Source organism: Oncorhynchus gorbuscha, linkage group LG16 (assembly GCF_021184085.1).
Source record: "Oncorhynchus gorbuscha isolate QuinsamMale2020 ecotype Even-year linkage group LG16, OgorEven_v1.0, whole genome shotgun sequence".
Taxonomy (NCBI): Eukaryota; Metazoa; Chordata; class Actinopteri; order Salmoniformes; family Salmonidae; genus Oncorhynchus; species Oncorhynchus gorbuscha.
In genome coordinates, this window is record NC_060188.1 from 75849088 (window position 1) to 75993266 (window position 144179).

At 42.5% G+C, this 144179-nt stretch overlaps 5 protein-coding genes and 1 long non-coding RNA gene across 14 annotated transcripts; 4 read left to right on the plus strand and 2 right to left on the minus strand.

Moving 5' to 3' along the window:
• Positions 1–11785: 11785 nt before the first annotated feature.
• LOC124000394 (sushi domain-containing protein 2-like) lies at positions 11786–31373 on the plus strand. The gene is made up of 16 exons (XM_046306717.1): positions 11786–12030; positions 12801–12999; positions 13129–13280; positions 13428–13595; positions 16601–16775; positions 24317–24518; positions 26623–26708; positions 26798–27066; positions 27239–27382; positions 27487–27645; positions 28027–28275; positions 28467–28650; positions 28807–28901; positions 29009–29185; positions 30589–30685; positions 30830–31373. Exons 1-16 carry the CDS (start codon positions 11967–11969, stop codon positions 30888–30890), a joined length of 2481 nt encoding a protein of 826 aa, XP_046162673.1. The 5' UTR covers positions 11786–11966; the 3' UTR covers positions 30891–31373.
• A 2457-nt stretch (positions 31374–33830) lies between these two features.
• Positions 33831–34616, plus strand: LOC123999829 (heat shock protein beta-1-like). Its single transcript, XM_046305843.1, has 3 exons — positions 33831–34039; positions 34201–34264; positions 34523–34616. The coding sequence occupies exons 1-3, from the start codon at positions 33847–33849 to the stop codon at positions 34614–34616; spliced, it is 351 nt and encodes a 116-aa protein (XP_046161799.1). The 5' UTR covers positions 33831–33846.
• Positions 34617–38722: 4106 nt separating this feature from the next.
• On the minus strand, positions 38723–52315 carry LOC124000839. 4 transcript variants are annotated; one of them, XR_006832672.1, is made up of 9 exons: positions 52035–52315; positions 41636–41759; positions 41312–41517; positions 40107–40303; positions 39770–39978; positions 39513–39585; positions 39332–39418; positions 39101–39221; positions 38723–38838 (listed from the first exon to the last, which is right to left on the minus strand). It is a non-coding gene; the product is annotated as an uncharacterized LOC124000839 (long non-coding RNA). The 4 variants fall into 4 exon arrangements; XR_006832671.1 differs by having other exon boundaries at positions 39332–39585; XR_006832670.1 differs by having other exon boundaries at positions 39513–39978.
• LOC124000838 (serine/threonine-protein kinase TAO3-like) lies at positions 44842–51467 on the plus strand. 2 transcript variants are annotated; one of them, XM_046307492.1, is made up of 8 exons: positions 44842–45607; positions 46645–46881; positions 47079–47207; positions 47490–47693; positions 47943–48182; positions 48398–48610; positions 48986–49168; positions 49261–51467. In XM_046307492.1, the coding sequence occupies exons 2-8, from the start codon at positions 46696–46698 to the stop codon at positions 49420–49422; spliced, it is 1317 nt and encodes a 438-aa protein (XP_046163448.1). In that variant the 5' UTR covers positions 44842–45607; positions 46645–46695; the 3' UTR covers positions 49423–51467. The 2 variants fall into 2 exon arrangements, with proteins under 2 accessions (XP_046163448.1, XP_046163449.1); XM_046307493.1 differs by lacking the exon at positions 44842–45607 and having other exon boundaries at positions 46602–46881.
• A 7996-nt stretch (positions 52316–60311) lies between the features above and the next one.
• On the plus strand, positions 60312–62044 carry LOC124000843. 2 transcript variants are annotated; one of them, XM_046307506.1, is made up of 3 exons: positions 60312–60415; positions 61025–61173; positions 61339–62044. In XM_046307506.1, exons 1-3 carry the CDS (start codon positions 60358–60360, stop codon positions 61810–61812), a joined length of 681 nt encoding a protein of 226 aa, XP_046163462.1. In that variant the 5' UTR covers positions 60312–60357; the 3' UTR covers positions 61813–62044. The 2 variants fall into 2 exon arrangements, with proteins under 2 accessions (XP_046163462.1, XP_046163461.1); XM_046307505.1 differs by having other exon boundaries at positions 60325–60415; positions 61342–62044.
• Positions 62045–64781: 2737 nt separating this feature from the next.
• Positions 64782–86635, minus strand: LOC123999704 (calcineurin B homologous protein 3-like). 4 transcript variants are annotated; one of them, XM_046305704.1, is made up of 8 exons: positions 86348–86621; positions 78096–78165; positions 77750–77830; positions 68209–68348; positions 67621–67682; positions 67420–67527; positions 67233–67280; positions 64782–66450 (listed from the first exon to the last, which is right to left on the minus strand). In XM_046305704.1, the coding sequence occupies exons 1-8, from the start codon at positions 86409–86411 to the stop codon at positions 66373–66375; spliced, it is 651 nt and encodes a 216-aa protein (XP_046161660.1). In that variant the 5' UTR covers positions 86412–86621; the 3' UTR covers positions 64782–66372. The 4 variants fall into 4 exon arrangements, with proteins under 4 accessions (XP_046161660.1, XP_046161664.1, XP_046161663.1 ...); XM_046305708.1 differs by lacking the exon at positions 86348–86621 and adding an exon at positions 70748–70874 and having other exon boundaries at positions 78096–78131; XM_046305705.1 differs by having other exon boundaries at positions 66364–66450; positions 67392–67527; positions 86348–86635.
• Between the last annotated feature and the right edge of the window lie 57544 nt (positions 86636–144179).

Genomic DNA, 144179 nt, shown 5'->3' on the forward strand with positions numbered 1-144179 from the left:
ATCAAACAGAGTGCTGTTGTAATTGCTTTTAGCACTTGAGTGTGATGGAGAGGGGCTGAGATTGTGAAAGGGCTCTTTATGGTTGCTGGATAGGCCATGCCTTTCCACTTGTGACAGTCACCTCTAGTTATTTGGACTTTACAGTAAGAGCAGGCCTCCATACAGAGACACAAGTGCATTCACACATACCCACACAAAGCTGCACCCACCCATATGCATAAATTGATTTATATACACAATTTCATGCTTGACATTGAAGATACCTGGTACCACCTTCTCATTTCCCTGAAGAATCTGGTTATGCCATGACAGGTTTTTGCTGTTTGGTTTTCACTACCATTGAACTACTGTATTTCAGGTTTAAAATGTTTTTCTACAGACGTAGGATCGTAAATTGAACAAGTTTGCTACAACAGGAAAAATATCCTGCATCAATATCAAATGTGAATTATTATGTGGATTATAATTACTGGACATTTTTGTAGCGGTTGATACTGTTTACGTGGACAATTAAGGGGAAAATGAAGTGGAAATGAAAAACTTTAGAAGCCTTTTTAAACCTCAAATACACTACAAGTTTTACAGTTCCTGCATCTCTATCTCTACAATGCCTTAAAATGAGGGTAGAGCGAAAATGATATGTTAATGAAAGCACGAGTATCATGAGATACAGAGGGTGATAGCTGGGCTTTAATCTTGTGTAGAGGAATGAAAGCTGCCTCAGACTGAAGACTAATCACTTGTTCCCTACTGGGAGATAAGTCGTTACAATAAGCAATCCCTCATCATGCTATGCTGGAAGATATGGACGGGCCTCCACTTCCATTCTGTGATGAAGGGGCGACAGGTAGCCTAGAGGTTAGGGGATTGGGCCAGTAACTGAAAGTTTGCTAGTTCAAATCCCAGAGCTGACAAGGTGAAAATGTGCCCTTGAGCAAGGCACTTAACCCTAACTTCTCTAGGGTCTCTGTTGATAATGGATGGCTGTGACCCCCACTATCCAAGGTGTCAGAATAGAACTGGCAGTGGATATCTTTACACTATGATAAAAGCAAGCACAGTTCCCTTTTACACTCCTCAGTACCTGTTGTTCTGCAGTGCCATGTTTTTCCAGAAAGTATATATATTTCAGTAAGAAACATAAACAGCCAAAGTCTACAAAATATAAATGTTATCTTAAATGTTAAAAGTGATAAATGTTATAAGTGGTTTTGTTGGAGCAGTTAACTCTGCGAAAGCGCTTCACCTCTGAGGTAAGTCCTACAGTGATCTATTGATGTCCAAACCCTGGAATCATTGCCCATAGTAGGATGATGGGGCACAGCTTGGGTGAACCAGCTAGGAGGCTGGAGCAGGCTTATCAGTGCCCAGCAGGCAGTGTTAGCGGGTACAGGGGAGAGGATTTCTGACCTGATACCCAGAGTACTGTGGCACACTGCCACTTGGCCACAGCCTGTCAGCACAGCCTGGAGCCACATCTAAAAGCCCCTCCAGCTATTTGAGCCTAATCTGTGTGTGTGTGTGTGTATATATATAAGAGATTTTGCATCTTTATAAGTAACTCTGCTAATACATTTTGAATGACTGAATAATAAAGAAAACAAAATTTCCAAAAGTGTCTGGAACAGTGTCTGGAACAGTGTCTGGAACAGTGTATGGAACAGTGTATGGAACAGTGTATGGATTTACTATAAATTTAGAGCGCAACGGAACACAAAGCACAACAGTATTGTTTTTGCTCATTGTCTAAAATTGCATTTCCCTTAATCTAAGTCTAAATGTTATGCTTGTTTATTCTCTTTCAGATTAAAAAAACAACCAACCATGCATGAAATCAAACAAAAGGAATGTTTCCTTGAAAATGAGCACGTCCAATAAAGTAGCTTAGCTAAAACATTACAATCCTTTTATCAAACTGTAGATGTCATGATGATGTTTTGTTAGTTATTTTTCCAGTGTGGAACATGGTCTGATAGTGGTCTTGGTTGAAACCTGAGCACCAATCCATCCATTTCAGTTGAATACAGCACACCTTCACTGAGATGCAATGCAATTCCTGTTTCATGTGCACTGCACCCATCATCAATTAAACATGGGCGGTGTCAAAGGATATTCCTTTTGCGCCAATGCAAATGCAATAACTTTGTCAAGAAGGATGCCACACTATGTGCAATACCAGAGAGTGAAAGTTTATTATAGACTGGGTGGTTCGAGCCCTGAATACTGATTGGCTAACAACCGTGGTATATCAGACCGTATACCAAGGGTATGACAAAATATGTATTTTTACTGCTCTAATTATGTTGGTAACCAGTTTATAATAGTAATAAGGTACCTTTGGATTTGTGGTATATGTCCAATATTGTCAGAGTCTAGGTGATGTGGGTAAGGCGGAGTCAGGCGCAGGACACAGAGATGTGTAATAATAGTAACTTTACTCAAAAATAATCTTCCAACAAGGAGAATGAAAATCCAGAATCGGTGACGTCGACCGCTGAACGTCGCCCGAACAAGGAGAGGCACCAACTTCGGCGGAAGTCGTGACAAATATACCACAGATAAGGGCTGTATCCAGGCACTCCACGTTGCGACATACATAAGAAAAGCCCTGGTATATTGGCCATATACCACACCTCCTCGTGCCTTATTGCTTAAGTATCCCATACACAGAGACTTGTTTTAATATCATCCTCTTGCAGGAAAGCTGACTCTAATAACATAACACAGCCAATAACTTTGTAATTACATGTACAATGCCTCTAGTATAGAAATATTGAATGCTGAGATATTTCTCCAGTGAGCTTGGGGGTTATGAGCGTTGGGCCAGTAACCAGAAAAGTTGTTGGTTCGAAACCCCGAGCTGACCAAAAAATCTGCCGACGTGCCCTTGAGCAAGGCACGTAACCCTAATTGCTCCTGTAAGTCGCTCTTGATAAGTGTCTGCTAAATGAGTTAAATGTAAAATGAGTGACTAAAAACAACATGCTGCTTAACCCTGTCCATAGCTGTGAATCATCATGTCATCCATCAAAGTCCAGTAACATCACATCTTCTGTGTGTGCCAACAGAAGACAGACACAGCAATTTCCTGGCCTTGATTGATATTAGGATAGCATCATCCCATTCCCCTCTACTCAACAGATAGATGGGTTTACACTAGACTAGAGCTATGTCATACACTACCCTGATGGAGCGATGCTCCAAACTCTATGATGGACTGTGTTTACTGTTCAATTTCTGAAAAGTGTCAACATACCATATGCTCTTGAGAAACACATTTTTTAGATGCATGCCAGTAAAGCCACTACACAACACTAAACTATACATGAATTGGACTATATCGATGACAAACTGTCATGTTTGTCATTTATTATCATGTCTTGTCCCTGTGCTCCCCATGCTATTCGTTTCCCTCTGCTGGTCTTATTTGGTTCTTTCCCTCCTTCTATCCCTCTCTCTCCCCCTCCCTCTCTCACTCTCTCGCTCTCTCTTCTCTCTATCGTTCCGTTCCTGCTCCCAGCTGTTCCTATTCCCCTAATCATCATTTAGTCTTCCCACACCTGTTCCCGATCCTTTCCCCTGATTAGAGTCCCTATTTATTCCTTTGTGATCCGTTCCTGTCCCGTCGGTTCCTTGTATTGTATTCACCATGCTGTGATTGCGTTTCGCCCTGTCCTGTCGTGTTTTTGCTGTGATTGTGTATCGCCCTGTCCTGTCGTGTTTTTTGCCTTCATCAGATGCTGCGTGTGAGCAGGTGTCTCTGTCGACTACGGCCTGCGCCTACCCGAAGCGACCTGCAGTCTGTGGCCGCTTCTCCAGTTATTTCCCCTCTACAAGTCTAGAGGATTTCTGTTATTCCCTGTTTGGACTTTAATAAACTCTGTTTCTGTTAAGTCGCTTTTGGGTCCTCTTTCACCTGCATGACAGAAGGAACCGACCAAGGAATGGACCCAGCGACTTCAGACGCTCGTTACACTGCCGTCGAGATCCAAGGAGCCATGCTCGGCAGACACGAGCAGGAATTGTCCGCTGCTCGCCATGCCGTGGAGAACCTGGCCGCTCAGGTTTCCGACCTCTCTGGACAGTTCCAGAGTCTACGTCTCGTGCCACCTGTTACTTCCTGGCCTGCCGAGCCTCCAGAACCTAGGGTTAATAACCCACCTTGCTACTCCGGGCAGCCCACTGAGTGCCGCTCCTTTCTCACGCAGTGTGAGATTGTGTTCTCTCTCCAACCCAACACATACTCTAGAGAGAGAGCTCGGGTTGCTTACGTCATTTCACTCCTTACTGGCCGGGCTCGAGAATGGGGCACAGCTATCTGGGAGGCAAGGGCTGATTGCTCTAACAGATTCCAGAACTTTAAAGAGGAGATGATTCGGGTTTTTGACCGTTCAGTTTTTGGTGGGGAGGCTTCTAGGGCCCTGGCTTCCTTATGCCAAGGTGAACGGTCCATAACGGATTATTCCATTGAGTTTCGCACTCTTGCTGCCTCTAGTGAGTGGAACGAGCCGGCGCTGCTCGCTCGTTTTCTGGAGGGACTCCACGCAGTGGTTAAGGATGAGATTCTCTCCCGGGAGGTTCCTTCAGATGTGGACTCTTTGATTGCTCTCGCCATCCGCATAGAACGACGGGTAGATCTTCGTCACCGGGCTCGTGGAAGAGAGCTCGCATCAACGGTGTTTCCCTGCTCCGCATCGCAACCATCTCCCTCCTCTGGCTTTGAGACTGAGCCCATGCAGCTGGGAGGGATTCGCATCTCGAATAAGGAGAGGGAACGGAGGATCACCAACCGCCTGTGCCTCTATTGCGGAGTTGCTGGACATTTTGTTAATTCATGTCCAGTAAAAGCCAGAGCTCATCTGTAAGCGGAGGGCTACAGGTGAGCGCAACTACTCAAGTCTCTCCATCAAGGTCCTGTACTACTTTGTCGGTCCACCTACGCTGGACCGGTTCGGGTGCTACATGTAGTGCCTTGATAGACTCTGGGGCTGAGGGTTGTTTCATGGACGAAGCATGGGTTCGGAAACATGACATTCCTTTCAGAGAGTTAGATAAGCCTACGCCCATGTTCGCCTTAGATGGTAGTCATCTTCCCAGTATCAGATTTGAGACACTACCTTTAACCCTCACAGTATCTGGTAACCACAGTGAGACTATTTCTTTTTTTGATTTTCCGTTCACCGTTTACACCTGTTGTTTTGGGTCATCCCTGGCTAGTATGTCATAATCCTTCTATTAATTGGTCTAGTAATTCTATCCTATCCTGGAACGTTTCTTGTCATGTGAAGTGTTTAATGTCTGCCATCCCTCCCGTTTCTTCTGTCCCTACTTCTCAGGAGGAACCTGGCGATTTGACAGGAGTGCCGGAGGAATATCATGATCTGCGCACGGTCTTCAGTCGGTCCCGAGCCAACTCCCTTCCTCCTCACCGGTCGTATGATTGTAGTATTGATCTCCTTCCGGGGACCACTCCTCCTCGAGGTAGACTATACTCTCTGTCGGCTCCCGAACGTAAGGCTCTCGAGGATTATTTGTCTGTGTCTCTTGACGCCGGTACCATAGTGCCTTCTTCTTCTCCGGCCGGGGCGGGGTTCTTTTTGTTAAGAAGAAGGACGGTACTCTGCGCCCCTGCGTGGATTATCGAGGGCTGAATGACATAACGGTTAAGAATCGTTATCCGCTTCCCCTTATGTCATCAGCCTTCGAGATTCTGCAGGGAGCCAGGTGCTTTACTAAGTTGGACCTTCGTAACGCTTACCATCTCGTGCGCATCAGAGAGGGGACGAGTGGAAAACGGCGTTTAACACTCCGTTAGGGCATTTTGAGTACCGGGTTCTGCCGTTCGGTCTCGCCAATGCGCCAGCTGTTTTTCAGGCATTAGTTAATGATGTTCTGAGAGACATGCTGAACATTTTTGTTTTTGTCTATCTTGACGATATCCTGATTTTTTTCTCCGTCACTCGAGATTCATGTTCAGCACGTTCGACGTGTTCTACAGCGCCTTTTAGAGAATTGTCTCTACGTAAAGGCTGAGAAGTGCTCTTTTCATGTCTCCTCCGTTACTTTTCTCGGTTCCGTTATTTCCGCTGAAGGCATTCAGATGGATTCCGCTAAGGTCCAAGCTGTCAGTGATTGGCCCGTTCCAAGGTCACGTGTCGAGTTGCAGCGCTTTTTAGGTTTCGCTAATTTCTATCGGCGTTTCATTCGTAATTTCGGTCAAGTTGCTGCCCCTCTCACAGCTCTTACTTCTGTCAAGACGTGTTTTAAGTGGTCCGGTTCCGCCCAGGGAGCTTTTGATCTTCTAAAAGAACGTTTTACGTCCGCTCCTATCCTCGTTACTCCTGACGTCACTAGACAATTCATTGTCGAGGTTGGCGCTTCAGAGGTAGGCGTGGGAGCCATTCTATCCCAGCGCTTCCAGTCTGACGATAAGGTTCATCCTTGCGCTTATTTTTCTCATCGCCTGTCGCCATCTGAGCGCAACTATGATGTGGGTAACCGTGAACTGCTCGCCATCCGCTTAGCCCTAGGCGAATGGCGACAGTGGTTGGAGGGGGCGACCGTTCCTTTTGTCGTTTGGACAGACCATAAGAACCTTGAGTACATCCGTTCTGCCAAACGACTTAATGCCCGTCAAGCTCGTTGGGCGTTGTTTTTCGCTCGTTTCGAGTTTGTGATTTCTTACCGTCCGGGTAGCAAGAACACCAAGCCTGATGCCTTATCCCGTCTGTTTAGTTCTTCTGTGGCTTCTACTGATCCCGAGGGGATTCTTCCTTATGGGCGTGTTGTCGGGTTAACAGTCTGGGGAATTGAAAGACAGGTTAAGCAAGCACTCACGCACACTGCGTCGCGCGCGCTTGTCCTAGTAACCTCCTTTTCGTTCCTGTTTCCACTCGTCTGGCTGTTCTTCAGTGGGCTCACTCTGCCAAGTTAGCTGGTCATCCCGGTGTTCGAGGCACTCTTGCGTCTATTCGCCAGCGCTTTTGGTGGCCGACTCAGGAGCGTGACACGCGCCGTTTCGTGGCTGCTTGTTCGGACTGCGCGCAGACTAAGTCGGGTAACTCTCCTCCTGCCGGTCGTCTCAGACCGCTCCCCATTCCTTCTCGACCATGGTCTCACATTGCCTTAGACTTCATTACCGGTCTGCCTTTGTCTGCGGGGAAGACTGTGATTCTGACGGTTGTCGATAGGTTCTCTAAGGCGGCACATTTCATTCCCCTCGCTAAACTTCCTTCCGCTAAGGAGACGGCACAAATCATTATTGAGAATGTATTCAGAATTCATGGCCTCCCGTTAGACGCCGTTTCAGACAGAGGCCCGCAATTCACGTCACAGTTTTGGAGGGAGTTCTGTCGTTTGATTGGTGCGTCCGTCAGTCTCTCTTCCGGGTTTCATCCCCAGTCTAACGGTCAAGCAGAGAGGGCCAATCAGACGATTGGTCGCATACTACGCAGCCTTTCTTTCAGAAACCCTGCGTCTTGGGCAGAACAGCTCCCTGGGCAGAATACGCTCACAATTCGCTTCCTTCGTCTGCTACCGGGTTATCTCCGTTTCAGAGTAGTCTGGGTTACCAGCCTCCTCTGTTCTCATCCCAGCTTGCCGAGTCCAGCGTTCCCTCCGCTCAAGCGTTTGTCCAACGTTGTGAGCGCACCTGGAGGAGGGTGAGGTCTGCACTTTGCCGTTACAGGGCACAGACGGTGAGAGCCGCCAATAAACGCAGGATTAAGAGTCCAAGGTATTGTTGCGGCCAGAGAGTGTGGCTTTCCACTCGCAACCTTCCTCTTACGACAGCTTCTCGTAAGTTGACTCCGCGGTTCATTGGTCCGTTCCGTGTCTCCCAGGTCGTCAATCCTGTCGCTGTGCGACTGCTTCTTCCGCGACATCTTCGTCGCGTCCATCCTGTCTTCCATGTCTCCTGTGTTAAGCCCTTTCTTCGCACCCCGTTCGTCTTCCCTCCCCCCTCCCGTCCTTGTCGAGAGCGCACCTATTTACAAGGTACATAAGATCATGGACATGCGTTCTCGGGGACGGGGTCACCAATACCTAGTGGATTGGGAGGGTTACGGTCCTGAGGAGAGGAGTTGGGTTCCGTCTCGGGACGTGCTGGACCGTTCACTCATCGATGATTTCCTCCGTTGCCGCCAGGATTCCTCCTCGAGTGCGCCAGGAGGCGCTCGGTGAGTGGGGGGTACTGTCATGTTTGTCATTTATTATCATGTCTTGTCCCTGTGCTCCCCATGCTATTCGTTTCCCTCTGCTGGTCTTATTTGGTTCTTTCCCTCCTTCTATCCCTCTCTCTCCCCCTCCCTCTCTCACTCTCTCGCTCTCTCTTCTCTCTATCGTTCCGTTCCTGCTCCCAGCTGTTCCTATTCCCCTAATCATCATTTAGTCTTCCCACACCTGTTCCCGATCCTTTCCCCTGATTAGAGTCCCTATTTATTCCTTTGTGATCCGTTCCTGTCCCGTCGGTTCCTTGTATTGTATTCACCATGCTGTGATTGCGTTTCGCCCTGTCCTGTCGTGTTTTTGCTGTGATTGTGTATCGCCCTGTCCTGTCGTGTTTTTTTGCCTTCATCAGATGCTGCGTGTGAGCAGGTGTCTCTGTCGACTACGGCCTGCGCCTACCCGAAGCGACCTGCAGTCTGTGGCCGCTTCTCCAGTTATTTCCCCTCTACAAGTCTAGAGGATTTCTGTTATTCCCTGTTTGGACTTTAATAAACTCTGTTTCTGTTAAGTCGCTTTTGGGTCCTCTTTCACCTGCATGACACAAACGGTGCCCACAAACTGTTAGGGCCTACATAAAGCTGTCCCAACATCAGAGTCCCAAAAGTAGTCCCAACACCTTACCACCGCTACACCTGGCAATCAGCAGAGCCTTGTCTGGCAGCGAAACAGTTCATTCAGCCTCATTTACTGCCTTTAAAAAAAACTTAGCTGATATGGCTGACTTGCCTAAACAAATGTGGTTTCTACTGACAGCTGAGATGTACAAACTATGGCATAAGGGGACAGCGAGCAGATAAGAAGCAATCTGTAATTTCGATCAAGATATTAATGAGCGAGCTAGGACGGACGTAGTCAATATAACTATTTGTTCACACTTTTGAAATTTACAGCGAAATCCCAATTTGGAATTGCGAATTGGATGACCGTTCAAAATAATTTTCCGTATTTTCCCAGTCGGAGCTAGTTTTATCCGAGTTCCCACTTGTCTTGAACTCACTGAAGTCTGAGACTTCCCAGTTCCCGAGTTTCCAGTTTTTTAAAATGCTGGAAGTCATGCTGGATTGACACGTATTAATGTAAAACTAACATGCAAAATAGGCAACAAAAAAAAACGTTGTGGCTCTGCCCTGAATGACTCGTCACCACTGATTATCAGTATTAATTAGATTTCCTTGCTGAAGGCAACAGTTTCCCCCATAGGTAAAATTCATCATCTCCAACAGCAGGCTATCTGTCACTGCTGCCATCTCATCATTTCTGAATATGTGGAGGTAGCTGATGATAAAGGCTGCAGGAACAAATTGAATGTAGAACATTTGATTACATTAGTTGTGCTCCTTGATCTCTGTTGATTTCCCCTAAATAAGATATTAAATGAATGACACATTCACATGCAAAACTTGTTTAAATCTTCAAAACCTAATTTAATATATTATTGTAAGTCGCTCTGGATAAGAGCGTCTGCTAAATGACTTAAATGTAAATGTAAATATTTCCAGCTACATTTGGAAAGCTCATATTAAGTCAAAATTTGCCCGTGTGGAGTAATTGCACCTTCTTGCCTTTGTGTAAGTGAGCAGAGCTTGTCTTTTTGTACTCTGAATCCCTTCTTTAAAAGAGCAGTGGAGGGTAGTACTTATGAAGTTGGCTGTTTGCATCTTCTCTTCAAACAGACGAAATGAAAGTGTACAAGTGATTCATCCAAGCAAGACACAAAAATAACTTTAAGTCTCAGATTTTTCCAAGGGAGTTCATTAGCTATTCACTGGTAATTACACATCATCATTGTGTCTTAATTCAGAGTCAGGTTTTTGAGTCTAAGAACTGTACCTCCCGCCAAGTCTCAAGAGGGCTTGCTAGCTACAGAGGTTACCAAGGCAACTAACTGATCAATAATGGATAATGTAGGCTACAGACATCTAGGGGCTGAGATGTCAGACAAAATCTGATTAGAAAAGTGTTGTATCATAACCTGTTTTTTATAAGAGATTTTAACTGACAAACCAAAATCAAACATATTTATGATTGGTGTAACAGTACTATTATATCATTTGAAAGAGCAGAATTTTTGTATTATTTCATGCACTGTTTGGAGTGCCATGAATTACAGAGTTCACTGTGTGAATAATCTTTAAAGTGTTTTTAGCACTGTTGCTTTAAAACAAGGCATGCCATTGTATGTTTACTTCAATGATTTCAGCATGGAGTTTTGGCCTCCTCTGGGGACTGGCCCATGAGAAAGAGGTCTTACAGTGTATTGGTCTGGTGGGTGGTTTACCACTCTCTGGACACATGTACAGGATAATTGAATACCTTAAGCGGAGGTCATCTCCTTGTACCTATTAAGTAATACATCAAAGCTTGGTGCATTCACCTTTAAGATTTAGATGCACTATTGTAAAGTGACTGTTCCACTGGATGTCATAAGGTGAATGCACCAATTTGTAAGTCGCTCTGGATAAGAGCGTCTGCTAAATGACTTAAATGTAAATGTAAATGTAAAGCTTACAGCTTCTGAAAACTATAAAAACAAAATATGTGTAGATCCCTGGCCATTGCCAGCTAAAAACAACAGGCTAAAGAGATTAATACATTTGACAGAAAATAAAGATCAAGACACAATCTACTACTGAATGATACATTTCTATTATGTAGAGTATGGGAGATGTACAAGAAAATGCCCCAAACGTGTTGGTGGTGCTAAATAACGACAATCAATCACACAGGAGACAGATGGCTTAAGAGCACCCAAAGTTATGAATCATGTCACGCCCTGACCTTAGAGAGCCGTTTTATTTCTCTATTTGGTTAGGCCAGGGTGTGATGTGGGGTTGGCATTCTATGTTTTCTATTTCTGTGTGTTTGGCCGAGTGTGGTTCCCAATCAGAGGCAGCTGGCAATCGTTGTCTCTGATTGGGAATCATACTTAGGCAGCCTGTTTTGCCACCTTAGTTGTGGGTAGTTGTCTTCGTTTGATGCATGTATAGTCTCACGGAGCGTCATGGTTGATGGTTGATGGTTGATGGTTGATGGTTGATGGTTGATGGTTGATGGTTGATGGTTGATGGTTGATGGTTGATGGTTGATGGTTGATGGTTGATGGTTGGTGGTGGTGGTTGGTGGTTGGTGGTTGGTGACATTTAAAGAAAAAATGTACGCTCACCATGCTGCACCTTGGTCCGGTCATTTCCTTGACAAATCAACCATATTTATAATGAGAAATTGTGAATAACTTGAGTTAACACAGGCCAATAGAAGAATGTATTTTTCTCACTGTGGTGTGTAATTAATGCATTACCATGGAAAAAGGGAATTACTTGTCACCTCCTCAGTTTGATACTGATATTCTTCATCAGCTCACTCACAGTTCAAGGTGCTGATGTTTTCTCTTTTGTGAGGTTTTTAATCTGTATGGCAGGTAGAGCCACCCACGCCCAACATACAGCCTTATTACTCAACTGTGAAAATAGGGTCCAAAATACACAAACACTGTTGAGTGAATTAGTCAACTGAGGACAAGCATGCAGAACTGTGTAATCATAATGACCTTTGCTACCATTTCTCAACAAAGATGCCTGTAAATGTTAGTTACCGAAAGGTTATGTGACACTGGACTGTTGAGCACAACCCGTAACTCATATTGGTAAAAACCTAGTAATTGCAGCCAGCTGGGAGCCTCTCTGTACATTGTATAGTACAGTATCAAGGACAGGCTGTTGGTAAAACAGTCAAACATCAGGATGGGAAGAGCCTCTTACTTAGCTGTGATTTTCATCTGTTTTGTTTCCAGTAGCAGGATATCTGGTAGGTAGTGGAAACTTTGTCATACTAAATCTATTAATGGTGGTTCCACATGCGACTTGAAAAGGAAAAAATATGTTGCAGCTCAAGGTTCTTGGTTGGTAGTTGTGTTCAGTGGTGAAAAAAGTTCCCAATTGTCATACTTGGGTAAAAGTAAAGATATCTTAATTGAAAATGACTCAAGTAAAAGTAAAAGTCACCCAGTAAAATTCTACTTGAGTAAAAGTCTGAGTATTTGGTTTAAAATATACTTAAGTATCAAAAGTAAATGTAATTGCTAAAATATACTTAAGTATATTCAAATTCCTTATATTAAGCAAACAAGATGGCACAATTATTTAATTTTAAAAAGTTTACAGATAGCCAGGGGCACACTCAAACATACAGACATAATTTACAAACAAAGCCTGTGTGTCTAGTGAGTCCACCAGATCAGTGGCAGTAGGGATGACCAAGGATATTCTGTTGATAAGTGCATGAATTGGACCATTTTCCTGTGCTGCTAAGCATTCAAATTGTAAGAGTACTTTTGGGTGTCAAAGAAAATGTATGAAGTAAAAAGTACAATATTTTCTTAAGGAATCTAGTGAAGTAAAAGAACAAGTTATTAAAAATATAATTAGTAAAGTACAGATACCCCAAAGAATGACTTAAGTAGTACTTGTAAGTATTTTTACTTAAGTACTTTACACCACTTGTTGTGTTATACTGTAACACCACACTTTATTTTTCTCCACTCTCATTTCACAAGTAATTTTATATTTTTCTTACAGGACAGTCATGTGAAGGAAAATGTGGTGGCAAATTAGAATCCTGTTCTTGCCATGCCATTTGTGTATCCCTTGATAACTGCTGTGCGGACTACGGGGACTACTGTGTCGATGTCACTCCATATTCCGGATCAATATTTGGTGGAACTGACTTTATTGTCCTCAAAGCAACTTTTAATGAGAGCTCCCAAATAATCTGCAGGTAGATGCAAAATACTTACTTCACTTCACTTACCTAACATATTGATGAGTTTTACATTCTAAGGTCTGTGAATGTATGGCTGGTAGATATGCATATTAAATCTACTGAAAACTGTCTTTCTAATTGAAGGTTCAATGATGAAATCAAAACGGTGGGCTATGTGGACACAGACAGCAGAGGCCACTGCATATCACCTCTACTGTATGAAACAGGGTTGGTTCCTTTTCAGATCTCCACAGACAATGGTACAACCTTCAGCAGACATGGAGCTTGGTTATCAGGTAGGGAAAGCCTGTGCAGCACTGATATATGGCAGCTATTTATCACAAAATCCGACCAGATACACTTATTTAAAATGTCAATACCCCTTTCTTACCAATTTTCAAGTAAAATGCATTGATACTCCGTTTGTGTTTTTTAATCTACAGTCCATCCTGGAAAGTTAGATCCCAGTTTCAAAGCTACTATAATCAACACAACCCAGTGGCAGTACTACGGCACCCCAAAAGTTGGAGGCCCACTGGACATGACATGGAACACCTCACAGGTCAGAGCAAAAAAGGTCAACATAGAGCTCTGGGGATACATGGAGAAAGGTGAGTAACAGCTAAGTCCTTCCAACATCTTACCATTTGCTGTCAGTGTATTTTTTTAAATTTCACATTTATCTAACCAGGTAGGTTCTCATTTACAACTGTGACCTGGCCAAGATAAAGTAAAGCAGTGCGACAAAAACAACAAGACAGAGTTACATATAAACAAACGTACAGTCAATAACACAAAAGAAAAGAAAAATATATGTATAGTGTGTGCAAATGTAGAAGAGTAGGGAGGTAGGAAAAAAATAGGCCCTAGAAGTGAAAATAATTACAATTTAGCAATAATACTGGAGTGATGTGCAGATGATGATGTGCAAGTAGAGATACTGAGGTGCAAAAGAGCAAGAGGGTAAGTAATAATACGGGGATGAGGCAGTCGGGTGTGCTATTTACAGATTGCCTGTGTACAGGTACAGTGATCGGAAAGAGGCTCAGACAGCTGATGCTTAAAGTTAGAGAGGGAGATATAACACACCAGCTTCAGAGGTATTGCAATTCGTTCCAGTCATTGGCAGCAGAGAACTGGAAGGAAAGGTGGCCAAAGAAAGGTTTGGCTTTGGGGATGACCAGTGCAATATACCTGCTGGAGCATGTGCTACGGGTCGGTGTTGCTATGGTGACCAGTGAGCTGAGATAAGGCGGGGCTTTACCTAGCAAAGACTGATAGATGACCTGGAGCCAGTGGGTTTGGCGACGGATATGTAGTGAGGGCCAGCCAATGAGAGCACACAGATCGCAGTGGTGGGTAGCATATGGGGCTTTGGTGATAAAAATGATGGCACTGTGACAGACTACATCCAGTCTGCTGAGTAGAGTGTTGGGGGCTATTTTGTAAATGACATCTCTGAAGTCAAGGATCGGCAGGATGGTCAGTTTTACGAGGGGATGTTTGGCAGCATGAGTGAAGGAGGCTTTGTTTGCGAAATAGGAAGCCGATTCTAGATTTAATTTTGGATTGGAGATGCTTAAAAATAAATCTTACCTAGGTGTCTGGTTAAACTGTATTTGTAGTTCAGAACTGTCCAGAGTAGTGACGCTAGTCAGGTGGGAGGGTGCGGGCATCAATCAGTTGAAGAGCATGCACTTAGTTTTACTAGCATTTAAAAGCAGTTGAAGTCCATGGAAAGAGTGTTGGATGGCGTTGAAGCTCGTTTGGAGGTTTGTTAGCACAGTGTCCAAAGAAGGGCCAGAGGTACAGAATGGTGTCGTTTGCGTAGAGGTGGATTAGAGAATCACCAACAGCAAGGGCAACATCACTGATATTTACAGAGAAAAGAGTCGGCCCAAGAATTGAACCCTGTGGCACCCCCATAGAGACTGCCAGAGGTCCGGACAACAGGCCCTCTGACTTGACACACTAAACTCTGTCTGAGAAGTAGTTGGTGAACTAGGCGAGGCAGTCATTTGAGAAACCAAAGCTATTGAGTCTGCCGATAAGAATGCGTGATTGACAAAGTCGAAAGCCTTGGCCAGGTTGACGAATACGGCTGCACAGTACTGTCTTTTATCGATGACGGTTATGATATAGTTTAGGACCTTGAGCCTGGCTGAGGTGCACCCATGACCAGCTCAGAAACCAGATTCCATAGTGGAGAAGGTACGGTGGGATTTGAAATGGTCGGTGATCTGTTTATTAACTTGGCTTTTGAAGATTTTAGAAAGACAGGGCAGGATGGATATAGCTCTATAACAGTTTAGGTCTAGAGTGTCTCCCCCTTTGAAGAGGGGATGACCGCGGTAGCTTTCCAATCTTTGGGGATCTCAGACTATACAAAAGAGAGTTTGAATAGGCTAGTAATGTGGGTTGTAACAACTTCTGCGGATAATTTTAGAAAGAGAGGGTTGAGATTGTCGAGCCCAGCTGATTAGTAGGGATCCAGTGAAGGAGAAGCAGGTGAAGGAGAAGCGGGGGGTGGGAGGGCAAGTTGCTGCAGGGGGTGCTGAGATGTTGGCCAGGGTAGGGGTAGCCAGGTGAAAAGCATGGCCAGCCGTGGAAAAATGCTTCTTGAAATGATCGATTATAGTAGATTTATCGGTGGTGACAGTGTTTCCTATCCTCAGTGCAGTCGGCAGCTGGGAGGATGTGCTCTGATTCTCCATGGACTTTACAGTGTCCCAAAAGTTTGTGAATTAGTGCTACAGGAAGCAAAAGTTGCATATCACGGGGGCTATTCGATGCTAATGCAGAACGCCACAGGATTTTTGTGCTGTTCAAGGGCAGTCAAGTCTGGGGTGAACCAAGGGCTATATCTGTTCTTAGCTCTACATTTGTTTGAAAAGGGACTGCTTATTTAAGATGGAGAGGAAAGCACTTTTGAAGAGCAACCAGGCATCCTCTGCTGACTTGATGAGGTCAATATCCTTCCAGGATACCAGGCCAGGTGGATTAGAAAGGCCTGCTCGCTGAAGTGTTTTAGGGTGCGTTTGACAGTGATGAGGGGTGGTCGTTTGACCGGGACCCAGTACGCACGCAGGCAATGAGGCAGTGATCGCTGAGATTCTTGTTGAAGACAGCAGAGTTGTATTTAGGGCAGGTGGGTCAGGATGATATAGCCCATGGTTACGGATTTAGGGTTGAACCTGGGAGGTTGCTTGATGATTTGTGTGAGATTGAGGGCATCTAGCTTAGATCGTAGGATGGCCGGGGTGTTAAGCATGTCCCAGTTTAGGCCACCTAACAGTAAGAACTCTGAAGATAGACGGGGGGGGGGAGACGATCAATTCACATATGGCGTCCAGGGCATAACTGGGGTCCGAGGGTGGTCTATAACAAGCGGCAATGCTGAGAGACTTGTTTCTGGAAAGGTGGATTTTTAATAGCAGAAGCTCGAATTATTTGGGCACAGACGTAGATAGTATGACAGAACTCTGCAGGCTATTTCTGCAGTAGATTGCAACTCCGCCCCCTTTGGCAGTTCTATCTTGTCAAAAAATCTTACAGTTAGGGATAGGGATAGGATTTTTGGCATTCCAAGGATACTCATGGATGTTTCATGTCATAGGGGATCCCTACTCAGAGTCCTGGCAGGGTAAATGGGAGTACCTGTACTCTCTTGGGAGGGACCAGCCTAACAATGGTGCCTTCAGATTTGTGCCCAAGACAGCAGGGAAGCCCTTCTCAGACTGGGAGGTCGGCTGTCTACGCATCAGCCCCAGTACTCACCTAGATGGAACATGGTACGGCAAAAGATTCGACACACTCACATTTAAACTGATAACAAAAGTATCATACAGCATTTTTGCAGCACAACCTACCAGTGGTGGAAAAAGTACCCAATTGTCCAACTAAAAGTAAAGATACCTTAATAGAAAATGACTCAAGTAAAAGTGTCACGACTTCCACTGAAGGTGGCTCCTCTCCCTTTTCGGGCAGCGCTCGGCGGTCATCGTCGCCGGCCTAGTAGCTGCCACCGATCCCACCGATCTTTTTCGTTTGGTTTTGTCTGTCTTGTGTTCACCTGTGTCTAGTTTAGGCTAATCAGTGGGGTATTTAATCTCGCCCTACCCGCTCGGTTTTGTGCAAGATTGTTTGTGTTACTGTGGTTGGCTTGGGTTGTGTTTTTCCCTGTTAAGCAGGTTTATTTCACTTGACTGTTTTTCCCACAAGTTAGTTTAGTCAGAAGACTGTGTTCCTCCGTTTTCGACTAGACTGCGTTCCTGTTTTCTAGGGGCTGCTTTTGTGGTCCTGTACCTGTTTTGTTGGTGGACAGTAATAAAACTCCCTTCTTGGAATTCTTGCTCTCCTGCGCCTGACTCCACACCCACTTCTCCTAGGGAGATATTGAAAGAATCCCCGCACCAAAAAATCATGGAGTCAGCAGGAGTGGACGCGCCCTCCCCGTCCATGGAGGAGCATGTCCTCCAGCATACCTCCGTTTTACAGTCTGGGGACGGCTATGGATCAAGTGATGGCGAGAATGGAGAGATGTGAGAGGAGCGGCCTCCCTACCCCGTCTTCCGCAACTCTCCAGCCTGCACCCCCACCTTATCCCGCTGGGTCTGGACACCGCAGGAGTTGGCTCAATCTCCCGAGGGAGTACGATATGACAGCTGCCGGGTGCAAGGGGTTCCTGCTCCAGCTGGAGCTTTACCTGGCAACCGTTCACCTGACTCCTTCGCGAGGGGAGAGTGTCAACGTCCTCGTCTCCTGCCTTTCGGGCAAAGCCCTGGAGTGGGCCAACGTGGTCTGTGATGGTCCAGACTCGGCGGGGGATCATTACCCAGAGTTCACCCACCGCTTCCGAGCTGTGTTCGACCACCCACCGTTTCATCTGAGGCAGGCGACGAGGTGTGACTTCGCGCTGGAGTTTCGGACCCTGGCCGCCGGCGCGGGGTGGAATGACAGGGCCCTGATGGACCACTTTCGGTGCAGCCTATGGGAGGACGTCCGCTGGTAGCTAACTTGTCGAGACACCACCCTCACTGGACAACTTGCTCGCGGAAGTCCAGATCGGGTTCTGTCCGTTCCATCCCCCAGTACTCCCGCTCTGACACCAATGGAGTTAGGGGGTGCTGCAGCTAGGGTGACCGGAAGAGGAGTCTCCTCCTGCAGCAACAGTTGTGGTCGGAGAGGGCACACTGCCGACCGGTGCTGGAGGAGCTCGTCTGGGAGTCGAGAGGGCAGGCAGAGCACTGCTCGGGCACCCCAGATGAATCAGCACCAGGCTCACCCAGAGCTCCCTGGTCATATGTATGTGTTGATTTCTTTTCCTGAGTTTCCCCCCCATTCCCATCATAAGGCGCTAGTAGATTCAGGCGCAGCTGGGAATTTTATGGACCGCGGGTTCCCGCTTAACTTCTTATGGCTGGGGGCAGTATTGAGTAGCTTGGATGAATAAGGTGCCCAGAGTAAACTGCCTGCCCCTCAGTCCCATTTGCTAATATATGCATATTATTAGTATATTTGGATAGAAAACACTGAAGTTTCTAACACTGTTTTAATGATGTCTGTGAGTATAACAGAACTCATATGGCAGGCAAAAACCTGAGAAAAAATCCAACCAGGAACTGGGAAATCTGAGGTTGGTCGATTTTCAACTCATTCCCTGTTGAAGATACAGTGGGATATTGGTCATGTTGTACTTCCTAAGGCTTCCACTAGATGTCAACCGTCTCTAGAAACTTGTTTGAGGCTTCTACTGTAAAGGAGGGGCTCATAAGGGCTCTTTGAGTCAGTGGTCTGGCAGATTGCCATGAGCTGGTCACGAGCATTCACATGAGAGGTAGCTCGCACTCCATTGCTTTTCTACAGACAAAGGAATTCTCCAGTTGGAATATTATTGAAGATTTATGTTACAAAAACATCCTAAAGATTAATTCTACACATCGTTTGACAGGTTTCTACGGACTATAACGGAACTTTTTGACATTTCGTCTGCTCCTAGTGAACGCACTTTGTGACTTTGATAGACATTATCTAACAAATCAAACATTTATTGTAGAACTGGGAGTGCATTCTGATGAAGATCATCAAAGGTAAGTTAATATTTATGTTATTTCTGACTTCTGTTGACTGCACAATATGGCAGATATATTTTTGCTTGTTGGGTCTCTGATTGACGTACTCAGATTATTGTATAGTTTGCTTTTTCCGTAAAGCTTTTTTGAAATCTGACAGCGGTTGCATTAAGGAGAAGTGTATCTAAAGTTCCATGTATAACACTTGTATTTTCATCAACATTTATAAATAGTATTTCTGTAAATTGATGTGGCTCTCTACAAAATCACTGGATGTTTTTGGAACTACTGAACATAACACGCCAATGTATACTGAGATTTAAAAAAATATAAATATGAACTTTATCGAACAAAACATACATGTATTGTGTAACATGAAGTCCTATGAGTGTCATCTGATGAAGATCATCAAAGATTAGTGATTAATTCTCTCTCTATTTCTGATTTTTGTGACTCTACTCTTTGGCTGGAGAAATTGCTGTTTTTCTGTGACTTGGCTCTGACCTAACATAATCGTTAGTGGTGCTTTCGCTGTAAAGCCTATTTGAAATCGGACACTGTCGTGAGATTAACAACAAGATTACCTTTAAAATGGTATAAGATGTTTGAGGAATTTTAATCATGAGATTTCTGTTGTTTTGAATTTGGCGCCCTGCACTTTCACTGGCTGTTGTTGTCATGTTTTGTCTTATATTGTCTTGTCATTTTTGCTTTCCCTTCTGTTCGTTTTCCCCCTGCTGGTCTTTTTAGGTTCGTTCCCTTTTCTCTCTCTCCCTCCCTCTCTCTCTTCTCTCTATCGTTCCGTTCCTGCTCCCAGCTGTTCCTATTCCCCTAATCAATCATCTAATCTTTTCACACCTGTTCCGTATCTTGCCCTCTGATTAGAGTCCCTATTTCTCCCCTTGTCTTCCGTTTCTGTCCTGTCGGATCCTTGTATATTGTTCACCGTGCTGTGTCTTTGTCTCGCCCTGTCGTGTCTTGTTTCCCTCAGATGCTGCGTGTGAGCAGGTGTCTGAGTCTGCTACGGTCGGTGCCTTCCCGAGGCAACCTACAGTTTATGGTCGAGTCTCCAGTCTGTCCTCGTCACTACGAGTGGAATTAGTTTTTTATGCTTTGTTTACCGCTCCGTTTTGTCTAGGAGTATTGCATATTTCCTTTACTGGAATAAAGACTCTGTTTTCGCCAAGTCGCTTTTGGGTCCTCATTCACCTGCATAACAGTTGTCATATCAATCCCATTAACGGGATCTCAGCCCATAATAAGTTTTAAATTAGGGATTCCCTTGGTTCAAATGGACCAACCCTTCCCGTGCACGCTCTAGATAGTCGACCATTAGGGTCAGCGCTGGTCAGGGAGGCCAACGTTCCACTGGACATGGTGACGCAGGGGGGTCATGTGGAGCGGATTAGTCTCTTCCTCATTGATTCTCCTGCATTTCCAGTGGTGCTGGGAATTCCCTGGTTAGCTTATCACAATCCCCAAATTTCGTAGGAAACAGCGGGCTCTAAAGGTGTGGTCAGAGGTGTGCTCAGGTAGATGTGTGGGAGTTTCCATCGGTGCAACGACGTGGAGAGTCCGGACCAAGTCCCACCGTGCACATTCCCAATTATGCCAATTTGGCTATCGCTAAATATTCGGTGATATCCCAATTTGGCTATCACCAAATATGCCAATTTGGCTATCGCTTTCTGTAAAAAGAGGGCGACCCAATTACCATCTCATCGACGAGAGGATTGTGCGATAAACCTCCAGGTAAACGTCGCACTTCCCAGGAGTCACGTGTAACCCCTGTCAGAGGAGGAGACGGTGGCTATGAAGACATATGTCACCGAATCTCTGGGACAGGGATACATTCGGCCCTCCACGCCTCCTCAAGTTAATTTTTTTGTGAAGGAGGGAGGTCTGCGTCCGTGCATTGACTATAGACGTCTAAATTCCATCACAGTGGGGTTCAGTTACCCGCTACCTCTGATTGCCACGGCGGTGGAGTCATTTCACGGAGCACGCTTCTTCACAAAACTGGATCTCAGGAGCGCGTATAACTTGGTGCATATCTGGGAGGGAGATGAGTGGAAGACCGCGTTTAGTGCCACATCTGGCCATTATGAGTACCTCGTCATGCTGTATGGGTTGAAAAATGCTCCAGCCGTCTTCCAATCCTTTGTAGACAAGATTCTCAGGGACCTGCACGGGCAGGGTGTAGTGGTTTATATCGATGACATTCTGATGTATTCCGCCACAAGCGCCGCGCATGTGTCTCTGGTGTGCATGGTACTTGGGCGACTGTTGGAGCATGACCTGTACGTCATGGCCGAGAAATGAGTGTTCTCCAAACAAGCCGTCTCTTTCCTGGGGAATCGCATTTCCACATCTGGGGTGGTGATGGAGTGTAACCTCATTGCGGCCGTGCGTAATTGGCCGACTCCGACAACGGTAAAGGAGGTGCAGCGGTTTTTAGGGTTTGTCAATTACTACCGGAGGTTTATCTGGGGTTTTGGGCAGGTGACTGCTCCCATTACCTCACTGCTGAAGGGGGGGGGTGGTGCATTTGTGGTGTTTGGCGGAGGCGGGCAGAGCCTTTGGTCGTCTGAAGGCTTTGTTTATCGATGCTCCCGTATTGGCTCATCCGGACCCCTCTTTGGCATTCATAGTGGGGGTGGACGTGTCCGAGGCTGGTGTTGGAGCCGTGCTATCACAGCCCTCGGGCATGTCACTGAAGCTTCGCCCTTGCGCTTTCTTATTCGAGGAAGCTCAGTCTGGCGGAGTGAAACTATAATGTGAAGGACTGGGAGTTGCTGGCTGTGTTAAAGGCTCTGAAGGTGTGGAGACATTGGCTTGAGGGGGTGCAACACTCTTTTTCTCATCTGGACTGACCACCGTAATCTGGAGTACATCCGGGCGGCTAGGAGACTGAATCCTTGTCAGGCAGGGTGGGCGATGTTTTTCACCAGATTTCGTTTCACCATCTCATATAGACCAGGTTCCCGTAACGCTAAGGCCGACGACGCACTGTCCCGTCTCTATGATATCGAGGAGCGGTCCATCGATCCCACCCCCATACTTCCGGCCTCTTGTCTGGTGGCACCGGTTGTATGGGAGGTGGATGCGGACATTGAGCGGGCGTCACGGTTAGAACCTACTCCACCACAATGTCCAGCTGGTCAGAGGTACGTCCCGCTTGGTGTTCGCGACAGATTGATCACGTGGGCCCACACGCTACCCTCCTCTCGTCATCCCGGGATTGGGTGCGGAGTCTTAGGGGGAAGTATTGATGGCCCACCTTGGCCAAGGACATGAGGGTTTATGTCTCCTTCTGTTTGGTGTGCACACAGTGTAACGCTCCTAGACACCTGCCTAGAGGGAATTTACAGCCCCTCACCGATCTTCCTACGTCACAGGGGAACACAGGGGAGCACCACGATCCTGGTCCTTGTGGATCGGTTTTCTAAGTCCTGCCGTCTCCTCCCTTTCCCTACGGCTCTACAGACTGCGGAGGCCCTGTTTACACACGTCTTCCAGGACTACGGGGTGCCTGAGGACACAGAACAGAGCAAACTGGCTCTAACCAGAATATAAATAGGAGTGGTAACCCCGGTGTGCACAACTGAGCAAGAGGACAAGTACATTAGTGTCTAGTTTGAGAAACAGACTCCTCACAAGTCCTCAACTGGTAGCTTCATTAAATAGTATCCCACCAGTCTCAACGTCAGCAGTGAAGAGGCGACCCAGGAGTTGCAAAGAAAAAGCCATATCGCAGACTGGCCAATTTGACGTTGACGTTGAGACTGGTGTTTTGCGGGTACTATTTAATGAAGCTGCCAGTTGAGGACTTGTGAGGCGTCTGTTTCTCAACCTAGACACTCTAATGTACTTGTCCTCTTACTCAGTTGTGCACCGGGGCTCACACTCCTCTTTCTATTCTGCTTCGAGACAGTTTGCTCTGTTCTGTTTAGGGAGTAGTACACAGAGTTGTACGAGATCTTCAGTTTCTTAGCAAATTCTCACATGGTATAGCTTTCACAAAAATAGACTGACGAGTTTCAGAAGAAAGTGCTTTGTTTCTGGCCATTGTGAGCCTGTAATCGAACCCACAAATGCTGATGCTCCAGATACTCATCTAGTCTAAAGAAGGACCGTTTTATTGCTTCTTTAATCAGGATAACAATTTTCAGCTGTGTTAACATAATTGCAAAAGGTTTTTCTAATGATCAATTAGCTTTTTAAAATGATAAACTTGGATTAGCTAACACAGGAGTGATGGTTGCTGATAATGGGCCTCTGTACACCTATGTAGATATTCCATTACAAATGTGCCATTTCCAGCTATGAGAGTCATTTACAACATTAACAATGTCTACACTGTATTTCCGATTAATTTGATGTTATTTCTTTTATTTGAATTTTTTTTTTTACCCCTTTTTCTCCCCAATTTCGTGGTATCCAATTGTTTAGTAGCTACTATCTTGTGTACGGGCTCGGGAGAGATGAAGGTTGAAAGTCATGCGTCTTCCGATACACAACCCAACCAAGCCGCACTGCTTCTTAACAGAGCGCCATCCAACCCGGAAGCCATCTGGCACCTGGCAACACATGGCAATACATGTTATTGTAACTGCGTTAGCTACCTAGTCATAAACCACATACATGTTGTTATAACTGCGTTAGCTACCTAGTCATAAACCACATACATGTTGTTGTAACTGCGTTAGCTACCTAGTCATCAACCACATACATGTTGTTGTAACTGCGTTAGCTACCTAGTCATCAACCACATACATGTTGTTGTAACTGCGTTAGCTACCTAGTCATCAACCACATACATGTTGTTGTAACTGCGTTAGCTACCTAGTCATCAACCACATACATGTTGTTGTAACTGCGTTAGCTACCTAGTCATCAACCACATACATGTTGTTGTAACTGCGTTAGCTACCTAGTCATCAACCACATACATGTTGTTGTAACTGCGTTAGCTACCTAGTCATCAACCACATACATGTTGTTGTAACTGCGTTAGCTACCTAGTCATCAACCACATACATGTTGTTGTAACTGCGTTAGCTACCTAGTCATCAACCACATACATGTTGTTGTAACTGCGTTAGCTACCTAGTCATCAACCACATACATGTTGGCTGAAAATGAAGAAAATAAAGTTATTGTACAACATAAAGTTGAGCAAATAAGCTGAGTAGGCTCCATCAGTGTATGCATACGTAGTCATACAGATAAACTGTCACCGTGATATGAATGTCCTATAGGAATGTCCAGGCAGTGTGGACTGAGGACCATGCTCTAGCCTGGCATCTGGAGGACAAGTTCAGGCAGGACTCAGCCGTCTGGGCACTGGATAAGTGTAAAGCCTGGGACCAGCTGGAAGAGACACTGCCAGACTTCCTCTCTGAAATTATTGACTGTCCATGCACACTGGCTCAGGCTAGAGCAGACACTGGGAGGTTTCATGTAAGTCAAAGCAGTAAACTATGGTATAGATGTAGGATCTTAATTTGATCACCATGTTGCAGGAGAACTGTCTACATATTTGATGTTTAAAAATGCTTCTGAAGTTTCAAATCAAATCAAATTGTACTTGTCACATGCACCGAATATAACAGTGAAATACTTACTTACAAGCCCTTAACCAACAGTGCGGTTTTAAGAAAATGCTTTTTTGGGGGGGTTGTAAGAAAATAATAACAAATAATTAAAAGAGCTTCAGTAAATAACAATAACGGGGCTATATGCAGGGGGTACCGGTACAGAGTCAATGTGCGGGGGCACCGGTGTCGAGGTAATTGAGGTAATATGTACATGTAGGTAGAGTTATTAAAGTGACTATGCATAGATAATAAAAGAGAGTAGCAGCAGCATAGAAGATGGTGGGGGGCATTGCAAAAAGTCTACTAGTCAACTACAGGTCAAAGAGGACCGAGCACGCCCCCATTCTCATCAACGGGGCTGCAGTGGAGCAGGTTGAGAGCTTCAAGATTCTTGGTGTCCACATCACCAACAAACAAACATGGTCCAAGCACACCATGACAGTCGTGAAGGGGACACGACAAAACCTATTCCCCCTCAGGAGAAAAGGAGAAAAGATTTGGCATGGGTCCTCAGATCCTCAAAAGGTTCTACAGCTGCACCATCGAAAGCATGGTTGCATAACTGCCTGGTATGGCAACTGCTCGGCCTTTGTCCACAAGGCACTACAGAGGGTAGTGTGAACGGCCCAGTACATCACTGGGGCCAAGATTCCTGCCATCCAGGACCTCTATACCAGGCGGTGTCAGAGGAAGGCCCTAATAATTGTCAAAGACTCCACCACCCTAGTCATAGACTGTTCTCTCTGCTACCACACGGCAAGCGGTACCGGAGCGCCAAGTCTAGGTCCAAGAGGCTTCTACAGCTTCTACCCCCAAGCCATAAGACTCCTGAACATCTAGTCAAATGACTACCCAGACTATTTGCATTGCCCCCCTCCCTTCTCCACACCACTGCCACTCTCTGTTGTCATCTATGCATAGTCACTTTAACATGAACTCTACCTACATGTACATACTACCTCAACTAACCGGTGCCGCCACACATTGACTCTGTACCTACACCCCTCTGTATATATTGTTGTTTTTTACTGCCACTCTTTAATTACTTGTTACTTTTATCTCTTATTCTCATCCCTTATTTTTGACACTGCATCGTTGGTTAGGGGATCATAAGTAAGCATTTCACTGTAAGGTGAATACCTGTGGTATTCGGCGCATATGACTGATAAAATTTGATTTGATGAGTAGTCCATGTTCGTGCAGTCATGAGTGAACAGGGAGTACAGGAGGGGACTGAGCACTCGCCCGTGTTGGGGATCAGCGTAGCAATGAATAGCATTCTCGCATAGGTGTTCCTTTTCTCCAGGTGTGAAAGGGCAGTGTGGAGTGCAATAGAGATTGCATCATCTGTGGGTCTGTTGGTGCAGTATGCAAATTGGAGTGGGTCTATGGTTTTTGGGATAATGATGTTGATGTGAGCCATGACCAGTCTTTCAAAGCATTTTATGGCTACAGACGTGAGTGCTACGGGTCAGTAGTCATTTCGGCATTTTTGTTCTTGGGCACAGGGACTTTGATGGTCTGCTTGAAGCATGTTTGTATTACAGACTCAGACAGGGAGAGGTTGAAAATGTCAGTGAATACACTTGCCAGATGGGCAGCGCATGCTCAGAGTACAAATCCTGGTAATCCGTCTGGCTCTGCGGCCTTGTGAATGTTGACTTGTTTAAAGGTCTTACACACATTGGCTGAATGTATCAACCTCTATAAATATTTCCATTAATTACAATCCACATAATTTACATTTCCTGTTGCTGCAGGATTATTTTCCTGCTGTAAACTGGCACAAATTAAGATCCTACACCTGTACCTTGATCAGTAAAGGCTAATATGTTTGTGCTCCCAACAGTGCAGGCACAGCATACATACAGTATTCCTTTACATGTATGATAGATACCAGTAAAATAAAAGAGCATGATACAGTTTGCTTTGTGCATTTTAATTGATGCTTTTCCTTTCACCCACAGACAGATTATGGCTGTGATATGGAGAAGGGGAGTGTGTGTACCTACCACCCAGGAAGTGTGCACTGTGTGCGGGCCATACAAGCCAGGTAAGTCCCATAACAATCTAATGATTTGTCAGTCATTAAGAGTCCTCAAGGCCTATTTGTATCCTGTGTTTCATATTCACTGTTGACAGCCCCAAGTTTGCAGCAGGACAGCAGTGTTGCTATGACCACACGGGGGCCCAGGTTTTGACAGATGACTCCATTGGCGGGAGTACCCCAGACAGAGCCCATGACTGGGGCTCACCCCCATTTGTAAAGCCCCCCAGAGTCCCTGGGTTCTCCCACTGGCTCTACGACGTCCTCAGCTTCTACTACTGCTGCCTGTGGTCTGACAACTGTCACTACTACTTCAAACGCAGACCCTCCAGTGACTGCAGGACCTACCAAGTACCAAAAGCAGGTGAGAAAATGGCTCTGGTCTATAGTATGACTGTCTGATTCACGACATTACAGCTGTCTGAACATAATATTATACAGTGTCTAAAATGTAGATCTTTTTTCAGTTATTTACTATCGTTTCAATGTCATCTTAGAATAATTTCTAATAATGGTATTGGATGTTTTATCACTAGGTGTGGTGTTTGGAGACCCCCACTTCATAACATTTGATGGTGTCAGTTACTCATTCAATGGAAAGGGGGAATACACCATTATGGTCTCAGAAAGCAAGGAACTGACAATACAGGGCAGAACAGAGCCGGTAATACTGACAAATGGTGAGTTTTTAAGAAAACCTATAGTTAGAATGAAAGAGACAAGAAATTCATTATCAAGAAATTATTATTACATTGATTATTATTCATAAACATTAATTTCACAGGCAGCATGGTGAAAGCAACAAAGCTGTCAGCGGTTGCCATGAGAGAGGGGACCTCTGACATCATTGAGGTGCGACTCGGAAAACCTCAGGACCACCTACAGGTGCTGCAGAACCAAACCTCCCTCTCCTTCTCTGAGCAGAGCTGGATGGATCTGAAGGGTGAGACCTTGGGCGTTTTTAATTGACCTTTGGATTCATGGAAGAGCTATTGTTTTCATAAAATAATCAATGCAGTGGAGAGATAATGCAGCAGAGATAAGGCTGAGCTGGCTCACTGATGAAGAGATATAAGGGCTGACTGTGCCCTTGTGAAATTACTAACACATATTTACAACTGCTTTAAAGTCCTAGCTTCCCTGCGTAAAGAAAATGATTCAACTTTAATTTCAAGTTCAAATGTTTGACATCAGAATTCACCAAGTCTGCACTGAGCTGTAAATGTGGATGTAGAATGGAGATTCTATTTTCTAAAATGTCAACCAGATAAGATAAGAAAAATGTGCAATTCTAAGATATGGATCTATCATACTTATTTTCCAGGTGTGTTTGTATTTTCGCCCAACCCTACAAATGTGACTGTCATGTTCCCCTCTGGAGCTGGAGTGGAACTGAGACTGAGAGGGGGAACCATGACAACCACAGTGCTTCTACCAGAGGTGTTTAAGGATTTGACCCGTGGACTGTTAGGAAAGATGAACGGTGATCCCAAAGATGACCTGGTTACCAGTGATGGTCAGACTGAGTCTGATCAAGGCAATGCAGAGGGGCTGTTTAATTTCGGGGCAAGCTGTGAGTAAATACAAAGTCTGCATCTAATTAATATCATACATGTTCTCCAGACAGATTACAGAGATATTGTTAATCACTAACTAAGGTTCAGTGTACTCATAATGCAATTGCACACAGTTGTCATGTGCACAACAAATGCAGTCAATACATTTTTACTCAGTAAAAATATGCCTGCACTTACATTTTTCCAGGGGCTATATTGAACGAGTCCACACTCTTCACGTACGATTCGGAACACTTGTTGAACTCATATCTCCATGCTCCAAAACACGACGCCAGTTTCCGTCCAGTGTTTTCCATCCCTGAGGATCCAAATGATCCTCTCGGCAGCCAGGCCTCTGAGCTGTGCTCTGGAGAGGGCTCTCTATACTGTAGGTACGACAAGCATGGATCAGAGGAATCTAGCCAGACATCTGCCATCTTCTGACATCACACACAGTACACTGAGACACTATACTTTTTTATAGCTAAAGAGACATAATGTTCTCTTCTGTTTATTGCTTGAAATATCTTATCATAATTGCATTGTAGATATGATACGCTGATGGCTCGTAGTCTGGAGATGGGCAATGCCACCAGGGTATCTTTTCAGAGCCACAGGTCTGTAGTGGAGGATCTAGAGCCAGGTAGGTAACCTACTGTATAACAAACAATCAACATAAGCACATTTGCACCATTAGTCATAGAATTAATGTAGCAGTAAATTAAGCCCATCTTATCTCATTCTCTACAGTGGTGTCCTGTGGCTGGCTTTCTCCACCCACAAATGGAAAGAAGGAGGGGACCAGATATTTACAGGGAGCTGTGGTGAAGCTGTCCTGTGACTCTGGCTATGTCCTCTGGGGGTCAGAGGAGCACACATGCCTGGGGACTGGTCAATGGTCTGGTGAAACCACGACCTGCGTGGCTGGTATGGACCATAGCTGAAATCAACAGCAAAATTCTATGTTACTGCTATGAATCATCGCTGAAATCAACAGGAACATGATATATGTTCCTAGTATGTAGGAATTACCAGTATGAAAATGTATTGTGGCAGACCAGGGGGTTAGGTCAAAACATTTACACAGATCAGACACGGACAGAGTAGGATTAGCTCAGTTTCAAAGGTATTTATTAAAATAATAGTCCAAAAGAATAGGTCTCCCCCAAGAGACCCTCTCCAGGATACCATCTTCTGGGCTCCGGGTCTAGCTGTATCCTGTGGTGATCAAAAACATGAACCCTATCCTGTTACCACCGCCCCAACTATACAGAAGTCCGTTCCTCCTCCAGTCTCTCCCCAGTGTGTTGCCCTTCTGGCAGCTTTATGGGACGTGTACAGCTGGTGAGCAATCAGCCCTTGATTACTCACCACTCCCCAATCAGCCCCAATTAGTCCTGACAGGAGAGCCCGTCGAGACCTGGCACGTCCAGCAGATGGAGCCATCGCCTCGTGAGCTATACTCGGTCTGTCACCAGGCCTCGACAAGTCTCCCCCTGGTGGCTGACCTGCTGTACGCCACAGTATGTACTCACTACTGGGAGTCGCTCTGAATAAGAGTGTCTGCTAAATGACAAAAATGTAAATGTAAAAATGTATTTATCATCGCTGAAATCAACAGCAAAATGCTCTATAATTCTGGTAAAAATGATCACTAAAATCAACAGCAAAATGCTCTATAATTCTGGTAACAAATTATCACTAAAACGTTACTGCAAAATGAAATCAATATTGGCTGAGGATCAATATCATGGGTGTATTGCCAGTGAGGTCCCATCAACTTTACCATGCTTAATGTTTGAAATCAGTTGCTTTTTATGTATGGCGTGTCCTGTCTTTTGATTTCCCCAAATTATAAAAAAAATCATAACTTCACCATCGATTCATGTGCTTTGTTTAAGCCCCTTTTACAACCCCTCCACTAATACCGTTGACATGAGTTGGCAGGGACAGATATGGGAGCATATTCCTATGGCAATGAGACCAGACTGAGTTTGAATCATCACATACAGTATAATTGACAAAATGATCTAAATATCCATAGCATAGGCTAGCTGAAGTACTGTTATGATACTGAAGGATGCTGTAGTCACTATACTATTATTTACAGCGCGTGAGGCCCCCCATCATGAATAACATAGGTATGAAATTGATAATCTGAAAATCAAAGGTTTGCATTCTCCTTTTTGACTGTGGACAAGCTGATAATCACTCCTCCTTTATCGAAAAGGGAAGCATTTCAAAGCCCTCCTAACCCTCTCTCAACAAAATGATTTATCTTTCCCTCTAAAGCCACACTTAAACTACAGTATATGCTCTTTGTTTTGCAGATAATCTCAGGGGAATTGTGGTTGGTTCAGTTATTGGAGCACTAGCATTAATCCTAATGATAGTAACACTCATAATCAACAGCAGACAACGTAAAAGGTAGGGTATAGTGATCTTCAGTGCCTTACATTTTTGTTTACACACTTCCTCTGAAAAATACACCTTTTACACTATACATGTACCTTCAAAGTTGTGAGCTCAAAGCTACAGCAGTTAAACATGTCTTCTTATTTTTCTGTTCAGAGAAACTGCAACATCTGCTGTGTCAGATGATGGTCAAGATCAGATCAGTGTGGTTTTCTAATGGACATTCTGCAGGATCCATAGAACAGTTGGTTTCAGAATACCAGCACAGAGAATGACTGCATCACAGAAAGCCTCGATTATCTCACCGAAAGCCTTTCAGTAAACTTCAGTACTAGGCTATATTCTTCAATAGACACACTCCATAAATGTTTTGCATAAAGGACTCAGATATGTCTCAAGGTTAGAGTTGCAAACATATACATTTGTTCCACTGCTGATAGTGAAAGTAGAGTTAATTGCACCATAATGTATCTGGTTATATGGCAAAACACAATACCGGTTGATTTAAAACAGTACTGTACCTAATGACATGCATATATCCACACTTCTAACTCTGTAATGCAAAATATCAATGTATGTCATGTAATAATATCAGCAATGAAATTCATGATATCTCTTCCACTACCATACTAATAAATGGTATCACTGCACACCCACGGTACTGATTGAGTCAGGTGGGAGGTTCATTGTTTGAATTATTTATGACAGATGTTTTATTTATATAACCGACAGGTCACTGGTTTGAGTCCCTAAGCCGACTAGGTGAAAAAAATTGGCCGATGTACACTTGAGCAAGGCACTTAAACCCTAATTGCTCCTGTCAGTCGTTCTGGATAAGAGCATCTGCTAAATGACTAAAATGTCAAATGGAGTTTAGGGGGCCGAGTGGCGCAGTGGTCTAAGGCACAGCATCGCAGTGCTAGAGGTGTCACTACAGACCCGGGTTTGATCCTGGGCTGTATATCACAACAGATCGGGAGTCCCATAGGGCGGCACACAATTGGTCCACGTTAGGAGAGGGTTTGGCCAGGGTAGGCCGTCATTATAAAAAATAATTGGTTCTTCACTGACTTGCCTAGTTAAATAACATTGAGTTATCGATTACGTGGGAGAGAAACATAAACAAGTAGAACTTCACCCAAGAGACTGGAGTTGAGCATAATGAATGGAGAGGGCTTGAGGTGCTGACATCATGTTAGATCATCTGATACACTGGCGCAGGCTTATTAGAGTCATTGAAGCAGGGAAACCCAGAGGACAGATCTACAGGCTCGTCATATCAAAATTCTCCACCTCGTCTCTATAGTGTCAGTCTTTCTATTAGAACTCCATCACTCCCTCAGATGTAGGAGCCACAGGGTCAACATGTGAGTGAATGTTACATGCCCATAGATGTACATAGACGTTGAAGTCACTGCAAAATAACCTTATGAGCATATTAGGTATCTGAGTATACCAAAGCTCCAACAGTGGTGTAAACAGAAAGGTAATGTTTTGGAGTTTGAGGCTGTACCCCCCCCCCCCTGTTTATACTGTAGCTCAGGGGTTGCTTAGCAGTTTCGGTGGTGAATGTACATGCTGTCCCTGCACATAGCAGAGCGATACGATTACTATGGAGAGGACAAAGAGCACCAGTATATGACCCCATCGTTGCTGTTGCCGGATTCATCCACCAACTACTTTCCATTTGCGCTATAAATACAATTCGAGTTATCCTCTGCAGGTCCCAGGGCAACAGAGGAGCAGCACCACTGTTCCAACCATGCCTATCAACTCATCCCATGGATAACACTTACTGCTTGATAGGTGCTAGAATGGATCAGCTGGTTATATAAATGTTGTGAGTGATGCTGATTGGTCCAGGGCAATCCATCCCACTATGAGGCAGCCTTCCTGAACTCTTTGGGGGAAAATATAGCTGCTCTTTTGTATGGCGAGTCTAAGTCATTAAACCGGATAAACCAGTCATTAAGCCATTGTAATTAGATAGAGATTGAATAACATTAGCTAGCCAAGGGGAAACTAAGAGAGGAGACAGGCTCCACCCCCCAGTACCACTCTCAGAAGGGGATTCAGAAGTCATGGCTGACCACAACAAGGTATTGCCCCGTCCTCTTTTCCGCCGAGATGTAAATTGGGATCCTTTCCGTGAGTGGACACAGCTTAGCCACATGATCATGGAGAAGGACTCTGGCCTCCCTCCTTTCCTGGATCCAGGCGATGTGAGTTGGATAGATTGGGCTAGGAATACATTGGCATCATCCTCCTGGCCAGGGTACAAACACTATCCACTCTTCTGTAACTTCGGCAAGACGGAGCTGCTCTTCCTCCCGGGGAAGGACTGCCCGTTCCATGATCTCGCCATCACGGTTGACAACTCCATTGTGTCCTCCTCCCAGAGCGCTAAGAACCTTGGCGTGATCCTGGACAACAAACTGTCGTTCTCAACTAACATCAAGGCGGTGGCCCGTTCCTGTAGGTTCATGCTCTACAACATCCGCAGAGTACGACCCTGCCTCACACAGGAAGCGGCGCAGGTCCTAATCCAGGCACTTGTCATCTCCCGTCTGGATTACTGCAACTCGCTGTTGGCTGGGCTCCCTGCCTGTGCCATTAAACCCCTACAACTCATCCAGAACGCCGCAGCCCGTCTAGTGTTCAACCTTCCCAAGTTCTCTCACGTCACCCCGCTCCTCCGCTCTCTCCACTGGCTTCCAGTTGAAGCTCGCATCCGCTACAAGACCATGGTGCTTGCCTACGGAGCTGTGAGGGGAACGGCACCTCAGTACCTCCAGGCTCTGATCAGGCCCTACACCCAAATAAGGGCACTGCGTTCATCCACCTCTGGCCTGCTCGCCTCCCTACCACTGAGGAAGTACAGTTCCCGCTCAGCTCAGTCAAAACTGTTCGCTGCTCTGGCTCCCCAATGGTGGAACAAACTCCCTCACGACGCCAGGACAGCGGAGTCAATCACCACCTTCCGGAGACACCTGAAACCCCACCTCTTTAAGGAATACCTAGGATAGGATAAAGTAATCCTTCTCACCCCCCTTAAAATATTTAGATGCACTATTGTAAAGTGGTTGTTCCACTGGATGTCATAAGGTGAATGCACCAATTTGTAAGTCGCTCTGGATAAGAGCGTCTGCTAAATGACTTAAATGTAAATGTAAATGTTCAGCCTCAGCACTGTTCTTCCTGCTGCAGTGGCACCCCAGACTTCAGCCAGGCTTCAGAGGCAACTGTCTGGAGGAGTGTCAGCGATCAGGACGGAACAGGGCAGTTGGAGGATCACCCTGGATGTCAATCACTTCTCACCAGAGGAGATATCAATCAAAACCAAGGGGGGCTTCCTGGAGATTGCAGGTAGGAACATTATTTCTCTGGTTAAAAAAAAGAAAATGGAAAATGGTTTTTGGAACATCCATTGTTAAATATCTTTGACAATTTACTCTTGACATGTTGTTAAGATGTCCACATGCTCCATATTCCATATTCCAATAATTTTTCTCAACTTATATTTTAAGGTCAACATGATGAAAGGGAAGACGAACATGGATCAGTATCAAGGTGCTTTATAAGGAAAAACAAGTAAGTTGTAATGGTTGAATAGGAAACAAGGTCTCTCACAATGTTATGGCAAAGACATCACCCGGTAATGAAACTAAGAACTGAATAAATAATGTGTGCAATTGAAAGTCTTTGTGTTGATTGTTATAGGAGACGTTAAATAATTTCCCACGGTTGAATTACATTTGTTAAAACAGATGACATGCAGCCATTTGAACCACAATAAACACGTTGTAGCCTGTCTGTTGTAAGAAAATAGTTGTTGTTTGTTTGTTGAAGGCTGCCCCCTGGTGTGCACTTGCAGCACATCAGCTCATCTCTGTCTGGTGAAGGGGTTCTCTTAGTAGATGTAAACGTCATATTTCAGTGTTAAATGTTTTAAAATTAGCAAAGATTTCTAAAAACATGTTTTTGCTTTGTCATTATGGGGTATTGTGTGAAGATTGATGAGGGAAAAAACGATTTAATACATTTTAGAATAAGGCTGTAACCTAACAAAACGTGGAAAAAGTAAAAGGGGCCCGAATACTTTCTGAAGGCACTGTAAGAACATATTTTATTAACCAAAAGAAGGTATCATTTAAGAAAACATATTCTGCTTGGTGTAAAAAATAAATAAATAAATAATTGACGCTCACTGTTTATGGTTTAATGAGAAGTTCTATTATTTAAATAACTTATTCCAGTGGCTTTTTTAAAAACCTTTATTTTACTAGGCAAGTCAGTTAAGAACAAACTCTTATTTTCAATGATGGCCTAGGAACAGTGGGTTAACTGCCTGTTCAGGGGCAGAACGACAGATTTGTACCCTGTCAGTTCAGGGATTTGAACTTGCAACCTTTCGGTTACTAGTCCAAAGCTCTAACCACTAGGCTACCCTGCCGCCCCATGACAGGAGTTTTCATCATGGACAATGAGGGCTACCAAAAACAAAGGACTAATGTGGGAGATGAGTGATGTGTACTGTAAGGATAAAGCTCAGCAACTCAGAAAGACCACGGGTTGAGGTGACAACTAAATTATAATATAATAATATATGCCATTTAGCAGACGCTTTTATCCAAAGCGACTTACAGTCATGTGTGCATACATTCTACGTATGGGTGGTCCCGGGAATCGAACCCACTACCCTGGCGTTACAAGTGCCATGCTCTACCAACTGAGCTACAGAATTAGCAGCACACTTTGAACAGGCAGAATAAACTATTGTTTTTCTTAGGATATGAGTTCCAGTTAAATGTACAATATTATAGGTTACAATATTTTTCATACTTTTTGTAGACCTAAGAAGCCCTACGAACATGAATCAAATCAAAATGTATTGGTCGCGTATACAGATTTGCAGGTGTTATAGGAGGTGCAGTGAAATGCGTATGTTACTATCAGTGCAGTAGAATGTTTCGTAAATACACCAAAGTAATAAGTAAAGTGATATTTTAAATAAATCGTATTATATGGCTTTTCAACACTGCCACCTGCAAGGATATTCTGTTGCATTATCCAGATATGATTTTCCACTTGTGTCACAGAAATAGTTTGGTGTGTGATGATATGGAACACTTGTCTTAGGCTATAATTTTATGTTGACAGCTGTACGATACTGTAGACTGAAATATTCACTGTGATAGCCCACTCCAACTCCCACTTGAATTGTGTCAAATGTCCAGATGTCCAAATCCCAGATAATCTGCTCTATATTTCAAGTGTCTCAGGCCTAATCTGTTTCCAAATGAAATAGGAAATAGTAAACATGTCCAGGCTAGAGCTCAATGAGGCAAAAGGTGAAGTCGATAGGAAGTTTGCTGAGAAGGATGAGATGTAGCAGATCAAGAGGGTGACTGACTCCCTGCAGAGCACATGTATTAACTATTTTGTCCCCCTAAATGAAACGAAAATGAGAGTATACCCACTTCTGCGGGGCTGTAGTGCAGCGGGTCTAGAGTTTCAAGTTCCTTGGTTTCCATATCACCAACCAACTATCATGGTCAAAACACACCCAGACAGTCATGAAGAGAGCACGACAACACCTTTTCCCTCTCAGGAGAAAAGATTTAGCATGGGTCCCCAGATCCTCAAAAAGTTCTACAGCTGCACCATCGAGAGCATCCTGACTGGTTGCTTCACCGCCTGGTATGGCAACTGCTCGGCATCTGACCGCAAGGCGCTACAGAGGGTAGTGCGTACGGCCCAGTACATCACAGGGGCCAAGCTTCCTGCCACCCAGGACCTATATAATAGTTCGTGTCAGAGGAAAGCCCCAAAAAATTTCAGAGACTCCAGTCACCCAAGTCATAGACTGTTTTCTCTGCTACCGCACGGCAAGCGGTACCGGAGCACCAAGTCTAGGACCAAAAGGCTCCTTAACAGCTTCTACCCTCAAGCCATAAGACTGATGAACAATTAATCAAATGACCACTGGACTATTTATATTGACCCCCCATCCAATTGTTTTTACACTGCTGCAACTCTCTGTTTATTATCTATGCATAGTCACTTCACCCCTACCAACATGCACAAATTACCTCGACTAACCTGTACCCTTGCACATTGACTTGGGTACCGGTACTTCCTGTATATAGAATCGTTATTGTTATTTTATTGTGTTACTTTTTATTATTTTTTACTTCAGTTTATTTGGTAAATATTTTCTTAACTCTTCTTGAACTGCACTGTTGGTTAAGGGCTTGTAAGTAAGCATTTCACGGTAAGGTCTATACTTGTTGTATTCGGCACATGTGACAAATAAAGTTTGATTTGATTTGATTCTCCAGGCACCGCGGCACTACTGCTCACAGGCCTACTGCACTGCAACAAAGATTATGGATATACTGACAAGATACATGTCTCTCTGCCCTAACAATGGGAGTCATTGTCCACAAAGCGGCACGGCAGGCTGTCTAGCTCCCGCCTATCCTTTCTTTGGATTGGTGGATACATCTCATTATCGTAAAATATGCATAGCCATCACAAGACAACATTGCCGGGATGTCACGTGTCCTATTTATATCAGTATACTCGTAACAACTTAATTAGCATTACGAAACATCTATTCTATCAAATAAACCTCACGTAGCAAATAAGCCATACATTTTTTGGGGACCAAATTTGACACTCTCTCATTGACCTCCATACAAAAACTCCTTGCTTGGTGGGTAAAACAAGGAAAAAACACCTCCTGCTGAAAGGAAACAGATTTCCACCGAGATGGGCCTCTCTCTTCCTCTTCCTCTCTGACCGCGATAGGCAGATTACTCTATCCAATACAGCCATAAATAATTACATTGTTATGCATAATGCATTTGTATGGACTGCAAGCGTTTACCAATTTGTCAGAATCCATGACACACGCATGCCCACTGAGCCCCCATGTAAATTGGGTAAGGTAGCAGATTTCAGTCTAGTCCAGTACAGCAACCTTGCAACTCATAATAAGTTTTGTTTACATTGTCACTAGGCCAGATAATATTTTAGGTATGGTGAATAGGTTTGTTGCTGACAGACATAGTACAGTGCATTCAGAAAGCATTAAGAAACGTAAAAATTTTCACATTTTGTTACGTCACAGCCTTATTCAAAAATTCATTCAATGAAACATGTTCCTTATATATCTACACACAATACCCATAATGACAACTCAAGGTTTTTATAAATGTTTGCACATTTTTTTTATTTAAAGAAACAGAAATACATTATTTACATAAGTATTCAAATCCTCTGCTATGAGACTCGAAATTGAGCTCAGGTGCATCCTGTTTCCATTGATCATCTTTGAGATGTTTCTACACCTTGATTGGAGTCCACCTGTGGTAAATTCAGTTGATTGGACATGATTTAGAAAGGTACACACCTGTTTATATAAGGTGTCACAGTTGACTGTGCATGTCAGAGCAAAAGCCATGAAGTCGAAGGAATTGTCTGTAGAGCTCTGAGACAGGATTGTGTCGAAGTACAGACCCGGGGAAGGTTAACAAAATATTTTTTGAAGGTCCCCAAGAAAACAGTGGCCTCCATCATTCTTAAATGGAAGATGTTTGGAACCACCAATACTCTTCATAGAGCTGGCCTCCCGGGCCAAACTGAATAATTAGGGGAGAAGGGCCTTGGTCAGGGAAGTGACTAGAAAAATACAATTTTTTTGAATGGCTTGAGTATCTGCATAGACCTACACATCACATGAGTTGAGATGATTTTGCCCAGTGTCCACTGAAACTACGTAAGGCCACATCAGAATCGTCATTTTATGTATGTCATTATTGCCTGTTTGTCAAATTGATATGATATTGCATGAATTGATATGTTATATTGTGACTCTGTTATGTTATCACATTTAGGATTCCCATTGTTTTTGGGTGCTTCAGTCGAGTGATGAATCAATTCCTGAGGGCAAGGTAGGTCAAATACATGTATAACTATTTTTGGTTGAAAATATATTTCGAAATTCATTCATTTCAATTAAAAGAATTAACAAAACTGCAGAGACATTGTTTAATTCTTTTAATCAATGCACATAAAATACTTTCACAATCATTATGAGCAGTTTTGAGAAGACTTCAGTAACATTGTCGATGAACACTTCTTTATTCAGCTTTTGTTTCCTGGAAATACAAATGAATCCTACAAACAACCAGATGTATTTCCACAAACGGAAATAAACCCCTTGGGATGTTAAGAGGGAGTTTCATGCAAAATGAATAATACTGGTACGATTAACGGTTTAATACACTTTCACATTGACTTTCATATTATATGAAACACAAAGGCATCAGGAACTTGTTCCTTGCTCACTCGTCTTTGGCTAATGGAATAAAATGTCAAATAGGAACCTTTCCATTAAACAGAATGTAATATCAAAATTACCTTTCCAGAGTTACAACTTTTGGCTCTCAGCTGGGACTCTAATGTTAGCACGCTCCTTAGCTTCCTCCAGTCCATGCTGCACCTTCCTGAACTTGGCCAGGTGAGTGTTGGCTTGTTCTTCCTGAAAGAACAAAAATAAATAGTTGTACTTAGAAGGCTAAGGGTGGTACAGTTCAGGTTGACCATGTTTTGTAGATTAATTGGAGATCAATTTGCTTTTAAGTGACTTACTGCTTCCTCAGCCTGCCTCTTGTAGGCCTTAACCTTCAACTGCAGCTTGTCCACCAAATCCTACAGCCTGGTAACATTCTTCTTGTCCTCAGTTTGAGGTAGAGGTGACATTGGTTTTATTTTAGATGCTGAGAGTCAAATAATTTTCTAGCCATTTGTTCAACACAGACTATGAATTTACCTGGTAGGTGAGCTCCTTCACTCTCCTCTCACATTTGCAGACACCTTTACACCTTTAATAGTATCTGCTCCACCTACCAGGCAAGACTCCAGTTCACACACTTTGATTTAGGAATTGATATTTTGATTAGAATTCTGCTCATTATGGACATATACTGTATAGCTATCCCCTTCCAAATGTTAGCGCCTGTTATCAATAATTAATCAATAATTAACTAACTTCCCACCCGGACGGACCTGCAGGTCCTTGACTGTTACCTTAAGGTTATTCTTCATCCTCTCCAGGTGAGTGCTGGTGTCCTGCTCCTTCTTCAGCTCATCAATGCAGCATGATTTGTGACATATTTGTTCATAGAAAAGTTTTAGTTAACTAATACATATTTTATTTGACTCCCGTCAGTGATGGCCTTAGCCTTCTCCTCTGCATTTCTGACTTCGTGAACAGTGTCTTCCACCTCACCTTGGACCTGAAACCAAGTAACCGCAAGCGTTTTCTTGGTGCTCAGAAGAATTGTCTTCAAGACAAATGATGTAAAGAACAAATTCATCAAAATTAGGATAAAACGTCAACGAAAGGTATAAATTAAATGACTACCTGAGAGCAGCAGTCCAACCTGTTCAATGGCATCCACCAGCTCTTGCTTTGCCACTTGGTGGCCTCTCTGTCTGCTCCAGAGCAGCCTTCAGCTCCTCAATCTCAGCCAACATCAGGGCGTTCCTGCGCTCCACCATGGCTGCCTGCTCCTTCATGTCATCCCGTCCTCTGATTGCATCAAGGTGCAGTTTGGCATCCTAATAATAAAGATGTTATGGAACAAACAGAGGCTGCTGTCTATAAGCATAGACTAGAAATCACTGGCCATTTTAAGGAATGGAACACTGGTCACTATAATAATGTTTACACATCTTGCATTACTCATCTCATATGTATATACTGTATTCTATACTATGGTATCTTAGTCACTTAATAATATTTACATATCTGACATTACTCATCTCGTATGTATATACTGTATTCTATACTATGGTATCTTAGTCACTTAATAATGTTTACATATCTGACATTACTCATCTCGTATGTATATACTGTATTCTATACTATGGTATCTTAGTCACTTAATAATGTTTACACATCTTGCATTACTCATCTCGTATGTATGTACTGTATTCTATACTATGGTATCTTAGTCACTTAATAATGTTTACATATCTGACATTACTCATCTCGTATGTATATACTGTATTCTATACTATGGTATCTTAGTCACTTAATAATGTTTACACATCTTGCATTACTCATCTCGTATGTATGTACTGTATTCTATACTATGGTATCTTAGTCACTTAATAATGTTTACATATCTGACATTACTCATCTCGTATGTATATACTGTATTCTATACTATGGTATCTTAGTCACATAATAATGTTTACATATCTGATTTCTCATCTCGTATGTGTATATACTGTTTTCTATACTTAATGACTTATCTTTCATTACTCATATGTATATACTGTATTCTACAGTATCTTAGTCCGTTCTGCTCTGACATCGCTCGTCCATATGTGTATATAGTCTCAATTCATTCCTACTTAGATTTGTGTGTATTGGGTATATGTTGTGTAGCTATTACTGCACTGTTGGAGCTAGAAGCACAAGCATTTCGCAACACCCACATTAACATCTGTTAATCACGTATGTCAATGTTTTGAAATGTGGGGAAGTCATTAAGTGATTGACTTTGTAAACAGATGTTGATCAAAAAGCTTACCTTGTCTTTGAGTTGTCCCTGGACGTACCTTTGCTGTTTCTGGGCCTCAGCAGCTTGGTGGTTGGCATGACTCATCTGAATCTCAATCTCATTGGTCTCCATCTTGACTCTCAGGGTCCAGATTGCTCTGCATGGATTAATCACCATCTGGCTGTTCCTCTTGATCTGTTCCATCTCCTCATCCTCCTTTGCAAGCTTTCTGTCGACTTCACCCTTGTCCTGGTTGAGCTCCAGCTGGAAACGAGGAATCTTGGATTTATCATGTTCCAGAGGTTCCTATGTATTACACAAACAAATTATATACATTTTTCGACTAAGCTTACTGGGCCTATTCATGCATATGACTCCTAACCTCAGCTTCTTCCAGAGTAGTCTGGAATCTGCCTTCTCAGACTCTGCAGTATTCTTGGCCTTTTCCGGCTCATGAATGCTCTTTCCAGTTTCTCTTATCTGTTCAGTCTGGTCTGAGATCTTCTCTGCAGATACACAGAAAGGCATTTTGGTCAAAAATATTGATTCAACTAGACACATTAAAACCTGCTATAATCCCCTGTACCGCCTACATTTTGGAGAAAAAAAATGTTTTTGGGATAAGTCTTTAGGTCGTAGAATTTTACATTTTTCAAACACCTGAAACAGACTTTTCCTGTAATCTACAGCCATAATCATAATGCCATGTCAAAAATTGTATTTTATTTTTCTGCATAGGTTATCTAACTATACCTTTTTACCTGTTCAATTGTCATTTAAATTAATGATGCACATTTATTCTTTAAGAACTTTTATGCCTTTGGAGTTAAACATTGCTGCACATCTGATGTTCGCAAAAGAGCACCTGGATGTTCCACAGCGTTACTGGCAAAATATTCTGTGGACATATGAAACTAAAGTTGAGTCGTTTGGAAGGAACACATAACACTATGTGAGGAGAAAAAAAGGCACAGCACACCAACATCACAAACTCATCCCAACTGTAAAGTATGGTGGAGGGAGGATCATGGTTTGGGGCTGCTTTGCAGCCTTAGGGCCTGGACAGCTTGCTATCATCGACAGAAAAATGAATTCCCAAGTTTATCAAGACATTTTGCAAGAGAATGTTAGGCAGTCCACCAATTGAAGTGTCACGACTTCTGCCGAAGTCGTTGCCTCTCCTTGTTCGGGCGGTGCTCGGCGTTCGACGTCACCGGTCTTCTAGCCATCATTGATCCTTTTTTAATTTTCCATTGGTTTTGTCTTGTCTTCCCACACACCTGTTTTCAATCCCATTCATTACCTGTTGTGTATTTAACCCTCTGTTTCCCCTCATGTCTTTGTCAGAGATTGTTTATTGTCAGTGTAGTGTTGTTTGTTGTATAGGTGCGCGTCGGGTCTTCGTACCCATATTTTGTTTATGTTCTTTTCCTGTTTAGTGTTATGGAGCATGTTACTAGGACATTATTAAAAGACTCCATTTTACACTCCGTTTGACTCTCCTGCGCCTGACTTCCCTGCCACCTATACACATATGCCAACAACAGAATGGCTTCAACAGAAGAAAATACACGTTTGTGTGTTATTATTTTAAGCAGACTGTTGGTCTGTTGTTGTGACCTAGATAAAGATTAGAACACATTTTATCACCGATTTATGGCAAAATCCAGGTATTTACAAAGGGTTCACATACTTTTTCTTGCCACTGTACCTTGTAAGTATTCAGACTCGAAATTGAGCTCAGGTGCATCCTGTTTCCATTGATCCTCCTTGAGATGTGTCTACAACTTAATTGGAGTCCCTCTGTAGTAAATGAAATTGATTGGACATTGATTTGGAAAGACACACACCTGGCTATATGAGGTCCCACAGTTGATAATGCATGTCAGAGCACAAAACCAAGCCATGAGGTCGAAGGAATCGTCCGTAGAGCTCAGAGACAGGATTGTGTCGAGTCACAGATCTGGGGAAGGGTACCAAAAAATGTCTGCAGCATTGAAGATCCCCAAGAACACATTGGCCTCCATCATTCTTAAATGGAAGAAGTTTGGAACCACCAAGACTCTTCCTTGAGCTGGCCGCCCGGCCAAACTTAACAATCGGGGGAGAAGGGCCTTGGTCAGTGAGGTGACCAAGAACCCGATGGTCACTCTGACAGAGCTCCAGAGTTCCTCTATGGAGATGGGAGAACCTTCCAGAAGGACAACCATCTCTCCAGCACTCCACAAATCAGTCCTTTATGCTAGAGCGGCCAGACGGAAGCCACTCCTCAGTAAAAGGCACATGACAGCCCGTTTGGAATTTGCCAAAAAACACCCAAAGGACTTGCAGACCACGAGAAACAAGATTCTCTGGTCTGATGAAGCCGAGATTTAATTAATTGGTTTGAATGTCAAGCGTCACATCTGGAAGAAACCTGGCACCATCCCTACGGTGAAGCATGGTGGTGACAGCATCATGCTGTGGGGATGTTTTTCAGCGGCAGGGACTGGGAGACTAGTCAGGATCGAGGGGAAGATGAACGGAGCAAAGCACAGAGATTTCCTTGATGATAACCTGCTCCAGAGTGCTCAGGATCTCAGACTGGGGCGAAGGTTCACCTTCCAACAGGACAACAACTCTAAGCACATAGCCAAGACAACACAGGAGTGGCTTCAGGACAAGTCTCTGAATGTCATTGAGTTTCCCAGATAGAGCCTGGACTTGAACCCAATCTAACATCTCTGGAGAGACCTGAAAATAACTGCAGTGACGCTCCCCATCCAACCTGACAAAGGTTGAGAGGATCTGCAGAGTAGAATGGGAGAATCTCCCTCTCATACCCAAGAAGACTTGAGGCTGTAATCGCTGCCAAGGGTGCTTCAACAAGGTACTGACTAAAGGGTCTGAATACTTCTGTAAATGTGGTATTTGCTTTTTACATTTAATACATTTGCTACAATTTCTAAAAACCTGTTTTTAGTTTGTCATTAGAGGGTATTGTGTTTAGAATGATGAGAATAAGGCTAACGTAACACAATGTGGAAAAAGTCAAGGAATACTTTCCGAATGCACTGTATAACTCAAATTTCTATGTGAATTTGGTCAGGTTGCCCAAAAGGTTACATATTGCAGCTTTAACAAATAATATACATATTTACAAACAGCGTACCTATTAATGAATTACAATGCCATTATTTGTAAACATTTTAAGCATGTATAATAAACATAATTACAATTCAGAAGCAATTATGGCATTCATAGTAATTTACAAAACACATATAAACATTTATAATGGCTTATTCATGAAAGTTATTGTAAAGGCTAATCAAGTTCTGTACAGCAGGTTACCTATAGACAGTCCTTTGAACTAGTATTCATTTGAAGTAGTTTTTACAATACTACTATTGTATGACTTTTATAATGACCTTGTTGTTTATTCAGAAATGTTTACAAATCTGTACCAAGAATCAACAACATTCTATTAAATTTAGGAAGCCACACCATATAATGAATTTAAAGAATCGTTGTACAGCTTCCATCAAGTATGTGAAACATTGCAGTGTCTCTTTAAAAAAAAAGTGGGAGTGTGAAAGATGGCTCGTGAAAGAGCTGGAGAGATCAATAGAAGGCACTAGAAACAACCATCTAAGAAAGAGCACAATGTATTTTGACTGAAAATGAATTGGAATATATAATAAATATCTAGCTGATTAGTATCGTCATAGGGGAAATGTGCCTTGGATGGATCTCTGTTTGATTTACATTGTTTCACAGATCACCTAACATTTCATGTCATCATGGGAATACAAGAAAAGGAATACGGCCCATAATCTTTTTTATTTGATTTTGAGTTTGGGAGGAATGCAATCTCTCTTTATAATTTCCCTCCTATTCTTTTTGCCCTGATTGTATGTTATAGGCGTTGTATATTTCACCCTTTCCCACCGGATCCATTTGGTTCCTCCTCCTCAGGAAGTGGAGACGCCAGAGACGAGGACTGCCTTCAGCTGCTGCCTTCCTGGCGTGGCCCGCTATCACTCTGCGATGCCCTATTCATTTCTAGCGAGGAGCTGCAGGCAGTAAGCGAGGGACCACGCAGGGGAAGGATGCATTTAAAGCAGGATGTGTGCTGGATGCTGGGAGACACGGCAGCGATAGCAGCAGCAACAGCGAGTACAGAGGGCCTGGGAAGCGCCCACCCCCTCTCTCTCCTCCTTTTCCTCCCCCCCTGCAGGACCATGCTTGCGTGAGGGATGAGGCTGTGCACAGGGACGCCAGGCCAGAGCTGCGGCCTACTTCTTCTCACAAGAGCCGGGCTCTCGACTGCAAGATCTGTGAATGCTTTGCCACCATCAAATCATCAGCATCTTTGGTAGGCAGGCTCCCTCTCCCCGCTGTTTGCATAAGAAACAAGGGGGGGGGGTTCTCGATCTCCGTCCTTTCAGCTGCACATCTGTAGTCATGGCAACCAGATCCCGTTAATAAGTGTCATTTTTTCAATCCTCCGTTTTCCCCCTATGCCTGTGCTTTTATATGTGTGTAATCGTTTGGATTTCTATCAAATCTCTTTCGCTATCGGTTTATCATGATTTCAAGTGTTTTTGTTATTTATTTACAAGCTGTACCTTTACCATTCAATAGTAGGCCTGCAAACCAGGCTCATACCGCTCCATTTGTGGCTACATATACAGTATGTACGTGACAGATATATTAGCATGAGGAACACCACATTGACGTTCAAGGCATCCTCTTTATGTTCATGTATGTAGCAACCATAATTGATGATGCATGTGCTATGTTCAAGCATGAAATCTGAGCCAAGCAGCAATGATCAATCAGTGAAGAGGAACAGTGTGCATTATTTCCTGCCCTGGAAAATGCTATCCACAGATACTGTAGCTAATAATCCCCAGGAATGTCCACCAATTAACAATGATGTGCAATTGTGTGTGCATGTGCCTTTGCATGTGTGTTTTATGTGTCAAATTTATGACAGGATTTGTGATAGGTGGTCATAGAGGCCATCTTTAGTTACAATTGATTGAAGTTTACATGGTGTTGGACAAGAACACAGATTATATTTGGTATATTCTGGAATTAATTTAGTTATACTACATCAAGGGTGAAATTCAGAGAATGCTCTCTAGAGTAAGAGCAAATACATAGAACCAAATAAATACTAGTTAGCTTTAGGTGTACTGTATATAGTCCTTGTGAGGACTCTATTCCATTTAAGGTATTCTTGCAAAGACTAAAATATGGTCTATTACTGAGTATGACTAGGATACTCGTCCATGTTGAACGATACAGTACATTTTAATTTTACAGTCGTCTTCCTTCACAGGCCTTCTTGCTTTTCACCCCTGACCGTTCTCTCTGTGGCCTCCGACCCCTGACCCCTGTGTCCAGGTCACCAGGTAGATCCAGGAGCATGAGCAGGACTCTGAGCTGCGGGAGCAGATGTCTGGTTATAAGCGCATGCGGCGGCAGCACCAGAAGCAGCTGATCGCCCTGGAGAACAGGCTGAAGGCGGAGATGGACGAGCTTAGGCTCCGGTTGCAGAAAGAAGTGGAGACCCACGCCAACAACACTTACATAGAACTGGAGAGACTGGCCAAACGGCACGCCGTTCACACAGACAAAGAGGTGAATGATGTACTGTCTGGTAGGACAGTAGGTCCTGATTGGTATGAATGAGGTGTAAACTGAATATGGTCAAACTCCTTGATTAGATAGCATCCTTAGAATTTTGCCCTTTCAGTATAATGTCAGAATTTTAAACAGAACATCGAAGGGAGGTGATAAACCTTTAATTGTGGAACATTTAATATGTTCCCGTACAGTTAAAGGCAGCTACAGCAGAGGAGAAGAGGATCCAACAACAGATCATTGCCCAGCAAAAGAAGGAGCTGACCACCTTCTTAGACAACCAGAAGAAAGAGTACAGGCTCTGTAAAGAGAAGATCAAAGAGGTAAATGTATGAATCATTAACAAATGTGTCCTCTTTGTTTGTGTGAAATTGTTTGCATTTTCCATGCATTCTCTCCATTTAATGTTTTTATTTTTAATTTAACTAGGCAAGTCAGTTAAGAACAAATTCTTATTTTCAATGACGGCCTAGGAACAGTGGGTTAACTGCCTGTTCAGGGGCAGAACGACAGATTTGTACCTTGTCAGCTCGGGGATTTGAACCACTAGGCTACCCTGTCGCCCCATGACCCACTAAGCCCTGGTTCTTGTCTGGGTGTTGCAGGAGATGAATGAGGACCCCAGTACACCCAAGGAGGAGAAGCAGGAGCGTCTGTCCAGGCACAAGGAGACGGTGCAGCGCTCACAGGCTGATGATGAGGCCCATCTCCTTGACCAGCAGAGGCTGGTCTATGACAGGAGTTGCCGGGCCATGAAACGCAGGACACTAGTCAGGAGGCACGAGTTTGAACACGAGCAAATGAGAGAGGTACAGTTGCTCTCTGAGATTTAGTTAGCTAACAGGAACATGCAGGGTCCATGATGCTGATAGATGTGTGCTTTTATATCCCTTCTTTATCAGTCTGTTGTATGATTGCTTTCTTCAACTTTGCCTCATAGTTCCTGGTAAAATAATCATCTCAACCTCTTATTAAAATGGCCTAAATTGCACTGTAGAAATCTGAAGAACTGTATATTTAAAATGAAATAGAAAGATGAGGAATATGTCCCGTCCCAGGAGCTGAATAAGAAGAAGACCCAGAAGGAGATGGAGCAGGCCCTGATGATCCGACAGGATGAGTCCACTCAGGAGCTGGAGCGCAGGCAGCTACAGACACTGCAGAGGCTCCGTGTTGAGCTGATCCGCCTGCAGCACCAGACCGAGTTGGAGAACCAGGAGGAGTACAACGGCCGGCGGCAGAGAGAGCTGCACAGGAAGCACGCCCTAGAGCAGAGGCAGCAGCCCCGGAACCTCAAGGTGCATTGAATCTATACCGCAGCTGTTGCACTGTAAATTTGGTTTAGTAAGAGCCAATGAGAAATCATTCTGTGCCTGTACATCTAGGCAAAGACCCTTTAGTTAAAGTTGTACCCCTGGTCAGACTGAAGCTCAGCCGGCACCCAAAACTGGCAAAATGATTGTTTCTTACTGTATATTTCTTACAATTCTTCTTTCCATTTGTCCTTCTGGAGATGTTGGAGATGCAGATCAAGAAACAGTTCCAGGACACGTGTAAGGTGCAGAACAAGCAGTACAAATCCCTGAGGAACCATCAGCTTGAGGTCTCTCCTAAGAGTGAGCACAAAGCCATCCTAAAGTCACTGAAGGAGGAGCAGACACGCAAGCTCGCCGTGCTGGCCGAGCAGTACGAGCAGAGCATCAACGAGATGATGGCCTCACAAGCGGTAAGGGGACTTACCCTAAACCTCCAAACAGTCACACAATCTCTGCTGGTACATGCATGACATTTTTTGCCAACTCGGTGGCCTTGTGGTTAGAGTGTCCGACTTGAGATGGGAAGGTCGATCCCCGGCCGAGTCATACCGAAGGACAAAAGAAATTGGACCTGATGAGTCTGCTTGTCACTCAGTATTAAGGAGATGGATTGGGTTAAGGCCCTGCGATAGACTAGTATCCTGCCCAATGGTGTATTTGCACATCAAGCTGCCTCACGCTACAGAAACAGGAGATAAGCTTTTGCTCCTATGAGTTGTTCCAGCTTGTGCAAGGCTACTTTACTTCCATGTATTTTTAACCCCTCTCGCTCTCTGGTCCTCCAGATGCGTCTGGAGGAGGAGCAGCAAGGAGAGTGCCAGGCATTGAAGCAGCAGCTGCAGCAGGAGATGGAGCTCCTGGATGCCTACCAGAACAAGACCAAGGCCCAGACAGAAGCCCAACACGAGCGGGAGCTGCAGAAGCTGGAGCAGGAAGTCTCCTTACGCAGGGCCCACCTGGAACAAAAGGTATGTTTTGATTATTTTATAAGTAACACAGACTCTTTAAACTGACCACTTCACTTATTTTATTGTTTAATATTCAACAATTGTGCATTCAGATTGAAGAGGAGCTGGCTTCACTTCAGAAGGAACGCACTGAAAGGATCAAGCACCTGTTTGAACGGCAAGAGAGGGAGATGGACGCTTTCGATGCAGAGAGCGCTAAGCTGGGGTTTGGGAGCTTAGGATCACTGGACTTCCCCAAGGAGGACGACAGATGAAAATGGATGTGTGTGTGGAGGACTCTTTGCTTCTGGTGTATGGTGTAGACACGTGCTTGCACGGTTTCACTGTCGACTTGACCATCGTCAACCTCCACAGTGACAATGCTGGATAACTCTCTTTTTCTCTCTCTAGTCTTTTAGATACCACATCACAGCATAGTGCTGTCATGTGCCAGGGGAACTACTTTTGTGCAATTTAAAAAAGGGGGAAAATAAAACAAGATTAATTCAAAACACAAGACTAAAGCAAGACAAACCAAGAAACTAATGCTTATCAAAAATAAGAACGGACTCTTTCCTCCATGCCGTCACAGCTCCTTTTGGTATAAAATTCAGGAAATTTTAGTAAAAATGAGCACTTTGATATGTTTAAGTATTAACCATGTTCATATAATGCTTCATGCGTATGTCACATGGAGAGGCATTGTGGAATGTGAGCTGCGGACTACACCGTGATGTTTAGCTGCTTCATCTTTCTTCTCAGAGAATGTGAATAATACTGGATGTGAATACTGTGAGCTAAAAAGAGGGTATGGAGACGGTGTCAGATGTATGTACGCAGTTTTATGGAGAGCTTTTACTTAATTCCATATTGAGCTAAAGACTATAGTCCTTCACTTTTTTAAACAATTACGATATTTATGTTCCATTGTTCAGTATTTAGGATTTATTGGCATCAGTTTGATCAAGGTGTGTATTTTATCACAATGATTCAACTCAGTAAAACTGCTTATTGTTGCATGCACTTTAAAGACACATTCAGGTTGTGAAGTAAAGCATGAATCTGTCAAGAGATTTTAGCCGTTTGTAAATAAGTGGTCATAGCATTTTTGTTTTAATGCCTATTGATACTGAACATAAGCGCCATATTAGATATGACAATTTCACAAATGCCTTTATTTAAGTTGTGCCTATGAAGCGGTTTTCATTTGTCGTTCTTTCATGTTTGTTTAGCACGGCCAACACCATTATTTGTTCCATTCCAATTTGTGAATAATTTAATGTTCACTAATCAAAGGTATTGTAAAGGAAATGGTGAGAATTGTGCTGTATAACTTTTGATATAAATATTTGTATTTGAGAACATAACTAGGAGATACAGACGATTTGGTCGATTACTTGATGAAGGAACTTCACATTATAATTTGGAATGTTTTTTTTTTGTCACAAATAAAACTGACATGGTAATACAGTAGATCAACATACTGAAAACGAATCACTGCAGACTTATCAGATTGTATAAAAACAGTTTAATGGTATCACAGAATTACTGTAAATACATATTTTTTAAAGATGTCTGGCAGGTGGTTGCTTTGTTCTGGGTTGCATTCAAGTCATAGCTGTTTAGCTACCAGATGTACAATGTTTTGCAGTGTTCACGGTTGTTATTGCACATAAGGTTGCACAATGTGTCCATTACAGTGACTTGATTTCTACTATCACCATCAGCCTTTGTGATCCTGTGACACAGACAGAAGACCAGATTGAATGTCTGTCTATGGATGTTACAAACTATTTCAAAGTGTCCAGGGTGAACAGTTTCAAAAGATTTCTTGAATGCAACCCTGGTATTTTGACAGTTGCCTCCAAACTCTCCTGTTCCCTATACATTGATAAGTGATGGAAATCATGCTCTTCATAGTGGTGGGCTGGGCAAGTGAGATTGAGAATGGTATATCTGACACAAATGCAAGAGAACTAACTATGGAATTCGAAATACATGAATAAACAACTAATATTTTCAATGTGAACAACCCAGTATGGCATTGTTGATAACCCCTGACTTATGGCTCCTTGCAAGAATTCAAGTGTCAAAGTTATTTAGTAGGCCTCATTTTTGAAATGATTTGCTGTAAATTACTCCTTTGAAAGCAAAATATTTTGAGTTTGGAAGGTTTTTCAGATTGTAACTTTTGTTGACAAATGGTTAAGATCCATATGCTATTTTCTCTGGGTTGGTTGAAAATGGTTTAAACCTGTTATGAACCAAAGTGTTTATGTGGACTTTAGCTAGAATAAAGGGGACTTTCCTAAACTAAGCCATGCAGCATTTCCTGTGTGGCACAGACAAAATAAAAGAGATTCTCTTGAAACATGATGACTGCATCAACATCCTGCATCCAATTTCAGTGCATGAATGTGCAATTATTTGATTCTTTCCTGTATTGTTACCATATGCGTTATATACAGTATACACCCGGACATGACAAAGTGTTATTGACCAGAACAACCGCATACTGTAAGGAGTCACAAGAAATACACAAAATAATAATAGCATGTCAGGTTCACTAGAAGGGACACTCCATAGTTCCCACAGTGCTGTGTGTTATGTTGGTGAAGGAAGTTACACGGCAGTGCTTCCTGTGTTTCCTCAATGCCCTGTGGTCTACCATTTACCATGCAGACTGTGCATCTCCTTTGATCTGGCTGTAGGGGAGGGACATTCTCACTGGCTTCAAGTCTGTATTCACTGGCAAGAATACAACTGTAAGTTCCTCGAAGTGTTGACTGGCTGTGGTATCAGCAGCAGCCTTTTTAAACGTTGGTCAAGTGGAAAGTACCCTGGGATGAAGGGTAGAGGAGCTGTGGTGGAGGCACTTTACACTTACCTGAGTTGTGCTGACAGGGATGTGGTCGTATGAGTTCCCCCTCACTTTTCTCAAGCAGTCAGTCATCTGATAGAACTAGAGTCCCTGCTGATGTAAATCAGAATAAAATGCTCACCTCCAAAAACATTGCTGAGTTGAAATGGAGACATGTGGATGATAATCATTAAAGGGAATGAGTGTACATAAGTAAATGCATTCTCACGTAACACACACACTGGGCAAAAACTGGTTCAATCAACATTGTTTCCATGTCATTCCAACAAAACAAAAAAAAATCTGATGATGTTGAATCAATGGGGAAAACTGATTGGATTTGAAAAAAAGTTGTCAATTGTAAGGAAATGTAGTATTATTTTCACCAAACCTAAACACAATGACAGTGATATTTTTGGTAGGTTTCACGTTGAATGCATATTAGTTGACAACTCAACCAAACATATATCAAAACTAGATATGCTCTCTCTAATTCTCTCTTTCTTTCTCTCTCTCGGAGGACCTGAGCCCTAGGACCGTGCCCCAGGACTACCTGACATGATGGCTCCTTGCTGTCCCCAGTCCACCTGACTGTGCTGCTGCTCCAGTTTCAACTGTTCTGCCTTATTATTATTTGACCATGCTGGTCATTTATGAACATTTGAACATCTTGGTCATGTTCTGTTATAATCTCTACCCGGCACAGCCAGAAGAGGACTGGCCACCCCACATAGCCCGGTTCCTCTCTAGGTTTCTTCCTAGGTTTTGGCCTTTCTAGGGAGTTTTTCCTAGCCACCGTGCTTTTACACCTGCATTGTTTGCTGTTTGGGGTTTTAGGCTGGGTTTCTGTACAGCACTTTGAGATATCAGCTGATGTACGAAGGGCTATATAAATAAATTTGATTTGATTTGATGTTGAACTGACGTCTGTGCCCAGCGGGCAGTGACTTAACAGGAACCAGGATTGAGATGTCATGTTATTCATATAGCATAAAGCAATGGTGTAGGTCAGTGGTTCCCAAACTTTTTATAGTCCTGTACCCCTTCAATCATTCAACCTCCAGCTGCATACCCCCTCTAGCGTCAAGGTCAGCGCACTCTCAAATGTTGTTTTTTGCCATAATTGTAAGCCTGCCACACATACTATATGATACATTTAAACATAACAATGAGTGTGAGTTTTTGTCACAACCCAGCTCATGGGAAGTGACAAAGAGCTCTTATAGGACCCGGGCACAAATAATAATAATCAATCATTTTGAATCACTTTATTGAATCATCTTACATATAAAACCTTATTTGTTCATCTAATATTGTGAATAACTCATCACAGGTTAATGAGAAGGGTGTGCTTGAAAGGATGCACGTAACTCTGCAATGTTGGGTTGTATTGGAGAGTCTCAGTCTTAAATTATTTCAAATCAAATCAAATTTTAAAAACAATTTCACAACAATTTTCCACACCGAGTCTGTGCCTGTATTTAGTTTTCATGCTAGTGAGAGCCGAGAATCCACTCTCACATAGGTACGTGGTTGCAAAGGGCATCAGTGTCTTAACAGCGCGATTTGCCAAGGCAGGATACTCTGACCGCAGCCCAATCCAGAAATCTGGCAGTGGCTTCTGATTAAATTACCATTTTCACAGAACCTCTTGTTGCAATTTCGATGAGGCTCTCTTGTTCCGATATCGGTAAGTGGACTAGAGGCAGGGCATGAAAGGTATAACGAAACCAGTTGTTTGTGTCATCCGTTTCGGGAAAGTACCTGTCTATTGCGCAAACAACTCATTCAGGTGCTTCGCTATATCACATTTGACATTGTCTGTAAACTTGAGTTCATTTGCACACAAAAAAATCATACAATGATGGAAAGACCTGTGTGTTGTCCTTGTTGATGCAGAGAGAGAAGAGCTCCAACTTCTTAATCATAGCCTCAATTTTGTCCCGCACATTGAATATAGTTGCAGAGAATCCCTGTAATCCTAGATTCAGATCATTGAGCGAGAAAAAACATCACCCACATAGGCCAGTCGTGTGAGAAACTTGTCATCATGCAAGCTGCCAGACAAGTGAAAATGATGGTCAGTAAGAACTTTAAGCTCGTTTCTCAATTCTAAAAAACATGTCAATACTTTGCCCCGTGATAACCAGCGCGATTCTGTATGTTGTAAAAGCATTACATGGTCGTTGCCCGTATAGTTGCATAGTGCAGAAAATACATGAGAGTTCATCCAGCTGTAACGCGTAGAATTCACTGGCTTTTAAGCGAAGCAGTAATTGTTTCAAAACATCTCCTGCCATGTCACTGATGTATCGTGAAGCAGTGTGGTTTGATGAGGGCATTGTCTATAGTTCATCCAGAATTGTCCCAGCCATATCCACGGAAGCAGGAAGAATTAAGTCCTCCACAATAGTATGGGGCTTGCCTGTCCTTGCCACTCCGTAACTCACCATATAAGACGCTTCTAGCCCCTTCTCATTAATGGTATTAATGTTGCTTTTATACATTCCTTACTACTCAAAAGCAATCTTAATTATTGCAACAACAAAAACTCCTGTGGCTTATTTTTCAAATTGGTATGTTTTGCTTCTATATGTCTGCGCATGAGTGAAGGTTTCATTGACTTGTGAGATAGTACTTTTGCACATATAACACACCGTGGCTGAGGAAAGGCATTACTCCAAATATACACTACCGTTCAAAAGTTTGGGGTCACTTAGAAATGTCCTTGTTTTTTAAAGAAAAGCAAAAAAAATGGTCCATTAAAATAACATCAAATTGATCAGAAACACAGTGTAGACAATGTTAATGTTGTAAATGACTATTATAGCTGGAATATCTACATAGGCGTACAGAGGCCCATTATCAGCAACCATCACTCCTGTGTTACGATGCCACGTTGTGTTAGCTAATCCAAGTTAATAATTTTAAAAAGGCTAATTGATTATTAGAAAACCCTTTTGCAATTATGTTAGCACAGCTGAAAACTGTTGTCCTGATTAAAGAAGCAATAATAATGTGCTTATTTAAACTAGTTGAGGATCTGGAGTATCAGCATTTGTGTTTTTTTACAGGCTCAAAACAAAGAACTATCTTCTGAAACTCGTCAGTCTATTCTTGTTCTGAGAAATGAAGGCTCGATGCGAGAAATTGCAAGAAACTAAATATCTCATACAACGCTGTGTACTACTCCCTTCACAGAACAGCGCAAACTGGCTCTAACCAGAATAGAAAGAGGAGTGGGAGGCCCCGGTGCACAACTGAGCAAGAGGACAAGTACATTGGAGTGTCTAGTTTGAGAAACAGACACCTCACAACTCCTCAACTGGCAGCTTCCTTAAATAGTACCCACAAAACACCAGTCTCAACGTCAACAGTGAAGAGGCGACTCCGGGAGTTCCTCTGTCCAGTGTCTGTGTTCTTTTGCCCATCTTAATCTTTTCTTTTTATTGGCCAGTCTGAGATATGGCTTTTTCTTTGCATCTCTGTCTGTGATAAACTTGGATTAGCTAACACAACGTGCCATTGGAACACAGGAGTACTGGTTGCTGATAAATGGGCCTCTTACGCCTATGTAGATATTATATATATATATATATATATATATATATATATATATATATATATATATATATATATATATATTTCAAAAAAAATCTGCAGTTTCCAGCTACAGCTAGTTTTCTGATCAATTTTATGTTATTTTAAAATGGACAAAAAAAGTGCTTTTCTTTCAGAAACAAGGACCTTCATAAGTGACCCCAAACTTTTGAACGGTAGTGTAAGTGAACCCCAAATCAATGTAGTTCTCATCATATAAGCACCTTCGATGGCCCAACTCTGTCTGTTGTTCGGTGCTTTCCCGGGTAAGGGGGCAGTAAGTAGCTCTTCGGCTGCATTAGATTCACAACTGTCAGTGTCCATGCTAGCTGGGCTAACAGCAAATGTAGAATTACTGATACTAGCATTGGATGTTCTCATGGAAGCAGAACAACTTGTGTTGTCGACAGGTGCAGGTGTAATACTGCTGGTAGTAGGAGTACTACACCTGCACCTACTGGTAGTAGAGCTGGTATGTGTCTCGTTGGACGCGGCCCCTACTTTTTTTAACCATTCATCAATTTTCGAGCAAACGGAATGAGCAGCAGCTACGTTTGGCTACATATGGACCATTAGTGGAATTCCCGCGAGAGAGTAACGGTTAACGTGATTGGATGTTAATTATTTGACTAGGCTACCTGTATTTGACATTGTGTTGTTATTTCGCTGAACACTAGGTTTAATTTTTGGCAGTGAAACGAGGCTACTCAGGAGAGAACTCCCCCCCCCCCCTCTGTTTGAAAATGTGAGCCACATTTTATTTGGCGTACCCCTGACGGCATTGCTAGGTGATTATGACACCCCACAGACTTCAAAGTCTGAGTCAAGCAGAAATGAAGCAACATGCATCATTCTTACATTATGTCATGAGTGAGCAAAATGTCTCTCAAAAATAAAATGACTGTTTTCAGTACATGTCCCACTTTGGTGATTCATTTCACAAATGTCATCACTGAAAATTCATAATTGTTTGGGTCATGGTTGGTTCATTCAAATATTTGGGGATTGTGGTTGAAAATGGAGAAGCATGTTTTTTTTATTGACTATAAAGAACAATCTGATAAGTAATTGGACAATCCTCATCTGATGAAAAAAGGGCCTCTCTGAAATAGATTTACCTATAAAGGGGTTTCCTGACAAAATACACTTTTGTAGGTTTCAACAGCCTTCGAGGTGTGGCTTGGTTTGGTGCTGGGGACAGAGACCGACACTACAGGTAGAAGAGACAGGGGTTAGTTGTCACTTTGTGTATTTTTCAACACCAGTATAGCTTACAAAACTATTTATTTATTAATATTTATGGCTCATAACTCCATGTTGAAATAAGATACTCTATGAGGATAAAAAGGGTCCCCATCTCAATCCTGGTTCCTGTTAAGTCACTGCCCATTGGGAACAGAGAACAGTTCAACATCTAGTTTAGATTTGGTTGAGTTGTCAACTAATGTGAATTCAATATGAAATCTACGAAAAAGATCACTGTGTTTTTGCATTTAGGTTAAAAGTTGAGTGAAAAAAATACTACATTTTCTGAAGTTGACGACTTTTTCCCACGTTGATTCAACACCACCACACTGTATTTTTTGTTGTTGAAATTACGTGGAAACACAGTTTTGACAAGCAGGTCCAGACCGGAACCAATCATAGATGTTTATGTTTCACAAGTTTGGACAGCACAGAATACATTAGAGCACAGTAAAGAAAAAATGATGTATTCAGTATAATACTGTTGAGTACAGTAAAGAAAATAAAAGTAGTGTATTCAGTTCTATACAGTAAAGAAAATAAAAGTTGTGTATTCAGTACAACACAGTAAAGACACTAAAATTAAAGTATAGTTCTGTACAGCAAAGTAGGATACAGTACAGTAGAGTAGCGTTCAGTATAATGTACTGTATTGTATCCTTCTGTACTCTACTGAATTAAACTCAACTGTACTATACTTTGGTCTATACTGTACTCTACTGAATTAAACTCAACTGTACTCTGTTGAATTCAGCTACTGGACTGTACTGTCCAAGCATTTGAAACATAGATGTCTTTTCAATGTACACTAAAATAAATATACTAGGAGTCTTTTCAACGTCATTTAGCTTACTTGGTACTTTGTTACAATGGGGATGGTTGTCAGATTGTGACATGCAATCCCAACATCAATGTGACAACTATCCCTCAACCACACCCCCAATGCTAATTATGATGCTAGTTAAACACATAGATTGACCTAGGAACTCACAAATAGGTTTTCAATAAAGCACTCCCTTTACTCTTTCAATAATAGTAATTGTTTATGGATAGTCCCATAATATACCTACAGTGCATTTGGAAAGTATTCAAACCACTTGACTTTTTCCACATTTTGTTATGTTACAGCCTTATTCTAAAATGGATTTAATTTTTTTCCCTCAATCTACCCATAATTATAACGCAAAAAGGAAAATAGTATTTCTAATCAGTATTCAGACCCTTTACTCAGTACTTTGTTTAAACACCTTTGGCAGCGATTACAGCATCGAGTCTTCTTGGGTATGACGCTACAAGCTTGGCACACCGGTATTTGGGGAGTTTCTCCCATTCTACTCTGCAGATCCTCTCAAGCTCTGTCAGGTTGGATGGGGAGTGTCACTGCACAGCTATTTTCTGGTCTCCCCAGAGATGTCCGATCAGGTTCAAGTCCGGCCTCTGGCTGGGCCACTCAAGGACATTCAGAGACATTTGTGCTTAGGGTCATTGTCCTGTTGGGAAGGTGAACCTTCACCCCGGTCTGAGGTCCTGAGCGCTCTGGAGAAGGTTTTCATCAAGGATCTCTCTGTACTTTGCTCCGTTCATCTTTCCCTTGATCCTGACTAGTCTCTCAGTCCCTGCTGCTGAAAAACATCCCCACTGCATGATGCTGCCATCACCAAGCTTCATCGTAGGGATGGTACCAGATTTCCTCCAGACTTGACGCTTGGTATCCAGGCTTGACGCTTGGTATCCAGGCCAAAATAGTTCAGTCTTGGTTGATCAGACCAGATAATCTGGTTTCTCATGGTCTGAGAGTTCTTTAGGTGCCTTTTGACAAACTCCAAGCTGGCTGTCATGTGCCTTTTACTGAGGAGTGGCTTCCGCCTGGCCAGTCATCCATAAAGGCCTGATTGGTGGAGTGCTACAGAGACTGTTGTCTTTCTGGAAGCTTCTCCCATCTCCATAGAGGAACTCTGGAGTCACTCTGGAGTCACCACTCAGTTTGGCCGTGCGGACAGATCTAGGAAGAATCTAGGTGGTTCCAAACTTTTTCCATTTAAGAATGATGGAGGCCACTGTGTTCTTGGGGACCTTCAATGCTGAAGAAATGTTTTGATACCTTTCCCCAGATCTGTGCCTCGACACAATCTTGTCTCGGAGCTCAATGGACAATTCCTTCGACCTCATGGCTTGGTTTTTGCTCTGACATGCACTGTCAACTGTGGTATCTTATTACAGACAGGTGTGTGCCTTTCTAAATCATGTCCAATCAATTGAATTTACCACAGGTGGACTCCAACCAAGTTGTAGAAACATCTCAAGGATGATCAATGGAAACAGGATGCATATGAGCTCAATTTTGAGTCTTATAGCAAAGGGTCTGAATACTTAAGGTATTTCTATTTTTATTTTTATTTTTATAAATTTGCAAATAATTCTAAAAACCTGTTTTTAGGGGAAAAAACAATTGAATCCATTTAGAATAAGGCTGTAACGTCAAGGGGTCTGAATACTTTCCGAATGCACTGTTTGTACTGATATATAAGTTGTGTGTGACATTTTAAATGTATGTATTTCAGTCCTCCACTAATAATGTTCTGTACTATGTATTGTTTCATGTGGATCACAGGAAGAGTATCTGATGCTTTTGCAGCAGCTAATTGGGATCCTAATTAATACTAAATACCCCTCCCAGATTATGAGTAATAAGCACTGTGATAACCAACCCCAGGCTCCTCTAACAATCAAGATGTGGTAATATTGTCTCATGGCCTAATTTGGTGACTCTGACCTATTCCTTACTCTGTCTTTTACGCACTGGTGAAAGTCTCCTGTTGAGAAACTCTTCCTGTGCGTTGACAGCTTCCCGTAAGGCCACATGCAAGGGTTTCTTATGAACCTGAAAATGGTCTTAACTGACGTAAGCAACCACTGTGCGCTCACTCTGTTTTGTTTCCTCTATTGACAAGAGCACAGCTTTACAGTATTTTCGATAGTCCATGCACATCCTGTGTGTAACTACAAGGTCATCAACAATGTATCATTGTATGATACCCAAACTCAGATTGCAACACTGCATGCATCGATTTCCTGTAAAACCTCAAAACCACTTACTCTAGGTGGCGACAGTACTATCTACAATGAATTGTGTCTGATATAAAACCAATGACAAACAACCTCACATATGCATAGGTTATTAAATTAATATTGGTTAACTCAGCATTTACAGTACCTCAAATAGTATAATCCATTGACAGTTATGCTATTTGTAAATGTATGTGCTCAATATACACAACTGAATACACCTGCAATGCATATTTGTTGTAGATAGATCTGGTATTCATTTAGATTTGACATCTGAAAAAAGAAATTCTGGGGAAATTGGGTTGCTTCACAAAGAAAGAGCCGAGCACGTCATTTCCTCCAATGACAAATGTGTGGTTTCAGTCTTTTAAAAGGTTTTTCAGGGGAGTGATCATGACTAGTTTGTGTCTGACACTTGGCCTATGTCACTGTATGAGAGATGAGTGGTCATGTAAAGAATATGTATCCTCAGCTGTCCATATCACAAGCAGCAAGAAGTAAGTACAATTACATTATACAACCAAGACAACTATATTTCATATTCTCTAATTGTAAATTAAACCACCTGCATACTATACTTTACTTTGCTGTAATGTCTTTGTATTTATAGAACATCAATGAGCAGACTTTGAATGTATGATGCTGTGCACATAATTGCATATTGATTTTTGTGCATGAATGACTGTACTCAGTGCACAGGTGCAAGCTTCGTACAGATGTAGGATCTTAAATTTGAGCCAGTTTGATACAACAGGGGTTGAAACAAATTCTCAGCAACAAAAAAGCGATCAAATTAAGATCCTACATCTGTATATGTACACTCAACTTTTGGGTCCTTTGCTCATGTATGCATTTTACATATTGTAACCGTTACCACAGCTACTTATCACAACATATCTATTTCAGAACTTCATACTTCTAATTTAGATTTTCATGTAACACTGCTAAGGTAGCATGATTAAGTGTCTGTGATAGAGGTGTTGGCGTCAAATCACATCTATTTATCTAAGTTGTCACAAAATGCTTAAACAGAAACCCAGCCTAAAACCCCAAAGAGCAAGCAATGCAGACGTAGATTTCAAATTGTGCTATATCTTGCTCCTCAGCATTGCTCTCCCTGTTACTGGTGGCTGCCATTGATTCAATGAATGCTGGAATAACATGTAGAAACCAACAATGTGAGAGTCACATACAAAGAAGTTCCAAGCTAACCAGACTCATACATATGGAATCTGTGGACCTCTTAAAAATATATGTAAGTAGAAAATCAATGCCATAACATTTATCCAGAATTATAGCCTAGTGTAACATGCATACATTGTCCACAGTCTACCGGGAAATGTAAAACTGCTTTAAAGCTACATTATTGACAAATCATAACACATTATACTTGTGCTTCCAACAACTTCCTGATCTCCAGAAGGCCAGTCAAGGAGACCTGTCAGAGCTGTTCTGCCAGATGCCAATCAACATTGTTCCTGACCCAAACATCTCTGGCCTGGACCCCTCAGAGCGGATGCTGAGCATCTACTCCCACTGTAAGGCTTTCCTACCACACCTGAAGAGAGTCACTGAGCAACAGAGGGACTTACAGCCACCCTCCAGCCCCCTGCTAAACAACCTCACCACTGCCCAGTACCGCACTAGTGGTCTGGCCAACCAAATAAACTGCATTTACCAAACCCTCTTTCCAAACCTGCCCATCCCACTTGAACCTGTAGACGGACCGACGTCAGTACACCCCTCCCAAAACGTGTTCCAACAGAAGGTCTATGGTTGTGTGGTTCTGAAGAATTTCAAGGAGCTCCTGTCACAGATCAGACATGAACTAAGGACCATAAAGAACCAAATGTGCAAAAGTAGGACATTTGCATACAGAAATGCACTGTTCTGAGGCCAACGTTCTATTATATTTTATTTATTATTTATTTGTACACGTGTTCAGAAGTTACGGAAGCTTATTGCTGCCACTGAAAAAAAACTGTATGCACAAATGTTCGACTTTGAATAACTTAAATATATTTGGTTTGTGTTGAGAATGAATTAACTTAACTTGTGTGTTAAAATTGCCCTGCAGTATTCTTGTAGACTGCTGTGAGATTTTAAAATGAATGTCTTTTGTCAAATCTGAGTCACTTTAATAGTTTTGTCCATTTTAATTTTGTGAGCAGATTCAAAATAAGTATTCTCGCAGCCTGTGCTCAAGTGAAGTCTATGACGTTAGCCTTAGACTGCAGAACGTCCACACAGTGGTCCCAACATGAGATATGCCAGGAAGCAATTGAGACACAGTCTGTGATCTCATCTCACAGTGACACGTCTTGTAGACTAAACAGCATCTGATAGGAAAGATTTAGTGAAAGTGGTGGGCTTCTGTCTGGCCAGTCACAAGGTGTGGGTGTGTATGGGTCAGATTATGTGTGTGTTCTGGAGTGTTGCATTCACATAGATGTGATGGTTCTCTTCATCACTCCCTATAAGGCAGACCTGTACTGGGACGAAATTCAAGCGTTTCATGATTTTACATTCCATAAAAAACTATCAATAGACTGTCAGTTTACTTTATCAAATGTCAATTACAAGCAAGTATGTTGCATGAGCGTTGCTTAGGAGGAAAAAGGTAGGAAGTAAACATTTTGAATGAATGTAACTGATAGTTTGTAATAGTGTGCACATCTGTAGATATACTATCCAAATAAGCAACAGACAAATGCCATCAGAAATATTCTAAGCTTTCCTTAGATCACAAGCTCATGCAAAACTGGAAATTGAGGAGGGATACACTCTAGCTCATGAATCAAGTTCCCTGTTTCAACCCAGAACTTTATTTAAAACCAAGAGACAATGGGGTAAGTCTGGGCAACAACTGAAACCATCAAACATTTACTGGAATGAAAGGTCATTGACACAGATTCCCTTTGTGATTGAAACAGACTTGATAATCATAAGTCTTCAGGTGAAACAAAGCACCAACTGGCTTTCTCTTTATCATGTCATTCTCTATATCCATGAAAATGTGAAAGGTCATATACATACAGGAAAAATGGGAGGATGATAAAAGCTGCTATAATCAGCTAAAAGTCTATCTGCCCATGAGGGACAAACAGAAAAAACCCCCTTCAGATAAATTGAGCACATTTTATGGGAGTACCAGGAACTCTACAATAACATGCTACTTTGGCAGTTAATTATGTAAATATTTCATGTTAACCATACTGTACTGAAAACTACAAGTGATATCAAATTACAGGCAACTGTGCTAATCCACCACTCATTTACAATAAAATAAAATAACATTTGATCAGTACGTAGGTTACCTGAGAGAAAAACCTGAGATGAATAGAAAACACATCAGATGGACAGTGAGGTCTGTTTGTCATGTTTGGGGTAAGGTATGATTAGGGGGGGACCCTCCTCACCGCAGCATATACACTATGACTGAGTGAGCAATGCCATAACTGAGGTCTGTGGGGAAATATATGAGGTCTGGTGAAGTTAAAGAGATTCACCAGTACTTTTACAGACATTTTAAAAAAATAAATCAACTGGCTAAAAAGTAACATTTATTTAACTAGGCAAGTCAGTGAAAAACAAATTCTTATTTACAATGACAGCCTACCGGGGTACATTTTTACCTCGTCAGCCAGTAGCTCTGAAAGTAGTGCCCACGAGCCAAAAGTGGTCCCTGAAAACGGCTTACTACCTCACATTTATGAAGAGATGATTGTGGACCCCAGGAAAAAGAGGATTGAGCACGCCCCCATTCTCATCGACGGGGCTGTAGTGGAGCAGGTTGACAGCTTCAAGTTTCTTGGTGTCCACATCACCAACAAACTATCATGGTCCAAATACACCAAGACATTCGTGAAGAGGGCACGACAAAACCTATTCCCCCTCAGGAGACTGAAAAGATTTGGCATGGGTCCTCAGATCCTCAAAAGGCTCTACAGCTGCACCATCGAGAGCATCCTGACGGGTTGCATCACTGCCTGGTATGGCAACTGCTCGGCCTCCGACCACAAGGCACTACAGAGGGTAGTGCGTACGGCCCAGTACATCACCGGGGCCAAGCTTCCTGCCATCCAGGACCTCTATACCAGGCGGTGTCAGAGGAAGGCCTTAAAAATTGTCAAAGACTCGAGCCACCCTAGTCATATACTGTTCTCTCTGCTACCACATGGCAAACTGTACCAGAGCTCCAAGTCTAGGTCCAAGAGGCTTCTAAACCAGCTTCTACCCCAAAGCCATAAGTCTCCTGAACAGCTACCCAGACTATTTTCATTGCCCCCCCCCCTTCTACGCTGCTGCTACTCTCTGATATTATCTATGCATAATCACTTTAATAACTCTACCTACATGTACATATTACCTCAATACCGGTGTACCCGCACATTGACTCTGTACTGGTACCCCTGTATATAATGTAGCCCCGCTATGGTTATTTACTGCTGCACTTTAATTATTTGTTATTCTTATCTCTTACTTTTTGGGGGTATTTTTTTAAAACTGCATTGTTGGTTAAGAGCTTGTAAGTAAGCACTTCACTGTAAGGATTGCCAGTGTGTGTGTGTGTTGTATTCTGAAAATAAAATTTGATTTGAGCACCACATCAGTACTCTCTCGCACCGCTGTGTGGAGAGGGTCTAAAGCTCATCGGCCAGAACTCAAATTGCTTGGGGGCTAGCCCATATGGGGGTAAATGTAGGGAAAAATGGCACAGCGTAGCTTCCAGAAAAACACTTGATTTCAAACTAGGGATTTCTGTGGCTTGTGAGTTAAGACAGTAATTCTGCTCATATGAACTAAACATTGACACATTCAGCCCAAAGCGGAAAGTTTAAAAAAGTACAGAGTCACCAAAGATACAGAGAATGTCTTTAAAAGTTTTTTTTAGAAGGTTCACATAAATTCACTATGATTAATATCACTTTATTGGTCAATTGCAAACAAGGTCCAACTAATATATATCTTCCAGAAAAACAGTCGATTTCAAATGAACAAAACATTGACACATTCAGCCCAAAGCGCACCCCCCCCCCCGGTTGCTGGCTCGCGCCTCTAGCCCCAAGGCTATGTGCTGCCCCCACTTGATTTGATTAAGCACAAAGCAAATTCAAGTTTCATTATAGATCCCTCTCCAAGGCTGTCTGATAATACAATTATTTTCTTAAAAGCAAAACTAAACACACTCCAATTCCTACAGTACATAATCATTCAAAAATGATACACTTTTGGTGAGCGGTTTACTATTTTAATGTTCTCAATAAAAAGAGAAGGCCACATCATTTACATTATTCCTTGCTACAATAACATCCCAAATCGGAATAAAAATATTGTATTTTCCAGTACAAATATACAGTGTCACCAAGACATGCTAAAATCTGTAGATGCAATCAAGATATCGGCAGGCTGCAGTATTTGCTGGTGCCTACTTAAAATACATTTGATCTGCAACTGATTAAGGCCCAATTAAGTAAATGAATGCATGCCATTTAGTTCACAGGAGGCTGCTGAGGGGAGAACGGCTCATAATAAATGGCAGGAATGGAGCAAATGGAATGGCATCAAACACATGCAAACCAAACAATAAAATAGGCAGTATAGAGATGATTAAATGTGGGAATGGGATAGACTTCACATTCTTTGGTCTCTAGAGGGCAGCACAGACAAGTTGCATATCATTGTTTCCATTTCTAACAGTCAACAAATGCTTGTTTGTGTGGGCTTGATTCTTAAAACATTTGCACAAGTCTAACGCACATTTTACTTGAAACTACTATCTCAATATGAGGATGGTCTTGCCACAGGACATGTGCAGTATGCTATACTGCTAGGCTGGTCAGTTAAACTTTGGAAATAAGTACTTTGTTTCTATTGGTCAGTGACTTTTTAATGAACATGGAAATTCTAACCTGTTTTGATTCCAAACTGATGGCAGTGGCAGCAAGACAGTTTAGGTGTGCATGGCGGTATAGAAGAGACGCGCAAATGTTTGTAGCTTATTCCACACAGTGCCTTAGATATACTAGGAGGTAAATTGCATTCACTTCAATCATGGAGCTGCATAATTGGCTATCACTTTATTACTGGCTTATTACATTGTTATTATTGGATTGTTGAATGATTATTGAATTTATGATTGATTCATGGCATTTAGAGCATTGTGAACACTTGCATAAAATATGGAGTGATAGATACAGGCATGCTAAATTCATAACATACCTACTGCTAATCTGTGTATATTTGCATAGTTGCACATAAATATGTTTTTATCCAATAAATGTGTAAAAACATAAAGTGTGTGTTAGTAGAAGCTTAAACCGTCACCCAAAACTATTAAACAGAGCTTTGTAATAGTTGGTCTGAGAAGGTAAAGTATGCCCTCTGGCCACTAAATAAAAAGACCATAGAAGAGTGCTTGTGCATCATAGTAATAAAATCAAGTGGAAGATCCTCACTTGCACAGGGTCGTCGTGTCCATATTCAAAAAGCGAATGTTCATTTTCATCTCGATCTCAATATCTTTCAGTATCTGAAAAGAAAATGTTGTTTTACTACCAGTATCATACTTACGGTAGTTACTAAACTCTGACAATACCTTAAACTATTGTGTACTTTATTAATAACAAGAAAAACAATTGTGCTGCTATTGTTTGTGTTAAAGGGACAATCTGCAGTCTTGTCAAACAGCAGAGAGATAGGGCTGGAGAAATGTAACCACAAATTAAAATGATAGTTTTAACCATGTTTTGATGCTATACAGTATTTGTTTACAAACAATGGTGTAAAACAAGCTTATATTTTGGGTTCTAATGGGATGTGAGAGTTGAACTAAGATCATGAGGCATTTAAAAGTTATAATTAAGCAATAAGGCCTAATGGTATATGACCAATATACCACGGCTAAGGGCTGTTATAACGCAGAGTGCCTGGATACAGCCCTTAGCCATGGTATTTTATTGCTATTATAAACTGGTTACCAACGTAATTAGAGCAGTTGTCATACCCATGCTATATGGTCTGATATACAACAGTTGTCAGCCAATCAGCATTCAGGGCTGCAACCACCCAGTTTATAATCTTCATTAATCAATGGGCATATATTGTTCATTTAAAAGTAAAACATTGGATGTAAGGAGTGCAGATCACGCCTTTAAAGAACAGTGATGATTTAATGGGCTCTCCAGCGAAGCTCACATAAATAATCTATACTTCCTTTATTGAATAATAAAAACCTTTTATAAAGCTATAGCCATGACTTTTACCCCAAAAATAAAAATATTATTAGACACAAAATAATGTTTTATAACAAACCTTTAGAAAATGTTCAAAAGTGATCCCCTCGTAAAACTCATCTGGTTCCTGAGAATGAGATTATTGAATATGGTATTGAAAAAAACTGTTATAATAGTCAGATGTCATATAGCTGCTGATTCCAGATCTAAAACTCAAGAGTGAGGAAAAAGAACATACACAAGATGTTGTAAAAAAGCAGCCGTACCATGTGACCCATGGAAATACTGGCCACCTCCAGCATGGCAGCATCTGCTATTCCTTTTGCCGTTTCCTTTTCCAGGGCTCCGCTCCGAGACAGCAGCTCCTCCACTACCTACAGTACACTCAGAGGAAAGGCAGTCATAGTTACAATACATAGTGATAGGCAGATAAAGTATTTGAAAGACAGTGCTGGGCAATGGCTTACATGTCGATACTCCTCCAGAGTGATTGTTCCATCGTTGTCTGTGTCGTGCATGTTAAACAGGACTGGGAAAGAAAACAAGGAAAATCTTACACAAACTCTTTACAAATATTTGCTTACGAAAGGCTTACCAGCATGTGTCATGAGGCATCACGGTCAAGCATTTGCTGAATAATGCTGTATATGGGATATAGATCTGTTGTATGCGTACCTGCTATCCCGGCAGAAGGTTTACAGATAATTGATTCCTTTTCTGGATTCCAGTCAAAGAGCGAGCCATAGTACACATCAAACCGTGTACAGTGTTCTGAATGTCATTGTAGAAAGTACACAAGCTAATAAGGAACTAACAAGGAACTGAATCCACATGTGCCGTCTGCTGTAGTTATTGCTTGTGATTCATGTATGTATTTACGCACCTGTTGTGTGTCCCGAAAGAGATGCACAAATAATTATTATATCCATTTCATTTTTAGATATTATTATATCAATTTCAGCACAGTGTTACATTTGGTAGTGAAACTATACTATAATGCAAAACATCCATCTTAACACCAGTCCACACTGTAACATTTGAATAACGGTACTCACAGCGGAGTTTCTCCCTCCTGACCTTCTCTCTCTGTTCCTCTGTCATGTTCAGTGCTGGAGGTCTGAAGTGGGACATCACCACAAGGAACTCCTCAAAGCTGATCTCCTCCACCGTCCCGTCACCATTCTGATGGAAGTTTCTATAGAGGTATAAAAAAGCAAGGAACATAAATATCTCCATCTTGTGGACAGATGAGGTCACTGCACAACATCCTAGGCACATCATGGATACCGAAATGTATACTGTACGCAATGTGGTAGTAGCTCGACTCCGCCTATTGCTAGCTAAGGTTGTATTATTGTCATATAGATTATAAACTCAGCAACAACAAAAAAACGTCCCTTTTTCAGGACCCTGTCTTTCAAAGATAATTTGTAAAAATCCAAATAACTTCACAGATCTTCATTGTAAAGGGTTTAAACACTATTTCCCATGCTTGTTCAATGAACCATAAACAATTAATGAACATGCACCTGTGGAACGGTCGTTATTTGCCTACTGTCTGTAAGCTGTTAGTGCCTTAAGGTCACAGTTATGAAAACGTAGGACACTAAAGAGGCCTTTCTACTGACTCTGAAAAACACCAAATGAAAGGTGCCCAGGGTCCCTGCTCATCTGCATGAATGTGGCTTACGCATGCTGCAGATGTGGCCAGAGCAATAAATGTCAATGTCCGTACTGTGAGATGCCTAAGACAGCGCTACAGGGAGACAGAACGGACAGCTCATCGTCCTTGCAGTGGCAGACCACGTGTAACAACATCTGCACAGGACTACAACTGCCCGAGTTACACCAGGAACAATCTCTCCATCAGTGCTCAGACTGTCCGCAATAGGCTGAGAGAGGCTGGACTGTGGGATTGTAGGCCTGTTGTAAGGCATGTCCTCACCAGACATCACCGGCAACAACGTCACCTATGGGCACAAACTCACCGTCGCTGGCAGGACTGGCAAAAAGTGCTCTTCACTGACGAGTCGTGGTTTTGTCTCACCAGGGGTGTTGGTCAGATACTTGTTTATCATCAAAGGAATGAGAGTTAAACCGTGGCCTGTACTCTGAAGCGGGATCGATTTGGACGTGGAGGGTCTGCCATGGTCTGGGGCTGTGTGTCACAGCATCATCGGACTGAGCTTGTTGTCATTGCAAGCAATCTTAACGCTGTGCATTACAGGTAAGACAACCTCCTCCCTCATGTGATACCCTTCCTGCAGGCTCATCCTGACATGACCCTCCAGCATGACAATGCCACAAGCCATACTGCTTGTTCTGTGTGTGATTTCCTGCAAGACAGGAATGTCAGTGTTCTGCCATGGCCAGCGAAGGGCCCGGATCTCAATCCCATTGGGCACATCTGGCACCTGTTGAATCGGAGGGTGAGGGCTAGGCCCATTCCCCCCAAAAATGTCCGGGAACTTGCAGGTGCCTTGGGTGGAAGAGTGGGGTACACATCAATTGGCAAATCTGGTGCAGTCCATGAGGAGGAGATGCACTGCAGTACTTAAGCAGGGCACCTTTCATCCAAGCTACTCAATACTGCCCTTGTCGCTGCAGCCATAAGAAGTTTGGAACCACCAAGACTCTTCCAACAGCTAGCCGCCTGGCCAAACTGAGCAATTGGAGGAGAAGGGCCATAGTCAGGGAGGTGACCAAGAACCCAATGGTCACTCTGACAGAGCTCCAGAGTTCCTCAGTGGAGATGGGAGAACCTTCCAGAAGCATAACCAGCCATGCAGCACTCCACCAATCAGGACTTTATGGTAGAGTGGCAAAACAGAAGCCACTCTTCAGTAAAAGGCACATGACAGCCCACTTAGAGAGTTTGCCAAAGGCACATAAAGGACTTTCAGAACATAAGAGACAAGATTCTCTGGTCTGATGAATCCAAGATTGAACTCCTTAGCCTGAATGCCAAGCATCACGGCTCGAGAAAACCTGGCACCATCCCTACGGTAAAGCATGGTGGTGGCAGCATCGAATCAAATAAAATTGTATGTCACATGCGCCGAATACAACAGGTGTAGACCTTACAGTGACATGCTTACTTACAAGCCCTTAACACTTATTTTTCATAGAACTGCATTGTTGGTTAAGTAAAAAAATGGATAAATAGAAAATAAAAGTAACAAATAATTAAACAGCAGCAGTAAAACAACAATAGCGAGGCTGTATACAGGGGGTAACAGCACAGAGTCAATGTGCGGGGGCACTGGTTAGTCAAGGTAATTAAGGTAATATGTACATGTAGGTAGAGTTAAAGTGACTATGCATAGATAATAAACAGAGAGTAGCAGCAGTGTAAAAGAGGGGTCTGGGCAGCCCTTTGATGTGGGGATGTTTTTCAACTGCAGGAACTGGGAGACTAGTCAGGATATAATGATATATAGGTTCCGGAGGGGATGGCTGCCGTTTTAAGGGCTCCTAACCAACTGTGCTGTTGTGTTTATTTGCATTGTTTTTAACTTATTTGTACATAAAGTTGCTGCTACTGTCTCTTACGACTGAAAAGAGCTTCCAGAAATCAAAACAGTGATTACTCACCTCGAATTGGACAAAAATGTTTTCTTTAATGAGTCTGACACGAAGGATATGCTACTTTCCGGAGACCAGGCCCAAATCCCTGTCATTCACGTGAAGGCAGAGATACAGAGGGAGGAGGTGGGGGTGCCTTGTGAGGATTCAGAGGAGAGTGAGTAAATCACCAATACCATCGATTCAAATCAAATCAAAGTTTCTGTCAAGTGCGCCGACCTTACACTGAAATGCTTACTTACAGGCTCTAACTAACAGTGCAAAAAAGGTATTAGGTGAACAATAGGTAAGTGAAGAAATAAAAACAGTAAAAATACAGTGAAAAATAACAGTAGCGAGGCTACATATAGAGACTGGTTAGTCGCGCTGATTGAGGTAGTACGACCATGTAGATATGGTTAAAGTGACTATGCATATATGATGAACAAAGAGTAGCAGTAGTGTAAAGGGGGGTTGGCGGGTGGTGGGACACAATACAGATAACCCGGTTAACCAATGTGCGGGAGCACTGGTTGGTCGGGCCAATTGAGGTAGTATGTACATGAATGTATAGTTAAAGTGACTATGTATATATGATAAACAGAGTAGCAGAAGCGTAAAAGAGGGGTTTGTGGGAGGGGGCACACAATGCAAATAGTCCGGGTAGCCATTTGATTACCTGTTCAGGAGTCTAATTGACCAACGATCAATCACGAGCAATCACTGGAAAACAAACTTGATGAACTACGGTCGAGACCATCCTACCAACAGACATTAAAAACTGTAATATCTTATGTTCCAGTTGAATCTGGTAATGAATGGTGTGGCTGTTGAAAAAGTTGAGGAGACTAAATTACTTGGCGTTACCTACCAGATTGTAAACTGTCATGGTCAAAACATATAGATTCAATGGTTGCAAAGATGGGAGAGGTCTGTCCGTAGTTTGACACCACACTCCAAAAAGCAAGTACTGCAGGCTCTAGTTTTGTCTAATCTTGATTATTGTCCAGTTGTGTGGTCCAGTGCGGCAAGGAAATACCTAGTTAAGCTTGAGTTGGCCCAGAACAGAGAGGCACGTTTTGCTCTTAATTGTAATCAGAGGGCTGAGATAAATACTATTCATGCCAGTCTCTCTTAGCTATGTGTTGAGGAGAGACTGACTGCATCACTTCTTTTTATAAGAAACATTCATGTGTTGAAAATCCCAAATAGTTTGCATAGTCATCTTACATAGCTCTGACACACACACACTTACCCCAACAGACATGCCACCAGGGATATTTTCATAGTCCACAAATCCAGAACAAATTCAAGAAAGTACAGTATTATATAGAGCCCTTATTGCATGGAACTTCCTTCCATCTCATATTGCTCAAACAAACAGTAAACCTGGTTTAATAAAACAGAAATCAACACCTCACGGCACAACGACTCTCCTCTATTTGACCTAGATAGTTTGTGTCGATGCATTGATATGTAGGCCAAGTGTGCCTTTTTAAAAGTGTATGTAGTTCTGTCGTTCTGTATTGTGTCATATGTTTTGTGTGGAGCCCAGGAAAAGTAGCTGCTGCTTAGGCAATAGCTAATGGGGAACCCAAGAAAATACCAAATACCACCGACACAAATAATATTTAGCTGGCTGGGTTTTCCATGCATCTGCAGGACAGAGCAGCTATGTCTGGTAAGACAAGGGGCGGGGGTGATTGTCCATTTGTCAATAACTGCTGGAGCGTGTTGTCTAATATTAAAGAAGTCTCGAGGTATTGCTTGCCTGAGGTAGAGTACATCATGATAAACTGTAGACCACACTATCTACCAAGAGAGTTATCAGCAATATTATTAGTAGTTGTCTATTTACCACCCCAAACTGATGCTGGCACTAACACCACACTCAACGAGCTATATAAGGCCATAAACGAACAAGAAAATGTTCATTCAGAAGCGGCACTCCTAGTGGCCGGGGAATTTAATGCAGGCAAATTTAAATCCATTTTACCTAATTTATACCAGCATATCTGACCACAATTCTATCCTCCTGATTTGTGCTTTACAAGCAAAAACTAAAGTAGTACCAGTAACTCGCTCAATACGGAAGTGGTCAGATGACATGGATGCTACGCTACAGGACTGTTTTGCTAGTACAGACTGGAATACGTTCCGTGATTCATCCAATGGCATTGAGGAGTACACCACCACAGTCACTGGCATCATCAGTAAGTACATCGACGACATCGCCCCCACAGTGACTGTACATCAGGGAGGGAAAAAAGTTTCTGATAAAGAAATTATCAGTCTATAATTTTAATGGTAGGGTTACTTGAACAGTGAGAGTCAGAAAAACAGCAACAAAATCCAGAAAAACATGTCAAAAATGTTATAAATTAATTTACATTATAATGAGGGAAATAACTATTTGACCCCCTCTCAATTAGAAAGATTTCTGGCTCCCAGGTGTCTTTTATACAGGTAGCGAGCTGAGATTAGGAGCACACTCTTAAATGGAGTGCTCCTAGTCTCAGCTTGTTACCTGTATAAAAGACAACTGTCCACAGAAGCAATCAATCAATCAGATTCCAAACTCTCCACCATGGCCAAGACCAAAGAGCGCTCCAAGGATGTCAGGGACAAGATTATAGACCGACACAAGGCTGGAATGGGCTACAAGACCATCGCCAAGCAGCTTGGTGAGAAGGTGACAACAGTTGGTGTGATTATTCAGAAATGGAAGAAACACCTAAAAGAACTGCCCCCCCTCGGCCAGGGGCTCCATGCAAGATCTCACCTCGTGGAGTTGCAATGATCATGAGAACGGTGAGGAATCAGCCCAGAACTACACGGGAGGATCTTGTCAATGATCTCAAGGCAGCTGGAAGGACTGAAATCCTGCAGCGCCCGCAAGGTCCCCCTGCTCAAGAAAGCACATATACATGCCCGTCTGAAGTTTGCCAATGAACATCTGAATGATTCAGTTGACAACTGGGTGAAAGTGTTGTGGTCAGATGAGACCAAAATGGATCTCTTTGGCATCAACTCAACTCGCCGTGTTTGGAGGAGGAGGAATGCTGCCTACGACCCCAAGAACATCATCCCCACCGTCAAACATGAAGGTGGAAACATTATGCCTTTGGGGTGTTTTTCTGCTAAGGGGACAGGACAACTTCACCGCATCAAAGGGATGATGGACGGGGCCATGTACTGTCAATTCTTGGGTGAGAACCTCCTTCCCTCAGCCAGGTCATTGAAAATGGGTCATGGATGGGTATTCCAGTATGACAAGGACCCAAAACACATGGCCAAGGCAACAAAGGAGTGGCTCAAGAGGAAGCACATTAAGGTCCTGGAGTGGCCTAGCCAGTCTCCAGACCTTAATCCCATAGAAAATCTGTGTAGGCAGCTGAAGGTTCGAGTTGCCAAACGTCAGCCTCGAAACCTTAATGACTTGCAGAAGATCTGCAAAGAGGAGTGGGACAAAATCCCTCCTGAGATGTGTGCAAACCTGGTGGCCAACTACAAGAAACATCTGACCTCTGATTGCCAACAAGGGTTTTGCCACCAAGTACTAAGTCATGTTTTGCAGAGGGGTCAAGTACTTATTTCCCTCATTAAAATGCAAATCAATTCATAACATTTTGACGTGTTTTTCTGGATTTTTTTGTTGTTATCCTGTCTCTCATTGTTTAAATAAACCTACCATTAAAATTATAGACGATCATTTCTTGTCAGTGGGCAAACGTACAAAATCAGCAGCAAAATACTTTTTTCCCTCACTCTACATATCCCAACCAGAAGTTATGGATTACAGGCATCATCTGCACCGAGCTAAAGGCTAGAGCTGCCACTTTCAAGGAGCGGGAGACTAATCCGGACGCTTATTATAAATCCCACTATGCCCTCAGACGAACCATCAAACATGCAAAGCATCAATACAGGACTAAGTTTGAATCCTACTACACACTGGCTCTGAAGCTCGTCGGATGTGGCAGGGCTTGCAAACTATTACGGACTTCAAAGGGAAACCCAGCCGCGAGATGCCAAGTAACACAAGCCTACCAGACGAGCTAAATGCCTTTTATGCTCGTTTCGAGGCAAGCAACACTGAAGCGTGCACGAGAGCACCAATTGTTCCGGATGTCTGTGTGATCCCACTCTTCGTAGCTGACGTGTGCAAGACCTTTAAAAAGGTCAACATTCACAAGGCTGTGGGGCCAGATGGATTACCAGGGTGTCTACTCAGAGCATAAAAGGACCAACTGGCAAGTGTCTTTACTGACATTTTCAACCTCTCTCTGACCGAGTCTGTAATACCTACATGTTTCAGGCAAACCACCATAGTCCCAGTGCCCAAGGAAGCGAAGGTAACCTGCCTAAATTGCTACAGCCCGTAGCACTCACGTCGGTAGCCATGAAGTGCTTTGAAAGGCTGGTTATGGCTCACGTCAACACCATCATCCCGGAAGCCCTAGATCCACTCCAATTCACATACCACCCAAAAACAGATCCACATATGATGCAATCTAAATCGCACTCCACACTGTCCTTTCACACCTGGACAAAAGAAACACCTACAGTATTTGAGAATGATATGCATTGACTACAGCTCAGCGTTCAACACCATAGTGCCCTCAAAGCTCATCACTAAGCTAAGGACCCTGGGACTAAACACTTCCCTCTGCAACTGGATCCTGAACTTCCTGACGTGCCACCACCACGTGGTAAGGATAGGCAACAACACATCTGCCACGCTGATCTTCAACACCGGGGCCCCTCAAGAGGTGCATGCCTAGTTCCCTCCTGTACTCTCCGTTCACCCACGACTGGGTGGCCAAACACGACTCCAACACCATCATTAAGTTTGCTGACGACACAACAGTGGTAGGCCTGATCACCAACAGTGATGAGACAGCCTATAGGGAGGAGGTCAGAGACCTGGCAGTGTGGTGTCATGACAAGAATCTCTCCCTCAATGTGAGCAAGACAAAGGAGCTGATCGTGGACTACAGGACAAGAAGGGCTGAACAGGCCCTCGTTAACATTGTTGGGCTGTATTGTAGAGGTGGAGTTTCAAGTTCACCAACAAACTATCATGGTCCAAACACACCAAGACAATCGTGAAGAGGGCATGACAACACATATTCCCCCTCAGGAGACTGAAAAGATTTGGCATGGATCCTCAGATCCTCAAAAAGTTCCACAGCAGCACCAGAGAGCATCCTGACTGGTTGGCTTGATGTCCTTTGGGTGGTGGACCATTCTTGATACACACAGGAAAATGTTGAGCGTGAAAAACCCAGCAGCATTGCAGTTCCTGACACATACCAGTGTTCCTGACCCCTACTACCATACCCCGTTCAAAGGCACTTACATTTTTGGTCTTTCCCATTCACCCTCTGATTGGCACACATACACAATCCATTTCTCAATTGTTTCAATGCTTAAAATAATTCTTTAACCTGTCTCATTCACTTAATCTACACTGATTGAAGTGGATTTAACAAGTGACAATCAATAAGGGATCATAGCTTTCACCTGGATTCACCTGGTCAGTCTGTCATGGAAAGAGGAAGTTCTCTTAATATTTTGTATACTTTTCGTTTTGATGAAAAAACATTATTTGTCTCTCTGAAATGAAACCATCAAGTGATTGAAAATAAATACATGCCTATCTGTCATTGAGCAACACAATGCCGTGATGAGATTGGTGTTTTTTTCACTCTTTCATAAGTTCTTTAAAACAATAAAAGCTAATTTATCAAGATTTCTGAAAAAGGATATATATCATTTTGGAAAGAAACTTAATATTCAAACCTTTCCGGTCTACACAAGTGCTAGGTGGTAGTGGCTAACGGCTAGGAGCTAAAGGCTAGGGGTTGTTTCTAGATGAGGCTGACATTTAACATCTCTGTGAGGCACCACCAAACCTACTGTTTAATGAAAATCACACTAGGTAGATAGGAGCATCTTGAGAGAAGTTCACTTTTTGGGTTCTATTTTCGACTGGTGTTAAGCTAGCCCAATTGTCAAACACACGCTCGTTAGCAATTTCAATTTGTTAAAGCCAGCGCACTGCTATTTTCCAAACCTTGCCCCAGGATTGGTAATTGACGTGTCAGCTCGCTTGCTTTGAGGTGGGAGGGTAAGAAATATCTGAGGTGTGCCCTTAAAAAACATGCGCCAAAGGGCACATTTCAGGCAACGCTAGTGGGGATATTTATTTAGTTGGTTATGGCATGGATCTTGCCAACAGAGGAACACAGTAGACTAATAAATAGAATAGCCTATGCCCAATGTTATATTAAATTAGCACTTTTGGGAGAAGCAAAAACAGTCAACACCCTTTTCTTCTTTTACTTGTCCATTCGGACAACTTAAATCTATATTCTTCTTGTCCAACATTTTTATTTACCGGAGTTGCATTAATGTCAAGCCCTGAATGTGTCTAAAAAAAACTACATGTGTCTTGAAACCCCAAAGTCTCATTATAGGCTATGGATATTATTTATATCCAGCTCCTGTGAAACTTGACTCATTATGTGCGATGCCCACTGAATGAAATATGCCTATTTAGAAACAGCAAGTTGTTAAAGTCAAATTATTGTTTTTCATTTATATAAAAAGAAAAAACATTTTCCACTGTCATCTGTTGGATCTGAATGTCAAATTGCAGGAAAATCCCATCGCTGACCGTGGTGTTGAATCAACTATTGATTGCCTGTTTCTTTGCCCCTACAATTCTACTTCGCCATATCAACGTTGAAGGTAGACTAATCTTATTAGAACATTTATACATCTTGTTACAAGTTGAAGCAGGGATCAAGCCCACGTCACACCAACAACTTATATTAATTCAAAGAAAAGTCTGCCTCTTTACGCTGACGCCAGGTGTTACGGCCACTGTTCCCGTTGTCAAAATAGCCCAAATATTTCAGACACACCACCACTCAACTGCTAAGATTTACTTTGCGTTTGGTTTGTTAAAATAGAGCCCTTAGTTGTGTACTTATTGAGGTACTTAACGGGAACACGATAATCTACCTTTTGTCAAAGAAGGCCTCTATAATTTGGGTGCGGATTGGATTGCATGCCAGGTCTGGAATTGTGTCGAGGTCAGCTCTCCTACAAGTGAAAAGACAAGGAGATAATTAAAAGGTGTGCACCAGGAAGCTGGTAACTTATAACATCTTGCTCAACAAAAGCCAAACCAAAACCTGTTAGACTAGTTTATTATAAAGAAATGGGAAGAACCACTTCACCAGAAATGTATTATGCCAGGATACACCCATGTGTGTCCCCATAGTAACAGCACAAGTTAAAAAATAAAGTGTGTTAGAATGGGCCTTTACAGAGTGTATGAATGTCAAACATTATTAGGGAGTCCTACCTCAGCATGTCTTCATTGTGGCTCAACTGCTTGAATCTTTTGTGCAGGATTCCAATTTGCTCGAAGGAAACTGAGGAACAAAGAAAGGACTGTCATGAGTCCAAGACAGAGAGGGACATCCTGCCTACCACAGCAGGTTAGAGACATAGACGGATGAAGGAGAACTCAAATGTATCTTCAAGAGGCCTCTTATTAGTGAGGCAAAATGCCAGGCAGCACATCAGTTAACATTGAATGAGCAGGAAACCATGACGGACTGCAGAGTAATGATGTTAACGGAACACAATTGTTTTTTAAAACTTTTGCCAACTAAATTTTATCTTTGTGTCTTGAAGTTATGTCTAATTTATCATTCAGTTTGCCTGATTTGACATCCTCAGGACTAACACTGTATACACACATAGTATAAGCAGAGAGTAGGGCTGAATGTTTATTCAGCGTCTATTTTTAGTTGATGCCAGTGGATTTGTATATTCAAATGTAAAACCGATTTCACATTGCATTATCATTGTAGTTTAGAGAAATACAGTAATACATGTGTTTTAAACTATGTATTACATGTAATGATAAGCTCAAAGTATTCAAATTCATTCAAACAAGGACTGATATCTAATATCTATCTATCTAATCGCCACAATACTTCAATGAAGAGTTTGTGTGTGAGTGAGTGAGTGCGAGAGTTTCAGTGTGTGAAAGAGGCTGCCGAGGGAAGGACAGCTCATCATAACGGCTGGAACAGAGTGAATGGTATCAACCATATCTTGGATGAGTTATTTACCGTTCCATTGACTCCATTCCAGCCATTACTATGAGTCCGTCCTCCCCAATTATGGGGCGACCAGCCGCATGCGATACATTCCTAGGTATATTGTACGGGCATACTAGTATGTGAAGATCTAATGTTGGATTACCAGTGGTATGAGGAGACTCACTGAGGGTGGGGATTTCAGACAATAGAGATGGTGAAGAAAACCGGTCTGTTCACGGCCTCATTGCTTGCATGTTTTTCTGAAGCTATACACTAAGCATCTAATCTATTATTCATGGTGGCTCAGTCAGGCCTACACTGTTATTTGGATCCTCATTAACTTTTGCAGAAGCAGCAGCTACACTTCCTGGGGTTCACAAAAAACACAAAACATGACATGCAACAAAACACTGATAGACAAGGACAGTCACACAAATTTAAAATACAACGATATACAAACAATACAACAAAAAGTGTGTGTTAGAGTGTGTGTGTTTGTCCCCTCACTGTCCCCACCGTTCCATGAGATAGAATTCAATTCTTATTATTTATTTTTTACGGTAATTCTGCTGTTTTCTTGAGTTGGAAGGGAGTTCAATGAGATCATGGCTCTGTATAATACAGTGCATTGTCATGAACTCGTTTTTGACTTGGGGACTGAAGAAACCCCTGATGGCATGTCTTGTGGGGTATGCATGTGTGTCTGAGCTGAATATAATTTGATTGTGCAGACAATCTGGAATCTTCATCGCAGTAATATTTCTCATAACTAGAAGAGATCCAGAAGAAATCTAACAATACAGCTTCAATTATCATCTTATTGTCAATTTTTTTTAAACCAATCTGTAATCGGAGTCAGCGCAGTATAAAGGTGAGTGCTCTATACCAATTTTTGGGGTATCCAAAAGGAAATGCCGGCATTAGAGGCAAGAGAGGGGAGTACTGGCAAGATTAAGGCCAAGGGAGAACCAGCCACCTCTTCCTCCATTCTATAAAATTGATTAACTCTGATTGCGGATATGCTATCAATGGGACTCTCGTAACTTTAATACTCCCTGCTTTTCTGAGAAATTGCTTTCAGACAATGGATTCTCCACATAGGTGACACAATGTCAATTACACTCCACACTGCCCTCACCCACCTAGAAAAGCGGAATACCTACGTGAGAATAATGTTAATTGACTACAGCTCAGCTTTCAACACCCGTTTCCCCTCCAAGCTCGTCACCAAGCTTGGGACCCTGGGACTTCCTGATTGCCGACCCCAGGTGAAGAGGGTAGGCAACATCCCCTCTGCCACGCTTACCCCACAGGGGTGTAAGTTTAGTCCCCTTCTGTTCACCCACGATTTCCCCAACACCATCATCAACTTTGCTGAAGACACGACAGTGGTAGGCCTGATCACTGGCGACGATGAGACTGGGAGGAGGTCAGTGACCTGGAAGTGTGGTGCCGGGACAACAACCGCTCCCTCAACGTCAGGAAGACCAAAGAGTTGATCATGGACTACAGGAAATGGGGGGAGCATCGACAGGGCTGAAGTGGAGCATGTCGAGAGCTTCAAGTCCTATGGTGTCCAAATCACTACGGACTTAAAATAGTTCACACACGTGCGCACAGTTGTGAAGAAGGTGTGACAGTGCCGCTTCCCCCTCAACAGGTTGAAAAGTTTTGGCGTGGGCCCTCAAATCCTCAAACAGTTATACAGCTGCACCATTGAGAGCAGCTTCACTGCTGGCTGCTTCACTGCTTGTTATGGCAACTGCACTGACTCTACACACGCACGCACTCACATACACCCACACACTGTTCTTTTTTTCATATACCCCTATACATACAGTATCTACCTTAAATCACTCCAGTAGGGTACTTTACTATTTTTAGGCAGTATAATTACTTTGGCATCCCTCCACATCTGTGGAGACACACACACACACACACCTTTAGGCTTTGGTTAAATATATAGCAAATAGGGCTGGCAATACATTCTGCTACCATACTCAATAGATTCCCATCAATGCTGTCTATACCTGGTGGCTTGTCATTATTGATGGATAAAAATAGTTTTTCCACCTGTCTCACACTAACTTGACTAAATCAAAACAGCAATCCTTCGCTTTCATTATTAGATATTTTATACAAAAATATGACGGATCACTGTACAATGTTTTCATTTCACTTCTGAGTTTTTTCACCTTACTAGCAAAATAGTAATTGAACGATTGGCATTATCAAAAGCGTTTGTTATAAATTAACTATCAACTTAAATGAAAGATGGAGATGAATTGTGCTTTCTGCCCATTATATCATTTAATGTACTCCAAAGTCTTTTTCCATTGTGTTTTATGTCATTTATCTTTGTTTGGAAATATAATTGATTCTTCTTTTAGTTAAGTCACAAAATGTCTCAGTTTACAGTATATCAACCAATCAAATGAGCAGCCAGACTTGTTTGCCACCTCTTTTGCATAATTTGTTTGAACCATAACATTTTTCAATTCATCATCCATCCAGGGGGCTCTAACAGTTCTCACAGATAACAGGTGCTTTTCAACAATTGGCATTAATAATTTAACAAATACTTCCAACGCTGCATCTGGATTCACCTCTTCATACACATCAGACCAACATACATTTTCAACAAAAGACTCAAAAGACTCAACATTATAAATGACTTTAGTCCCAGCCTTTGGCACTTCGGCTTTCCTTATTATTGCCACAATGTTATGGTCACTACAGCTATTTGACCAAGGAGAGTGATGGAGTGCTGCATCAGATGACCTGGCCTCCACAATCACGAGACCTCAACCCAAGGAGATGGTTTGGGATAAGTTGGACTGAAGAGTGAAGGAAAAGGTTTGAATCCAGGCTGTATCTTAACCGGTCATGATTGGGAGTCCCATAGGGTGTCGCACAATTGGCCCTGAGTCATCCTGGTTTGGCCAGTGTAGGCCGTTATTGTAAATAAAAATGTGTTCTTAACTGACTTGCCTAGTTAAATAAAGGTTACATACATTTTTACAACAACAAAAGCAGTCAACAAGTGCTCAGCATATGTGGGAACTCATTCTAGACTGTTGGAAAAAGATTCCTCGTGAAGCTGGTTGAGAGAATGCCAAGAGTGTGCAAAGCTATCAAATGCAAAGGGTCGCTACTTTGAAGAATTTCAAATATAAAATATATTTGTATTTGTTTATTAACACGTTTTTTTTAGTTACTACATGATTTGATACGTGTTATTTCATAGTGTTGATGTCTTCACTATTATTCTACAATGTAGAAAATAGTAAAAAATAAAGAAAAACCCTGGAATGAGTAGATTTGTCCAAACTTTTGACTGGTACTGTATAGTGTATGTCAGTCAGTCAGGTGGCTAGCTGCCGGGAGAGACGTTAAGGGCTTTGGCTAGTATTACTTTGCCAGATAGAAGGATGAAGTAAGAAGCTAATGTTAAACGTAGCCCACCTCAGCAGGAGCAGAAAATAGGCTACTGAGTTCTCATAATAGCTTTTCTTTACAGAGAGTAGCCTACTGAGACAGATAGCGATGTGGCGCTCAGTGGTGAGGCTGAGTCAGGCTGCAATGCTTGCAGGAGGAAGCAGAAGAGAAAGAGAGGAAGCAAGCAGAGAGCGAGGTTATAGCAGTGGCTCCCAGTGGGGTTGTTCATGTTGAAAGATATGTTTCAATATGAACATATCCACATGGCCCATCTTCCCTAAAAGTGCAATGTATAGAATATATGATTTTATGCAATTCATCATTACAACTGACTGAACAATCCCTGATGCTATGTGTCGGTGTGAATCATTTCTCATATTTACCCCCTTCCAGGGGTAGGCCTATAACATTACAAATTGTAAAGCTAATAGGCTATTTGTTTGTAGATCGACTGAGGTGAATGAACCTAATGCAGCCAAGCTGATAATAGCTTGAGACATTTTTGCTTGTTTTTGCTGTTCTCCAATTGTATAGAAATCCACTAAATGAGCTTCAACTTCCAAAAAATGTCCTCTGATAAAACCTTAAGAATTAGCAGAGAGACCACTCTGGAAATGTTATATACTTGTAGAGTATATTGTTCTAAACAATGTCTTGAAATAAACCAAATCAAAAAGGGTACTTTGATATATTAAAACTTCTTATGGCTGGGGGCAGTATTGAGTAGCTTGGATGAATAACGTGCCCAGAGGTGCCCAGAGTAAACTGCATGCTACTCAGTCCCAGTTGCTAATATATGCATATTATTAGTATATTTGAATATAAAACACTCGGAAGTTTCTAAAAACGTTTGAATGATGTCTGTGAGTATAACATAACTCATATGGCAGGCAAAAACCTGAGAATAAAATCCAACCAGGAAGTGGGAAATCTGAGGTTTGTCGTTTTTCAACTAATTCCCTATTGAAGATACAGTGGGACATTGGTCATGTTGCACTTCATAAGGCTTCCACTAGATGTCAACAGTCTTTACAACCATGTTTGATGCTTCTACTGTGAAGTGGGAGCAAATGAGAGGGGAATGAGTCAGGGGTCTGCCAGAATGCCATGAGCTCGTGACGCTCGTTTACGTGAGAGCGAGCTCTGTTCCATTGCATTTCTACAGACAAAGGAATTCTCCGGTTGGAACATTATTGTAGATTTATGTTTAAAAACATCCTAAAGATTGATTCTATAATTCATTTGACATGTTTCTACGGACTGCAACGGAACTTTTCTACTTTTCGTCTGCTCCTAGTGCATGCACGTCATATATTTGGATTTGTGAACTGAACGCGCTAACAAAAGGAGGTATTTGGACATAAATGATGGACATTATTGAACAAAACAAACATTTATAGTGGAACTGGGATTCCTGGGAGTGCATTCTGATGAAGATCATCAAAGGTAAGTGAATCTTTATAATGTTATTTGTAACTTCTGTTGACTGCACAATATGGCGGATATCTGTTTGGCTGTTTTGGTCTCTGAGCGCCGTACTCAGATTATTGCATGGTTTGCTTTTTCCATAAATATTTTTTTTACATCTGACACAGCGGTTGCAATTAAGGAGAAGTGTATCTAAAGTTCCATGTATAACACTTGTATTTTCAACAACATTTACAATTAGTATTTCTGTAAATTGATGTGGCTCTGCAAAATCACTGGATGTTTTTGGAACTACTGAACATAACGCACCAATGTATACTGAGAGTTTTTGATATAAATATGTACTTTATCGAACAAAACATACATGTATTGTGTAACATGAAGTCCTATGAGTGTCATCTGATGAAGATCATCAAAGGTTAGTGATTAATTATACCTCTATTTCTGATTTTTGTGACTCCTCTCTTTGGCTGGAAAAATGGCTGTGTTTTTCTGTGACTTGGCTCTGACCTAACATAATCATTTGTGGCGCTTTGGCCGTAACGCCTATTTGAAATCGGACACTGTGGTGGGATTAACAAGAAGTTATACCTAGGATAGGTTAAGTAATCCCTCTCACCCCACCCCCCCTAAGTTTTAGATGCACTATTGTTAAGTGACTGTCCCACTGGATGTCATAAGGTGAATGCACCAATTTGTAAGTCGCTCTGGATAAGAGCGTCTGCTAAATGACTTAAATGTAAATGTAAATGTAAGTTTGTCTTTAAAAAGGTGTTAAATACTTAATGTTTGAGGAATTTTAATTATGAGATTTCTGTTGTTTGAATTTGGCGCCCTGCACTTTCACTGGCTGTTGTCATATCGATCCCGTTAGCGGGATCTCAGCCATAAGAAGTAAAACATTAATATTTGTAGTGTTGAATAAATTCATATGAAAATTTGACATACTCCATATTTTAGAGCACACTACAAGAAGTATAATGACACCAAGATGTTGTTACAGGAGACATGTATAGGTCTTAATCCACAAATGGTTTGCGATACAGATGCAAAAAGCATGTCGTAAATCCAATGAAGTTTCTATGTGAAAATTGCCAGAACAATCGAAGATACCAAAAATATTTTCGGCTACACTGGCATGGAATCGCCCTTTTAAGATTTAATGGTTTCATTTCCTGGTTGCTAAAATTATGATAGTTCACCTAACTTCAGTTTATGTGACAAAACAAGCAAGTATAAATTTGCTGTGAAATATATTTTCCATAACCAAAAATATTGTATTTTCAGCTGCTTGAACATTGTGTAATGAAACAGGCAGGGAGCAGGTCTCGAACCCTTGACCTTCTAGCCCGAAGTCCAGTGCGCTATCGACTGTGCCACAAAAGCATGCTCATGCAGCAGAGTCGATTTCCACGCTTATAAACCCAGTGTCGTTACAATACTGTACAAAACTGAAAGTAAAATATGCAAAAACTAAACTTAAGAATGGGAAGCATAGAAATAGCGCACATAGAACCGAGCTACCGCTTCTTATACTTGCTTTCAATGAGAAAGAAATGCGAGTTATCCGTTAATGTGAATTTGGTCATGTAGCCCAAAAAGTTACATATTGCAGTTGTAAAAAATATAGGCGATTAATCTGGTCTAATACGATTATCAAGTCTCATTTCTTTCATCTGACTTTAGTCACAAGGACATTCCATATTTGATCAAACAGTCTTCTCATTGTTCTGCTTTTAATTTGGACATGGTAGCTCATCTCATTGCAGGGTATCAGGAAAGACACTACAGTAGGCCTACTAGATGCCTGACAATCATCAGACTAATACCTCAGGTTCACAGTCTGAAATTAATGCCATTTGACGTTTGATTTGAAAATGTCCTCACAAGCCAGAATGCTGAATACAATTGAATTTCAATGTATTCTATCAGTAGTCTGTGCGGGTTGTCCTTTTGTGGGTAGGAATTTGAGCAGAAATATCCACAGGAAAGTAATAAAGTATTATTAAACTGACTTTCCAAACACTGGTACCTCCATTGATATTTATATCCCCTGGCACATGCGCAAAACAATGTAAACAAACGTCTACAGGAGGCCTTTAGGCAAGTATGCATGCATTGCCTGCGCATCCTTCAGGTGATCTGAACGCACTACCAGGCTTTTAAAAGTTAGTTTAATTATACTTTCACGTGGATATTTTCTCAAATTCCGCACTATACAAGTTCCAACTCGACGGACAATCAAGAGAGTAAGTTCAAATGGAATTTTATTCAACATTCGTGACACAGTGGACATGAAACTAGCTTTCCGGTTATGTCAAAGCCTTTTGCGCGCTGATGCCCAAGAGGGATAGCATCGGCGCCAACTAGCAGGAAAGATACCCCTACTAGTGCTGTAGCCTACAGCAATATATAAATCATGCTGTTCTCCTATGGAAATAGCCCCCAGAACACATACCGCTACACTTGATGACGTGTATTATGAAGATACTCATTATTGAGAATGGGGTTACGTAATTGTGGTGGCGTTTCATTTCACAATAATGACACATTTTTGCGCAAGATTACATAGACCCATAACAATGCGTATTCTCAACAATTGTACTCGTATACTACAAGAAACAAACGTAATACTCACAGCCCGTCTTCTCTGACAATTCTCTGTATTCTGGTTCATCAGATAATGACTGTAATGCGCCCATAACTCGAGAAACTTGCCAGCTGACCAACCAGACGCATGGAAATACCGATTGGTCTCGCTCAGGACAACGCTGGTAACTACTGAAATCGAAACAGCGTCAGTTCAGTGGAACAGATATTTTTTCATTAGCACAACCCCAACTCCATTGGTCGATACCGGCTGCGCTCATAAGTAATAAGGCAGTTTCTTCAAGGTCCTAATGCATTTCAAGGTGTCATTCTCTGCAGACAGAGCGCGCACTTCCGCAACTTGGCAGTCTCCTTTGATCTAGTTGTCTCACTACTTCTTCTTCGTCTGGTTTTCTGGCAGACTACACAGGCGCTTTGTTGTGTATTGCTGCCTTTCAGTTTGGAAAGTGCACTGTTCACAGAAAAGGGAAATAAAAAAATAGGAAATCCCCATCTATCTATCTATCTATCTATCTATCTATCTATCTATCTATCTATCTATCTATCTATCTATCTATCTATCTATCTATCTATCTATCTATCTATCTATCTATCTATCTATCTATCTATCTATCATCTCCAACACACCCATCCACCCCTGCCCAATACTTTGGCCCCAACAGATCCTACAGCAGGTCATCAGTCTGGGAGGCTGGAACCCCTTCTCTGAAAACCCCCTGTAGTTTTTCTGCACTAAAATCTCTGATACCCAAACACATCTATGCTTCTGCTACTACCAATTCAATCTTCTGGGATTTCCTTTCCATCTGTGCGGTAAAATTAATGACCATAGTAATTAATTCCAAGAAGCCAACCTTAATAAAGCACAAACTGTTCTGGTCACTCTGTACTGACCTACTTTCCCATTCCTTTAGCACATCATCCTCTACTTTCCTCACTGCCTCAGCATGTGACACTTTGTGCTCCTCTCACCCTGGAAACTTCAATCTGTCTCACTCACTCGCACAGGACATTTCTGAACCCCAGCAACATGGCCACCACCACTTGAATTGAAACACCCAACCTTTTCCCTGAAACTATACGCTCTTTTGTCACAAGCCCTCCTGCACACTTCTCACATCTTTCAATCTCCCTCCTACGTAATGCTGCAATATGACCAGAAACTTGGCACCGGAAACACCATAGTGGGTTCCGAATGTTCTCTTATTACTGTCAGCAGTGGCCTACTTAGGCTACAGTGTAGTAGCTTGTAAGACTGTTAGAATTTTAGTGAGGTCCGAAGTTTTTTATTGTATAGAAGTGTAGTAAATGAGCTTCAACTTGTACATTTCTATACAAATAAAAAAGTTATATTTGAAGAACAGAAAAAAAAGCAAAAATGACCCAAGCCATTATCACCTTGGCTGGTATACACTACCGTTCAAAAGTTTGGGCTGCCTAGAAGGCCAGCATCCCGGAGTCGCCTCTTCATTTTTGACGTTGAGACTGGTGTTTTGCTGGTACTATTTAAGGAAGCTGCCAGTTGAGAACTTGTGAGGCGTCTGTCTCTCAATCTAGACACTCTAATGTACTTGTCCTCTTGCTCAGTTGTGCACCGGGGCCTCACACTCCTCTTTCTATGCTGGTTAGGGCCAGTTTGCGTTGTTCAGTGAAGGGAGTAGTACACAGCGTTGTACAAGATCCTCAATTTCTTGGCATTTTCTCACATGGAATATCCTTAATTTCTCAGAACAAGAATAGACTGACGAGTTTCAGAAGAAAGTTATTTGTTTCTGGCCATTTTAGGGCTGTAATCGCACCCACAAATACTGCTGCTCCAGATACTCAACTAGTCTAAAGAAGGCCAGTTTTATTGTTGCTTTAATCAGCACAACAGTTTTCAGCTGTGCTAACATAATTGCCAAAGAGTTTTATAATGATCAATTCGCCTTTTAAAATGATACATTTGGATAAGCTAACACAACGTGCCATTGGAACACAGGAGTGATGGTTGCTGATAATGGGCCTCTGTACGCCTATGTAGATATTCCATAAAAAAATCTGCCTTTTCCAGATACAATGGTCATTTACAACATTAACAATGTCTACACTGTATTTCCGATCAATTTGATGTTATTTTAATGGACCAAAAATGTGCCTTTCTTTCAAAATAAGGACATTTATAAGTGACCCCAAATTACTGAGGTCTGGACCTTGGTGTCTTCATGTAGTTGTCTACGGTAGCCAGGCCTACTACATTCTTAAAAATAAAAAAAGTATTGCATGGGCTACTTTCATAGCTGACTAAACTCCACCCCACGATAAAGCCTACATCTCAATGGAGTTTTGGTGGAGTATAGGCCTACCTCAGAATACATTGAGTCAGTATCAGTCGATACTTCTTCAATGCACACCTTGTAGTCCTACCTATGTATGTCCTGTGCAGCTGTGTTCTTTTCTTTGGGTGCTGCAATAGTAAATTACAGCATTCCACACTGATGAAATCACTTTTACATAAGTATTCAGACCATCTACTCAGTACTTTGTTGAAGCACCTTTGGCAGCGATTACAGCCTCAAGTCTTTTTGGGTATGACTTTAGAAGCACGGCACACCTGTATTTGGGGAGTTTCTCCCATTCTTCTCTGCAGATATTCTCAGGCTCTGTCAGGTTGGATGGGGAGTGTCGCTGCACAGCTATTTTCAGGTCTCTCCAGATATGATAGATTGGGTTCAGGTCCAGGCTCTGGCTCTGGCTGGGCCACTCAAGGACATTCAGAGACTTGTCCTGATGCCACTCCTGCGTTGTTTTGGCTGTGTGCTTGGGGTCGTTGTCTTGTTGGAAGGTGAACCTTCGCCACAGTCTTAGGTCCTAAGCGCTCTGGAGCATTTTTTCATCAAGGATCTCTCTGTACTTGTTCATCTTTCCCTGTTCTCTGTTCATCTTTACCTCGATCCTGACTCGTCTTCCAGTCCCTGCCACTTAAAAAAATCCCCACAGCATGAAGCTGCCACCACCATTCGTGATGCTTGGCATTCAGGCCACAGAGTTCCATTTTGGTTTTATCAAACCAGAGATTCTTGTTTCTCATGGTCTGAGAGTCTTTAGGTGCCTTTTGGCAAACTCCAAGCGGGCTGTCAGGTGCCTTTTACTGAGGAGTGGCTTCCATCTACCCACTCAACCATAAGGGCCTGATTGGTAGAGTGCTGAGAGATGGTTGTCCTTCTGGAAGGTTCTCCCATCTCCACAGAGGAACTCTGGAGCTCTGTCAGAGTGACCATTGGGTTCTTGGTCACCTCCCTGACCATGGCCCTTCTCCTCCAATTGCTCAGTTTGGCCAGGCAGCTAGCTGTTGGAAAAGTCTTGGTGGTTCCAAACTTTTCCATTTATGAATGATGGAGGCCACTATGTTCTTGGGGACCTTCAATGCTGCAGAAATATTTTGTTACCATTCCCCAGATCTGTGCCTTGACACAATACTATCTCGGAGGTCTTCGGACAATTCCTTCAACCTCAAGGCTAGGTTTTTGCTCTGACATGCACTGTCAACTGTGGGACATTATATAGACAGGTGTGTGCCTTTCCAAATCATTTCCAATTAAATGAATTTACCACAGGTGGACTCCAATCAAGTTGTAGAAACATCTCAAGGATGATCAACGTAAACAGGATGCATCTTAGCTGAATTCTGAGTCTCATAGTAAAGGTTATTTTATTTTAAATAAATTTGCTAACATTTCTAAAAACTTGTTTTCACTTTGTCATTATGGGGTATTGTGTGTAGATTGAACGTTTTTTATTTAATACATTTTAGAATAAGTCTGCAACGTAACAAAATGTGTAAAAGGGGAAGGGGTCTGAATACTTTCTGAATACACTGTATATTTATATATAGATATAAAGGCTACAAAATAAACTTTCTAGTGACACTGACTCACCCACTGATGAAGATGAAACATAGGCTACTCACTAGTGATGGCCAATGTGCTCGTGCTAATATCTCAAGAAAAGCTACTTTGAAAAACAGTCCTGTTCGGGTTTTAATCACTCCAAAGTTGTTGAGAAAAATAGTGTTCGCTTCTGCAGACATACACTACATGAACAAAAACATTTTCACGAGTAAATAGAAAAATAAGGTGGCCTAGGCCTAATTGAAGGATTCATGAGTAAAAAACTTCACATTGTCATCTACACAGTATTTGGTAGGTTGACACTTGAATTGACTGATAGCCTAGTTTCTTGAGTATTTGGGGTGCAATAGGCAATAACCATCATATGGCCTAGACTTTAGCATTTAGGCCCTAGGACGTTTGGTATATGGCCAATATACCATGGCTAAGGGCTGTTTTTAGGCAGTGCCTGGATACAGTCCTTAGCAGTGGTGTGTTGGCCATTTACCACAACCCCCCCAGGTGCCTTATTGCTATTATAAACTGGTTACCAAGGTATATTTCAGCATTCAGAGCTTGAACGATTGATGATTATTAATTTATTTCATGTTACCACTATTGAACAAAATCTGATGAGTTGGTTTATTCATGTGAAACCACAACTTATTCTATTGCTCAGGCTTCACTCCACTCAAAATGCACTGTCACAGTGAATGAGGATCTGGGAACTGCGGTGACCCTGATATGCTGCAGTCATCATTGACAATGTATCATATTTGGAACAGATACACTTGTGAGATTAGTTTATTAAATAATCTAGTAACCCCTTTATAACGTAATCCTTTATTTTAGAAGGATATAAAATAGATGTTTAGTGTTTTTCAAAAATATATGTTTTTTACTCTTTAATAATAGGGAGAAACAAAATAACCACACTTTTTCTCTGTATTTCTCTGTACTTCCCCTATCTGAGATATCTACTGCAGCCCTCATCCTCCACATACAACATCCGTTCTGCCAGTCACATTCTGTTGAAGGTCCCCAAAGCACAGTTTTATCTCAGTCTCTTTATTCAAAGACTAAATCACGGACACGCTTACTGACACGTGTGGCTGCATTGTGTTTTGTGTTATTGTCTCTACCTCCCTTTGTGCTGTTGTCTGTGCCCAATAATGTTTGTAACATGTTTTGTGCTGCTACCATGTTGTGTTGCTACCATGGTGATGTTATTTTGTGTTGCTACCATGCTGCCTTGCAATGTTGTTGTCTTAGGTCTCTCTTTATGTAGTGTTGTCTCTCTTGTCGTGATGTGTGTTTTGTCCTATATTTATCTATATTTTATTTTTTATTTTTTTATATCAGCAGGAGGCCTTTTGCCTTTTGGAAGGCCATCATTGCAAGTAAGTAATTTATTCTTAACTGACTTGCCTCGTTGAATAAAGATTAAATTAAATCAAATAAAAATTATGTTTCAAGTTGTATTTATTGAAGGATACCACATGGTGGCAGCAGGTATTTAACTATAAACAGCATTTCCTGGGACCCATTGGTTACCGAATATCTGTAGATGGCATTGTTGGACTGTCAGACCTTTTTCAAATCAAATTAAGTTTATTGGTCGGGTACACAGATCTGCAGATGTTATCGCAGGTGCAGTGAAATGTTTATGTTTCTAGCTCCAACAATGCAGTAATATCTCAAATAAAAAAATGTTATATGAAAAAATATATCAGCATGAGCAATGTCAGAGCCCGGAATTTTTGTAATTTTAATTTTATATATATGTACAGTTGTAGTTATATAGGATGAGCCATGACTATGAAACAGTATATTCATAAACAGTGGGTAAAACAGTATGTAAATATTAAAGTGACCAGTGTTCAATGACTCTATGTACAGTGCATTCAGACCCCTTGACTTTTTCCACATTGTTTTATGTTGCAGCCTTATTCTAAAATTGATTAAATATATTTAGTTTTTAATTAAATAAATAAAAAACCTCAGCAATCTACACACTATATCCCATGATGACATAGCGAAAAACAGGTTTTTAGAAGTGTTTACAAAAGTATTAAAAATAAAAAACAGAACTACCTTATTTACATAATATTCAGACCCTTTGCTATGAGACTCAAAATTCAGCTCAGGTGCATCCTGTTTCCATTGATCATCCTTGAGATGTTTCTACCACTAGATTGGAGTCCACCTGTGGTAAATTAAATTGATTGGACATGCTTTGGAAAGGCACACACCTGTCTACATAAGGTCCCACAGTTGACAGTGCATGTCAGAGCAAAAACCAAGCCATGAGGTTGAAGGAATTGTCCATTGAGCTCCAAGACAGGATTGTGTCGAGGCACAGATCTGGGGAAGGCTACCAAAAAATGTCTGCAGCATTGAAGGTCCCCAAGAACATGGTGGCCTCCATCATTCTGAATGGAAGAAGTTTGGAACCACCAAGACTCTTTCTAGAACTGGTCACTCGGCCAAACTGAGCAGTCGGGGGAGGTGGGCCTTGGTCGGGAGGTGACCAAGAACCCGATGGTCACTCTGACAAAGCTCCAGAGATGGGAGAACCTTCCAGAAAGAACCATATCTGCAGCACTCCACCAATCAGGCCTTTATGGTAGAGAGGCCAGACGTAAACCATTCCTCAGTAAAAGGCACCTAAAGGACTCTCAGACCATGAGAAACTGGTTTGATGAAACCAGGATTGAACTCTTTGGCCTGAATGCCAAGCATCACATCTGGAGGAAACCTAGCACCATCCCTACGGTGAAGTATGGTGGTGGCAGCATCATGCTGTGGGTATGTTTTTCAGTGGGAGGGACTGGGAGACTAATCAGGATAGAGGGAAAGATGAACGGAGCAAAGTGCAGAGATATCCTTGATGAAAACCTGCTCCAGAGTGCTCAGCATCTCAGATTGCGGTGAAGGTTCACCATCTATCAAGACATCGACCCTAAACACACAGCCAAGACAACTCAGGAGTGGCATCGGGACAAGTCTCTGAATGTTCTTGAGTGGCCCAGCCAGAGCCTGGATTTGAACCCGATAGTCCGTGCCATTTAAATTGGTACCATGGAGACTGGAGAATAGTTTGACACTGCCTAATTCTCCTCTTTGCTAATGGCTTCTGACAGCTGAGGGTAGCCGAGAGCATTACAAGCTTCACAGGTTAATCAGTTTAGGACATGTTCATTCATTTTCTTATATTGGGAAATGTATTAAAGGTGCTGCCTAATACACAATCAATCTGGTCTGCTAAATGAGTGGCACAGTGCCTTGGAGAGAGCTGAGAATAGCTGTGCAGCGACGCTCCCCATCAACCTGACAGAGCTTGAGAGGATCTGCAGAGAAGAATGTGAGAAACTCCCCAAATACAGAGCTTGAGAGGATCTGCAGAGAAGAATGTGAGAAACTCCCCAAATACAGGTGTGCCATGCATGTAGCGTCATACCCAAGAAGACTCGAGGCTGTAATAGCTGCCAAAGGTGCTTAAACAAAGTATTGAGTAGGGTCTGAATACTTATCTAATTGTGATATTTCATTTTTTTAAACCTGTTTTTGCTTTGTCATTATTTAATCAATTTTAGAATAAGGCTGTAATGTAACAACATGTGGAAAAAGTCAAGGGGTCTGAATACTTCCCGAATGCACTGTACATAGGCCAGCAGTCTTTAAGGTGCAGGGTAGAGTACCGGGTGGTAGCTGGCTAGTGACAGTGTCTAAGTTAGGGTAGGGTACCGGTGCGGAGGACAGCTAGTGATGACTGTTTAACAGTCTGATGGCCTGGAGATAGAAGCTGTTTCAAAGTCTCCCGGTCCCAGCTTTGATGCACCTGTCCTGTCTCTGCCTTCTAGATGGTAGCAGGTTGAACAAGCCGTGGCTCAGGTGGCTGACGTCCTTGATGATCTTTTTGGCCTTCCTGTGACACCAGGTGCTGTAGATGTCCAGGAGGGCAGGCAGTGTACCCCCGGTGATGCGTTGGACTGACCGCACCACCCTCTGGAGATCCCTGCGGATGTAGGGGGTGCCATTGCCGTATCAGATGGTGAAACAGCCTGCCAGAATGCTCTGGTCCTTAACTAGCCTCTCAAACGCTCCATGATGACAGAAGTGAGTGCTACATGGCGATCAAATAAAATAAAAGTTTATTTGTCACATGCACGGAATACAGCAGGTGTAGACCTTACAGTGAAATGCTTTACTTACAGGCTCTAACCAATAGTGCAAAACAGGTATTAGGTGAACAATAGGTAAGTGAAGAAATAAAAACAAGAGCAAAAAGACAACGGAAAATAACAGTAGCGAGGCTATTTACAGGCACCGGTTAGTCGGGCTGATAGAGGTAGTATGTACATGTAGATATGCTTAAAGTGACTATGCATATATGATAAACAGAGAGTAGCAGTAGCGAAAAAAAGAGGGGTTGGCGGGTGGTGGGTGGCGGGTCACAATTCAAATAGCCCGGTTAGCCAATGTGCGGGGGCACTGGTTGGTCGGGCCAATTGAGGTATTATGTACATGAATGTATAGTTAAAGTGACTATGCATATATAATAAACATAGTCATTTAGTTCAGTTCCATTCGCTTTCTTGGGTACAGGAACATTGGTTGACATCTTGAAACAAGTGGGGACAACAGACTGAGATAAGGAGAGATTTAGTATGACCGTTCAATAAGACCATTTTCACAGAGGCACACCAGGCCCTGTGTATGTTCTTAATAACATTTGACATTTTTGCTTAACATTTGAGTCATTTAGCAGACACTCTCTATCCAGAGCGACTTACAGTGGTGCATGTATTTTTGTATTGGTCCCCCATGTGAATCGAACCAACAACTCTGGCGATGCAAGCGCCATGCTCTATCAAAGACAATGTTCGTTGTACAGGAGCACTGTACACATGTTGTATTGTAAGCATGTTGTGGGCTGTAGTTGTGAGGTGGCAGGTACCCTAGTGGTTAGAGCATTGGGCCAGTAACCAAAAGGTTGTTGGATCGAATCCCCGAGCTGACAAGGTGAAAATCTGTCGCTGTGTGTGTCTACCATCCTTTTAGGAATGCACATGAGTTTTACATAATGGCTACATATGCTGGTGGTTTTAGTCACTGACGCATCCAGCTTAACCTGACACTTGTTTCTCATACAGATTAAATGGTCTCAAATGAATTAGTCAAGCTGACACTTAACTGACTAAGAAACAGGTGCACACTTAGTGCCGTGTTGTGTCTAGCTTAATTGGCAACAGTTTCTCCACAGGGAAAGATACGATTTTAATTCTTCATGAATTAGATTTTGAACACTTAATTTTTTTTGACAGGTTATGTTGTACAAATAACAAACAGCAAGCAACAGTGGGAGTGCATTGTAAATGTAGTGCTTCTGGCAAAGATAACTCTGCCTGCTCGCTATCTAAAATCTCATACAGTTGGATTTAAAAAAGCCAATCTGAAAATCTGAAAACTCTATAGTGGGAGCTGTTACACAATGTCACGGTCCTGAGATTACAGCCTGACTCAAGACTGTGATCTTCTCAGCAGACAGGCACCCAACCCAGACACATCTGGTAGGTTATCAGAACGTTCACAAGTACCTGTGTTTACCCTCTTCTATCTCATTCTGAGACAGCACAGGGCTTCCATTGAGATATTGAACTCCTGTGTCCTGAGGAGAGCTCTGAACACATCCAACCTCGTGAAATCAGATGAGTTCATATTCTACTACAACTACCCCACTTTTTGCTGACAGTGACTTTATATAGCATTCCTAACCAATTTCATGCAGTACCTTATCACTTGTATGGAGAGGCACAGTATAAAAAACAAGAACAGAAAAGTCCCCAAATGTGTAAAACAAATGGTGAAATGAACACAAGTAATATCTGGTGTCTTGTATTTTAACTTCATACATATGCATGACTGGTGTAGTCCGTGCCATTTAAATTGGTACCATGGAGACTGGAGAATAGTTTGACACTGGCTAATTCTCCTCTTTGCTAATGGCTTCTGACAGCTGAGGGTAGCCGAGAGCATTACAAGCTTCACAGGTTAATCAGTTTAGGACATGTTCATTCATTTTCTTATATTGGGAAATGTATTAAAGGTGCTGCCTAATACACAATCAATCTGGTCTGCTAAATGAGTGGTACAGTGCCTTGCATAGGTATTCATCCCCCTTGGTATTTTTCCTATTCTGTTGCTTTACAACCTGTAATTTAAATGGATTGTTATTTGGATTTCATGTAATGGACATATACAAAATAGTCCAAATTGGAGAAGTCGAATTTAAAAAATAACTTGTTTTAAAAAAAATAATCTAAAATTTAAAACAGAAAAGTGGTGCTTGCATATTATTTATATTTTTGTATTTATTTCACCTTTATTTAACCAGGTAGGCTAGTTGAGAACAAGTTCTCATTTGCAACTGTGATCTGGCCAAGATAAAGCATAGCAGTTCGACACATACAACAACACAGAGTTACACATGGAAAGAACAAAACATACAGTCAATAATACAGTAGAAAAAAAAAGAAAAGTCTATATACAGTGAGTGCAAATAAGGGAGTTAAGGCAATAAATAGGCCATGGTGGCGAAGTAATTACAATATGACAATTAAACACTGGAATGGTAGATGTGCAAAAGATGGATGTGTAAGTAGAGATACTGTGTTGCAAAAGGAGCAAAATAAATAAATACAGTATGGGGATGAGGTAGATAGATGGGCTATGAACAGGTGCAGTGATCTGTGAGCTGCTCTGACAGATGGTTCTTAAAGCTAGTGAGGGAGATGGGAATCTCCAGCTTCAGTGATTTTTGCAGTTCGTTCCAGTCAGTGGCCGCAGAGAACTGGAAGGAAAGGCGTCCAAAGGAGGAATTGGCTTTGGGGGTGACCAGTGAGATATACCTGCTGGGGCATGTGCTACGAGTGGGTGCTGCTATGGTGACCAGCGAGCTGAGATAGGGCGGGGCTTTACCTAGCAGAGACTTGTAGATAACCTGTAGCCAGTGGGTTTGGCGACGAGTATGAAGCGAGGGCCAGCCAACGAGGGCGTACAGGTCGCAGTGGTGGGTAGTATATGGGGCAAAACGGATGGCACTGTGATAGGCTACATCCAGTTTGCTGAGTAGAGTGTTGGAGGCTATTTTGTAGATGACATCGCCAAAGTCAAGGATCGGTAGGATGGTCAATTTTACAAGGGTATGTTTGGCAGCATGAGTGAAGGAAGCTTTGTTGCGAAATAGGAAGCCGATTCTAGATTTAATTTTTGATGGCAGGTGCTTAATGTGAGTCTGGAAGGAGAGTTTACAGTCTAGCCAGACACCTAGGTATTTGTAGTTATCTCAGGGCGAGGATCTTCTTCCCAGAGAGACATCAGGGACAGTAACATACTCTGTTTCACGGATTCATGGCTCTCTCCAGATATACTGTCCCATCAATACAGCCTTCTGGGTTCTCAGTACATTGCACAAACAGTATTAAAGAACCCCCCCTCCCGGGAAGAAATGCAGGAGTGTATGTTTCATTATTAACTACTCATGGTGTGATTGCGATAACGTACAGGAACTCAAGTCCTTTTGTTCACCCAACAAAGAATATCTCACAATACAATGTCGACCATATTACCTCCCAAGATAATTCTCTTCGGTTTTAGTCACAGCCGTGTATATTCCCCCTCAAGCCGATACCACGACGGCCCTCAAGGATCTACACTAGACTTTATGCAAACTGGAAACCACATATTCTGTGTATTGTAGCTGGGGAGTGTATTGTAGCTGGGGATTTTAACAAAGCAAATTTAAGGAAAACGCTACCGAAGTTCTATCATCAAATTTCCTGTAGTACTCAGGCTACAAGAACTCTAGACCATTGTTACTCTCCCTTCCGGGATGGCTACAAGGCCTTCCCCCGCCATCCCTTTGGCAAATCAATCAGATCAGATCAGATCACGACTTCTTTCTGCTTCTCCCTTCCTATAGGCAGAAACTCAAAACAGGAAGTACCCGTGCTAAGGTCTATTCAACGCTGGTCTGACCAATCAGAATCCATGCTTCAAGATAGTTTTGATCACGTGGACTGGGATATGTTTCGGGTTGCCTCTGAGAATAACACTGACATCGTGACTGAGTTCATCAGGAAGTGTATAGGGGATGTTATTCCCACTATGACTATTAAAACCTACCCAAACCAAAAACCGTGGTTAGATGGCAGCATTCGCACAAAACTGAAAGCACAAACTACCACATAATTACAGTGTAATTCTTCGCTCCGTTACACAATAAAAAAAGGGAAAATGTCAGTACAGAGACAAAATTCACAAGTCGCAATTCAACGGCTCAGACACAAAATGTATGTGGCGGGGTCTACAGACAATCACGGATTACAAAGGGATAACCAGCCACGTCGCAGACTCCGACATCTTGCCCCTGGACAAGCTGGAGGATAACACAGTGCCACCGACGCGGTCTGCTCCCAAGGACTGTGGGTTCTCGTTCTCCGTGGCCGACATGAGTAAGACATTTAAATGAGTTATCCCTCGCAAGGCTGCTGGTCCAGGCAGTATCCCTAGCCGTGTCCTCAGAACATGTGCAGACCAGTTGGCTGGAGTGTTCACAGACATATTCAGTCTCTCCCTATCCCAGTCTGCTGTACCCACTTGCTTCAAGATGTCCACAATTGTTCATGTACCCAAGAAAGCAAAGATAACTGAACTAAATCACTATCGCATCGTAGCACTCACCTCTGTCATCATGAAGTGCTTTGACAGGCTAGTTAAGGATCATATCACCCCTACCTCACCTAACACACTAGATTCACTTCAATTTGCATACCACCCCAATAGATCTGGAGATGAAGACATCGCCATTGCACTGCACACTGCCCTATCCCATCTGGACAAGAGGAATACCTATGTAAGAATGCTGTTCATTGAGTATAGCTCAGCCTTCAACACCATAGTACTCTCCAAGTTCATCATTAAGCTCGGGGCCCTGGGTCTGAACCATGCCCTGTGTCCTGGACGTCTGAACCCCGACCTGGGTCCTGGACATCCTGAAGGGCTGCCCTCAGGTGGTGAACATATGAAACAACACCTCCACTACGCTGCTCTTCAACACAGGGACCCCACAAAGGTGCGTGCTCAGCCCCCTCCTGTACTACCTGTTCACCCATGACTGCATGGCCAGGCATGCCTCCAACTCATCAAGTTTGCAGACGACACAACAGTAGTAGGCCTGATTACAAACAATGACTAGACAGCCTACAGGGAGAAGGTGAGGGCCCTGGTGGAGTGGTACCAGGAAAATAACCTCTCCCTCAACGGAGCTGATCGTGGATTTCAGAAGACAGAGAGCATGCCCCTATTCACATCAACGGGGCCGCAGTGAAGGGGAAAAGTGAAGGGGAAAAGTGAAGGGGCAGTGAAGGGGAAAAGCTTCAAGTTCCTTGGCGTACACATCACTGACAATCTTAAATGGTCCACCCACACAGACAGTGTGGTGAAGAAGGCGGAACAGCGCCTCTTCAACCTCAGTAGGCTGAAGTAATTTGTCTAATAATTTTTATATAGTGTTTTACTCATTTAATATGTATGTACTGTACCACTCAGACATTGCTCGTCCTAATATTTATATATTTCTTAATTCCATTATTTTACTTTTAGATTTGTCGTGTATTGTTGTGAATTGTTAGATACTACTGCACTGTTGGAGCTAGGAACACAAGCATTTGCTACACACGCAATAACATATGTTAAATATGTGTATGTGACCAATACCATTAGATTTGATTTGATTTGCGGTCTATAAATTATTTGTCATTGTGTTCCGGCCCCCTGACCATCCGATCAAGAAAAAAAATTGGCCCGCGGCTGAATCTAGTTGATGATCCTTGTCAAATGTTTTGTTTAAACCAAAATCAAACTTTATTTGCCACATGCGCCGAATACAACACATGTAGACTTCATAGTAAAATGCTTACTTACAAGCCCTTAACCAACAGTGCAGTTCAAGAAGAAGAAAATATTTACCAAGTAGGCTAAAATAAAAAGTAATAATAAAAACTAACACAATAAGAATAACAATAACGAGGCTATATACAGGGGACACCGGTACCGAGTCAGTGTGCAGGGCTACAGGCTAGTTGAGGTAATCTGTACGTGTAGGTTGGGGCAAAGTGACTATGCATAGGTAACAAACAAATAGAGAGTAGCAGCAGTGTACAAAAGGGAGGGAGGGGGTCAATGTAAATTGTCCGGTGCCGATTTTTATGAAATGTTCAGCAGTCTAAAGGCTTGGGGGTAGAAGCTGTTGAGGAGCCCTTTGGTCCTAGACTTGGCGCCCCGTACCACTTGCCGTGCGGTAGCAGAGAAAACAGTCTATAACTTGGGTGACTGGAGTCTCTGACAATTTTATGGGCTTTCTTCTGACACAGCCTATTATTTAGGTCCTGGATAGCAGGAAGCTTGGCCCCAGTGATGTACTGAGCTGTATGCACTACCCTCTGTCTGACGGTTAGATGCCGAGCAGTTTCCATACCAGGTGGTGATGCAACCGGTCAAGATGCTCTCGATGGTGCAGCTGTACAACCTTTTGAGGATCTGTGGACCCATGTCAAATCTTTTCAGGGGGAAAGGTTTTGTTGTGCCCTCTTCACGACTGTCTTGGTATGTTTGGACCATGATAGTTTGTTGGTGATGTGGACACCAAGGAACTTGAAACTCTCGACCCGCTCCACTACAGCCCCATCGATGTTAAGTTTCCTGTAGTCCACGATCAGCTCCTTTGTCTTGCTCACATTGAGGGAGAGGTTGTTGTCCTGGCTGTCCTGGGTTAGCATTTTCTTCTTTGTTTATGGCCTTATAGAGTTGTTTGAGAGCGCTCTTAGTGCAAGCTTTGTTTTGTGGTGGTAAATAGACGGCTATGAATAATACAGATGAGAACTCTCTTGGTAGATAATGTGGTCTGCAGCTCTACCTCACGCGAGCAATATCTTGAGACTTGAGATATTAGACATTGCTTGATATTAGACTCGAGCTTGAGATATCAGACATTGCTCACCAGCTGTTATTGACAAAAAGACACACACCCCCACCCATCATCTTACCAGAGGTAGCGTCTCTGTTCTGCCGGTGCATGGAAAATATTGCTAGCTCTATATTGTCCATATCTTCGTTCAGCCACGTCTCGGTGAAATATAAGATGTTACAGTTTTTAATGTACCGTTGGTAGGATTATTTTAATAGTAAGTCATCAATTTTATTTTCCAATGATTGCACACTAGCAAGAAGAATGGAATGCATTGGGAGTTTATTCGCTCAGATTTGCGCCCCCTTTTTTTGCAGATTTTTCTTCACGCAAAAGTGGTGGATCTGGGCCTGTCCAGTGAATGCAGGACATCCTTCTTGTTGGACTCATTAAAGTAAAACGTTTCTTCCAGTCTGTGGCGAGTAATCACTTCTCTGATGTCCAGTCATAAGAGACGGTAGCAGCAACATTATGTACACAATAAGTAAAAAATAAGTTACACAAAATGCAAAAATTGTTTTACAAAATAGTACAATTGGTTGGGAGAATGTAAAATGTCAGCCATGTTCTTTGGCAAGATGGCGCTGTCTGTGTCTATAATGAGAGAATGGGAACTCATGGAATGTGACCAGAGAGAGATATGAGAAGATTGTTTAAAAGTTGGCACAGAGACAATGCTTATGCAATATAAAGTGGAGGTGCACACATCAAGAGACAACTTTCAAGTTTTCTTAGTCATATGTACAGGATACACATGGTATACAGTACACCATCCCAAAAATATTTGAATATGAACATAAAGTAAATGGCTCAGTAGAATAGAATACACATTTTAGCGTAAGTATAATACAGGAAGGCACAATTTATAGTATTTACAATATTTACACATATATCAGAGGAATGTTGGAATGGGGGGCAAGTGTTTAAATTCTGCAATATTTGCAATAGTAAATAAGTTTGATAGCAGCAATTGTGATGTGTGTGTGTAGCATTAATGTATTGTGTGTGCGTGAGTGAGTGCATGTGTGCTAAGATCCAAAGCCTAGGACCAAGAGGCATGGAGAGGAAGCCTTCAGTTACTATGCCCTTAGCCTCTGGAACAGCCTGCCAGAGATCCTCAAGGGGGCCGAACCTGTGGACATGTTTAAAAAGATGTCTTAAGTGATCTTTTTAGCTTTGCTTTTCCTTAGGGTACTTTTTAATCTGTCAGTTTTTATTGTTATTCTTTTGTTTTTAATCCTCTTATGTTTGTTGTGTGGTACATTTCTGTTTTTATTTTCATTGTTTTTATTAGTTTATTCCTGTGAAGCACATTACGTTGCATTCAGGTCTGAAATGTGCTATAGAAATAAAGCTTGATTGTATTAGATTTGAAGGTGCGGAGCATTAAAGAGGAGGGTGAGAGAGAGAGAGAGAGAGAGAGAGAGAGAGAGAGAGAGAGAGAGAGAGAGAGAGAGAGAGAGAGAGAGAGAGAGAGAGAGAGAGAGAGAGAGAGAGAGAGAGAGAGAGAGAGAGAGAGAGAGAGAGAGAGAGAGAGAGAGAGAGAGAGAGAGAGAGAGAGAGAGAGAGAGAGAGAGTGTGTGAGTGAGTGAGCGAGACGGAGAGAGAAGGAGGGAGGTAGTGAAAGACAGAGAGAGAGATTTAAGGGGGAGAGAGTGACGGAGGTAGAGAGCGAGAGGGCAGCATGTAACTATTTGGCATGCACAAGGCTTTCACAGGAGAAGGAGTTGACAGGACACCGCAGTGTTGCCTCTAGCTCTCAGACAACAGCTGTTCGGAGATAGCGGACGTCCTTGGGGTGATGAGACATAGAACCTGTCTCTCTCTTTCTGTCGGTCTCTTTCTAACTCTCACTGTCGTTCACCTTGTCTCATACAGGGACAGATGTGGTGTGAGATGCATGGCAAGTTGACCGATTGCCCGCTGTCAAACAGAACAACCAAAATGAGTCCGGTTGAGCAAATTATGGTTTTATAATTGAGGTATAATTGAGGTAAAATCCTCAGTTTGTTCTTCAGCAACTTTGATGGGGGTGGGGGCCTACAAAACATGAGTTAAATAAAGGTTCAATGTAAAAAAGAAATGCTGCTTACCCCACTCTGCGAGTAAAACATTTTAGCGGCCCCCCTCGTTACAGCGAAGAGTCACCCTCTAGATCAGCGATGGGGGTGGGGGCCACGTCGAAGATACTTTTTTTTTCAAGTTAATTTCCTGGAATTCTGCACGTTTTGCCATAGAGAAAATGTTTCCATTTTAAAGCAAGTTTGCTGCAATTCTACAAATTTTTCCAATGGGGTGGAGAGAAAAATCCGTAGTTGTACAGCTAATTTCTAGCAATTCTATACATTTTGCCATAGGATGGAGGCAAAAGTTTGCTGTTTTTAATATGATAACCGATAATCAATGGGCCACAGCCCGGTCGGTAATTCGACCATGCTTATGACAAGTTTTGATTGCTGGCCGCTAGACGAACTTACGAATAAATAAATACAATTTGCTGACATGGGCTAATTGAGTGACTGCTGATGCACAACCACGTTTTTTAATTGCACATTGTGTGAACTATTATAATAACTCTCAACAGTAAGTTGAGACCCCGCCTAAGTTCCTCAAAATATTCCTCAAAATATATATTTTTTTAGTTCCCAGAGATTTTTTAAATATTGATTTCTTGTTGAGTTCATGTTAGTTGATAACTCAATCAAATGTAAATCAAACTAGACATTGAACTGACGACTGTGCCCAGTGGGTAGTGCCCTTAATGGAGATGACATCACCAAATAAGAGAAAAGTGCAGGACATAAGATTAGGCTGCAGACAACTGTAAGTTATGAAGGAATGGCTAAATAGCTGGCTAGCTAACTACACCGTACACTGTACAATTCATAATTGTCACGTATACTCCCTCTCCGGCCTCTAGTTCATCAGGATGCTGATTATCCCGCACACCAGTCACCATCGTCAAGCGCACCTGCGCCTCATGACATTCACCTGGACTCCATCACCTCCCTGATTATCTTCCCCATATCTGTCACTCCCCCTGTTTCTTTCCTCAGCTGTTATTGACTCTGTTTCATATCGGTGCGTTGTTTGTGTTTCGTGTTTATTTATTAAAAAACTCACACCCTGTACATGCTTCCCGATTCTCAGCGCACTCATTACAATAACGGTGTCATCATCTAGCTAGCGATACATATCGCCAGTGTCACGCCCTGGCCTTAGTAATAATAATATAATAATATTCTGTGTTTTCGTTAGTATTTTGGTGAGGCCAGGGTGTGACATGGGGATTTATGTGGTTTGTTTTGTCTGGGGTTGTTTGTAGGTATAGGATTGTGGTTAGAGTAGTACTCTAGGTAAGTCTATGGTTGCCTAGAGTGGTTCTCAATCAGAGGCAGGTGTTTATCGTTGTCTCTGATTGGGAACCATATTTAGGCAGCCATATTCTTTTAGGTCTCGTGGGTGATTGTTCCTGTCTTTGTGGCACCAGATAGGACTGTTTTTTTTTTTTTCCACGGTTCTTGTTTTTCCACGGTTCTTGTTTTGTAGATTGTTGTACTTTCATCTTTATTAATCTTTATTAAAGATGACCATCCATACAAATGACTGTAAGTCGCTTTGGATAAAAGTGTCTGCTAAATGGCATATATTATTATTATTATATATTATTAAAGATGTACAAAACTAACCACGCTGAATTTTGGTCCGCCTCTCTTTCACCAGAAGAAAACCTTTACAGCCAGCCAGTAAATAGATAATTCTGCTAATAAAAGCAGAATCGAATTAATGTTAATAAGCTAACACCATAATTAAGGCTAGCCATTTTTGTCAGATGATAATGGTAGTTGTTCATATGATTATTGCAGGGGTCAAAGACAGGAAGTAGAGAGAGGGAGAGTGAGCAGGGAGAGGACAAACAGGTCATCAGGTGAGAATTGGATTTATATGGCACTATCTTTTCAACTCCTCATCTTTTCTGACTGTAGCCCAAGTTGTATAACACATGGTATTGCCTCCATTTGGATTGAATTTGATTGTCATGGCAGGGGCCAGAGACACACAGCAGAGAGGGAGAGGGAGAACACAACCCATGTTGAAGCAGGGAGAGGATGAACAGGACATCAGGTGAGAATTTGAGTTATAAGGCAAATGTGTATAAATCAAAATCTCCCATGGAACACTAGAGGATAGAGTTATATAAGGTAGGAGATGCGGTCGATTAACAGTTTAATGAGAGGTTTCAACAAGATGGTCTACTGACCCTTGAAACTGGAGAACACTACTCACTGGACAGATTGAATCTATGGTTGCTCAATATCCAGATGTTAATACACGCTCTCTTGCAGTGCAACTGCCCATGTTTTTACTCAACTACTCAGTTCTAGAGCAGAGGCTGCAGAAATTCTAAAAGGACTGCCAGTAGAAGTTCATGGTTTATTTACAGATTTTGAAGCTCTGGTCAGGTTGCTCCTTGTCGTACGTGTATTGTCCTCTGAAGCAGAAAGGAGCTTTAGTGCCCTCAGGAGGTTGAAGACGGGGCTGCGCTCAATGACAAAGCAGACCATGTTGCTTTCTGTCATATTCACCAGGAGAAGCTGGATAGCATAGATATGAAAACAATATGCCAGAATGTTATTGCTGGCAGTAAAATGGTATTGTTGCATTTAAGTTAATTGAGACTGAAGAGCTGACCCCTCTATGTACCATGTATAAGGTTGCAACCAGTTATTGACTGTTATTGAATGTGTGTTTTTTTACTTGATGGTGAATGACAATGAGCTGTTGCTATGTCTTTTTTTACATCTATTTCTTGAGCTGGATGCCATATTGATTGGTTTATTTTGAAGTCTATTTTCCTATAGCATTTTATTCCATATTGTAGAATTATATTTTGAATGGCACTGAATTATTTTATAAATTAAATACTACAATTAAATTGTGTAACCAAGTAAGACATTTCTGGTTACACTCTGATTGCCTCGACTCCTTTTAAGTTAATTGGGTATACATTTTCTATTCAAGACCATGTACGAGCCAAGCATGGTGAAGGGTACACAAATAGAATAATAGGTTATGGCATTTAAATGTAGTTAAAGAAGGGGTGTGGGGGTGAGTGCCTGAACTGTCAAGAGTAAAGTTTAAAGAAATATATAAAAAATATTGCTATTTCAGTTATGATTAGGGGATATTTACAAAATTATCAGTACATTTTGTTTTGTGTTTCCCCTTAAAAAATAACCATCTGCCCCCATACTGCATTTACCCTAACCCCCACAAAATGTGAAAAGTCAGGAAGATATCAGGTTTGATTATTCAAGGTTTTCAGGGCAAATTAGTTCACTCAAACACACAATCAATGGTGTTGATAAAAATAAAAAAAGTAATCAAATGTTATTGTTCACGTACACAGATTTGCCGATGTTAACGCAGGTGCGGCGAAATGTTTGTTTTTAGCTCCAACTGTAAGGACCGATGCTGGGAGACGAGAAGAAAGTACAGGGAGTGAATATTTAATGAGTAATAGAAAAGAAGCAAACAAGGACAGCATCTGGACTGGGGAAAACGTAACAATATCAATGCTGACACAGGGAACAAACTGAGGAGCAGACAGATATAGGGGGGCAATCAACAAAGTAATGGAGTCCAGGTGAGTCCAATATTGTGCAGATGCACGTAATGATGGCGTTCCACATGGGCGAGCCTGACGGGCTGGCCGAGGCATGACGTGGGATGGGAGCCTAATGAGCCGGCCGAGGCGTGGGAGCCTGACGAGCTGGCTGAGGCATGACGTGGGATGTGAGCCCAATGAGCCGGCTGAGGCGTGGGAGCCCGACAAGCCGACTGAAGCATGATGTGGGATGGGAGCCTGCCAAGCCAACCGAGGCAAGGAAATCTCGAGCCAACTAAGGCATAGAAGCCAGCTGAGGCATCCCCGGACCCGACGTCACTAACAAAACAAAAAACACAAAACTCCCTGATGCTTCAAATTGTGGTGTCGGCATTCTGTAAGGACTGACACTGGGAGACGAGAAGCAAGTACAGGGAGTGAACATTTTAATGGATAATAGACAAACAAACAAGGACAGCTTCTGGACAGGGGTAAACATAACGACATCAATGCTGACACGGGGAACAAACTGAGGAGCAGACAGATATAGAGGGACAATCAACAAAGTAACAGAGTCAGTCCAGGTGAGTCCTATATTGCGCAGATGCGTGTAATGAGGGCACAATACCTATTTACACTCAGGAGACTGAAAAGATTTGGCATGGGTCTATTGGAGCAGTATACAAATTGGAGTGGCTCTAGGGTTTCGTGGATAAGCACTTCATGACCAGCCTTTCAAAGCACTTCATGGCTACAGACGTGAGTGCCACGGGTCAGTAGTGATTTAGGCAGGTTACCTTAGTGTTCTTGGGCACAGTTAATAAGGTGGTCTGCTTGAAACATGTTGGTATTACAGACTCCGTCAGGGACAGGTTGAAAATGGCACCTTTTGACAAACTCCAAGCTGGCTGTCGTGTCTTTTACTGAGGAGTGGCTACCATCTGGCCACTCTACCATAAAGGCCTGATTGGTGGAGTGCTGCAGAGATGGTTGTCCTTCTGGAAGGTTCTACCATATTCTATCATCAGGTTCTTGGTCACCTCCCTGACATAGGCCCTTCTCTCCCGATTTCTCAGTTTGGCCAGGCGGCCAGCTCTAGGAAGAGTCTTGGTGGGTCAAGAATGATAGAGGCCACTGTGTTCTTGGGGAACTTCAGTGCGGCAGTATTTTTTGGGTACGCACGATCCTCTCTCTGAGCTTTATGGACAATTCCTTCAACCTCATGGCTTTGTTTTTGTTCTAACATGCACTGTCAACAGTGGGACCTTTATATAGACAGGTGTGTGCTTTCCAAATCATGTCCAATCAATTGAATTTCCCACAGGTGGACTCCAATCAAGTTGTAGAAACATCTCAAGGATAATCAATGGAAACAGGATGCACCTGAGCTCAATTTCAAGTCTCACAGCAAAGGGTCTGAATACTTATGTAAATAAGGTTTATTTTTAATACCTTTACCTTTAATACCTTTAATGTCTAAAAACCTGTTTTTGCTTTGTCATTATGGGTTATTGTGTATAGATTGAGGATTTATTTATTTTTAATCAATTTTAGAATAAGGCTGTAACATAACAAAATGTGGAAAAGGAGAAGGGGTCTGAATACTTTCTGAATGCATTGCATATACATAGAATGGTAGAAAAGGTATGTACAGCAGTAGTTATATAGGATAAGCAATGACTATAATACAGTATATACAGTGCCTTCAGAAACTATTTAATATATTTATATTATATATTTATTGGACTAAGTCCAATTTTGTTGTGTTACAGCCTGAATTCAAAATAAATTTAAAAAATAATAATTCTCTCACCCATCTACACACAATAACCCATAACCACAAAGTGAAAACATGTTTTTAGACATTTTAGCAAATGTTTTGAACAATAAATACAGAAATATCTCATTTATAAGTATTAAAACCCCTGAGTCAATACTTTATAGAAGCACCTTTAGCAACAATTACAGCCGCAAGTCTTTCTCTTAAGAGCTTTCCACACCAGGATAGTGCAACATTTGTCCATTATTCTTTTCAAAATTATTTAAGCGCTATCAAATTAGTTGTTGTTCATTGCTGGACCAACATTTTCAGGTCATGCCATAGATTTACAAGTAGATTTAGGTCAAAACTGTAACTCGGCTACTCAGGAACATTCACTGTCTTCTTGGTAAACAACTCCAGTGTAGATTTGGCCTTTTAGATTATTGTGCTGCTATTCAAAAGGCACACGCACATCTGAGCTGTTTTTTTTCCCGGAGCATGTTAACAGTTGAATAAGATGAGAAAAAAAAGAAACCTGCACACTGCGGTTTCTTATTTTTTCTCAGGTTATTGTCCTGCTGAAAGGTGAATTCATCTCCCAGTGTCTGGTGGAAAGCAGACTGAACCAGCTTTTCCTCTAGGATTTTGCCTTTGTTTTGCTCCATTCCGTTTCTTTTTTATACTGAAAAACTCCCCTACTATGCACATAGGGCAGCAATCTCTAAGGTAGCCGGGTAGAACATTGACTAAGGTTCAGGGCAGTGTTGGGGCGGTGAATGTTTAACAGTCTGATATCCTGGAGTCAGAAGTTGCTTCTCATTTTCTTGGTCCCAGCTTTGATGCACCTGTACGATCACCGCATTTTAGATGTTAGCGGGGTGAACAGGACCTGGCTCGGGGTGGCTGAGGTCCTTGATGATTTTCTGGGCCTTCCTGTGACACCGGGTTGCTCCTCCTTCACCACACTCTCTCTGTGAAGGGACTATTTCAGGTTGTCAGTGATGTGCACGCGATGAACTTGAAGCTTTTGACCCTCTCCATTGCGGCCCCTTCGATGTAGCTGGGGACATGCTCCATCTGCTGTCTCCTGTAGTCCACGTCCAGTTCTTTCATCTTTTGGACGTTGAGGGAGATCTTATTTTCCTGGCACCACTACGCCAGGGAACTCACCTCCCTGTAGGCTGTTTCATCGTTGTTGGTAATCAGGCAAAACACTGTTGTGTCGTCAGGAAACTTGATGATCGAGTTGGAGACGTGCGAGGCCATGCAGTCATGGGTGAAGAGGGAGTACAGGAGAGGGCTGAGCATGCACCTTAATGGGGTCCACGTGTTGAGGATCAGCGTGGCGGAGGTGTTGTTTCCCCAGTTCCACAGGTAGGGGTTTAGATCCGGGGTCCTGAGTTTAGTGATAAGCTTGGAGGCCACTGTGGTGTGGAAAGGCTGAGCTGTAGTTGAAGTTGATGAACAGCATTCATACATAAGTATATCTCTTGTCCAGGTGGGATAGAGCAGTGTGCAGTGCGATGGCGATTGCATCGTCCGTGGATCTGTTAGGGCTTTATGCAAATTGTAGTGGGTCTAGGGTGTTTGGTAAGGTGGAGGTGATATGGTCCTTAACTAGCCTCTCAAAGCACTTCATGATGACAGAATTGAGTACTACGGAGCGATAGTCATTTAGTTCAGTTACCTTCGCTTTCTTGAGTACAGGAATAATGGTGGACAAGTGGGGACAACAGACTGGTATATGGAGAGATTGAATATGGAAGTAAACATTCCAGTCAGCTGGTTTACCCATGCTCTGACGGACGCGGCTTGGGATGCCGTCTGGGCCGGCAGCATTGCGAAGGTTAACAGTTATATCGGCCACGGAGAATGAGAGCACACACGTGAACATTGAGGTCCCACGTCGGCGGCTCAATGTTGTTTTCCTCTAAACGGGCAAAGAATGTGTCTATTCAACTCGACAACAATTTCAGAGGGGGGGAAATGTTTACAGAATTGATGGATCGACAATGATTAATGTATTTTCTTTGGAAATGCATTTATAGAGGGTTAAAAATGTACATACTATTTATAGAGGGTTAAAAATGTACATACTATTTACTTACTGTATTACTAATAGTGTTATACAATAGTGCTTTAGTAGAGTATGTCAATTGCTTGACTTAGTTAGTCAGAAAACAATCAAATCTATAGAAATCCCCTTCACAACCTGTTGACTATTTGTAGGCAGAGAGGACACGAAAGAGAGGACATTGTCTCATCAAAGAGAGGACACGAAAGAGAGGACATTGTCTCATCGAAAGAGAACATTGTCTCATCAAAGAGAGGACACGAAAGAGAGGACATTGTCTCATCAAAGAGAGGACACGAAAAAGGACATTGTCTCATCAAAGAGAGGACACGAAAAAGACTAAATCCAAAAGGCTGTTTGTGTTTATGCAAATACTTTGCATGGCTCCACAGCTTGTTGGTAATAACAGAGAGAGAGAAACAGATTCCATTATGGCTGCCAGTAATGGTCCCCTAACCATTGGATTAAATAGCTGCATTTCAACAATGGCTTGATTGTGAGAATAGCCCCAACGATGCGCAGAGGGAACCCACAGTCTGTAAAACATGACTCATGGTAGCTTGCGTGTCTCCGTGTGCAGCAATGTACAGACGGATAAACACTTCCTGAGTCTGTAACTGGCATATTTCATTCCAAACGTCATGCTTAAGTTCCCATTTTATAAAGAAAGAAGTGGAATTCTTACAATGCAAGACAGATTTGGAGAAGCGTGACGTGGGGGAAAAAATTGGACTCTTATTTTTCATTAGACTTAGAAACGCTATGTTGCTCAGGCTAATCCAATCTATGAAGGAAAGGATTTTCTCTCCAGATGCCTCCAATGGAAACATGAAAACAGTGGGAATGGCATCATTTTTCTCCATAAACAGCCACATTAGGGATATGTCACATTACCATATTCACATATTCAATCTGGCCAACACATTTGGAGCACGTTGTCTGTGTACTAAAATAATATATTGCAGTTAAATTACAGGTGTGACTATTCCCAAAACTTTGTAGTGGTCTTCTGTGGGTGTTTTACTGTAGCATCATGTCCAGTATATTACTGACAGGACAATATAATTAGCAAGTCTAACTCTGGGAAAGAACAGAGTTAGTGGATTCTCATCGATAACAGCTCATCATTCACAAATTAGCAATAATATCTGAATAATTTTCAAGCATGAAATGAAAATCGAGGCAAGCAGTTAGTGATCGTCATTGCCATCATCGATTAATTAAAGCATGGTGCATTGTTGAGGAACTGTTATCTATTTATTGTGATGCAGGTTTGACATCCCATATAATATCTTAAATGGATACTTCAAGATTTCCCCAGAGTCAGATTAACTTGTGGATACCATTTTTATGTCTCTGCGTGCAGTTTGAAGGAAGTTGCTAACGAGAGTTAATGCAATTGCTAGGTAGTGTTAGCGAAATGACTGGATGTCTATGGTAACTGCTAGCATGCTAGTATATACCAAGACATCCAGACATTGAGCTAATGTTAGTTAGCATTGGCCCATGAAACTACCTCTAACGTCCTTCATACTGGACACAGAGACGTAACATTTTTATCCACAAGTTCATCTGACTCTGGGGAATGAGATAAAGGGATTCATTGCAAATATCCTTGAAACACTTCTAATTAACGAGAAATACTATCATCAACTATGATTGAATCATGTCAATGTCAATGTATTCAGTAGCACTGATTAAATGTTTTGCACTGCTCAAGTGCTGCAAGTGATGATAAATGACAGTAAAATGTGCTTAAAGTGAAAGATAGGGGAAGATGCATTTGTTCTGTGCTAAAATAACACTACAGCATAGGTTACTGCCTAAGGAACTTTTTCTTTTTTTTACCTAACTAAGCAAGTCAGTTTAAGAACAAATTCTTATTTACAATGACGGCCTACCCCAGCCAAACCCGGACAACGCTGGGCCAATTGTGCGCTTCCCAATGGGACTCCCAATCACGGCTGGCTTTGATACAGCCTGGATTCAAACCAGGGACTGTAGTGACGCCTCTTGCACTGAGATGCAGAGCCTTAGACTGCTGCACCACTCGGGAACATACACTGATTATACCAAACATTAAGAACATCTTATAATAGATACCTCTACATGACTCGAAAGCACATGTTGTGTGTCAAGTTGGCTGGATGTCCTTTGGGTGGTGGACCATTGTTGATACCCATAGGGAACTGTTGAGCGTGAAAAATCCAGCAGCATTGCAGTTGTTGACACAAACTTGTGTGCCTGGCACCTACTACCGTACCCTTTTCAAAGACACTTAAATAGTTTGTCTTGCCCATTCCCCCTCTGAATGGCACACATACCCAATCCATGTCTCAATTGTCTTACACAAGGCTTACACATCTTTTTTTTACCCGTGTCCTGCCCTGCATCTATACCAGGGGTTCCCAAACCTTTTTGGCCCACAACCCCATTTTCATATCTGAAAATTCTCACATCCCCAACCATGTAAAAAAAAAAGAAGAAATAAGGTAATTAAAAGCCAATGTTTACTTGTTTAATTTGGGGCTATGGCAGTCAATAGAAAAACATACTAACAGTATTTCTGATTGTCTTCTCAACTCACCATCACATACAGTATCTCACCACAACAAATGAAATGTGCTTGATGCATGTTGTGTCAGAGCTTCTCAAAGTCCGGGGGTTTGGTCGACAGTGCACACCTCATCTCTGTTGTCACATACAACCTGGATGGCTATTTGTTTTTTTATGCAGACGAGAGCACTGAATCCTGCTTCATGCAGATATGAGCTGGCGAAGGGTACCTTGAGTTTTATGGTGCTTTCGAGACTGGGAAATCTGAAAAATATTAGGTCAAATGACGTCAGTGATCTTCAAGTCAGAGCTCTACAAAGAGGTCTGAATTCCCAAGTTGGAATTCCGAGTTGCATGACCATTCAAAACGATCTTTCCCAAGTTTCCAGTTGTTTTGAACGCGGCATTAATGCTCAGAGGCAGATGGCAGGGTATTCCCTATGAGTCAGGAACTAAAACTCCTCCGTAGTGACCCATGAATGCATTGTCACATGACAGCTCAATCAGCTGTTCGATTTCACTTAGCGGCATGTCAACTGAGCCAGGATCACAGGCAAACAGATTGGGAATGAGGTCCCAAAGTGCTCTTCCAAGCATTGGAGGTGAGCAGTCATCACTCGTGTGGTACACTTACTGATGCTGATTTCTGTTAGAAACATGCACAGCCGAGGGAAGAGGGCGTGGTTCACTTTTGAAAGACTCTCTCCAATAAGATTTATTTTCTCTGAATCCCCTGATTCGGTCACTCATCTGTAGAATGTTTTTGTATTTCCTCTGCATGTGCTTGTGTTCAGTTCGTTCAGTTTCCAAAAAAAAAAAAATAAATTCTTACACGTTTTCTTTTCATTACACAGAAAGACAACAAATCTTTTTTTTAATCCATTGTGAATGACAACAGTTCCTCTCTCAATGCGAAAAATCTTTCTAACACTCCTCCTTGATATCCACCAAGCCTCGGGTATGAAATAAAACATTGTCATGCTCTGATCCCATATCTCCATATTGCGAACGTGTGTGTGCAGTAGATGTGGTTTGATGTAGTTTACAATCTATGTTACCTGCCTCCAGTATATCTCCGAGTTCTGTGCTCAGCTCTTTTGCTGCCAGTTCTTCTCGGTGTATCATACAATGCATCCATATGGCAGATGGAGACACATTCATAACTAGAGTGCAGAGGCCTGCCCACCGTCCCGCCATAGATTGAGCCCCATCTGTGCAAAAGCCCACTATTCGACCCCATGGAATCTGTTTTTCGTCAATATAGCCACGCAGCACACTGAACATCCCCTGTGCCCTTTCATGCTCGGGAACTGAGAGACAGAACAATATGTCCTCGTGAATAGCATCCCCCACATGTATAGAGAATAAAAGTCAATGCATGGGCATATTGGCCATCACAGCTAACGTCTATTTGGAGAGGTATTGATGTGAGTTTCTTTGCACCTGCCTCCCCACACATTGTTTTCACAATATCAATTGTGGCCTGTAATATCAAAGTCTCTGCAATAGTGTGTGGATTCATAGCGGGCCTAGTCATTCACCGTGGGAATGATTCAAGTGCGGAATTGGTCAATTACCCATCAGACTATACTCATTGCTCCCCTCCCAGCTTTAAACAGCTCTACAGGTGCAGCTAACATGGATTAAACTTTTGATGGATTTATGTTATTGTTACACTACTGTCAAGGTACCGTGTTGCCACTTCCTCATACAGGCAGAGGGGTATTGTTAGAAGTAATCTTGTCTACATCCAACTCAGGCCTGTCAGTAGCTACACGAGGAAGCGTCGCTCATCTAATATTAACTTGAATGCTCCATCTGATATGAGCTCTTGAAACAGTGGCCTCGGAATTATTCATTTGAATGCTAGAAGCTTGATTCAAAAGTTAGATTTTATTGAAATACTGGTCTCACAATTACATGCTAACATTTTTTAAAATGTATTTATTTAATTTCACCATTATTTAACCAGGTAGGCTAGTTGAGAACAAGTTATCATTTACAACTGTGACCTGGCCAAGATTAACAAATCAGTGCAACACAAACAACAACACAGAGTTACACATGGAATAAACAAACATACAGCCAATAATACAGTCAAAAAAGTCTACATACAGATTCAACAGAAGATCTCTTTTTTTATTGGGACCTAGAACAAGTTAAAAAGTAGAACATTTGGCTGGCACAGTGCCATGCACAATTGGCCTAGCGTCGTCCGGCTTAGGGAGGGTTTGGCCGGTAGGGATATCCTTGTCTCACCGAGCACCAGGGACTCCTGTGGCGGGCCAGGCGCAGTGCACGATAACCAGGTCACCAGGTAAACGGTGTTTCCTCCGACACATTTGTGCGGCTGGCATCTGGGTTGGATGCGAGCTGTGTTAAAGAAGCAGTGCGGCTTGGTTGGTTGGGTTGTGTTTCGGAGGACGCAAGGCTTTCGACATTCGTCTCTTCCTAGCCCATACGGGAGTTGTAGTGATGAGACAAGATAGTAATTACTAACAATTCTAATCATCATCATTTCCTCAAAGAAGTTAATGAATTTTTCACTGCTGAAGTTAAAGGGAAGCTTTAAGTTAGCTTCGTATCAAGAATAAAATGTGGATTGTTCTTATTTTCTTATTTTCCTCAAATAAGTTGAAAAATAGGATGATCGAGTAGCAGTGTACTGCCTTCCCAAGCTAGTCGGAAGACTTCCAGTTTGGTGTGGCGCCATTTCCGTTCCAATTTTCTGGAGGCTTGCTTCAGAGCTCTGGTATTTTCTGTATACCAGGGAGCTAGTTTCTTATGACAAATGTTTTTGGTTTTTAGGGGTGCGACTGCATCTAGGGTATTGCACAAGGTTAAATTGAGTTCCTCAGTTAGGAGGTTAACTGATTTTTGTACTCTGATGTCCTTGGGTAGGTGGAGGGAGTCTGGAAGGGTATTTAGGAATCTTTGGGTTGTCTGGGAATTTATAGCATGACTTTTGATGATCCTTGGTTGGGTTCTGAGCAGATTATATGTTGCGATTGCAAACGTAATAAAATGGTGGTCCAATAGTCCAGGATTTTGTGTGGTCCTGTAGCTCAGTTGGTAGAGCATGGCGCTTGTAATGCCAGGGAAGTGGGTTCAATCCCCGGGACCACCCATACGTAGAATGTATGCACACATGACTGTAAGTCGCTTTGGATAAAAGCGTCTGCTAAATGGCATATATTATTATTATTATTATTATTATTTTGAGGAAAAACATTAAGATCCACAACATTTATTCCACGGGACAAAACTAGGTCCAGACTGTGGAAGTGAGTAGGTCCGGAGACATGTTGGACAAATCCAACTGAGTCGATTATGGCTCCGAAAGCCTTTTGGAGTGGGTCTGTGGACTTTTCCATGTGAATATTAAAGTTACCAAAAATGTGAATATTATCTGCCATAACTACAAGGTCCGATAGGAATTCAGGGAACTCAGTGAGGAACGCTGTATATGGCCCAGGAGGTCTGTAAACAGTAGCTATAAAAAGTGATTGAGTAGGCTGCGTAGATTTTATGACTAGAAAACAGTTTAACCAGCGATTGAGTTCTGAGACTGCTGTAGAGCTCATCACTCCCCCTAACTAGGAGGGGGCCTAAGACAATCCATGACCTTTATTACTCAGAGCTTTTGTCCGCAAACTGCATAATGGACCCAGTTTTAACGTACACTTTCTTTTCAATTTTGACCTCCATGGCTGATTAACACACCCCGTTAAAGCGACTTAGGGTAAAAACATCTAACTAATCCTTGGTTCTCCTCTGATTTGAAAATCCTTTTCCTGCAAAATAATCAATCAGCTGATTGGCTGATTTTTAGGCAATTGAGAAATAAATGGACCGGAAGAATAAGAAAGGCAAAATCTAGGTATTTTCTTAATGCTATGACAGAGTCTGCTGGTGATCCCACTAAATTCTGGAAAACCGTTAACTCACTTAAACAAGGAACCTCCTCAACATTGTCACGTGTGCTCCCTCTCCGGCTTCTAGGTTACCAGGCTGCTCGTTATGGCGCATACCTGTCACCATCGTTATGCACACCTGCGTGTCATCAGACTCACCTGGACTCCATCACTTCCCTGATTACCTGACCTATATATGCCTATGTATGGCTTTTTATGGTGGTTTTGGATATACCGTTTTACTGTGGTGTCGTGTCTTTGGCTATGCCGGATTGAGTGATATGACATGCTATTCTATAAAATCCTTTCTCAGTAATTGAGCTAATCATGTAAATGTAATTAATCATCCCAGATGACAACCGAACTGACATCATATTCATTAAGTACCACCGCATATGTTCAACTGGTTGGATTACCAGAATTTGGTTAATTTCCCCCCACCTTCTGATGTTCCCAGAATCTCTTTGTTAACCAAGGGGTTTTCAGTAGGGTAGAGAGAGGAAAAAGGGGGGAAGAGGTATTTATGACTGTCATAAACCTACCCCCAGGCCAATGTCATGACAGTGGATATAGATACTTTTGTACCTGTTTCCTCCAGCATCTTCACAAGGTCCTTTGCTGTTGTTCTGGGATTGATTTGCACTTTTCGCACCAAAGTACGTTCATCTCTAGGAGACAGAACGTGTCTCCTTCCTGAGCTGTATGACGGCTGCATGGTCCTGTGGTGTTTATACTTGCATACTATTGTTTGTACAGATGAACGTGGTACCTTCAGGCGTTTGGAAATAGCTCCCAAGTATGAACCAGACTTCTACATTTTTTTTCTGGGGTCTTGGCTGATTTCTTAATATTTTACCATGATGTCAAGCAGAGGCACTGAGTTTGAAGGTAGCCCTTGAAATACATCCACAGGTACACCTCCAATTGACTCAAATTATGTCAATTAGTCTATCAGAAGCTTCTAAAGCCATGACTGTCATGTTTTGTCTTAGATTGTCTTGTCATTTTGCTTTTCCCTCTGTTCATTTTCCCCCTGCTGGTCTTTTTAGGTTCGTTCCCCTTTTTCTCTCTCCCTTCCTCTCTCTCTTCTCTCTATCGTTCCGTTCCTGCTCCCAGCTGTTCCTATTCCCCTAATCAATCCCGATCCTTTTCCCTGATTAGAGTCCCTATTTCTCTCCTTGTTTTCCGTTCCTGCCCTGTCGGATCCTTGTCTATTGTTCACCGTGCTGTGTCTATGTATCGCCCTGTCGTGTCGTGTTTCCCTCAGATGCTGCGTGGTGAGCAGGTGTCTGAGTCTGCTACGTTCAAGTGCCTTCCCGAGGCAACCTGCAGTTCTTGGTCAAGTCTCCAGTCTGTTCTCGTCATTACGAGTAGAATTATGCCTTTTGATTGTAAAGTTACTTTACTGGATTAAAGACTCTGTTTTCGCCAAATCGCTTTTGGGTCCTCATTCACCTGCATAACAATGACACAATTTTCTGGAATTTTCCAAGCTTTTTAAAGGCACTGTCAACTTAGTGTATGGTAACTTCTGACCCACTGGAATTGTGATACAGTAAATTATAAGTGAAAAAATCTGTCTGTAAACAATTGTTGGAAAAATTACTTGTGTCAAGTCTAATCGACTTGCCACAACTATAGTTTGTTAACAAGACATTTGTGGAGTGGTTGAAAAACAAGTTTTAATGACTCCAACCTAAGTGAATGTAAACTTCTGACTTCAACTGTATGTGTAAATGTAACAAACTGCTGTTGCATTTTTTTGGTGTTATCTGTGATCGTTTTGTTCTGTTTGTCTTGTGTAATTTCTTAATCATTGAACAGAAACTGTATGTGTAAACATGAATACGCAGGGCCCAGCTGTAAAAGAGACCATGGTCTCAGTCTGTGTTCCTTGTTGAAATAACGGTCATGTGCAGCCTTTTTCAATGACGTAAGGGCGCTCTCTGGTTGAATTATATATTTTAGATTTGAATAATGTTCATTTACAGTTTTAAGGTTAACCACATTACAATGATTTTGAGATACAAAGACGATATTATAATATTTTATTTTGTATATAGTGTATTTTGATTGGTTTAACACATTTGGTTACTACATGATTCCATGTGTTATTTCATAGTTTTGATGTCTTCACTATTATTCTACAATGTAGAAAATAGTAAAAATAAAGAAAAGCCCTTGAATGAGTAGGTGTGTCCAAACTTTGGGGTGGTACTGCATATTATGTCGCAACCCCTTGTTTGGAAACTGCTGAGCCTTACTGTTTGAAGTGGATTTCACAAGTGAGGGCAGTATGAGATGATAGCTTCCACCAGGATAGTATAACATGGAAAGAGCATTAATGTTGTGAATACACATTTAACTTCTTCCCTAGGTCTGCTCCCAATATTTGTTATTGACCAGGCGAGTCAGTTAAGAACACATTCTTATTTACAATGACGGCCCACCGGGGAACAGTGGGTTAACTGCCGTATTCAATGGCAGAACAACATATTTTTTCCTTGTCAGCTCGAGGATCCGACCCAGCAACCTTTAAGTTACTTGCCCAACGCTCTAACCACTAGGCTACCTGCCGCCCTGTCTTTGTGTCTCTTTCCTTTACCCTGGCTTCTCACCCTTCCCCAGATTTACACCTGCCTTCTTCCTCTGGATCTGTCACTCCTGTGATGGAGTGAAGGAGGGCTACAGATGGTCGATGAACCCCTGGTGAGTGCTGGGTCCATCTGTAGCCTTCACCTCTTCCCCTCTGCAGCCCTGACTCAGAGCCCCATGGGCAGACCCAACTGTCAAACCGTTATCAAATCAAAACCGGCCGAACAAAGGTGACCACAATATACGCCACCTGTTCCTTACTCTCCCCCGACTCCATGTCTGTGTTTACTGCTGCAGAGCCATTATTAAGGATTTGAAGCAGCCATTTGTAGTACCGGTAAGAGTGTCTGCTCTCATTTTACACTTAATCGTATCTTTAGCCACAAGCCTGCCATTTTCACTTCCACCTGTTAAATCAGTTGTACTTAAAATTATGTCCACAGCAGCGGTTGCCAATGGCAGCTCCCAATACTAGTGTTATAGATTGCAAAACATGCTGGAGACGCTTGAGTATTGCGAGTGACACACTTTTCACCGTCACTGAACCTGACAGGACGGGCAAAAAGTGCTATTCACTGACCAGTTGCAATTTTGTCTCACCAGGGGTGATGGTCGGATTTGCGTTTATCGTCGAAGGAATAAGTGATACACCAAGGCCTGTACTCTGGAGCGGGATCAATTTGGAGGTAGAGCATCATCGGACTAAGATTGCTGTCATTGCAGGCAATCTCAACGCTGTGCGTTACAGGGAAGACATCCTCCTCCCTGATGTGGTATCCTTTCTGCAGGCTCATCCTGAAATGACCCTCCAGCATGACAATACCACCAGCCATACTGCTCGTTCCTTGCATGACTTCCTGCAAGACAGGAATGCCAGTGTTCTGCCACGGCCAGGGAAGAGCCCGGATCTCAATACCAGGCGGATCTCCTTTCCCCCTTCTGATGACCAGGTGGCGAATCGCATCTCTGCATGTCTGGCTGACATATCAGTGTGGATGACGGATCACCACCTCAAGCTGAACCTCGGCAAGACAGAGCTGCTCTTCCTCCCGGGGAAGGACTGCCCGTTCCATGATCTCGCCATCACGGTTGACAACTCCATTGTGTCCTCCTCCCAGAGCGCCAAGAACCTTGGCGTGATCCTGGACAACACCCTGTCGTTCTCAACCAACATCAAGGCAGTGGCCCGTTCCTGTAGGTTCATGCTCTACAACATCCGCAGAGTACGACCCTGCCTCACACAGGAAGCGGCGCAGGTCCTAATCCAGGCACTTGTCATCTCCCGTCTGGATTACTGCAACTCGCTGTTGGCTGGGCTTCCTGCCTGTGCCATTAAACCCCTTCAACTCATCCAGAACGCCGCAGCCCGTCTGGTGTTCAACCTTCCCAAGTTCTCTCACGTCACCCCGCTCCTCCGTTCTCTCCACTGGCTTAAAGTTGAAGCTCGCATCCGCTACAAGACCATGGTGCTTGCCTACGGAGCTGTGAGGGGAACGGCACCTCAGTACCTCGAGGCTCTGATCAGGCCCTACACCCAAACAAGGGCACTGCGTTCATCCACCTCTGGCCTGCTCGCCTCCCTACCACTGAGGAAGTACAGCTCCCGCTCAGCCCAGTCAAAACTGTTCGCTGCCCTGGCCCCCCAATGGTGGAACAAACTCCCTCACGACGCCAGGACAGCGGAGTCAATCACCACCTTCCGGAGACACCTGAAACCCCACCTCTTTAAGGAATACCTAGGATAGGATAAGTAATCCCTCTCACCCCCCCCCCTTAAGTTTTAGATGCACTATTGTAAAGTGACTGTTCCACTGGATGTCATAGGGTGAATGCACCAATTTGTAAGTCGCTCTGGATAAGAGTGTCTGCTAAATGACTTAAATGTAAAATGTAAATGTAAAGCACGTCTGGAACCTGTTGGATCGGAGGGTGAGGGTGAGGGCCATTTACCCCAGAAATGTCCTGGAACTTGCAGGTGCCTTGGTGGAATCGTGGGGTAACATCTCACAGCAAGAACTGGCAAATCTGGTGCAGTCCATGAGGAGGAGATGCACTGCAGTAATTAATGCAGCTGGTTGCCACAAGATATTGACTGTTACTGTGGTTTTGAACCCCCCCCCCCCCTTTGATCAGGGACACATTATTCCATTTCTGTTAGTCACATGTCTGTGGAACTTCTTCAGTTTATGTCTGTTGTTGAATCTTATGTTCATACAAATATTTACACATGTTAAGTTTGCTGAAAATAAACGCAGTTGACAGTGAGAAGACGTTTCTTTTTTTGCTGAGTTTATAACAAGGCAACTCTGTCTGTAGAAAAATGTGTAATACAACATGTATTTACAGTATACAGTATGTGTTAGTATCTAGGATATTGTATATATAAAAAATATCCATACTGTGATGCTGAGATGTATTTATCCTTCTAAATAATCAAGTCAGGGATTTCACTGATATTATTTACTGTATGGCTTAGAAACAACTGAGTGTACCTTTTTATTTCCCTATGTAGATGCCACTAACAGAATTTGGCTCAAGGTCAGTTTAAATTGACCATTTATAATCACATTTTCTTTTAGACAGACATGCATTGCGTTACACTTCATATCAGAAACGTAATTACATCACTCATAAAGAATTGCAGACAGACCACAGTCTCCCCTCAGGTCAAACGATATCAGTCCATCCTAGATCACAAAGACAAGGTCAACCAGATCTTTTCGGGATGGTTAACAACCTGCCACACATTTTCACAGAGTCTATGCCAACCTCTGCATATCAGGAGCCCTACCAGGCATGAAATTGAAGAAGATTGATAAACACAAACCTTACAAATCCTCAATTCCATCTCACATCTATTACACTTCCATTAAGTCAGGCTCTAGGGGCAGAAATTCTCAAATAGATTTGGCTCACACGGTTTTCTGAGTTAGTATTTCACCGTCAATCCTCTTATTTCAGTCATACCCAACGCTTTTCATATTATTGTTCCAGTAAATGAATGTGATGTTCACACTGCAACAAGAAATGCCCCGTATTCACTGTTGTCGTTCACTTTTTGAACACTCACATTTCTGTGCACACAATACCTCAGTGAGCAATGAGTTACTGTTACATAATATGCCATATGGAAGCACAATATTGTACTGACTACCAGATCCAAACACAGATCAAAGCAAAGAGACTGGTCATGGGTATCAAGCATTGGTAGCAGTGGGTGTAGAGACGACACACATTGTCTGCAATTATCAAAAACCTGAGGGAGGGAGGGGGGGTGCATAACCAGCATGAGGCAAGATATGAACATCTACCTCGATGAAAATGGTCTTGTTATGCTACTAAATAGCAGCACAGCTGGGGTGAACCTTGTTATTACATAATTTATAATTAATTTATTATAACCAGACTGGCAGGAGCATGGGTGGTAGACGGCTATGAAACGCTACGTTGGTGATGTACTGCTCTTAATCGGAAACTCACTGACAGGTAACGGATTGATATACCCCAAACTTTCACTCACAGTCATACCCACACACACAGGCACGCACACGCACCACTCACGCACACACTGCCTGCCAACAAAAGTAGCACCTGTGCCTGTTGCTGACAGCAGATATTGAGAAAGACTGAGAAAGTCCAATCACAGCCTCCCTGCTGAGCCAATAAGAGCCTGTCTAGCAGGAGAATGCATGAGAGGAGACATTCACCTCTAGGAGAAAGCACCTGTATACCTAACTACAGACGTCTCCTCATCCCTGGTATACACCTGAATCAGGTGCTCACACTGTTGTCTCCTCAGCAGAGGGCTACTTGTTGGGAAGCTGTCAGACAGTGACCAGCCAGGTCACAACATATCCAATGCAATATTCAACGTTCGTCCAGGTCCCCAGGACGTCGGGTGATGCTTTTTACTGACCACTAGGGGCAGCGGGGAGCGCTATTACCATCAGGTAGGTTCGCAGCTTGCTAGGGGTTTGTGGACTGGGGATGGCGGATGGGCAAAAGCCATGAGCTCTGGCTCCAAGGATTGAAGGTTCAATCCCAGTACTAGACACTTGTTTGTATTCTCCTCTTTATTATTATTTTTTTTTTAACCCTATCCCAAACCTTAAGCCTTAACCAATCGGAATGAATGTCTAAACTTAACCATCAAAACGTAATGTCCTCCCCACTGGGCAAATGTCGAATACTGAAGTCAGACCTGAAGTCAGATCGTCATTGGGAAAGAGACAACCAGACTCAGGAGCAAAGGATTCTTTTGTGCCAGTTTTGAGAATGCCATGCAGATGATACAGGTGTTAATTATACCCTCTGCTATTTGAAGACAGGGTTTCTGACTCATACCCTTAGTGAGACATAGCTACTGTTTTTGTAGCCTTGTGAATTGAACACCTAATCTCAACTCCACCTGAACCCCACTGTGTAAATTTTTAAAAGAGTGACATTTCTGGCCACATAAATAGCTTTTGGGAGGAAATATTCTTCTAAACAGCCAACTGCCATTTAAAGTAAGCACTGAAAATCAGTATGGATGACTGGCTGCTTGTGGCGTTTTGTAATGTGGAAGTTGTGCTCCCTGTTCTGATTCTGCCTCTCAGCCCTGCTAATGCAGCCCTATACTATCCCCATGCTCACAGGACGCCTGAGAGGAGAAGAATTAGGGGGCTTCCTGCTGCCCTGCCCGCAGACACCTGTAATGGAGTTTGGGGTAATTAGGGAGGAGTGAAAGCCCTCTGCGGGGTGTCTGTAGCTCTGGCTACGACCTGTCACCAACGCACACCCGCCTACACTGTGTTCACCCCGCTGGATCCCAGCGCGACTCTCCTGCCAGGGCAGAGCTGTCAAAAGGTAATCACTTCTCAAATGGGCTCTCAGAGTCTGAAGGGCTGCCTTGAGGAAACAGCAGACCTCCTCACTGCAAAATCAAAGAAATGTTAAACAGGCAAGCTTAAAATAAAATGTCACTTTCAGTATGGCTTTATAGACTGAGTAGAAGGAAAGGAAATGTTATGCGGTGCTTCATGAAAATTCCTCTCAATTCCTCTCAGTCATAGAAAGACTATATTTATGAGAATACTGTAGGTGATGTTTTAGTCTGCCAATGCCGCATAAATTAATAATCACTCCCGTGGACATTTGCATTTTGTCCTTGATGTATAGCACGGACATTCATAGGCATCTTTCCTAATTGTGACAGCACCACCTACACGCACACACACACACGCGCACACGCACGCACGCACGCACGCACGCACGCACGCACGCACGCACGCACGCACACACACACACACACACACACACACACACACACACACACACACACACACACACACACAGAGAGAACAGCAGGGAAAGGTCAGTGTGATGGATTAGTTAACCAAGGTGAGTATCTCTTTTTATCCTAGTGGGCCTGTCTAACTTTTTTTTTTGCGCAACATGATTATGTGGTTAATATTCGTCAAAGAATAAAATGGGACGTTGTTGGTGACTCAGGAAAACAAATCCTGCCTTGTTAAAAATCCCTTTGGTGGAACTGTTATCTCTCCAACATGCAAGTCCTGTTCCTGATAAGTCACGGTCTGCAGGTGACCAAGCTCCCGTCCTGTCTTTCGCTGGTCTCTCTGTGCACTGTAGTAGACCACATGTGAAATCCAGATGATAGATTACTGGCCTGAGGCTGTAATTTATCATCTAGATTTCGGCATTGGATGATACACAGTGTGGGAGAAAATCCCAGTGACCATTTCATGGCTTAATAAAAACATGGCTTCAATTCACTAGTGTCTGTTCTTCTGCTGCGACGCTTTGATAGTAGACAGATGATTGTGCTTGATAAGATTAAAATATCACAGAAGTATCTGTCTCCTTTAGGTAAGAATTAAGACTTTGGCTACTGTATAAGATATTTTCTGATGTTGGATACTCACGTTCTATGTATTTTGTATTTTTCTTTTGTATTTAACTATGCAGGCAAGTCAGTTAGGAACAAATTATTATTATTTATTTATTATTTACTACCCCAGCCAAACCAAGACGACGCTGGGCCAATTGTGCACCACCCTAGAGTAGTACCAATAACGGCCGGATGTGATGCAGCCTGGATTCAAACCAGGGACTGTAGTGAAGCCTCTCTTTTCATTTTTTTAATTCACCTTTATTTAGCTAGGCAAGTCGGTTAATACCAAATTCTATTTTAAAATGACGCCAACCCCGGCCACACCCTCCCCTAACCCAGACGACGCTGGGGCAATTGTGCGCCGCCTTATGGGATTCCCGATCACGGCCGGTTGTGATCCAGCCTGGGATCGAACCAGGGTCTGTAGTGATGCCTCTAGCACTGAGATGCAGTGCCTTAGACCGTGCCACTCGCAGACGTGTGCATGTAGTCTGGGTGAATAACAATGCTGAGGGATTTCACTATGAGGCCAATGACTGGGGCCACCATCATGGCTGTCCTATTAGAACGCTAGTCTCTCTCTTTCTCTCTCTCTTTCTCTGGATCAGCATACAAATAGTTGTTCCACTTTCTGTTTCTTTATTGTTTCTTTGTCCCAGATGTTGTATTTAAGTATACAGTGCCTTCGAAAAGTATTGAGACTCCTTGAGTTTTTCCACATGTTGCTGTGTTACAGCCTGCATTTAAAATGGATTAAATTGAGATTTTCTGTCACTGGCCTACACACAATACACCATAATGTCAAAGTGGAAGTATGTTTAAAAAAAATTCTAGATGTATAAAAAATGAAAAGCTGAAAAGTCTGGAGTCAATAAGTATTCAACCCCTTTGTTATTCAGACTCAGATTCTGATCTACTTTATTATCCCACCAGGGGGAAATTCATTTGGTCATATGCTTAAAACGACAATACATAAAACATAAAACATAGAAACTACGCAATATAATTCATTTAAAGTGCTAAAAGAGTCCCCATATCTATCTGTTTAGATTTTCTTTTGAAAAGGTCTCTTTCCCCTTGTCCAGCTGCTGCTGTGACTGAGTTTTGAGTGAAAGGGATGAGTAGTGTCCTGTAAAATGATTTCAAGTTTTAGGGGGATGAGTTTGGTGTACAGTGGATGATTCTTGATCTATACCAATTATCCTTCCCACTGTCTTGATCAAGCACTGAAGCTTGACTTGATCTTGCACTCACACGTTTCCAAACACGCATATTAGACCAAAGGACAGCACACTCTGCAGGACAGATTTAAAGAAACATTTGTAAGATATGGCGGTCGACATTATTAAAATGGTTCAGTTTGTGTAAAAGAAACATTCTCTGTTGCAGTTTCTTTATCTTTGCAAGGGCACAGTCATTCAATTTCAGTTTATTGTTTGGGCGGCAGCGTAGCCTAGTGGTTAGAGCATTGGACTTGTAACCGGAAGGTTGCGAGTTCAAACCTCCGAGCTTACAAGGTACAAATCTGTCGTTCTGCCCCTGAACAGGCAGTTAACCCACTGTTCCCAGGATGTCATTGAAAATAAGAATATGTTCTTAACTGACTTGCCTGTTTAAATAAAGTAAAATAAAAAAATAAAAATTAAATTGTCTATTTTGATTCCCAGGTATTTATATGTGGTCACTCTATTGACTGATTCCCCATTGATCTTCATGGGGGGAGTGGAGATTTGTTCCTTCTGAAATCAAATTTTCCATCTCTTTGTTTTTTAAATGTTTATTTCAATAACGTTATCTGCGCACCAATGGACAAATGTTGATGTTTCTCTGTCAAAACCTTGAAGAGAGGCTTGGTCTGGGTGGAGGAAACCCACAACAGCGATGTAATCTGCATGTTTAAAGAATTTGTGGGCTGAGTCTCAGGCTTGACAATCATTTGTGTAGTGTGTACAGTATCGGTGAAAGTACACAACCTTGAGGGGCTCCCGTATTCACCGTTCTAGGTGTAGAGATGGCGGAGTTAAACTTCACTTATTGAGTTTGGTTCACAAGGAAACTATTAATCCACTTGATCAGTAGAGAGTTGACACCCACATTTACCAGCTTATCCACCAGTAGGTGGGGTTGGGTGGCGTTAAACTTGCTACTGAAGTCAAATGAATACAATTTTCACTAGGCTATTTGCTTTTTCAAAATGTTCATAGATATTTTCAAAATCATCATCAACACCCTTGGAAACACGGTAGGCAAAACGGTTTGGATCTAAATGGGATGAGAGAGCAGAGAGAATTTGTTTTTTAATCATTTTTTCAAAAGGTTTCATAGGTACAGATGTCAAGGCTACAGGGCGTAAATCGATTGTTTTATTTTGGCCTGTTGTTTTTAGCTGCTAGGACAATCAGCAACATCTTCCATAAGTTTGGAATTATCCCATTGTTCAGTGACAGCTGGAACAGCAATGTGACCTGGTCTGTACATGCCTGAAGTTCCTTGCTGCTGACGCCCTCTGGACCATATGAATTTCGTGGGTTGACATGTTGAAAGTATTGCTTGACGTCATTCAAAGAGATCTCTATATCAACAGCTGGTATTCTGTCTATACTGTCCATGGCCACTTTCTGCTGCGATGTAAAATCACACATGTGAAACCTATAATAGAAACTGTTCATACAAGCGGACCTACAGGCTTAAATAAGGCAAGCTTAAATAAGTTCAGGAGTAAAAATGTGCTTAACAAATCACATAACATGATTTTTGAATGACTACCTCATCTCTGTACTGTCGAGCAGTGAGTTTCAAACAGATTCACACACCAATACCAGGGAGATTTTACAATGCCTCGCAAAGGGTACCTATTGGTAAATGGGCAAAAAAAGCAGACATTGAATATCCCATTTAGCATGGTCAAGTCATTAATTACACTTTGGATGATACAGGCACCCTTCCTGACTCAGTTACTGGAGAGGAAGAGAACCGCTCAGGGATTTCCTCCTGAGGCCAATGGTGACTTTAAAAATCCCTAGAGTCGATTTACAATGCCCTGCTGAAATGTAATTAGCACAATAATAAAAAAAACATACAAATCTGTCAGTTTTTGCATTGGATGCATCTCAACCCACCACATCCGCCGATATCACACTTCCGCATCTGTGGTGAAAGGTGAAGTGTTTGTCAGACCATGGGACATCCTGAAAATATATCTTCTCACAAAATCGTCTGCAGCGTCCGAGCAGTTTGGCCTAAAAACAACAGTTGAAGTCAGAAGTTTACATACGCTTAGGAGTAATTAAAACTCATTTTTCAACCACTCCATAAATTTCTTGTTAACAAACTATAGTTTGGCAAGTCGGTTAGGACATCTCCTTTGTGCATGTCACAAGTAATTTTCCAACAATTGTTTACAGACAGATTATTTCACTTATAAATCACTGTATCACAATTCCAGTGGGTCAGAAGTTTACATACACTAAATTGACTGTGCCTTTAAACAGCTTGGAAAATTCAAGAAAGTTATGTCATGGCTTTAAAAGATAGGCTTCTAGACTAATTGACATCATTTGAGGCATTTGGAGGTGTACCTGTGGATGTATTTCAAGGCCTACATTCAAACTCAGTGCCTCTTTGCTTGACATCATGGTAAAATCAAAAGAAATCAGCCAAGACCTCAGAAAGAAAATTGTAGACCTCCACAAATCTGTTTCATCCTTGGGAGCAATTTCCAAATGCCTGAAGGTGCCACGTTCATCTGTACAAACAATAGTACGCAAGTATAAACACCATGGTACCATGCAGCCGTCGCACTGCTCAAGAAGGAGACGTGTTATGTCTCCTAGAGATTAACATACTTTGGTGCAAAAAGTGCAAATCAATCCCAGAACAACAACAAAAGACCTTGTGAAGAAGCTGGAGGAAACAGGTACCAAAGTATCTATATCCACAGTAAAACGAGTCCTATATCTACATAACTTGAAAAGCCGCTCAGCAAGGAAGAAGCCACTGCTCCAAAACCGCCATACAAAAGCCAGACTATGGTTTGCAACTGCACACGGGGACAAAGATTATACTTTTTGGAGAAATGTCCTCTGGTCCGATGAAACAAAAATAGAACTGTTTGTTCACAATGACCATCGTTATGTTTGGAGAAAAAAGGAGGAGGCTTGCAAGCCGAAGAACACCATCCCAACCATGAAGCACAGGGGTGGCAGCATCATGTTGTGGGGGTGCTTTGCTGCAGGAGGGACTGGTGCGCTTCACAAAATAGATGGCATCATGAGGAGGAAAAATATGTGGATATGTTGAAGCAACATCTCAAGACATCAGTCAGGAAGTTAAAGCTTGGTCGCAAATGGGTCTTCCAAGTGGAAAATGACCCCAAGCATACTTTCAAAGTTGTGGTAAAATGGCTTAAGGGCAACAAAGTCAAGGTATTGGAGTGGCCATCACAAAGCCTTGACCTCTATCCTACAGAAAAACTTGTCAGCAGAACTGAAAAAGCATGTGCGAGCAAGGAGGCCTACAAACTGCACTCAGTTACATCAGCTCTGTCAGGAGGAATGGGCCAAAATTCACCCAACTTATTGTGGGAAGCTTGTTGAAGACTACCTGAAATGTTTGACCCAAGTTAAACAATTTAAAGGCAATGCTACGAAATACCAACTGAGTGTATGTAAACTTCTGACCCACTGGGAATGTGATGAAATAAAAAAAACTGAAATAAATCATTCTCTCTACCATTATTCTGACATTTCACATTCTTAAAATAAAGTGGAGATCCTAACCTAAAACAAGGAATTTTTACTAGGATTAAATGTCAGGAATTGTGAAAAACTGAGTTTAAAGGTATTTGGCTAAGGTGTATGTAAACTACCGACAACTGTATATGGAAATATGAGACTCCCACAAACACGATGGTGTTTTCCGTTTTACTCTACGACCCCCACACGCATCGTGGGACTCGTCTGAATTCAGTACCACCATTCTGCCAACTTTTGTCTGTGGCATCCGAACGGTTCGGGCTACACACTAATATGACCCAAGTGTGGAAAGATGAGACTCCCATGAACACGAACATGTTGATTGTTTTGGATGAATGGAATGGAAGTATATCTGGAGACTCTTTAGTTCCAAAAAAAGTGATAAAAGATGATTTATTATTTCAGATTTTTTTAAATATCTTTCAGATTTAGGACAGACACTTCAGAACAAATTGTAGATTTTGGTGGGGCTATCTGTTGTTCCATGTAGTGAATTGGTTATTCAATGTGTTTGTATAGGCTTATAAAACATTTTTTATCACATTTTTTGGATATTTGAAGGGGTCTTAATATTCTAGATTAAATAGCTAAATGATCCTTGTATCACGACTCAGGATATGACCCAGATGCAGACACAGGAGGCAGATAGTACAGTTCTCATCATTTTATTGTACAAGGGGACAGGTCAGGGCAGGCAGAGGTCAGTAATCCTGGGCAGAGTCAATGAGGTACAGAGCGGCAGGTCGGCTCATGGTCCGGGATGGCAGAATGGTCAGAACTGGGAAGACTAGAAAAAAGCAACTAGAAAGATTAAAAGGGGAAACACACTTTGTTTTTTATACTTCACCTTTATTTAACCAGGTAGGCCAGTTGAGAACAAGTTCTCATTTACAACTGTGACCTGCCCAAGACAAAGCAAAGCAATGCGACAAAAACAAGAACACAGAGTTACACATGAACAAACGTACAGTCAATAACACAATGGAAAAAAATCTACGTACAGTGGGTGCAAATGTAGAAGAGTAAGGCAATAAATAGGCCATAGAGGCGGAATAATTACAATTTAGAATTAACACGAGTGATAAATGTGCAGATGATGATATACAAGTAGAGATACTGGGGTGCAAATGTGCAAGAAGATTAATAACAATATGGAGATGAGGTAGTTGGGTGTGCTATTTACAGATTGTGTCACGTTCTGACCTTTATTTCCTTTGTTTTGTCATTATTTAGTATGGTCAGGGCGTGAGTTGGGGTGGGCAGTCTATGTTTGTTTTTCTATGATTTTGGGATTTCTATGTTTCTGCCTAGTATGGTTCTCAATCAGAGGCAGGTGTCGTTAGTTGTCTCTGATTGAGAATCATACTTAGGTAGCCTGGGTATCACTGTTTAGGTGTGGGTGTTTGTTTCCGTGTCTGTGTTTATCGTCACACGGTACTGTTTCGGTTTGGTCACATTCATTGTTTTTGTGTTCAGTTTATGTTTTTAAATAAACAACCATGGACACTTACCACGCCGCATCTTGGTCCGATCCTTGCTGCATCTCTTCAGAGGAAGAAATCAGCTGTTACAGATTGGCTGTTTACAGGTACAGTGATCGGTAAGCTGCTCTGACAGTTTATGCTTAAAGTTAGAGAGGGAGATATAAGTTTACAGCTTCAGTGATTTTTGCGATTCGTTCCAGTCATTGGCAGCAGAGAACTGAAAGGAAAGGCGGCCAGAGGAAGTGTTGACTTTGGGGATGACCAGTGCAATATACCTGCTGTAGCGTGTGCCAAGGGTGGGTGTTGCCAAGGTTTCCAGTGAGCTGAGATAAAGTGGGGCTTTACCTAGCAAAGACTTATAGATGACATGAAGCCAGTGGGTTTGGCGACAAATATTTTTTGAATTTTTGTAAATTTATTTCACTTTTATTTAACAAGATAGGCTAGTTGAGAACTTGTTCTCATTTACAACTGTGACCTGGCCAAGATAAATAAAAGCAGTTCGACATATACAACAACAGGCTATTTTGTAAATGACATCGCCGAAGTCGAGGATCGGTAGGATGGTCAGTTTTACAAGGGTATGTTTGGCAGCATGAGTGAAGGAAGCTTTGTTGCGAAATAGGAAGCCGATTCTAGATTTAATTTTGGATTGGAGATGCTTAATGTGAGTTTGGAAGGAGAGTTTACAGTCTAACCAGACACCTAGAATATGTGGACAACTACAAATACCTAAGTCAGAACCGTCCAGAGTAGTGATGCTGGACGGGCGGGCAGTGATCGGTTGAAGAGCATGCATTTAGTTTTACTTGCATTTAAGAGCAGTTGGAGGCCACAGAAGGAGAGTTGTATGGCATTGAAGCTCGTCTGGAGGGTAGTTAACACAGTGTCCAAAGGGCCAGAGGTATACAGAATGGTGTAGTCTTCGTAGAGGTGTATCAGAGAATCACAAGCAGCAAGAGCAACATCATTGATGTATACAGAGAAAAGAGTTGGCCCAAGAGTTGAACCCTGTGGCACCCCCATAGAGACTGCCAGAGGTCCGGACAGCAGACCCTCCGATTTGACACACTGATCTCTATTTTAAAAGTAGTTGGTGAACCGGGCGAGGCAGTCATTTGAGAAACCAAGGCTATTGAGTCTGCCGATAAGAATGTGTTGATTGACAGAGTCAAAAGCCTTGGCCAGGTTGATGAAGACGGCTAAACAGTACTGTCTTTTATCAATTATATTGTTTAGGACCTTGAGCGTGGCTGAGGTGCACCCAGGACCAGCTCGGAAACCAGATTGCATAGTGGAAAAGGTATGGTGCGATTTGAAATGGTTGGTGATCTGTTTGTTAACTTGGCTTTCGAAGATTTTAGAAAGGCAGGGAAGGATGGATATAGGTATATAACAGTTTGGGTCTAGAGTGTCTCCCCCTTTGAAGACTGGGTTGACCGCAGCAGCTTTCCAATCTTTGGGCATCTCAGATGATACGAGAGGTTGAACAGGCTAGTAATAGGGGTTGCAACAATTTTGGCAGATCATTTTTGGAAGAGAGGGTCCAGATTGTCTAGCCCGGCTGATTTGTAGGGATCCAGATTTTGCTTGGGCTTGTTGATGGTTGCTGGGCTTGAGCTGGTTGCTGCAGGGGGTGCAGAGCTGATGGCCGGGGTAGGGGTAGCCAGGTGAAAAGCATGGCCAGTCGTAGAAAAATTATTATTGAAATTATCGGTTATCATAGATTTATCGGTGGTGACAGTGTTTCCTATCGTCAGGGCAGTGGGCAGCTGGGAGGAGGTGCTCTTATTCTCCATGGACTTAACTTTTTGGAATTAGTGTTACAGGATGCATGTTTCTGTTAGTTAGGAAAACTAAGGCTATTTTTTTTTCAGACTGTGTATATTGGTTCCTGACTTCCCTGAAAAGTTGTATATCGCGGGGGCTATTCGATGCTAATGCACGACACCACATAATGTTTTTGTGCTGTTCAAGGGTAGTCAAGTCTGGGTTTGAACCAAGGGCTATGTCTGTTCTTAGTTTTACATTTTTGAATGGGACATGCATATTTAAGATGGTGAGGAAAGCACTTTTAAAGAGCAACCAGGCATCCTCTACTGACGGGATGAGGTCAATATCCTTCCAGGATATCCGGGCCAGGTCGATTAGAAAGGCCTGCTTGCTGAAGTGTTTTAGGGAGCGTTTGACAGTGATGAGGGGTGGTCGTTTGACCTCGGACCCATTCCGGACGCAGGCAATGAGGCAGTGATCGCTGAGTTCCTGGTTGTAGACAGCAGAGATGTATTTAGAGGGCAAGTTGGTCAAGATAATATCTCAGAGGGTGCCCATGATTACAGATTTAGGGTTGTACCTAGTAGATCCCTTGATTATTTGTGTGAGATTGAGGGCATCTAGCTTAGATTGTAGGGCGGCCGGGGTGTTAAGCATATCCCAGTTTAGGTCACCTAACAGTACGACCTCGGAACATAGATGGGGGGCAATCAATTCACATATGGTGTCCAGGGCACATCTGGGGGCTGAGGGGGGTCTATAGCAAGCAGCAACGGTGAGAGACTTGTTTCTGGAAAGGTGGATTTTAAAAAGTAGAATCTTTAATTGTTTAGGCACAGACCTGGATAGTATGACAGAACTCTGCAGGCTATCTCTGCAGTAGATTGCAACTCCGCCCCATTTGGCAGTTCTATCTTGTCGGAAAATGTTGTAGTTGGGGATTGAAATTTCAGGATTTTTGTTGGCCTTCCTAAGCCAGGATTCAGACACGTCTTGGACATTCGGGTTGGTGGAGTATGCTAAAGCAGTGAATAAAACAAACTTAGGGAGGAGGCTTCTAATGTTAACATGCATGAATCCAATGCTTTTACGGTTACAGATGTCAACAAATGAGAGCTCCTGGGGAATGGGAGTGGTGCTGGAGGCTGCAGGGCCTGGGTTAACCTCTACATCACCAGAGGAACAGAAGAGGAGTAGGATAAGGGTACGGCTAAAGGCTATAAGAACTGGTCGTCTAGTGCTTTCAGAACAGAGAGTGAAAGGAGCAGATTTCTGGGCGTGGAAGAATAGATTGAAGGCATAATGTACAGACAAGGGTATGGTAGGATGTGAGTACAGTGGAGATAAACCTAGGCATTGAGTGACAATGAGAGGTTTTGTCTCTAGTGGCACCAGTTAGGCCAGGTGAGGTCACAACATGTGTGGAGGTAGAACAAAAGGGCTATCTAAGGCAGGGCTGGGGGCTCTACAGTGAAATAAGACAATAATCACTAACCAAAACAGCAATAGACAAGGCATATTGACATTAGGGAGAGGCGTGTGTAGCTGAGTATTCATAGGGTCCAATGAGTAGCAATTGATGAGTCAGGGAGCCAATTCAGTAGTCGCTACTATGCTTGGCGAGCTGGAGACACGGCGATTCAGACAGCTAGCGGGCTGGGGATAGCAGATGGGCCTCCGGAGATGTCGCAACGGAAGAGCCTGTTGAATCCACCTCAGACGATTACGTCGGCAGACCAGTCATGATGGATCGGCAGGGCTCCGTGTCAGCAGTAAAGGGTCCAGGCCAATTGGCAAAATATATATTGGAGCCCAAGAATTAGCTGGTGGACCTTTTCCGCTAGCCGGGAGATGGGCCTACCTTGAGGCTAACTCAAGGCTAACTGGTGCTTGCTTCGGGACAGAGACATTAGCCAGAGGTAGCCACTCGGATTGCAGCTCGCTAGCTGCGATGATCTGGTGTAAATGTTCAGAACTTGCGTTAGGAATCCGGAGATGTGGTAGAGAAAAAGCAGTTTGATATGCTCTGGGTTGATATCGCGCTGTGCAGACTGGCAGGTATTGACCGAGCTGAGAATTGCTGGTGTCAGAGTTAACAGAGAAGACCGCTAGCAGTGGCTACGTGACTACTAGCTAGTAACTAGTTAGCTGGCTAGCTCCTGATGGGGGTTCCAGTTCTAAAATATAAAAATAGCAGATCCGTACCACATTGGGTAAGGTGGATTACAGGAGAGTATATTCAGTCCGTAGATGGAAAGGGAGATAAAAATATTTACGAAATATCTACAAAAAAAAACGAGGAAAAAATATATATTTACATGAAACAAGGCGGGACAAGACAAAACACACGTCCGACTGCTACGCCATCTTGGAATTTAAGGGCAAGATGAACTGGCAACAGACAATCAGAAAATACTGGTATAAATACACAGGGGATCATGGGGACAAATGGGAGACACCAGGTGGGGGGTTGAGACAAGCACAAGAAACAGATCACATTTATATTTTCGTGGCTATACATTTGGGTGAGGTTTTTTTTCTCGCCTGAGTATCACTGTTTCACTGCCAAAAATAAAATGAAACCATCTAGTGTTCATCTAGTCCATCTAGTGTTCAGTGAAATAACAACACACGGTTAAATACAGGTAGCCTAGTCAAATAATGCACATCCAATCACATTTACCATTACTCTGTCCCGGGAAACCAACACTCTTTGGCAGACATTTAGAAATGAAACATGACCATTTGAAAAATAAGCCACAGGAGTTTTTTGAGCGAGAATAAAGACGACATGTATTCATGTACTAAGACGCGTATAAAAGCAACAGATACCATTAATGAGAAGGGGCTAGAAGCGTCTTATATGGTGAGCTACCGAGTGGCTAGGACAGGCAAGCCCCATACTATTGTGGAGGACTTAATTCCGGCTGGGAAAATGCTGGGGGAAAAGGCCCCAAAAAACTATACAGACAATGCCTTCATCAAGCAACACTGTTTCATGACGCATGAGTGACATGGCAGGAGATGTTTTGAAACAATTACTGCTTTGCATACAAGCCAGTGAATTATGTGTTACAGCTGGATGAGACAACATACATGGAGGGCCTGGCACAGCTCCTGGTATATGTCCGTTCGGTTTATGGGGGTCAATTAAGGAAGACATCCTCTTCTGCAAACCACTCGCTACCATTCTCAAGGTCCAACTTAAAAAATACAGTTGCCCCCTGGAGAGGCTCGAACACCGAGGAGAGGAGTTGTAACAGTTCTTTACTGTGATTTCATTGAGGCCCTGGTAGTTGATACACGGACGCAAGGTTTTGCCCTTCTTCTCCACAAAGAAGAACCCTGTGCCGGCAGGGGAGGACAAAGGACCAATGCTCCCAGCAGCCAGAGAGTACTCAATGTACTTCTCCGTGGCCTTAGTCTCCAGACAAGACAGGGAATAGAGCCGCCCCCGAGACGCTGTAGTACCAGGGAGGAGGTTAATGGAGCAATCATAGGCTCGATGCAGAGGAAGAGATGTGGCGAGGGCCTTGTTGAAAACCTCCTGGAGGTCCTGATACTCCGCGAGGACAGTGGAGAGATCCCAGGCTTTACCCAACCCCTCTGGAAGATGTTCAGGGGCAATCTGCGCCGCCTTGAGGCACTACAGAGGGTAGTGTGTACGGCCCAGTACATCACTGGGGCCAAGCTTCCTGCCATCCAGGACTTCTATACCAGGCGGTGTCAGAGGAAGGTCCTAAAAAATTGTCAAAGACTCCAGCCACCCTAGTCATAGACTGTTCTCGCTGCTACCGCACGGCAAGCGGTACCGGAGCACCAAGTCTAGGTCCAAGAGGCTTCTAAACAGCTTCTACCCCCAAGCCATAGACTCCTGAACATCTAATCAAAGGGATACCCAGACTATTTGCATTGCTCCCCCCCTTTACCCCGCTGCTACTGTCTGTTGTTATCATCACTTTAATAAATCTACCTACATGTACATATCACCTCAACTAACCGGTGCCCCAGGACATTGACTCTGTACCGGTACTCCCCTGTATATAGTCTCGCTATTGTTATTTTACTGATGCTCTTTAATTACTTGTTACTTTTATTTCTTATTCTTATCCATATTTTTTTAACTGCATTTTTGGTTAGGGGCTCGTAAGTAAGCATTTCACCCTACGGTTGTTTCACCCTACGGTTGTTTTTAGCACATGTTACAAATAAAATTTGATTTGAAATACACAGGGGATAATGGTGACAAATGGGAGACACCTGGTGAGGGGTGGAGATATGCACAAGACAGGTGAAACAGATCAGGGCGTGACACCTTGGTATGACCTTCTTAAAATAATTCCATGTAGTTTAGCAGAACCCCCCTCCCCTGGCTTAGACAGGGCTTAGACTGTAAAGGGTTAAAACAGTTATGGAGTTTAATGGCTGTGATAGAAAACTCAGGCTGGATCAACAACATTGTAGTTATTTCACAATACTAACCTAATTGAGAGAATGAAAAGAAGGAATCTTGTACAAAATACAAATATTCCAAATCATGTTAGCAAAAAGGCAGTAAAGTAATACTGCAAACAAATGGGGCAAAGCAATTCACTTTTTGTCCTGAATACAAAGTGTTATGTTTGGGGCAAATCCACTCTCCATATTTTCAAGTATAGTGGTGGCTGCATCATGTTATGGGTAAACTTGTAATCATTAAGGCCTGGGGAGTTTTTCAGTATAAAAAAGAAACTGAATGGAGCTAGGCAAAATCCTAGAGGAAAATCTTGTTCAGTCTGCTTTCCATCAGACACTGGGAGAGGAATTCACATTTCAGCAGGACAATAACCGAAAACGCAAGGCCAAATCTACACTGATGTTGCTTACCAAGAAGACAGTGAATGTTCCTGAGTGGCTGAGTTACAGTGCTTTAAAGTCTATGGCAAGACCTGAAAATGGTTGTCTAGCATTGATCAACAACCAATTTGACAGAGCTTGAAGAAGTTTGAAAAAAGTAATGTGCACATGTTGCACAATCCAGGTGTGGAAAGCTCTTAGAGACTTACCCAGAAAGACTCACAGCTGTAATTTCTGCCAAAGGTGCTTCTACAAAGTATTGACTCAGCGGTGTGAATATTTATGTATATTAGATTTTTATGTATTTCATTTTCAATCCATCTGCAAAAATGTCACATTTTCGCTTTGTCATTATGGGGTATCGTGTGTAGATGGGTGAGAAAGAAAAATCTATGTATTCAATTTTGAATTCAGGCTGTAACACAACATAATGTTAAATAAGTCAATGGGTATGAATAGTTTCTGAAGGCGCTGTATATATTTCTTGGTCATATACTCACAATAATATTAAGCGCTGTGCAGCAGTGGGATTTTCTGACCTGCAGATTTACATTTACAGTTTACATTCTCTGCATACTGCCCTGTCAATTAAGATTCCAAGGCGGACGATTTATAACTGGATAGCAGCTGCCTGAATTGGGATATATGTGGGCTATTAAAATACTGCTCATGAACAGTCTTGGCTTTCCTTGGGACTGCAATATTAATCTCCTCAATGCACATTCGTTCCCTCTGTGCCTATTCACCAGGTATCACAAGGCTTGTCTGGCATGCAGAGGCAGATTAGTTTCTTAGAGTGCCTCTCTTCTGGTAATCTCTTGTCCTCTGTCTCCCTGTAGATTGTCTCTGCTTTAACTACGGCTCCCCATCGTGCTTTAGTCCAGTCATTTAAATTGTGCACGTCTAAAACGGTAACGGTAACTCAATGCTGAGGGAATTCATTAGTACAGAGTAGAGATTTTACCTGACCTACTTCTGGTATACCTTCCATGGCACAGACTTATTGGGATGTTCTGGAAGCCGTTTGGAAATAAGGGAGGGGCCGGTTGATTGAGTGCCATGATGGTTAACTCCCTCAAGAATCCTCATCCTCCTTTGTTGGGTAATGACTAGACTTAGAAGAGTAATGTGCAGAGTCCTAAGGCTCTATTCAATCCATATCGCAGAAGTTCAGCGTTACAGCGTGATTGAAATGTAAAGGCAGTATTCCTGTGTTAGCAGAGAATGCATTCACGGTAAACCCTGCATTTGTCTGCTCAATCGGAAATGACTTTTAACTTTATATTGTGCAATCTGTAACGCTTAAGTGATACAGACTGAATAGAGCACCTAGAGGTCAAGAGGCCAAGGTCTAACTTTTTAATGGTCATACATCTTTATGTCCAGTGCCTCACTTTGTGCCATAACAAACTTCAAAGAGTGCCAAAGCAATTCTTGTTATCAGATCATTTGACAAACAGATGAAGTTAAAACCTATAAACTAAGCATTTAATCATTCATTTCATAATAACAGATTAATAATGTATTAATTAAAAACAACAGGGATTTATTCCAAGCACAGTTCACAAGGGTTTCATTTAAAAGCAATCTAGCCTAGGTCTTAAATAAAAGAAGAAGATATTATCATCTAATTAGAATAATTTTATTGGACTACTGAGACTGGTGAAGTTTTATGAGCACGAGGTAAGATTTTGGCAGAGAACAGCCTTTTTTAAAGTGATTTATACTCTGATACTGCTTGGGATGCTACAGCCGTAGTTCAGACACACTCATAGCAATTATCCTAATTTACTCACTCTATACTGAGGTGATACATACCTAATGTCCACACCTTAAGGTATTATACACAGTATTGGACCTGCTTCTTTTGAATGAAAGCTATTCTTTAGAGATATGCGTACTCCGCATCAACTTGAGGGGGAGACAAACTTAAAAGTGAAGTGGCCTTTTCTTTTCTGAACAATGAGCTGTCTATTTCATTTATGGATAAACCTTGAAACCTAACAAAGATGAATTAGAATGACCAAAGTCAAAGAACCTTTCCCCATCATCAAAGTTCTGTGTTTGACATTCAGAAGAGGCAACTGGCCTTTATAATCAACTTGCGGCATGTCACAATGCCTATATGGTCTACTGATTTCTCACATAATTATTCTTAGAAAAATTTGTGGAAGAGCTGTCTTTTACTGTTGTGTGTGCCAATAAGCTCACACGTACACACACAGACCAGAACCCAGTTAGGCCAAATCTGCTGATAGATTGATGCAGGGAACCATTCAGTCGTGTAGTTCAGATATCTCTACATCACGGAGAAGAAAACAGAGTGGCATGATTGGAATATCAAGTGTCACACCGACCAACCGTCGTCACTCTCAGTGAGTATCGCAGGATGACTATGCCCTGCTAAATTAATCACAGGCCATTCATTAGGAAACATCTTAGCAAGTCAAGTGCACTAAGTGCATAAAAAAGATTGAGATTTCCTTAACAGGATAAGATTTATTGCTGCATCTCTTCACAATGGAAATGGAATAAAGCGCGTCGACATTGACTGTGTTTGTTTGGCTTGGCACCTAAAACCCTCACAAACTTTGAAAGATGCACAATGGAGGGCCTTCTGTATCACCGCCTGGTATGGCAACTGCACCGCCCACAACCACAGGGCTCTCCAGAGGGTGGTGCGGTCTGCCCATCATCGCATCACCGGGGGAAAACTACCTGCCCTCCAGGACATCTACAGCACCCAATGTCACAGGAAGGCCAAAAAGATCATCAAGGACAACAACTACCCGAGTCACTGCCTGTTCACAGGGGTGAAACAACCAGAAGGTGAGGTCAGTACAGGTGTATCAAAGCTGGGACCGAGAGACTGGAAAAACAGCTTCTGTCTCAAGGCCATCAGACTGTTAAGTAGCCATCACTAGCACATCAGAGGCTGCTGCCTATATTCACAGACTTGAAATCACTGGCCACCTTAATAAATGGAACACTAGTCACTTTAATATTGTTTACATATTTTGCATTAGTCATCTCATATGTATATACTCTATTCTATTCTATTGCATCTTAGTCTATGCCGCTCCCACAGTTGACATTGCTCGTCCATATACAGTGCCTTGCAAAAGTATTCGGCCCCCTTGAACTTTGCGACCTTTTGCCACATTTCAGGCCTCAAACATAAAGATATAAAACCCTATTTTTTTGTGAAGAATCAACAACAAGTGGGACACAATCATGAAGTGGAACGACATTTATTGGATATTTCAAACTTTTTTAACAAATCAAAAACTGAAAAATTGGGCGTGCAAAATTATTCAGCCCCTTTACTCTCAGTGCAGCAAACTCTCTCCAGAAGTTCAGTGAGGATCTCTGAATGATCCAATGTTGACCTAAATGACTAATGATGATAAATACAATCCACCTGTGTGTAATCAAGTCTCCGTATAAATGCACCTGCACTGTGATAGTCTCAGAGGTCCGTTAAATGCGCAGAGAGCATCATGAAGAACAAGGAACACACCAGGCAGGTCCGAGATACTGTTGTGAAGAAGTTTAAAGCCGGATTTGGATACAAAAAGATTTCCCAAGCTTTAAACATCCCAAGGAGCACTGTGCAAGCGATAATATTGAAATGGAAGGAGTATCAGACCACTGCAAATCTACCAAGACCTGGCCGTCCCTCTAAACTTTCAGCTCATACAAGGAGAAGACTGATCAGAGATGCAGCCAAGAGGCCCATGATCACTCTGGATGAACTGCAGAGATCTACAGCTCAGCTCTCACTTCCGGCGCCGACTGAGATGGCCGCCTCGCTTCGCGTTCCTAGGAAACTATGCAGTTTTTTTTTTTTTTACGTGTTATTTCTTACATTAGTACCCCAGGTCATCTTAGATTTCATTACATACAGTCGAGAAGAACTACTGAATATAAGATCAGCGTCAACTCACCATCAGTACGACCAAGAATATGTTTTCCGCGACGCGGATCCTGTGTTCTGCCTTACAAACAGGACAACGGAATGGATCGCATGCAGCGACCCAAGGAAACGACTCCGAAAAAGAGGGAAACGAGGCGGTGTTCTGGTCAGACTCCGAAAAAGGGCACATCGCGCACCACTTCCCAGCATTCTTCTTGCCAATGTCCAGTCTCTTGACAACAAGGTTGACGAAATCCGAGCAAGGGTGGCATTCCAGAAGGACATCAGAGACTGCAACGTTCTCTGCTTCACGGAAACATGGCTTACTGGGAAGACACTATCTGATGCGGTGCAGCCAACGGGTTTCTCCACGCATCACGCCGACAGAAACAAACATCTTTCTGGTAAGAAGAGTGGCGGGGGCGTATGCCTCATGACTAACGGGACATGGTGTGATGAAGGAAACATACAGGAACTCAAATCCTTCTGTTCACCTGATTTAGAATTCCTCACAATCAAATGTAGACCGCATTATCTTCCAAGAGAATTCTCTTCTATTATAATCACAGCCGTATATATCCCCCCCATGCAGACACATCGATGGCTCTGAACGAACTTTATTTAACTCTTTGCAAACTGGAAACCATTTATCTGGAGGCTGCATTCATTGTAGCTGGGGATTTTAACAAAGCTAATCTGAAAACAAGACTCCCTAAATTTTATCAGCATATCGATTGCGCAACCAGGGGTGGTAAAACCTTGGATCATTGTTACTCTAACTTCCGCGACGCATATAAGGCCCTGCCCCGCCCCCCTTTCGAGAAAGCTGACCACGACTCCATTTTGCTGATCCCTGCCTACAGGCAGAAGCTAAAACAAGAGACTCCCACGCTGAGGTCTGTCCAACGCTGGTCAAACCAAGCTGACTCTACACTCCAAGACTGCTTCCATCACGTGGACTGGGACATGTTTCGTATTGCGTCAGATGAAAATATTGACGAATACGCTGATTCGGTGTGCGAGTTCATTAGAACGTGCGTCGAAGATGCCGTTCCCATAGCAACGATAAAAACATTCCCAAACCAGAAACCGTGGATTGATGGCAGCATTCGCGTGAAACTGAAAGCGCGAACCACTGCTTTTAATCAGGGCAAGGTGTCTGGTAACATGTCCGAATATAAACAATGCAGCTATTCCCTCTGCAAGGTTATTAAACAAGCTAAGCGTCAGTACAGAGGCAAAGTGGAATCTCAATTCAATGGCTCAGACACAAGAGGCATGTGGCAGGGTCTACAGTCAATCACGGACTACAAGAAGAAACCCAGCCCAGTCACGGACCAGGATGCCTTGCACCCAGGCAGACTAAATAACTTTTTTGCCCGCTTTGAGGACAATACAGTGCCACTGACACGGCCTGCAAGGAAAACATGCGGTCTCTCCTTCACTGCAGCCGAGGTGAGTAAGACATTTAAACGTGTTAACCCTCGCAAGGCTGCAGGCCCAGACGGCATCCCCAGCCGCGCCCTCAGAGCATGCGCAGACCAGCTGGACGGTGTGTTTACGGACATATTCAATCAATCCCTATACCAGTCTGCTGTTCCCACATGCTTCAAGAGGGCCACCATTGTTCCTGTTCCCAAGAAAGCTAAGGTAACTGAGCTAAACGACTACCGCCCCGTAGCACTCACTTCCGTCATCATGAAGTGCTTTGAGAGACTAGTCAAGGACCACATCACCTCCACCCTACCTGACACCCTAGACCCACTCCAATTTCCTTACCACCCAAATAGGTCC

Coding starts and splice junctions, on each gene's coding strand:
- LOC124000843 (XM_046307506.1), top strand. CDS start 60,358: ATGAGTGGTCATGTAAAGAATATGTATCCTCAGCTGTCCATATCACAA. Junction 60,416..61,024: donor CATATCACAAGCAGCAAGAA/GTAAGTACAATT, acceptor CTTGCTCCTCAG/CATTGCTCTCCCTGTTACTG. Junction 61,174..61,338: donor TGGACCTCTTAAAAATATAT/GTAAGTAGAAAA, acceptor CCTGATCTCCAG/AAGGCCAGTCAAGGAGACCT.
- LOC123999829 (XM_046305843.1), top strand. CDS start 33,847: ATGTTCAGCCTCAGCACTGTTCTTCCTGCTGCAGTGGCACCCCAGACT. Junction 34,040..34,200: donor GGGCTTCCTGGAGATTGCAG/GTAGGAACATTA, acceptor TTATATTTTAAG/GTCAACATGATGAAAGGGAA. Junction 34,265..34,522: donor TGCTTTATAAGGAAAAACAA/GTAAGTTGTAAT, acceptor TGTTTGTTGAAG/GCTGCCCCCTGGTGTGCACT.
- LOC123999704 (XM_046305704.1), bottom strand. CDS start 86,411: ATGGGCGCATTACAGTCATTATCTGATGAACCAGAATACAGAGAATTG. Junction 78,166..86,347: donor ATTGTCAGAGAAGACGGGCT/GTGAGTATTACG, acceptor TTTGTTCCTCAG/TTTCCTTCGAGCAAATTGGA. Junction 77,831..78,095: donor CACAATGAAGACATGCTGAG/GTAGGACTCCCT, acceptor TTTCACTTGTAG/GAGAGCTGACCTCGACACAA.
- LOC124000394 (XM_046306717.1), top strand. CDS start 11,967: ATGGGAAGAGCCTCTTACTTAGCTGTGATTTTCATCTGTTTTGTTTCC. Junction 13,281..13,427: donor ACATGGAGCTTGGTTATCAG/GTAGGGAAAGCC, acceptor TTTAATCTACAG/TCCATCCTGGAAAGTTAGAT. Junction 30,686..30,829: donor AACAGCAGACAACGTAAAAG/GTAGGGTATAGT, acceptor TTTTCTGTTCAG/AGAAACTGCAACATCTGCTG.
- LOC124000838 (XM_046307492.1), top strand. CDS start 46,696: ATGTCTGGTTATAAGCGCATGCGGCGGCAGCACCAGAAGCAGCTGATC. Junction 48,611..48,985: donor AGATGATGGCCTCACAAGCG/GTAAGGGGACTT, acceptor CTGGTCCTCCAG/ATGCGTCTGGAGGAGGAGCA. Junction 49,169..49,260: donor GGGCCCACCTGGAACAAAAG/GTATGTTTTGAT, acceptor TTGTGCATTCAG/ATTGAAGAGGAGCTGGCTTC.